Here is a 144,179-nt window from a genome sequence, read left to right as displayed (position 1 = left end):
GGAACAGAGAGTATCTTACAATAAAATCAAAATTCAGTTCAAAATGGATGCAGTTTGCACACTACTGGTAGGTTTCCTTGCCAGAGGTATAAATTCTAGGCGATTATTATACTATTTTATCAGAGGTTGCATAAATGCTACCGCTCACTCCACCATCTTGTATTCCCCACGATATAACAAGGCTGTACCGAATTGTTCACTGACAGAAGTGCTAAATTTAAAAAAAAAAATATATATATATAAAAATTTTTTACACACACCGCAGTGGTAAAACACTGCCACTGTCATAGCCCTGATAAATATTAATAAAACAAAAGGTTAGGAAAAAAATATCTGTGGTTAATTAGCTTAAACTCACACCCAAAATATGATCCATCCTTTAATTGAAGTAAATTTAATCTCAGAAGACGGAAGAATTTTGAAGTCAGCAAAATCCCCACATTTATAAATAGACGTCACCTCCATGCCAAGAAACTATTTGCCACGGGATGTCGACCTATGCCAAGAAGCTACAACTGGGTTGTGGTTAGACTTGCAGTACAATAATGATCCAAAACATACATGTAAAACCAAACAAAAATGGTTCAATGACCACAGAATCAAGATTTTGACATGGCTGTCTCAAACCCTTGACCCAACCCTCACTGAGCAAGGCGAAGAGGAGAATTCACAGAGGAAAAAGAAGAGGACCTAGAACCCTGAAGGATCTGGTGTGATTGTGTACTGAGGAGTGGTCACTGATTGCTTACTCAGCATTCTCTAATCTCATCATGTGCTATAGGACAAAACTCTCTTGTTCTGTTGGCAAATTGCACATACTCAATACAGGGGTGCCAACTGTCACACATGGTTTTGTTTAAAAATAATATAGAATCAATAAACTTCTACTACACTTAGATTCCTCTCATACTTTCAGTGCTAATTACCCACAAAGACATCTTCATCTTTTTTAAAATCGTACATAATATTTATAGTTATTTATCCCTCAATCCCAGAATGACCCCAAGAATTGAAACTTTGTATGGAATCAGACAGGGTTGTCATTTTTCCAAAAATTGTTTATACTACGCACTCATGCTAGCTTATTTAATTTGTCAACCATCCTCAATTAAAAGGAATAACCATTTTTGTTTGAGTATTGAATTAGTCAATTTGCTGATGACAGTAATATTTTTAAAAGACAAATCTGTAATTAAGCAAGCCTTGAACATTATTTCAGTTTTTTCAAAAGTATCGGGCCTGTGCCTAAATTTAAAAAAAAAGTGAACTGTTACCTCTGTATTTGTGCCATGAGGAAAGTATAGAAGATGTAGCTTAATCACAGAAAGCTTATAACATAAAATTAAAAGATAATGCCCAATCCAGAAATGAACATCGAAGGCAGGTACAAAGATCACTGTGACATGAAACTGGGTGCCATTTTTATTACTCACAACTAAATAATTGTCTTTTTACCTGGCTAGCATTCAAGCCCTTAACACGATTGTTGTTATGGTTACGTTACCTGAAGCCTTTTAATAATTGTTTTCTATAATATTCCATTTTGTTCTGCAAGGCTTTTGTTAGCTTTCGTAACATTAATTAAACCTGTATTAATTTTTTTTGACAGGACTCAAGTTGGAGATTTCCAGAAATAAGAAAAGAATGGACACCAGCCAACCACAAACAAGTAATTTCCGTTACCATGATAGAAGCTGATATGCATCACACTGAATTAGTCATTTATACTGAAGAGCACAGCACCTCAGCCAGTCGGGAGAACTTCCTCTCGGGAATGATGGGCCTCCTCCATAGGTTGGTGATGTTGATGTCAGTGGGTGGAGACATGGGCCGCTCCAGGTTGTCATCGTAGTTCAGGGCTCGACGAGTCATCCCCATGGGGATAGACATGCCCCCCAACAGACCCTCGCTCCCCCCGGACCCTGCCTCCAGGGCTGCAACAACAACAGTAACACCACAAGCACCACATATTACAGGTAACTGTATAAACATACACAAAAACCTTCACTAGACAAACAGTATCTTTGGACTACTCTTGGGTAATGCCATCTAGCTACCTCGGGGTAGCTCGGTACATTCTCATATAGCTATCCTGACTCGGTCGTGCAAGTTTCTCCTTCACAACATCTGATCATTTCTATGCACTATGAGTCGCTCGGGGGCTTGTTTAGTCCCTTGTTATCTTGAGATTGGACTACTGCAACTTGCTCCCTGGGTTCCATCTGATCATGTTCTCCCATATCACCCCATTGCTTTGTTCCTGCCTCTAGCATGGCTCGACTTGTCCCAACATCTCTCAAAGTACCAGGAAGACATGCATCATGACTGGCACCCAGGTGACACTGGCTGTCTTCACACGAAGACTGAATACCTTCCTTGTCACCAAGCACTTATTTAAATAAATAAATAAATAATCCTTATATGTGCTTTCTTGCTGTACTAACATCTCTATAACAGGGCTTTCGCTTGATCGTATTCTTAGACCCTTAACTACTTGTATAAGCATGAGGTAATGTTTTTGATCGAGAGTACAGTCATTCTGGATAAAAATTCCTGGATAAAAATGCTTTAAATGTACAATATTTGAGTCGAATTGTGTTTTTAATCAACTAATGTGTCTGAAGCCCATCCTTATGCAGGCTCCAATGTTTCTACATTTATACAGTTGAAGGAAGTTGCTGGTATGAACGCAGGAACAAAACAAAGGTAAAATTAGTCCAATCTTACCTGGAATGTCTCCTGGTCTGGACACCATGACCACTCAGGACGGAGTCTGTGTTCAGCAGAAAAAGGTAGGAACTGGCAGATTGGCTCCCACCTGTCTCTGTACAGCAGACAAAATGCACAGCAACTCATACTCTGAAGCATGTTTTAACATCTACTGACTTAGTGTTGAGTGCAATCAGCAAACCTCCTTCAAGTAATGACTAATCAGGTGAATGACCACTACAAACACTTGTGTACAATTCACATTTTCCTTCACTGCTCATAGACGAAATCAGCACAAAATAATGAATCAAAACAAAATGAAGCCTAATGGAGGTAAGCCTACTCTGTCAGTACAGATTTATTTATAACATTAACATCATTTTAATGTGTACAGTAATATTTTGTCTATTTATGAGACCCAGAGAGCTTTTTATTCTTGAACTTTCCTCCAACAGTGTACATTTATAGGTTTGTTTATGAGTTGTTGAGATTTGGATTAAACTCAGTCAATTAGTTATTATAATAAATAACAATCAGAGATCATTAATAAATATAATTGCTTTGATAATGGTTGGCTGTGATTTCCACCACTGTAAGTAAATTTACAAAATGGCAGACCCCCTGGCTATGCTTCACAGACGTGTGTTCCTGGATCCCATATTGACCAAAAAAAAAAAAAAAAAAACCCAGACGTGAATGCTGTGTACATCAATATAAATTCCTTTCTAATGCGACCACCAGCACCAACAGCTGCACCTGCTTGATTTGCAGTTCAGTACTGATACTGGAATTCCACTGATGCTTTCTTGTAGCAATAGTGATTAGCGGTAATGTTACAACTGCTGGGAATACACCTGACAAAACAGTAAATGACAGTCACTGGAGCTATATGTTATCCCACGTAGTTACATTATCGTCCTGTAAAAACCATAGTCAGGATACAGATACACATGCAGTATAGACCTGAATGGGAGGAAAGCCAACTGGGACTAGCAAAAAGCTCAAACTCCATTGTTCCATACGATAAGTCACTGCTGAACATTCACCCTCTTTCTGTGAAAGGTGATACTGCGCTAGGGCAGGCCTCCAGGAACGTGTGGCTATCACAGACTGTGCTCAGACACAAAACAAGGTTATTAGTGTGTATTTACCAGTGCAGGGGGTTGAGGCCTGAGGAACTGCTGCTATAGGGCAGGAGCCTGCTGAGTCACACAAGTTGAAGGTTGCACGGAGAACATTCTGGGATACTTAAAGGAGCGCAGGGAGAGAAAAGTCATTAAAACTGCACTGAATTGTATTATGTGATGTTTAATAGAATTTATTACCATACAAATATACTAATACTAGTAATACTACTACTTCTAATATTAATATTCAAAAGCACAAATGTTTTTTTCAGAACTGGGAGCAGTGCAACCTGACTGACTTTACCATTACATGAGAACTCAACATGAATGCTGCCCTACCCTCCCTTCACCTTCAACTTGCTTTAACTGCACACTGCCTGCTTTCATGCCCTTCTGTGATTACAACCACACCCTTTATTACACATTAAAGCTCAGAATTAACTGATTGTATTTCAGTGTGGCACTACTACAACACGTTGATGAAAGTGAAATGCGATGCGATGGCAGTTAATCAAACCCAGATTTTAGTTCTGTTTCAGGATGGGCAAAGTGCATGCGTGAGTGGGTGAGATTGGTCAAACATCAAGCGGTAGTGGGTGGGACTGGTCAAACTATGCAGAATGGGCAGGATTGGGCAAACTTTGTGCGGAAGGGGGTGGGATTGGTCAAACATCAATCGGGTGTGGGTGGGATTGGTCAAACTTCCTATGAGAGCTGGTGGGATTGGGGTTTAAAGTACATTCCCACTGATTCAATCCCGTTGAGATGTTGAACAGATGTAGTGGCATCAAAAGCATAAATCATTCAAAACATATATACATACAAGTGAAAATAGGCAACTAGACAAATAGCAATATAAAGTCAAAGAGAAATACCAATACTACTAAAAGTAAATTAACCACATGCATAACTTTAACAATAATTTGTAAAACACTTGGCCAAGTTACCACAAACCCACTCTACGTGTTGGCAAAAAGGAACAGACTATCATGAGTAAACCGGGTGACTCAAAACACAACAAAACATAAACATGCCCTTTAAATAACCTTCATATTCTCGGTGTCGAATGATTATGCATTCAATTTCATCCATCCATTTTCTATAGCGCTATCTTATTGGATCACAAGGAAGCTGGAGCCTATCCCAGGGGGCATGGGGCACAAGGCGGGTTACACCCTGGACGGGGTGCCAATCCATCACAGGGCACAATCACACACATTCATGCACTACAGACACTTTGGACATGCCAATCAGGCTACCATGCATGTCTGGACTGGGGGAGGAAACCGGAGTACCCGGAGGAAACCCCCGAAAACTCTGCGCGCGCGCGCGCACACACACACACACACACACACAGGGCCGCGGCGGGACTCGAACCCCCAGCCCGCATGAATCAGTTCATTAAATCAGTTCATTTGATGAGAACAGTTTCAGAAACATTCTTTACACAGCCTGTGTTAAGGATGTGGAGAACCGAGTGCAATGCGCTAAAGTAACTGTTAGCTAACGCTAGCAGTACACACTGGCAATATGATGTAATGCTATTAGCAGACGTAGCTCACATTGTCACTGTGCAGAAATGATATTAGAACAAAAACAAAGATGGTGATAATTAACACAGCGGACTTGTTAAACCCATAATCCCATGAATCGTGTGAGATTAAGTGCAGGATACACGTTTTATTTTGTTTTGCTCAGAAACACAACAACCAGAACAGTAAAATACTCCGCTAATTTACCTGCCCCGATGTTTCAGAAGCTTCGGTAACTAATAATTCAAAATATGTAGCAATAACAAATTAAATCGAGCAATTATAACACTCAAAAAAGATATCTGTGCAGCAGCGCTTGCTATCTCTGCCATAACTTCCCGTTAGCTGTGTATGATTGAAAACACAGGGCGGTATAGGGTGGTTCTTTCAGTCTCGTTAAATATCGCGATAATTCAGGTTGCTGCAGAGCCAACTGTAGTACTGCAACCTGCCACAGGAGGCAGTAAGTGACTATTGCATACATCCTGTCGTATGAAGTACAGCTAACTCAACTCAAGATATTAGCACAGTAGCGACAGTAAACAATAAATAATTACAGCAAGCTGTCTGAGGCAGTTACGATAGTTACAGTCATGTTTAACATAGTTAAGAAATCATCCTTAGACCATCTTTGCCAGCTGGTAAGTGCTGGTAAATGAAAAAAGTGCTACCAACACTTTTAAGGGAAAAGTCAGTAGAAATCACTAGATGATGTCATAAACTAATTTGCATATTAATAGAATCCATCCATCCATATAATATATCACTTGTCCCACACAGGGTTGTGGGGGAGTCTGGAGCCTATCCCAGGGAACTCGGGGCACAAGCCAGGACAGGCTGCCCATCACATAATCGCACACACATTCACACACACGCCCGTTCACAATTTGGACAGACAATTTTAAAATGCCTATCAGCCTACAGTGCATGTCTTTGGACTGGGGGAGGAAACCAGAGTACCTGGAGGAAACTCTCAAAGCTCACACTCCATTTTCTATTTTCTTACATGATATGAATTCTATAATTTCTGTCAGTGTGTGGGTGGTATAAGCAACATTGATCAGTAATTGGTCATTTGGACCAGTGGTGATCAGTGATTTGTCATTGGGACCAATGGTGATCAGTGATTGGTCATTGAGACCAATGGCGATTATTGATTTTGTCATTGGAAACATTAGTGATGAGTGATTGGTCATTGGGAACAATGGTGATCAGTGTTTGGTCATTGGGAACAGTGGTGATCAGTGATTGGTTCTTAAGAACATTGGCACATAGAAGTGCAACAGGCTTTTCACTAAGTTGACCAAGCCTGCTCTTTTAACTCATCTAATAAGCAGCTGTGATGTAAGTATCAAGTGCAGGACAGTTGCTAACATCTGCTCAGAAAGTTGCTAGATTTGTCATCAGGCTCTTTTAAGTCACAATAGATGGAAACAATTTCTGAATTACTGCTGCTAATGCTTCATCCCAGACAAGTTATTTTAAAGAAGTTAACAGAACTGTAAGGCAATTAGAAAATACCCAAATATTATTGATAAATTTAGTCAAGTAATAAGAGACTGGCAAAGATTGTCTTCCAGATTTACCAGTTCAGCATGTGTTTAGGCAGCTGGTACATTGTCGGACCAAGCTGGATATTTCAGCAGGGTTAAACTGCTATAACATCCTGATAGCAATCACTAATCTTTGGTTGTCCCAGTGGTTGTAATCATTCAATCCTTTTCAGTAACCACTTTATCTTGATCAGGAGCCAGGAATACTGGGTGTGAGACAGGAATACAACCTGATGGGATCCAAGTCCACTTGGGGGCACCATGCACACATGCATTCACATACTCATTTATACATAGGGGAAATTTAGTGTAGCCAGTTCACTTACCAGCATGTTTTTGAGAGGTAAGAGGAAACCAGAGAACCCAGAGGAAACCCACACAGACATGGGAACAACATGCAAAACTCACAGAACTGACAGTAACCTGAAATCAGGATTGACACATGATTTCTGATTATCAGTAATAAACAACAGCTTTGATTTTCACTTATGATTTTCATTGATCTTTCTTTATCAGTCTACACAAATATAACATAAACAAACATAATTACTGTAAAAAAAAAAAAATTATAAACAGACCATAAAACACAGAGACCTTTTTATTTAAAAAGTGGAAAAATGAACACAATTTCAAAGACATACAAATAATATAATCTACTCTCCCATTAGATAATTTTATTCAAAGGAGTGGCATTCATAATAATAATTTACAGCATTCTGAATGCATAAATAGAAAATCGTTTACAAAATCCATGCAACAATTTCTTCTATGGTTCACAATTTATCATAAATTACCTGCAAACACTGGAATGCCAAATCAGAAACCTTTTTTTTTCAAGGGTCTTTGAGTAAGAACAGTCATATAAAGATAACAGTACAGTGCTTAATTTACAGGCTTTTCTTGACATAAATGCTTCTCATTTGAAAGGATATTTGAAGGGCAGGGGTACAACATAAAGTATGGTATATTTTCTGATTAATTCTACTTTAACTCATTTGTCTCCCATATATCTCAATTAGCACAAAGACATTGAAAAGACATTTAAAAAAAGGACCTCTAATGCTGATATGTTTATGGGACATATAGATTTTGGGCAGAAAGAAATAATTAATTATGTCCGTTCAAGGACATAGAAAATATGACTCTTGTGATCATGACTTCAAAACGAATTTGGACTGACTTCAAATTGACAACTATCAACATGGGCCAATTACGGATGTTCACAAACATCTGCGTAGGCAGCAGATGGCAGTGAGTTATTGCTTGTGTGATACCACAAGCTCTGGGTCAGTGTTAAATTTAATTATTACCCCTTTCATTTGGTTGTTTTTACTCTTTCAGCAGTTGGATTTTTGCCAAGCAAACTAGGCAAAACAGGATCTCTTTGGGAATACCATAATTCATAAATATATTCACCCAGAGATTATCTTTCTGATATGTATGCTTCTTCCAGATACACAAGGGCAAATATGAGGAACAGCATTTTATATTAGTTCGCTGTAACCATAGTTCAGAATAAATTAGCTGTCTTGAATCTCTTGGAAATATTTTGGGATGTATTTTGTCAAGCGATCTGCTTTGCCTTAGCTGCCATAGATGACTTGCACAAACAGGATTTTACGAAAAAAAAAAGCAAATAAATCTTATAACAAACACACAGTGATATCTGTTTGTGCATTCTCCTGACATTGGATAATATTCTACCATCTTAAATGTAACTACAGAGCATTGTATTTTAGTACTGCAGTTTTAATGTCTTTTTTTTCTTCAAATCACCAAGTAATGTTAAAGTCTTCCAACAACCAATTCAGTTATTGATCACAACTGGATATGACTGGACTGACACTGACCAGTTTTATCACTGACATTTAGCATAACTCTACACACTGGTGTGGCATTAACACGTCACCATCTATAGGATCACTTTTGCTTAGTTTACACCCAAAAAATGGTTAGGTATATAAACTTGAAAACGTGAAGTCACATCATTCCTCTAGTGATATTGCTAAATGTTTTTAGACAGCGCAGGGAGATACAGCTTGCGAAAAATGGAGAAGCATTATTTCTCAGCAATGGCGGGCAGCATGCAGGCATGGATACGGGCTTCCCTCCATGCACTCCGGCACTCAGAGATCCAGTGCGACACAATTGTTTGTTTGTCCAAGCTGCGGCTGCTTTTTGCCCTCCAACCACACTCGACATTGGCGCCATCTAGCTTCTTTCTGCTAAGCGGTGAGCGCTGTGGCACAACAGGAGAGAGGACAGACTCTGGTAGACGCAGATCAGGACAACTGCTTTTGTTCTGGACATCAAGACCAGGGCACGGTACACTGCGTGCCCTGCGAAGGGGAATGCTGACCCTTCTGGTAGAGGAAGAGGAAGCTTCTGCTTCTCTGTAGCCGTAGAGGTACTCCAGCGGGTCAGTCGAAGTTGGGCAGTCCTGCTCTGAACCTTGGGCTTGCTCTTGCTCTGATGAAGAAGGCCCCGGTGCCTCCACCTTGGGTGACTGGGTTGTGGAGGTGTCAGTGGGGCAGGTTAGGGGCTGCGCAAGCTGGCGCAAACGGTGTGGGCGCAAGCATGGTTTTGGAGAGTCCAGCCTGCCGATGGACAGGATGTCACGGTCTGGCTCATGCAAGGGAAATGTAGGCTGGGCCAGCTGGCAGATGGAGTGGAAGTAGTCCTGTGCACTGCTGTGCTGGCTGTTGGTCTGGTTCAGGTCATGCACAAGCTCCTCCGAACCCTCGCGGATGGTTGGGAGGCCTCTCTTAGCCAGCAGTCTAGACCTGGGCCGCATCACTACATAGACAAACATGGCTTCATTATTGTCTGCTCATTCATACTCTTGAGTACGTGCTCATATACTGTATAGAATTATGTCCCCATATTTACATATGTTCTCCATAAAGTATGAATGCACATAAAGCTGCTTGGTGCAAGTAATAATATAATTTCTGTGTTATTGAATAATTAATTTTATTTTTAATCTTGCCCTCTCCCCACTGTAACTGCAAATAATCAATGCACATAATGTGAGACATCGGTTACGGGAAAATGTGCAAACCCAGTCTCCATGGTAACTCCTCTTCCCGTTACATCTCAAATTTCATTTCAACTAGAGAGCACAGACATGCATGCAGCACACACACACACACACACACACACACACACACACACACACACACACACACACACACACTCAATATATACTCTCAATATTTATATTGAGATGTATACACTCAAAGGCTACCAGCTCTCTCTCCTCAACATCAGTACAACCCTACCATTTGGGTGCACAAAGAAATAACAAAGAAAGTAAATAACCCAACGCCCCCTCCATCTCTCCCTCCCTATCCCTTTCTCTGCTAATGTTTACCACCTAATCATGGCAATTGCTTTCTCAGAACCAGAGGGCTAAAAAAACAAAACAAAACAAATCCCTCCTCACAATGCACACCTGGTAGAGCCAACCTGGTGTCCAAACAGCGGTGGCTGAATCAAGAGAATATCTTCAACTTGCAGTCTTCTCCTGTGCATTTACTCAGTTTACATGAGCTTAGAATCTAAATTGCTGTCTGGTTCATTTTGACTATCATCTCCTAATCCCTCAATCCTGCTTCCTTTCTCTCAATATTCAAGAACTCGAGCTAAACATCAAGCCCGAGGTGGTGAGAAGGTGAGGTCAATATTGAGTAATATCAAGAATATCGAGATGCTCCTACCTCCTGTACGTCTCTGGTACCTGGGGGTCTCTAAGTGTTTCCTCTGCCTCCTCTTCTCTCCTTGTTCTTCACAGCTGCCACTGCTCCCTGCCACAGCTCAGCACTCAACTGCTGCTCCACGAGGAAAAACAATGCTTTCCCCCCTCACTCTCCTTCTCTTTCTTCCCTACGTGTGCAATCTCCTACACTCACTAGCTCACTCACTCACTCACTCGCTCTCACTCACTCTCTCACTTACTCTCTCACTTGCTCACTCACTCACTCATTTGCTCGCCCGCTTGCTTCCTCCACCCTCCTTTGGCTTGGGCTAAAAATAGTGCCACCGGTTCATTCCCGTCCCCGTAGCTGCGCACAATCATTTGCAAAATGGATTCGGCTGATGCGAGGAGAGGAGCGTGTTGATAGAGGGAGGGTGGGAGCGAGGGACGAGGCAAAGGGGCGAGTCAGTAGGAGGATTAAGAGGAGGATGAGGCGTAGGAGAATGAAGGAGAAGAATGAAAAAAAATAAGCTTTGTCATTGTATTAGAAGATGAGGACTGATATACTACATTGCTTGTACTATATGGTTAATAGTACAGATCAGGGCAGGTTTTCCCAGAAGCATCGCAGCACGAAGATCATCACTAAATGGTAGAGCAAGCGTGATGTTGAACACTCTCTCTCTTTTCCGGTTAAATGATCTTAACTTTGCGATGCTCAGATCAGTCAGTGCTCAGCTGATGCTGTTTGTTTCACCAGCTTTCATGTAGCTAGAGACTCATTATACTGCACAAGCTTATTAGATCATTTGTTTCCAGAATGAGATATTTAACAAGACCTGTCATACCAAAATTCCTCCCAAGGAATGCTTATGTTCTCTCAAACTATCAACATTCAATAACGCTTAGAAGTACAGTCTTTATGAGAAGCCATCTTAAATCAGTTTTGGCCTTACTCAGATCTTTGTTTTCTTTGTCATTTTCAAAATATTAACCTGAGATTTATGAATGACAGGCTTTATCTCAGGTAAAGTGAGTATATAGGCGTGTCGCTTTGTGTCTATATGAATCCCTCACTCGGTTCATGTTCATAAGGCTTTTGATTGCGTGGCAAGCTTAGACAGTGCCTAGAGAAACAAAACTACAGCTGATTGCTCTCATGCTGCACCTCATAAATGTGTGTGTGTATGTGTGTGGGTGTGTGTGTGTGTGGGTGTGTGTATGTATTGCCAGAATAAACACATTCCCTCACCCGCTTTGTAACTGCACTCTAAGAAATGTTAACCTCGTCAGGTTTTTCTCCTAACACACACACACACACACACACACACACACACACACACACACACACACACACACACACACACACACACAAGGCAAGCAAATAGCTGACAAAGCACTGACTTTCCCAAATGCAGCTTAACTTTAAATTGCTGTAGTCAGGAGGACAAATAAGGAATAAAACATGACAGGGCGTGTTGTAGGAAAAGAATAAAAAACGAGGTGGTGTGATGAGGCCCGACTGAGTTTAAGTTGATTATTTTCCAAAAACGGATGTCCTGGAGTGATTTTTTGATTCCTCTTACAGTACAACAACTTGCCAACAGCTACGATTATTTTCAATTTTATTTATAAACAAGAAGTGACACTTTTAACTGTTTGTAGCTATATTTAATGCCACTGGTACTGGAGACTCCTTCCATAAATGTGAAATAAACATCTCTTTACAGAAAGCGGCACCATATCAACAAATACACGTCTTTGTTAAATAACCACACATTTTTAACCCTTTTATTATTAGTCTTATATTATTATGAAGTCCCTGTGAACTAGCTGTTACTATGGAAACAATAACATACTAGCATGAACATGTTAATATAAAGCTATGATTTGGATTTTAGCAGTCACTATGGACAGAGCTTTTGTTGCTGATATTAATCAACAACTTCTGACCAATGAGATTTGAGAATTCAATTGTACTGTGGCATAAAAATGTATACTACTGTATTTACAGAAAATCCCAGAAAAAATAGACAATTGTTATTCCTCCATTTAAGCTGTGAACGTTGGAACAAAATGTCACTTCTTCAGAACAAGATTGCAGCACAGGACTACATCAAGCACGATAAAAGCACTATACAAATAAAACTGAATTGAATTAAATAGAGTGTAAATATGTATATGCAATATACAGGACAATAAATAGACATGAATACATCGTGTGTAATGAGTAATATTTGAAAAAACAAAAACCATCCGAACCTCAAAATTAACAATAATAAACAAATTTTCAATGTTAAATCAAATCAAAATCCTGTACCTGTACAACTGCTGTGAGGTTGAGGCAGTAGTCAGTGTTTTTATGTCTCACACCTTTATGTTCCTGTTTATGGTCCTATCTGAGGAGCAGAGCATGGAAAAGGGGTGGGGATAAAATTGAGTAGTTTGAGGCAGAGAAGGTGGAGCAGTTTCCGTTTGGCACGTTTTACTGACCAGACCTACTTAATGCAACACGATCCCTCACCGTCAGTCTCGCTGCCATTTAAAGCCGTTCTCCAGGCCTTCAAATCGAATTCACAATTATGGGTGATCTATCTTGTTAAATAGAAGAGTGCTTCAAATAGAAGGATGGAGTTAGAAAGCAAGAGAAATAGAGAGAAAGAAATGGCAAGGGAGGAGAAGAGAGAAAGGGGGAGTGTGTCTCTTTGAGCTGTCTATGTAGGTCACATGCATGAGCCAGAAAGAAAAAGTGGATTCAGGGAGAAGTTTATAGCAATGCGGATTCTAACCTGGTCCCTGTGTAGACGCAGGTAGAGGGGACGGACAGAATTGATCAAAATGAGATATACAGTCAGGAATCTGGAACAGGTTCAACTGAATTGGCTCATTCAGCAATCCTGCGTCAGTCTTGGACTTCAGTGTAGAAGCAGAACTCTGCTGTGGAAAACCTCATGTGTGTTGGGTTTCAACCACAAAAATTCTATTAGATCCAAGTGCTCATGGGTTCCTTTAAGGAATTAGTGCTCAGGTTTAAATTATATGTACTGTGAAAAATTATACATCATCAACAGCTAACAATATTTGCGTAGCAGAACATTTTATTAACTTTACGTGACTAGGAGCTTTAGGTTCCAACATTCAATCATTTATTTTTCTGGATATTCTAAGGGCATTTTCGCTTATTTAGATTTAAGCATACACATAGGATTTAATACTTAAAGTGCACCTATTATGGTTTTTCACATTTTACCTTTCATGTAGTGTGTTATGTAGCTGTTTGTGAATGTAAAAAGTCTGCAAAGTTTCAAAAATCAAAGCGCATGACAAACAGAGTTATTGACTCCCAAAAGAAGGAAGCGATTCTGAACAGCTTAACTGAGTCATTAGTAATTCCAGACTTACTTCTTATACAAACCTACGCAGGTTTGTAACAAAAAGCTCCGCCTCTGGTCTTGATTGGCTGCTCGCTGACAGCGGTAGACCAATCACAACAGACTAGGACATCTGACCAATCAGAGCAGAGTATGCTCTCTGAAAGGAGGAGTTTAGAATGAATCTTTTAGAACGGATCATCTAATGAGTTATTTGTGACACTGGGAAAAAAGGTAATGCTGCAGTTTAAATTATGAGCACATTAAAGTGTTTTTTGACCTTGGATGCATGTAAATCTATTGTATGAGACTTCTAAAACAAAATTAGGCATGTTTCAAAACCATAATAGGTGCACTTTAAGCTCTAACTTAAGTGAGATTTAGTGACATTTACACACACACACACACACACACACACACACACACACACACACACACACACACACACACACACACACACACACATAAATGTAGTTTCCCCCCAAAAAAACAACAACAAGAGACCATGGACTTAAGTCCATTTTTCTTGCGTGATATCAGGTATAGTGTCCACCACCATCATCTGAGAGTCTGATATGTCACAATATGTCATCCTGAAATGTATGTTTTGGACTTTGTAAATAAACCTGAGCTTAAATACCTACAACTGGCACAATTAATTAATTAATAATCTCATCCCTTCAAAGTTAGGAATAAAATTATGAAAGTGCGCTGTACGTGTAGCAGATGAATGCTTGGTCAGCTTGTCCTTTAAACAGAATGCACGTTTTCTTTAAGAACACATTGAATCAGCAATCAGCAAACTCACTACATTACTTCTGTTCCGAAAACACGCCTCGGAGAGTAAATACTAAAGTTGTGCCCCAAATGACGTACTATACACTTACCCTATGCATTATATATTCTGCCGTCTTGTGTGTGGATTTTAGAAAGGTAATATTGTCTCAAAAGGAACACTAGCGGTTTTTTACTAATCGGAAGTATAAGCTGCTTCCTACTTGATGGCGCATGACGTCATATATGCACGCTAGCATTAGCAGACACTCAGAGTCACCGACAATGACTTTCTTCAGTTTACTGTTTCTGTCAGCGTTACCTTTTATTGCCAACATGACCTCAGTCTCCATCAGACGGAGGCGAAATCGTCACGTGACTGAGGAAGAAAGCGTGTCCAAGTCCTCTAAGGCAGGAGTGCATTTTATATTAAACACTGCGGAGATCAAACAGTGATGCATGAGCACAAACTTGTTTATATCCAAAATGCTCCACTGTGTGCAAGGGGCAGGGGAAACTGGTGCAAGCTGCTTAAAAGGTTTAGTTTAATATCAGTTTATTGTCATTATATGGTGTGACTTCTGTCATTTATTATAACGGAAGTGATGTGTTAGTAACAAGGCTGCGTTGCTCCTCACGTGTGGTGTAGACACGGTGACACAGTGGGAGCGCGAGTAAGATCTGTAATGTCTAATTAAAACACTATAATCAAAAATAAACACAAGTAAAATAATGTCTAAAGGCAGCGAGTAACAGAAACCACAAGGTGCAGTGAAAGTGAGGTTTTTATGACTCATTTAGGACTGTAGTTTAATTTTGTGCTTTTTGCTTATCCTTAAAAAATAATGCATAAATACTTATATATAATATAAACTAATATATATATATATATATATATATATATATATATATATATATATATATATAAACACACACACACACACACACACACACACACACACACACACACACATATACAGTATCTCATAATATATATTTAATATATATATATATATATATATATATATATATATATATATATAATTTTTTAAATTATTATTATATATAATATTTTTTTTAAAATTTATTTTAGTTTATATTATGTATAGTATTTATGCATTATTTTTTATGGATGCACAAAAAGCAAAAACCACAGAATTAGACTACAGTCCTAAATGAATAATATATATATTCTGGTGCGTGTGTGTGTGTGCGTGTGTATGTATTGGGTTCTTTTCTGTTTTGGACAAACAGTTGTGTAAAGCTTTAGGCTGAAGTTTATATTTGTAACACTCAGTTTGTGGATTTTATTTTAAATAAACAAATAATAGGTACTGAACCCAAACCCTGATTAACTGAAAATAAATAAATATATAAAATAATTGGCCAACCAATTGATTATGAAAATAATAGTTAGTTGCAGCCCTAATCACAAATTATCACAATATACTAGACTCAGATTAATTCCAATGCTCGCCATCTTCTCGCTAATATATCATCATATTTTTATTTTTTTTATTTTTAAATGGTCTTTTAATGCTAAATCATAATCTCTGTCTTTATTCCGCATTTTCTATCACTGATTTTTTTCTCTCTCCAGGTTTAAAGGCCAGTGTTTGTGTTTAATTGATGGTCTAGACTCTAGACGCTACTGAAAACCTCAGCTCGGATACTTCACCTCAAGATAAATCAGTAGCTATGAACTACACTCAGGTAATTTGTGTTATCTGAATGCTGCACCCAGAAAATTGTCTTAAGTATGTGCATAACACGAGTCTGAATGAACAGAACTTTTCCCATGAAAATATGGACATAATATTTTTGGCCATTGTGATTAAATCTTCTACAGTGTCACTGCAACCGTTAAATTGCATGAACATTAACAACAAGCTTTTATAATGCAAGTGTTTGCTGTTAGTTGTCTGAGCAACCTTCTTAGAACATTATGAAGCAAACAAGGACATTATAAAAGCTTGTTGTTAATGTAACAAAAAAAGTGCTATCTCATACATTTTGTGTTATTTGTTACTATATGCTGTACTATTTGACAATAAATACTATATGACTATACTTTCCACCTATGCACATTGTTGCCATATGGCAACAATCTACCAACTACATCTCTAAAAAATGTTTTCAAATATTTAAAAAAATATATTTTTATTAATCCATAAAAATGTATTTTTGAGGTAAATGTAATAATTCATACAGTAAAGGGTTAACTTTCAGGACACATTGGAAATTACGTGGAAAATATTTGGACACCAAATAATTTTCATTTAGGGCGCATGGTGGCTTAGTGGTTAGCACGTTCGCCTCACACCACCAGGGTTGGGGGTTTGATTCCTGCGGCTCTGTGTGTGCGGAGTTTGCATGTTCTCCCGTGCTGTGGGGGTTTCCTCCAGGTACTCCGGTTTCCTCCCCCAGTCTGTTGAAGCATGTCTTCATAAGACATGCATGGTAGGCTGATTTGTGTGTATGAATGTGTGTGTGATTGTGTGCCCTGTGATGGACTGGCACCCTGTCCAGGGTGTACCCTGCCTTGTGCCCGATGCTCCTTGGGATAGGCTCCAGGTTCCCCCGCGACCCTGAAAAGGATGGATAATTTTCATTTAATAGCTTTACGTTACAGCAAATTAACCATCAACATCATTTGTTTTCATGTGTGATGTCATGCACCTCCAGCCTGACTGGCTTCACAACAAACTCATACCAGCATGAGGTCATCCTGAGTGCTCTGTGCGCCAGACGTCACCTGTGTTTATTTTGATCCTGCTGAGAGCAAAATATGTTTTGAGAACAGACATAAGTGCCCTTTTGCCTACAAAAGTCAACCTTGTTTTGGCCCCTTGGCCGGATTCCATACCACCAAGACAAGTGTAACTCACATATGAAGTTCAGGAAGTCTAAAATCCATAGAAGAGAATCTTTACAAATGTCAGTGCTGGTTTTATTATTTGTATTAGGTAATGTCAAGAAGCATTTATGTATAAATAGTGAAGAAAAGATTTCCAATATGCCATGATGAAACACTGAAGCTTTGGGACCTTCTCATGTGTATTATTGGTCTTGTATATATAGTAGGGCTGGGCGTTATGACTCTTCTGAAATATTGTGGATATCATGATATCTTTTTATTGTTTTCATTTTTTTTTTTTTAAAGAATAACTACAACCTCAGTGGAAGAAGTGGATGTCAAGTTTTCTCTTTAAAATTGTAAAATAATTTTTAAAAAATCTTTTTGAGTATTAAATTTTTTTGTGTGTGTTTTATGTAAAGAAATAAATGGTTGACTCTTAAAAAAAAGAAATGTATCATATATTTGCTTACTAATATGTCGCTTATTTATAGCGACATAAAGTGACATCTTAGGAAGTGGAAATATCTTGAATATAGCTGCTTATTTCCTATTAGTATACAGTATTTTATTTTATTATAAGAAGACAATAAACCAAAATATATGATTATTAAACCTATCTAGACAATAATTTTTTTATTTCAAGCTTGAAATAATCTTGTTCTATTGGTAGATATTTTTTCTCATTTTAAGCACTTATTAGTGGAAAAAAAGAAAATAATCTGCCAGTAGAATAAGAAAATTTGAAGACTTTAATGAGTAAAAGAATCTATAAACAGGATAAATAATCTTATATTTGATTTATAATAATTTCCTAGTAAGAAATATTAGAGAAATTTGCCCAGATTTAAGATATTTTCATTTTTTAAGAGATTTTTTTTTTTTTTTTTTGCAGTGTACTGTATTGCTGGCAGTTTGTGAATAAACTATATATGGTGATACTTGAGTTGAGTGTAAGTACTCTTTACTTGTACCTGGAAGATATGTAGAGGATATGATAAAAATATGTTTAATGCTTAGCCTTAGCAAAAGTGTAATAAGTCACTGAGAAAAACCCTTTGGAAAATGGACTTCTGGCCTGAATACTTGTTTGTGTTTGAAAAAAACAAAAACAACAACAAAAAAAAGACTAATCTTACCTACTGCACCTTTAAATGAATCTGTCAAAACAGACTGATCAGGGTGTTGGTGAAAACAAATGGCAGAGGTTACATCTGACCCAGTTATGTCTTTGTGTTGTTGTGTATCACAGGGAGCTGTTGCTCTGTTCGTTCAGGAAAGCAAGACACGTCGGTTGATACGGGTCAATACTGTAAACAGGGAAAGTCACGAGGCATGAAGCCTTGGCATGGACAACTATTACACTATAAACACCTGACCGAAGTTCTCATAGATTTACCAATCTGTGTCAAAAGTCCAGGAAGGTCAGAACCTTCGAACAATAAAAGTCACATTTTCTCAACTTAGATTAGAAATTGAATAACAAGCCAGTTTCTTGTTTATTAAAAATTATTATTATTTATGTATTTTTATTTAATTATTATTATTTAATTCATCCTGGCTATGACGTTAATCTAGCGCGATAGGAACTAGATGGGGTAGTCTACCAGAAGATCACTATGGCTATGTGGACCAACCTAGTCTAACTATTGTAAGTAAAACAGGGATTCAGTAGTTTTACTTAAAACATCTTGATGGTAAGTATAAGGTTCACCTGTTGAAAGGCGCCTGAGGAAAAAGTAAGGCAAGTACTTGGAACGGAGTCCTTGGAAAGACAAACTCACTGCTATAATGTGCATGAGGGCTTGTATCCCATTGCAGTCTTACCTGAGATAAGGGAGATCTACAAAGTAAACAATATGAAATCGCAATTTCCTCACACATCGCCCAGGATAATAAGGTCACCCAATCTGCCAACCACTGACATATACTAAGACTGGAAAACCAAAAAATAAGCAATTCTCCGTGGCCATCTATAATGTGAAAATGTTTAACAACACAATCTGCACCGAAACAGGCGAGTATATCACACACAAAATCGACCGTATAATAGCTGACTGCGAGAAGCACAACATTGATCTCGTTGCTAACCAAGAACACAGGCTCAAAACAACGGAAATTTTTGGATATAGCCAGCATAAACAACACAACAACTGGACTCTGGCACCTTCAGATTCATCAACCATCAGCCATGGAGTAGCCATTTTGTACAACAAAAATATATCTGAACTGATAACTTCAATAACAGTAAAATCAGAACATATAAAACAGTGAATATCAAAGGCAATCCACAAGTATGCATAGTATCAGCATACTCCCCAACAGAAACAGCCGATGACCAAGAGAAAGATGTTTTCTACAGTGATCGCAACAAGCTCATCGATTCAGTCTCGACACACACAGTCACGAATATAGCCAGAGACTGCAATGAGACTTCAAGAATTGGAAAAAATAACCATAAAGCCAATCCAAAAGTAGAAGGAAACCACTCCTATCACACAACCACCAACAACAATGGACCAAGAATGAGCCGCATGTGTGCGATGGCAAGCCTTTCACCAGCAAATTCATGGTTTCCTAATCGACCTACCAGAATACGAACATTCAGTCCTAAGTCCTAAAGGCGATTAGTACCAAATACACCACATCCTGTTTAGCACAACGTGATGGACTTCAGTAAAAGAGTGTCGAGGATATAACATCTGCAGCATCGGATCAGACCACAAAATAGTTTGTGCTAAATTTAAACTCAAATTAAGAATAGCACAGATCTAATGCTGGACCAACTTTCATGAATGAAAAGTTAGCACTAACAACAATCCGAAATTAATTCAACATGGAAGTATAAAAGTGATTTGAACTCCTCTTTTCAATGCCAATGCATTGAATGATGCACTTATAAAAGCAAGCCAAAAGGTCCTAGGAAAGAAACCAAGAACTAAACAACTGAGTTGGGTCAGCAATACAATGCTACAACTCATCAGCGAAGAAGGAGAACTTAAAGCAAAATTCAAGCGTATTCATAAACCGAAAGACAAAGAAGCATGGAAAGCAATACAAGCAGAAGTAACAAAATAATTTGAGAAGGACAACAATAATGTTCTCATCAACCAATTAGAAGCATTAGTGTTCTCATACAAGAAGCCAAGCATCAAAAAGTCTGGAAAATTGTCAAAAACATTACGGTTAAGAAGAAAAACCCTTCTACCTCCAAGGATCACATACTTAACAGTGCAACTCCAAGTTCAAAGTCACAGCTTTTAAGCGAATGGACTAAATATTTTTCAAATCTACTGAATAATAAGAGCTCCAGAGTTAGCACGAATAATTATCCAAAACCAACAAGAAACAACAAAGAAATACGAATAGGAAACATAACTCGAGGAGAAATTGATTTAGCAACCAAGCGCCTAAACAGAAATAAATCACCTGGCAATGATTATAAAATCACAGCCGAAGTTTTAAAGGATGGAGGAGAGTTTACACATCACCTGTCAACTAGTTTACAACCAGCTGAATGCACCAAAACAATGGACTACAAGCCTGATTGTGCCAATACCTAAAAAGGGTAACCAGCAGCAAATGACAAACTATCACGTTATCAGTCTTATGTCCATAGCATCAAAAGTATTTAACCGAGTGTTTTTCAACTGAATCAGTGATCCTATTGATAAACAGCTCAGAAAGAATCAAGCAGGATTTTGAACAGACATGGTTGCTCATAACAAATCCATATTCTTCACAGAATTATAGATGGCGCATATGCACAAGACATTTCATTGTACATTGTACGTTCATCGACTTTAAGGAAGCTTTCTACTCATATTGACAGAGGAATGATGTTATGGAATATCATCAGAAATTGTTAATGCAATCAAATTCATGCATGATCATTCAACAAGCCAAGTCTATGTAGGAGGAGAGTTTTCAGAGCCATTCTCTGAACAGGAGTACTACAAGGAGATGTCCTGGTACCGTTCTTTTTGTATTATTTTTATAATTGTTATTGATTATATCTCAAAGTTATCTGCAGATGATTTTGGGTACAAAACACACAAAACAACATCTCAGCCCAAAACCCAACGAACACTACAATCAAGAGCATCAAGAGAAGATAAGATAACGGATCAAAAGCTGAATGACCTTGCATTAGTGGATTACATCGCACTTCTAGAAAACGATAAAAATCAAGCACAACTACAACAACTATCTGCCCATCAACAAAATGCTGCCAGAATAGGACTTGATATTAATGTAGACAGTATAAATCCAACTTAATGCCAAATCTCAGACAAAGCCACACCTAGTTCTCGATTTTAAAGAAATTGCTATTGTCGATGATTTCAAGTATTTGTCAACTGAGAAGGATGTTGAAAATAGAATATCCCTTGCTTGGGTCACCTGTGCAAAACTAAAAAAAAAATCTTGAGATCAAAGAAAGCTAATGATAAATTTAAGATGAGGTTATTTAATGCAGCATTCATATCAGTGTTACTTTATGGATTCTTATAAATGCAATAGGACAGAAGCTAGTGGCAATTCCTGCCACATTTGGCAGGAATTGTTATCGTATCATGTTGTGAATAAATCAAGCTGAAGAATGAGACAGCTGCAACTGTGAACATTTATGCCCTCTACAAGTCAGAAATGAAATCGTCATATCGACCAGGAAGACCGTGCTTATCATATCTAGACACGGTGTACAAACATCTGGTGCACTTAGACCTTCAAAAAGAACCTCTTTCAAAACAAGTAACCAGATGATACAGGATAGAGAGTTGTGGAAAAGTACTGTCACGCCTAAAGAGCCCACATGATGATGATGATGATGATTATGATGATGATGATGATTATTTAATCAGTGCCTCTTAATACACTAATATGAAGGAAATGTTTGTAAGAGTCCACAGTTTATTACATACCAGCTGTGTGACTAGATTGGCACAAGAAAAGCAAACATACAGTGCACTACTTTAAACAAGGGAAATTCTGGTTGATGATTAATGACTTGGCACACACACACACACCCCAAAGCACTGGCAGCCTATTTACAGACTAGCGACCATTTCTCACCTTGTTTTCATCAGTATGTCATGTTGTCCTTCATATCGCCTCCCCTTTATGACGACACGGCAGTGATAACAGAGTACCACAGCCAACAGCTCGAGAAATATTGTGGATCATCCAATCTCGATCATCAGGTTACTTTCTCATCCAAAACCAGTTCACCTCAAATATCAATCTAATCAAATACGGTGTTCAGACCAAAGCCAAGCCCACAGATCGAAGATCTGAATGCTAATCCTAAAGGTCGAGCTTTCTGAATTATTAGGTAACATGACTGACAAGCAAGTATAGATACCTTTTTGTGTTGATTGTTTGGATTTTCGTGATCCACATACTAAACCGTGCTTTATGCACACTTACACTTACATTTACACTTTGTGTTTTTCTCAATGCTTTATAACACTGTTCAAAACGCATAGGTAACTATGCAGGGACTAAGCAGGAAGGAATCAGTAGTTTTTAAAAAAAATGTGAACCCTACCACTGTTCACCCTTAAATGCTGGAAAACACTGAAAGAAACAGGGCTGCTAGAAAAATAAGTCTTTTTTTTCCATTGTTCTTTTACATTACAATAACAACAGATAGCAATAACAGCAAATAACAAATTGCAATTTGCACAACTTTAGTCAACTCCTGAACTTCTACAGTTCCTCAACCTCAGCTACTTCACTCAAGTTCATAACTTGATTATATCTAATGTGACTGAATAAGCTAAGGAATCATCTTTCAAAACAGTAATGCCTTTATCAAATCAAATCAAAGAACCGTTGTTTATAGTTGACAACAATACTTATGTACTTAATTACTACAGTTTTGGGGTTTGTTACATTCAAGAAAGATCAGATATGTTTGCTCTATATGATATCAGAATCTACTATAATATATAATAATTGACAGTAATATAACATAGTATAATATAATATGAAACGGTGTAAGTACATATTTTAATGTCACATTTTCTGCATATACCAGAAAAGCAATTTGTGTGTAAATAGTGTGGGTAAATAGTTAAATAAATAGGTGTGTTCTGTCATAATTAAATGTCATGTCCTTGTTCACCATGTTTGGTGGCTTTGTGTGGGGGCGTGGGTGGGGCGCAGTAGCCGGTGAAGCCACCTCCCTGAAATGAGTTTTTGCAGGTTGGGATGTCTGTTTTAGTAAAACACTCACAATGTGGTGTACTTGACAGTTAATACCATGTTTTTTTGTTTTGTTTTGTTATGTTTTTTTTTTTTATAACTTTGGGGAAGCTGAAGTGTAGAATGATGTCATCAAAATCGGTGGTAGAGAGAGAGAGAGACTATACATTTCTAATGCATATATCTTCTAAATGTGAATTGTGTCATTGTTTTGGAGCACACTAGTTTATAGATAACCTTAAGGCTAACATATTCATACTTAAAGCCACATAAATTTCATGGGGGCTTTCATGAAAAGTGGTGACAGCAATGGAGAGCACAGACAAGGTCATGGTGAGGAAGAAATAGAAACAGTCAAAAAAAAAAAAAAAAAGTGATGTATGGCATTACGCACATGATACCCCCTAATTCTCAATTCCGCACAGCAAAAAAGGTAATTTGACTCAGAAATCTCACTCCAGCCAGGAGTTGGCAACCCTGCATTTGACCACTGCAATCCCAAGTATTGCAGAACATTTGACAGCTGTTTAGATCATTTAAAAATGAATCTGTTATGCTTATGTGCATTTTGCTCTAGCGTGTAACCAACAGCCTGATCAAAGCATAATGTTCAGTATGTAAGGAAATCACATTTAGCTATCAAGCTAGTAATTAAAACATCTTTAAGCAGACTGACCATTTTTATTGCCATGTTTATTTATCTAACGTCATCTCTGCAGGCAGATAGCATATACAAGGTTAGAAAGTAAATAAAATGTCTGCACTGTGGTGAAATATATTTATGCTTTCTTAAAGTAGATGTGTTTACGTATGTTTTTGTGCAAAAAAAAATTGGTCACTTCATTTTTAGCTGTTTGCAATTTAGCTGTTTTCGCAAACTGTCTCATGTTTAATGTGATTCTACGACCCTAGTCTTGCTCACCCACTTGCTTTTTGTGTTCTACTTGCATCTGTTTTTCACCTTTAGCTGCTTGTATGAACCCTAATAGCAGATACAGTATGTTTGCCTGTGATTTGTTCCCAGTCATGGGCTTCCACTACATTTCTTGGAAGAACCTTAACAAACATGCTTTGAGTACACACATGACCTGCTCGTCTCTCACACACATAAACAATTACCTTAATGGAAAAGCTCTACAGAATCAGTCACTAAATGAAATGGTAAACATGACCTGATGCAAAGAATCCTGGTAGTTCAGAAGCAATAAAAGAACTAAACAGAACAGGACTTACAGCGCTACAAGATGTTAGCATTGTGATGGAATTGGTAATAGTGTAAAGGTAGCAAGTTAAGTTCATTTTTAGGATGCTATTCTTTGTTCATGTTATCTTTGGAACAATTGATTCATTTAGTTCTGTAGAGTTATAATTGTATGCAGTGGTCAAAAATGAGAAGTGTAGCAATCGCTAGTAGAGACAGGAATCACTCTGGAGCAGCAGACAGGACAGTTAATGATATGACCTTTTTTGTTTTTGTCTCACACACTATGACAATGGCGAACACAATTAAATTTCTTTTAAAAATTGAACACATTACTTTGCCTAATTAGAAAGGATGGGATTAGCTAATCTAAGCTACACTGTTATCTAGCTAGCTATGTAACTAGCCAGGTTCTGAATGTGTCTTTGAGGTGCAATTATAAGCAAGCTGAAACGATCATAACTGCACTAATGGCTTATTAAATTATTAACATCTTATTAAAAAAAAAAAAAACCTTTCACATTGGAAAGATTAACAAGCTAAATTTCTTTGCAATTTGAAACATTGATATGGCGATATGTTGTCAGAAAGGGGTGCTGGCTTTTAGACCAAAGTACATCTTTCTGTTCTCTCAACTTCCTATTTTAAATTCAGTAGATAGAATCCTATAGCATTAGTCAAGTGTGATAGCCTCCTGTTTTAATTTCATTTGAGGCTATGTCATTAATTAATGTTGTCACGATCTGCTCCTGGTGACGTTTATATCATTATCAAGTGACTTAGGAAAACCAGCAGTACACTGAGCTAGAAAGCTAGTTATTATGGCTTTTCAGTATACAAAAGTATAAAAAAAAAAAAAGTCATTTCACAATTTTATTGTAAATAAAATAAAAATAAATCTACAGTATGTTGCTTGACTCAGGTGTTTTGCCAAATTGGTATAAAAATGGAAAGCATGAAGGTTTATATACAGTAGGTGCCATCTAGTATCATACAACAACAATAAGCACAATAATAATTATAATGATGATGATGATGATGATCGCCTCACACCTCCAGGGTCGGGGGTTCGACCCCCATGTGTGTGTGCGGAGTTTGCATATTCTCCCCGTGCTGCGGGGTTTCCTCTGGGTACTCCGGTTTCCTCCCCCAGTCCAAAGACATGCATGGTAGTCTGATTGGCATGTCTAAAGTGTCTGTAGTGTATGAATGGGGGTGTGAATGTGATTGTGCCCTGCAAAGGATTGGCACACTGTCCAAGGTGTACCCCGCCTTGTGCCCCATGCACTCTGGGATAAACTCCAGGTTCCCCGTGACCCTGAAAGGATAAGTGGTATAGAAGATCTTCAAACAACTTTAAACAGCTTTTAAATCTACCAAACCCATATTAAGCAATGCCACAGTATTAATTATATTCTGCTCAAAATATATCAACCATTGATCTTGTACTATTCTACATTTCTACATATATGTATTCTATAAATAGAAATGTATTCTACATATTCTACTCTACTATACTACATTTTCTCCTCACTGTAATCTACAAAATGAGATTTCCTTGCAAAATGTGCACTTTTAGTGTAGTTAGAGGTCAGTCAATAAAACTCCAGATGGCAGATGGTACCATTGTTGTTTGTTAGCCACCTGTTTAATCTGTCATCTTTCCTGGGAGGTGCTACATGATGAAGTGGGTGCCAAAATTTGTGTGTCCTTCACCACCTGCATGTCAACTTGTCTCTTGTCTGCTCTGATATGGCTTGAATTGGGTCAGTCTCTGGTAACTATTTACATCCTATTGTCATCCTCTTCCCTTCCTGATTTATGTCATATTCTACATATGCCCTAACAAAAGTCTAGCTGGTGAAGGGATGGACCAATCAGTCGAATTTTCGTACAAATTGTTGTGTGTGCCACACATACTGTAGAGCTGCAGAACACTGTGATACTGCATACTGTGAGTCTGCTTTTAATGCCAGCTTTAAAGTAAAGTGTCCTGAGATAAGGGTCCTTGCATACCTTACTCCTTTTGTCCTTCTCAGTAGCACAAAAACAGTGAATAGACGCGTAGCCACACCGCTAGAATATGCTACAGCTAAGTGGCACTACACCACATCTTAAAGGACATAATTACAGGCTACTTAGCATTGCGCCCCTCTACACAACATCACATCAATTACATGGTAACAAATGAGAAGCTAAACTGCGTTGTTATTAGTACTCAATGCTGTCATTCAGAACAGCTGAGGTGATTACAGACTCTTCTGGTGCAAGAACACAGGTGCTGATTAGGATGGAAAGTCAAGTAATTTACTGTCATGTGCTCATGATACGGTGAGATTAAGAATATTGTGAAAGTCTTATCTCAGGGTGGCACTCTTAAACGTGTCATATGGGAAGTTTGGGACGAAAAAGAGGTGATGTTAGAAAAGAAGGGACTATTGTAGTATGTTATATACACTAATTTCACTAGTTTCAAATAGAATACTTGGTTAATAGACAGGAATAAATCAATACAGTCTGATATACACTATTCAGTATGTTAGAATTAAAGCAGGACAAGGCAAGCTGCTATAGGAAAATAATCAATGATTGGAAATAGAGATACAGTTCCACCCTGAGGTTGGTTATTTTCACTGTCCGAAAGTGTTTTATCCTTCTTTATATATATATATCCTCTACCAAATGTCACAGCAGGTGTGAGACGCTGTGGCTTGTAGGCCTCTCCAGGTCTCTGTCTAACCATTAGATGACCAGGAAGTGAGCAAAGCTGAAATTTGGACTCATCAGAGATGAGCTTACTCCAGTCCTCTTCGGTCCAATCCTTATGGTCTTTGCAAACCTCAGCCTTTGCTTCTCATGGATGAAAAGTTTTTATTCTAGCTTTGCATGACTTCAGCCCTGCCCCTAGGAGCCTGTTTTGAACTGTCCGCGCTGTGCACTTTACCCCAGCTGCTCTTTGCCATTCTTTTTGTAGGTCACCTCTGCTGGTCTGTGGCTTTGTTGTCCCCAATATCTCCTCCTTGACCTTGTTCTTATGAACTGCCGTCCTTGAAATTCTACGGATGGAAGCAACCTCACGCTCACTGTATCCCTCTGCCAGTAAAGCCAGAATTGAACTCTTCTTTTCCTCACTTAAAACCTTATTTTTCATCTCTTTTGGCATGATCAATAGTTATTTTTTGATTCCAGTTACTTTTGAGCTACTACTAGCCCTGTCTTTACCATCTAGCTGGTCCTATTGTAAGAGAATAGTGATGACCACAGCAGTGGTTTTTACACTTTTTCTCGATAAATAAGATTTGGTTCAGGTGATCACCTAAGCAGTACCTCATTCAGTAGACACACACACACACACACACACACATACACACACACACCCCATTTCGTTCCAATGTATACAAGCTATATAGAGGAATGACAATAAAAATCCAATTGACTTGACTTTATTTATTATTGGAAAACACTTCATACTTTTAACCATTTACAGTTACATTTCATGTTATAGATATCTACTCGACAAGTTAGTGCCTGTTACAAAGAGCTGAAATTTCTTAAGAATGCTTCCATAAATGTTAAATAAAAAGCTCCTTGGAAAAAGCTTCAGCAATCAGCAGTTATACTGTATGTTTTTCTTTGTTAAAAAATGCTTTTCAAATCTATTTATTATTAGCGGAAGTTTATGCAGAGTGATTATGCCACCACTGATAATACGTATATTTAAATGAACGCATTAATATAAAAATGTGATTTTAATTAGGGCTGGTCCTACTGTCAGAATTTTTAGAATTTAGTAGCACTGTGGTAAATTAAAGCAATAAGACATACTACTGTATAAGTGGGATACTGTATGGGAAACAGTACATTATAAGGGCTGCATGAAAGAAAGCATACTTAGTTGAGTTTGTGATTTACAGAAATATGATCAGGCCTTCGTTTGAAATCAGCTGGAGTTAGTTATGCAGTTTTATTCTTAGGAATATGATGACCTCATTCTTCACCCAGTGATGCATCTTGTGAAAATGCTCTCAGTGGTGCAATAATAAGATTTTTCATTTCTTCCGTTTCTTGAGAAATAACAATCTTATCTGTGCTTATCTGAGGACCAGGAGAGGCAGTCAGACAACTACGTATTTACATTAAAAGCATTTGGCAGACATTTTTATTCATAGCGACTGCTTTGTTGTTTCCATCAAAAACATATCCTCATGCTAGTGCAAACAGCATCTGAGAATATTATCAACCCTGTTACACTTTTTTTTGGTACCTGGTACTCATTTAAGTGCTTAGTGAAAAGGAAATGTTCGTGTGAAGACAGCTAGTGACTCAGAGCCATGGGAAGAGCCATGGGAAGTTCATTCCGCCACCTCAGAGCCAGTACACAATATATGTCTTCCTCGTCTTTTGAAGGATGGTGAGGATGGTGGGTCAAGTTGAACCACGCTTAAGGCTCAAAGGGAACTTGGTGTAGAACAGGTTGAATAAGACAACCAGGAACCTGAAGCTGTGACTGCTTTCCACGAATGTGATTAATAGAAGCATGATTGTTTCTGAAATCAACAACAATCAGGATGAAGTTGTTTTGAGACACCATACAGCCTGGGTATGTACCTTTCTCCGGCAGACAAGCACATAATTGCTGCTTAAGAGGGTGATCACTGTGGTGTTGTTTGCTCATATGATAATGCTGTGATAGTCCGTAGAGTCATAGTCTATTAGTCATCAACCTAACAGATGAAGTACAGACTTTAGAGCTGTAACGAAGGTGTAGAAGGACCAATATTAACATCAATAATACCAATACAACGCTAAACTGTAATCATGCACTATATGGTTAAAAGTTTGTGCACACCTGGCCATCACACCCCTATATGGTTCTTTTGCAAACTGTTGCCAGAAAGTTGGAAGCACACAATTGTACCGAATGTCTTTGTATACTGTAGATTCAAGATTTCCATTCACTGCAATTAAGAGTCCCAAACCTGTTCCAGTATGACAATGCCCCTGTGTACAAAGCGAGCTCCATGAAGACATTTGCCAAGGTTGGAGTGAAAGAACTTGAATGACCTGCACAGAGCCCTGACCTCAACGCCCTGAAAACCTCTGGGATGAATTGGAGTGCCAACTCCTCACCGGTGTCAGGCCTCCTCGCCCGACATCAGTGTCTGACCTCACTAATGTTCTTGTGGCTGAATGAACACATATCCCCAAAGCCATGCTCCAAAATCTAGTGCAAAGCCTTCCCAGAAGAGTGGAGGCTGTTGCAGCAGGAAATTGGGGACCAACTTTGGAATGGAATGTTCAACATGCACATATGGCTGTGGTCTTTAAACATATGATAGAATACTGTCAGGCCTAACCTTTGCACCATAAGTGGGAAACATCATTTTGTTAATTTTATTTCTAAAAACCCCACAAAAAACAAAAATCATAACATAACAGTTTTCAGGGCTGAGTCAAAAAACAGTGGTAGCTAAGTCTCTTGTTTATAAAAGGCAAAGTTATAGTATTAACTTGAGGCAAGGCATAAACATCAGCTCACAAGACTGTGTTTTGACTTGACAGTGAGTAGCTACAGGATAGGCAATGCAGACAATTGCTTGGAATTTTGAGAGGGTTTCCTGAAGGCCAGCAACAAGTCTATAAAAATGTCAAATATTAAAGGGGCCGTTCTTGCTAGTGGGACCTGCAAAAGCTTATTTTGAATTGTCATACTTTTCTAAGCAGGAAGCAGGAATGTGGTAAGTGGTGGAGATAATCTAATAAAGAAATAATTATGGATGAAAACTGTAGGCTTAGCCATGTAGTAGTCTAACACTAGCTTAACATCATTATTGCAAGGAAGCAGCTAGGTAGGAGTTGGTGTTGGAGCATGTAATGTTTATTATTTAGCTAGATTTTTTAGTAGAATTTGTCCTATTGTCTTTGTAGGTCATGTTGTAAGAATTCTATTGTATCCAATGTGATGTAATGATGATTTATGTAATTGGGAAGTTTGATCTTGCACTACATCTAGCATGCAGAATATAATGCTAATGCCATAAAGCTATGAAATTAAAAAAAAGTTTACATGTTATCGTGTTTTCAAGTTTGCATGTGTTTTTCACCCTACACAATCCTTTAGTAAATCAGGGCCTATACAACTGGAACATGTTTTTATTATTTATTTATTTATTTTATAATCCACTAATCAAGTACCAAAAGTTGTACATTTTTAGCATTTGCCCCCAATGACATTTGTTGTTTAGCCAGCAGTACTGTTCTTTTGGCTTCCAGTTCTTGATTTTTAAATTTCAGTGGAAAAAAGTGGAAAATCATATCTCCATGACCCCTTGAGAAAGCCACCAGAAAAACTACAGGATGCATAACTGTACAGTCATAGGAAAAAGAAAGTACACTCTACTTCAATTGGGAGCATACAGGAGTTTTTATTTATCTGCATCTGTTGTGTTTTATAGTTATTGTTGTTGTTGTCACCTGAGGTTATTTGTTTGTTTATAGAAGTTAGTGAGGACCACACAATTGTTATTTAGACCCTGGTTAATAAAAACTGTACTTCCTGTTTCCCATAACTGTATGCTGCATTTCTCATTGTCATTGTCAGTCCCCACATGGATTTTTCCACCATATCACTGATGATATCAAGTTTTTGCTTCAAAATTTTAACCACAAGAACATTTAATATGTTTATCTAATCTGGACATGCAGCGAGAAAGCATATGATCCAGGAAGTGGGACTGCATGGCACATTGGAAAGCCCGGTCCAGAAAAAAAGTCTAAGCTGTCCCAACTACACTAATGCGCGGTGGCTCCAAATGAATGTGATAAACAGCAACATTACAAAGCAGCTTGTTATTCATGTATAAACTTGTACACAGTGATGTCCAGACTGAACATGCTTCATCCATTTCCTCCATTTATTATTTATAAACCTGGAATGCAAAATCAGAAATGTAAGGGGGGGGGGGGGGGGGGGGGGTTTAAAAGGAGTGCAGAGAGCTGACCATTAAAATTACAGTACTGTTCTCTATGGCCCATGGAAATACAAACATGAAATATTGATAAGATGAATAGATATGTTTGTTGAAAATGCAGTAGGCGAAGGCACAACAAAAAAAGATACTGCGTTGTTAGATAAGATTTCCTGCCATTATGAAAGTATGGATATGCATGTTGCTAAACACAAGTACTGCTTTTAAGGTTATTGAATTTAACCATAAACAACTGGCTTTCAAAAATGAAAACTTCTTTGTGTTGGATCAGTAACAAGTCAGAGATGAACCAGAGATGAAATTCTAAATTAGTCTGACAGTTCAGCTCTGATGTAGAGGTCAAAATCTGTCTAGAGTACTCATCTCGGGCTCAAAATACACCACACCAGGCCTGATGTGGAGCAAATGGGTTAATCTGTGCATTAATATAGTGCGTTAATCTGAAACAGTTCCATATTGTGTTTACAAATGTTTGATTAGTTTATGCAAAGATGGATTAGGGTGTGAGCAGAGGTTCAAATTCTGTCTCTATAAGCCCATGAATAATCGATATCCTCATAATATTTGCACAGTATAAGATCAATATGCTAATGAAGTGGTAGTAAGCAAGCTAGTGCAGTGAAGTAGCAAAGAAAAAGTCCCCAAAGATTGTCCCCGAACTTAACAGAGACAATTAGTTTGTTCACTGCTTGTGATTTACTATTAATATAAATAGATATTATTCATTAAAGATTTTTTCATCTATAACATATAGTCTAAAAAACAAGGAAAAGGAGCATTTTGATTATTTCAGTATAACAGTATTATTAACTGTTAGGTCGGGAACTGCTTACTGGCAGTGGCAACCGCAAAATCTCAGCTGGTGGATTTTTAGGTAATTCTGCAATAATGCACAGTAAACTAATAATTATATAACATTTCCTTTTTCAATATAATCCTTTTACAAATCAGTTGTAAAAGCATAATGTCCACATTGCCAAGATTTTCAATATTGATCAGCTGCTCAAAGCCACATCTGTGGTGACTGGGAAAATCCCCCGCCTATTTAATCTCTAATTTTTATTACCCTTAAAATTATTTGTAAAGTCTTAGATTTTACACTTTCTTGTAGGACAATTTAATCTTTTTCAGGTCACTATTTTCATGATTTCAGCCAAACCCAAAAGTGCCGTTTTTGACCATTATCAGCTGAAATATTTCGGAGAAGTTTTGCATGTTCTTCCAATGTCCAAGAGGGTTTTCTCTGGGTTGTTGGGATTCTTTCCACCTCCCAAACACATGCCATTGAGTGGATTGGCAGCTCTAAATTGCACCGTAGCTGTGAATGTGTGTGTGTGTGTGTGTGTGTGTGTGTGCAAGCATGGTTCCCTGCAACGGACTGGCATCCTATTCAGGTTATACATTCCCTCCTCGACCCTGCAAGCCAGGATTAAAAAGAAATCCACCTGAGCTGAAAAAAAAAATCATGTTTAATTAGTTAAACTGCAAGAGTATTACATCAAGTTTCCCAGAAAAAAGTGCTGCAATTTACACTGAGATCTGGTGGATTTACATTAATGCTCCATAACTCCAGTCCTCATTGCAACACCACTAAAAATTTCCCACTCTCATCTGATTCAGCCCAAGCTTATAACACTTACCTGATGAGTCTGTGCTGGCTTGTCCGTTTAATTTTATGGATTTATAGTTCCCCAAGTACAAAAGATTGCTTGTGCAGTTGCAAGTTGATCAACATATGACATCATGTAATTACTGCCACGTCCTGGCGACAGCTTTAAGGTTCTAAAATATGTTTGGTTGCTACACAACCTATTAACGGTGAGTGAAGCCATAAAAGGTAGAGCGATATAATTAGAATGTAAAGCTGGACACATTTTTACACCAATTTAGCAGTTGCTATGAGACTGAAGTCTGCAACCAGGTAGGGCAGATAAAGATTATACTTAGTCATATATAGAAGAAACAAGGAAATGTAAAAATAATCACTAAACATTGCAGAAAAAATACTCATACGATAATAGAAATCATTATGATGAGCAATTGGAGTACGGATGATTCACAGATATACGATCTTAAAAAAGACCTTTGTGCTAAATACAGAACCCACAAATAATGTTGTCAGCTCAACAACATATTTTTTATTTCTAAAATGCACTGAAATGGCAATTGTCAGCTAGAAAAATACTTTCCTTGCACTACTAAGAGATGACTGCTGTTTGTTTTTCATACCATTTAATGGCCAAGAATGATGTTTGGATTAGCGAGGAAATAGCAGAGGAATGGAAACAAACGTTGGATTTATGAACAAGACAAAGGAGAAATTGGGAAGGCCTTATAGAGTTGCATTGAGTGGATAAAATACATTTGTATCTATGAAACAACAACAACAACAACATGTTCTTATACAGTATTCCACTGCAGACCAGCACTGCCACCTTATGGATAGAAGACTGAACAAAACCAAATATATTCACACTATATCACGGCAACACACCCATCACCATAACTCTTCTTGTGGACTGCTGAAGAAGCCACTTCATTTTTCCAATCACTCCTGGAATTCCATTCTTTCAAAAACACAACCAGATGACTTGAGTTCGCTTGCAATTTTATTGAAATAATGTATGAAAGAATGCACGTGCAATCCTGTATCTTGAAGTGACTGGCTTCAGACAGCATGGACAGTGTCAGGTCCGAGAATCAGACGTATTTGACGCTCATGCTGCATGCAATGGCTTCCATGTAAGCTCGAATTGCACTGATAAAACACTCCCAATGAGTCAAAGGCACTTCAATAAATATATTTAAAAAAAATAATGAATTAATATATACAACACTCATGAGGAGGTTCATATTTGTGTAGGTAATGACATGTTGCTCATAAAAACAATATCATTAAAATAGGAGGATTTTGGTCCGTCATGCTCACGTTGAAAGAACAACGCATGAGTGGTTTAAAATACATGCACTATTCCTGAACAACATGAAACATGAATAATAACATGATTTAAAAAAAAACTAGCATTAAATTCTTATCAACCAGAAACATTTTTACTACTAACAATGGATGTCTGAATGTCATTTAAAAATCTTCAATCCTCCTTTAAATCTGAAAGCAGCTCCTGCTGGGAAAGTAGTGGTTTTAGAAATAAAATATGGATTAAGTATCTGTCATAAAATCAACAATGGAATGTATGTTGGATTTTTTTAAACAATATTAATTATTCTGCTGGTTAAACATATAATTATCGAGAAATCATCACATTCCTGTTTTCTATTTCTTGGATAATTGCTGACTGATACACACGTGAAAGACGAATACGTACATATAACAGGGTTCTTGCTCTGTCCAAACTTTTTCAATCCAAACTTTTCAACAACCTTTTCCAGATTTGCAAATTTTCCAGAATGTTCTTACTAATCTGTAACCATCATTAGTTGTATCCGAGAAAGGGAAATGGGAAATGTGATGTTTATCAGGGAAGCTGAAATTAGAATTTGAGTCTATGTTCACTGGCCACATTAATAGGAACATGAATGTTTATGCAGTTATCCAATCGTGTGGGAAAACTCATGTAAATACAGGTCAGTAGATTAACCCTTTACTGCATGGTGTTGCCATATGGTAATAATTTATTCATCTCCAATTTTTTGATAGGCGATAATACAAATCCACTATTTTCCTATGTAACTGGAAATGGAGGGCTTTAACTTTGACATAACTATCAAAAGTGCCATCTCATACATTTTGTGTTATTTTGTGACTATATTCTACACTATTTGACTATATACACTGTGCCTGTGAACATGCAATCACAATTTACCAACTACCACCCATCAAAATGTTTTTCAAAAATTTTTCAATATATTTTGATTACTTGAACTAATGTAAATGTAATAATTCATGCAGTAAAGGGTTAATGTTTTTGATGTTAATGTTTACATCAAACACAATGGTGCGAAAACCCCCCCAAACATCCAATGAGCGGCAGATCTGTTTGCCTTGTTGAAGAGAGAGATCAGAGGAGAATGGACAGATTCCATTCTCCTCTAGTTACTCTAATTACCACTCTTTACAACTGCGGTGAGCAGAAAAGCATCTCAGAATGCACAACATGTTGAACCTTTAGGCGCCTGCACAACTGCGAATAAGAGATCACTGGATGTTTTTTTCCCCGCACCACTCTGTGTAAACTTTAGAGACTTTTGTGCATGAAAATGAGAGTTTCTGAAATACTCACACTAGCACCAACAACCATGTCACAATCAAAGTCACTGAGATCACATTTTTTCCCCATTGTGATGTTTGCTGTAAACATTAACTGAAGCTCTTGACCTGTATCTTCATCATTTTATGCACTGAGCTGCTGCCACATGATTGGCAGATTGGATAACTGCACGAATGAGTACCTATTAAAGTGGCTGCTGAGTGTTTATTTCATATAAATGTTTAGTCTTAATTTTACTTGGCAAAATTCTCAAACTGAACAACCGTGTTTCCAGATTAAACGAATCACCGTGACTACATTTGTTACAGGATTGTGTGTATTGTGAGGGTTAACAAGTGCAAAGCGTTCATACGAAAACAGAAACAAATGCAATCAGAAAAAGGTTCTGGCACTTAACAGCATTCTGAAGGTGAATTGACCACAGATGTTATAATACATCTCAGAGACTGAAGTGTTTCCATGACACTGAAAGAAAGGAAATTAAAAACAAAAAACAAAAGAAAGATAAAAAAGCCCTGTCAAATCAGTCTCCAGGTTTCAGTTTGAGTCTTTTAAGAAAGTCTTGTCTCCTTTTTTCCTCAAGGAGCTGTTGAATTCTTTTATTCTGCGTTCTCTCTCGGAAGGGTACTCGCTTTTTAGGTATAAAGTAGTTATGGGTGACTTCATTACCGTTAACAACTCTGTACGACACGTCGACTGAATTGTTCTCCTTTCTGTCTTCTGATATGTGAAGACTTACTACAGTCGGAAGACTTGTACTAGTAAACCCGGATTGTGTTGACGCCGTAATTGATGTTCCGGTCACTACGTATTCAGCGGTGCCTGTAAGTTCCTCAAACCCATATGTGGAATCTGAGACCTCACCGATGATCTCGACTCTCCAAGGTTCCGTGATTTCCTCCTCGTCCGATGAAGTGCTCGGACCATCCGTTTCCTCCAGGATGGAGCTGGTGGTTCTGGGAAACGCAGTTCCTCTGCTCAGGATGAATGGGTTCAGAGTTGTGGTGTATCTCCAAGGTGTATAGGTGCTGCTAGGTCTGAAGGTGGAGATATGGCTAGTGGGCGGTGTGGTGTGGAGACGGTGAGAGCGTGGAGACCTGGTAGTGGTGTAGGTCAGGTTGAGAGTTGATGTGAAGTTGCTTTCGCTGCAAGATTTGCAGCACATCTGCTTGTAGCCAGGGTTCGAGCAGTACTTACTCAGCACCTCCATACGACAGAAGACTGATTTGTCGCCTTTACAGCGCACCCCTAGAACAAAAACACATACCACAGATACAGATTAGCACAAACATTATGGAATAATGGGCAATTATATATGTGCAAGAGAAAGCATGATTTACTAGCAGGAAAAGAGGGAGGAAAAAAAGAAGAATTTTCACATTCACTCTGCACTAAACAAATCAGTACTGGAGTCTACATATTCAACGTTACTTGACCCTTTATTCCTTAATCCTTGTAGATGTGGCTGACAAGAAGCCATATAAATAACACTCGGTCCTTGTCAAATATACACCACGTACAATACAACACATTTTTGTTCGCAGTACAATGTAAACTGTTTGAAAATGTTACATCATTCACAGTTTGGTAAACACTTTGGTTAAACACTTCTTCAGACCATCCGAATTTTCAGAAATGTAAATAATAAGACTTCGTCGTGACAAAAAAAAGAAAAAGAATCAAAAAAGGAATGGCACATCCTAAGATACACGTGGACAATTGTGTCACGGAAACGGCAGAGACAAGTATCTCAAAACAAGAGTGTTCGTCTGGAATCAAGGTTCACCTTCAGTAGGTTAGGAATGGGTTCGAATATGCTCCTACGTCAGCCATATTTGCCTGACAAGTTTCACACATGCATTATTTTTTTAATCCAAAGCCATCAACAATACATTACAGAGTAAGACAAGGAGAAAACATATAAATGTAAGGGGTTTTTAAAACGATGAACCGTGCCTATGTAGGACTGCCATTAGCTACCATGTTAGCTGTGAGGTGAGGTGATATGAAAATACTGAGTTGATAATGTGTTGCAAAACAACCCACGGTCTGTAGGTGATGCTCTTGTATTGCCAGGTGTGTGTTTCTAAGCGGTGTGTGTGAGCAATGCATACACAACATGAGCCTCTTGACATTCTTGACCTTTCTTACTCTGGGATTTTGAATAGCAGACCAAAACAAAAAACAAAAAACAAAAACGAATACCTCTAGAGAATACCCTGAATATCTCAGTCTATAGAACGCTAATACTTCACAGGCTGTAAATCTTGCCCAGTCATGGCACAAAATATATAGACATCAAGTACAATATAACATATTTTTTGTTAATCGCATAAGACGGAAATAATAACAGTCATTAAGGTCATTGAATATATTTATCATCGTATAACTGATTTATATATATATATATATATATATATATATATATATATATATATATATATATATATATATATATATATATATATACACACACATACATACATATATAAATTCTGACCGTGTAGTCTATAAAACATAGCTGTACCACACGTTAGAGAACAGTGCATTGTGTTACAGACCAACACTCATGATAGAGCGCTTAAAGCATGAGGACGTGATTCCTTTAGCTGTAAACATCCGTTGTGGCTCTTGAAAAAAAATCGCTTTTCCTCTAGCTGCCCCTTTTCAAATTTCTTTCACGGAGACACGGAGCAAAGATGTGTCTTGTAAATCCTGGATAAGGTGTAGGTTCTTCATACAAATGCAAAGAATTCTTTCAAAAAACTATGTGATGAACCGTGAGGTATTTGATCGTCCTGTAGATCCGATATGGAGACGAGACATGAAGAAAAGCAGCAGAAAGCAACAATGAATTCGTCGTAATGTTTCATCGTAACACCCTGCTTTCCTTGTGGTCTGTAACATGGACTTATCAATTTAAACACTGTAGGTTTATATTTTAAAAGACTATTCAAGTTAATATGTACAAAAATACAAGATACAATGTAACAGTCAAGATGACAAGGCCTCTTGACCCATACCTTATTTTCTGTTTATATATATATATATATATATATATATATATATATATATATATATATATACAGTATATATACTGATTTAAATTATATACTATATGCTTATAATATAATACAAACCACCCCTAAGGGATCACAATCTCCTAAACTCCAAACTGTTGTCTCGTATAACACCTGTAGAAGAAACCTTCCACCAAAAAGGCGTTCATCACTTTACAGCAACCTTCCTCACTGCCCGTGACACCGTTACCCCCCTGATCCTTAACGACCTGATTGATTCTGAGCCCAAAGTGGGCTGTAAGTGGAGGAGAGCCAGGGAAAAACAGCCCCCTACACTCCTTAAAGAGGAGCAAGAGGAGAGGGAGAGATAAGCGCAGGCTCCAGAGAGCAAGAGCAAGAACATTCAAGGCAGAGTGTAGCACAGCCAGAGGGCCAAAGAGAACGCCAGGTGGCAGGCAGGAGCGGGCGCAGTGCACACGGCCTCCTGGCCGCTGGAGAGAGGACGTTTACTTGAGGAGATCTTGGGTGCTGGGAACTCGGGGTCTGCTCTGGAAAGCCACTGGATCAGGAAGTTCCCCTTATCATCTATAGACAGAAAAGAAAGAGAAAGAGAAAGCTAAGTAAAACGAGTAATTATCATACATGGCCTAGACCGATCATTGAGACGTGTGGTATTAGGAAGAGAAAAGTGGTGTGAGGTCGGAGATTTATGAGTTAATGAGATCATGTCGTTTTTATGTTTATTAACAAAGAAGGTGGAGAGGTTTGCGGGAAAACCCTGTCAGATCTTACTGCATCTGAATTCGGGCCAAAAATGACAACAACAACAACAAAAAAATCGGGTTGTAGCCAAAATAATGTGTGGAGTTTATGTTCTGTTTATAACTAATTTTGAGAAGTCAAATAGAAGAAAACATAAATATATAATTCTGAAAACAAGTAGTAATTTGTTTCTAAATTCATTTTAAATGTTCAACTTTTTAAACTTGTAATTATGCTAGGAAGATAAGGAGCCAGTTAACAAGCGTGAATACACAACTGGCTGTAGACTATGACTAAAAGCATGGTTTTTCACAGATATACAGTGGATCTAAAAAGTCTACACACCCCTGTTTAAATGGCAGGTTTTTGGGATGTACAAAAAAAAAAGAAACCAAAATAAATCATTTCAGAACCTTTTCTAGTGAAAAACAATAAGAATCGTTTAAGGGAAAAATTAAATTTCACTTAAAATAAAAAAATTTCACTTAAAATAATAATTTAAGTGAAAAAAAAAGTACAATAACCTGGCTGCATAAGTGTGCAAATCCCTAAAATAATACTTTGTTAAAGCATCTTTAGATTTTATCACAGCATTCAATCTTTTTAGGTAAAACTCAATCGGTTTGGTACGTCTTGACTTAGCAATATTTTGACATTCTTCCTTGCAAAAGCATTCTAACAGATCTTTGATTGGATTTAGGTCTGGACTCTGGACATTCTAAAACCTTGATCTTTTTATGGTGAAGCCATTCCTTTGTTGATCTGGAGGTTTGCTTTGGGTTGTTGTCATGCGGAAAGGTGAGACTCCTCTTCATCTTAAGTGTTTTAGCAGAAGCCTTAAGGTTTTGTGCCAAACTTGACTGGTATTTGGAGCTATTCATTATTCCCTCCACCCTGATTAAAGCCCCAGTTCCAGCTGAAGAAAACAGCCCCAATGTATGATGCTTGCACCACCATGCTTCCCTGTAGGGTTGGTGTTCTTTGGTGATGTGCTGTATTTTTTTGTGCCAATTATATATTTTGGTTTTATGGCCAAAAAGTTCAATTTTGGTCTCGTCAGAAAATTAGTTATTATTCCAAATGGTTTTAAGAGATTTGAGAGATTATTTTAATTTTTTTTTTTATTAAAAAAAGGCTTCCATCTTGTCACCCTGCCCCATACCCAGAGATCTGAAGAATTGGGAAGAATTCGGAGAATTCAGAATTCGGGAATATTATCACATGTAGGGAGCAACCAGAACTTGCCAGAAATTGCTGAACTTCTATGTTGCTGTCAGCCTCTTGGCAGCCTCCCTGACCAGTTTTCTCCTGCTCTTCTCATCAATTTTAGAGGGACATCCTGTTCTTAGTAGTGTCACTGTTGTGTCATATTTTCTCCATTTGATAAACATAATATTTACAGTGTTCCATGGTATATCTCCTGATTGATTTATTTCAACAATGAGGTCCTGCATCTGCTTTGTAAGCTCTTTATAGCCCATGGCTTTTCTAGTTGGAGCTTACCAAGATGATGTCAGGAAAATCCTATGGGAACAGCTGTACTTTATTTGGGGTTGATCTTTAATTTAAGGTAGGTGTATAATAATTAGTATATAACATGAGATTGAATGTAATTGGATTATTCCGAACACTGCCACATTCCCAATTATAAAAGGGTGTGCACACTTATGCAACCAGGCTATTGTATATATATATATTTATTTTTTTTTCCTTTCTAAAATGATTCTTATTGTTTTACACATTAATTAATAGGTAAAAAAAGGTTTTGACATGCATTACGTTGGTTTAATTTTTTTTTTTTACATCACATTTATTGCTTATATTTCTAATTTGCTCTATAAATCTAAATGTATTATCTAAATAAAATATACTTATTTGTTATTGGTATGGTAAATAGTGTTCTGTGCAAAAGTCTTAAGCACCCTATATATATATATATTATATATATATATATATATATATATATATATATATATATATATAATAATCTTGTTATAGATTTTTATTTTATGACTTCTACATTATTGAGTCAGTACAAAATTAATTTAGTTCCCAAACATTAGTTTACCAGCACAAAATGAAAAAGTACAGAAAAATGTTTGCATGTCAACATTAAAGCAAATATTGACTTTGTTTCATTTATTACTGTTTACTGCTCATTATAGCATTTTTTTATAATGTAGAAACATTTAATTTAATTATTTCTAAAGGCATCTCTGCTCTGCAGCATTTCTTTGCATGTGCCTAAGACATTTGCGCAGCACTGTAAATCACTGTTATGATATCATGATTATATAAGTGAAACGTGAGAGATGTTTCTAGGCACTCACTTGGACAGGGCACCAGTTGACATCTCCGAATGTTTTCCGGCTTTGTGTCCTTACAGATGCCGATGGTGTTATCGGCAGTGCTACACATAACCTGCCTCTCCTGGGTTCCATTTCCACACGTGACGGAGCACTGCGAGCACACAAAAACAGGCACATGAAAAAATGACCACAGTGTCTAAGATTCATATCATCCCCCATCTGTCTAAGATGTACAGACTCACCAGGGACCATGGTCCGGTTCTCCACTGAGCGGGACAGAGGTGGCGATTACAGGAGCGCCGACTCTCGGGCCGATCATCGCCACAGTATTTGGAGTTGACAGTTTTGTGTGTGCTGTCTTCCTGAGGCCTCACACAGCGCACAGGCCGAGTCTGAGTCCCCGTCTTACCACATGACTTACTGCACTCCTCCCAGTCTCCAGTTACCCAACTAAGACACACACACACATACAGACTTTACCATTCCATCTGTTATGATACCAAACTACTATCCAAGATAGTATAAGGCTTACATGGGCTCGGAGCATTGTTTCACATTACAGGCTCGACTGATGGCTCGGGGTTTGGGGATGTTGGCGCAGAACGTGCGGTGCACCATTTTACCATCTGACTTCTTGCGGCAGCCGAATCGCGTATATTGCTTACCTGCAATGGAGGAAAACACACGGCCATGCAAACGCGTATTGAGAGCAACTTACAATTATCTCACTTATACAATTGAGCAGTTGAGGTTAAAGGCCTTGCTCAAGGGCCCAGAAGTGGCAGCTTGGTGGTGCTGAGAATTGATCTCACAACCTACCAATCAGTAAGCCAAAGTCTTAACCACTTAGCTACCACTTCCCTTTTTACCGTAGCATACCTCCACCACACGGCTTGGAGCAGTGAGACCATTTCTTAAGAGCCCACTCGAAGTACATTATGTCATCCTGAGGTAAGTTGTTCTCCATAGATGATGATGGATCCTCTGGTAGAATGTACTTGTAGGACAGCGTGACTTTAGATGTACCATGAGACTGGACCTAGGGAAGAAATCTATTAAGAATCTGTTCAGAGCGATGAGTCAAGCATACAATTTAATTCTTGACTTAAAATTTTAATGTTTATTATTTTACAATTTTAAAATATAGATCTAAATATTTTTTTTTATATATCTTATTCTATATTTGAATATTTATATCCAAATGTCATTTATATAAAGAAGAGAAAAATAGAAAAGACCAGGTGAGGTGTGTTCATATTAAAGTGGTCAGTGACTTTATATTAACTGTGTAATAATGAAAAATTATGGTTAAAATTTTTTGGTCTTATATAAGACCAAAATCCTAGAGATATTCCAGTAATAATTACAATGCCCCACCTCCACATGTCAAACTAATCCAATCCAAAAAGGGTTTAAACCCTTAATGTTATAATGAGTTGTACTGTAAGAGCCTAGACCTGATTTTTTTTTTTATCTTTAAATTGCAACAAGTTATGTTATTTAAGTTACATCTACAGTTCTGCCATTCTTTTCTGTCATTATTACAGAGCACAAGAAAAATTCATCACAGTCAAATTGTTTAAACTCCCCACCATTAATTATTTCCAGTTAAGAAAACACAAACATGACCATCTGGACTGTTACACGCAATCCCTCTCATTACCATGATGAGGACTCCGTATCTCAGCGGGCCTGTGGTCTGGACTGTTTCCATGTCATCATCGTTGGTATACTCCCAAAGCACACCTTTCTCAATCACTGATCTGGTCTCAGGAAACTCGCCCTCATCGTTCAGGAATAACTCGTCCGTGGCTTGGTTCTTCACCGCTAATGGGGGAGAAAAAAAAAACACCAACCTTACAGCTGCAACTCTCAACGCAGCATGATTCATTATTTAAAAAAAAAAAAAAGTCAAGAGAAACATTGATCAGTCTTGGTTAAGTTGTGATTTAGGTGGTTGGAGAAATGGAGAGAAATCAACACAACGAGAGGCATGACTTTCCAGACGTCCGGAAGTTTCTCAGCCGACCTGGAATGAATAAAGTTTTCAATGCCAAGAAGAGCCTATCAATAACAAGCAGTGGGAGGCCAAACACTCAGACTCTTGAGTTATGAGTAGGAGAGTTTTCAGGATGAATCATTTAGGTGAAGCTTCTTACCCAGAATATGAGGAGATCCTTTAAACTCCTGGATCAGGACATGCCTCGCTCCTCTGGGAATTTCCAGGATCTTCAGGAAACCTGAGTGTTTATTTTAGAAAGTCATCAGGAAGCTACTTAGGAAGGAACAGGTCTACAAAACATTCAAGATTGTTTATGTTGTACCAGAAATGGGCATTCTTTAGGAAGCCTAGGACTTGTTTTCCAGACACAGATTCAGCTAGGAACTGGAATTGCAGTACAGTGTTAATGGTACTGCACCATTAAAAGTTTGGCTTGGGTTAGTTTTGCATGCTTCTGGAAAACCGGCTTTAGAGGCAATGTTTACCTTTATACCAATTAATACAAAAGGAGCTTTAAAAGATTAAACCCTCCAAACAGTGCAGTGGTTTCTTAGCGGTTAAGGCTCCGGGTTACTGATCGAAAGGGCGGGGGTTCAAGCCCCAGCAATGCCAAGCTGCCACTGTTGGGCCCTTGAGCAAGGTCCTTAACCCTCTCTGCTCCAGGGGCAATGTATCATGGCTGACCCTGTGCTCTGACCCCAACTTTCTAACATGCTGGGGTATGTGAAGAAAAGAATTTCACTGTGCAGTAATGTATATATGACCGATAAAGACTCATTATCATTATTATCAAACCTAGCATATATACCTAGCTGGTTGAGGTATTCATTATGACCTACATACTAATTGTAAAACTTACATATGCAAACAACTGCATTACATTAAATAACAGAATTGTCATAGCATATACAATTGACATTTTCCCCCTAGATTTTCTCCACTAATTTGCACCACAATTTCACACATTCACACCTATAATAGATATACCTGTAATAGACACCTGTAATATAGAGTAGCCAATACACCTACAGGCATGTTTTTAGGAGATCAGAGGAAATCGGAGAACCCGGAGGAAACCCCCAGAGAGACAAGACACAGAGAGAACATGCAAAGCTTAAATTCGAATTAAGGAGCTGTGAGGCTGCAACACTAGCCGCATGCACCACCATGCAAAGTGCTTCAATTAAATTCAAATGTGTTCAAATGGTTCATTCATGTGGTCACGTAAAAGATTCAGAAGTAACATCCCATCAAAGTGGAATGCTCACCCGGTTTCCTAGTGCTCCTAGTGAAGTTGCCTTTGACGATCTTGCAGGTGGAGTTGTTCCCTCCACATACACCACACTTATCTTCCTCCAGCTCAGAGGCGATCACATTATCACAGCCCACTCTCTGCACAAACATCAGTGTGGCCATACATAAAGCATGTCTAAAGGCTGACGACAATTTCCTCAGTGCTTTATATATCAGGGGTGTCCAATCTTATCCGCAATTGGCTGGTATGGGTGGAGGTTTTCATTCCAACCAAGCAGGAGCCACACATGATTCCACCTGTTTAATCAGCTGATCTTGAGCTTTCAGTAAACGCAGACGTGGCTTCTGCTTGGTTGGAATGAAAACCTGCACCCACACCAGCCCTTTGTGGACGAGATTGGACACCCCTGATATATAATAACTATTAATAAATATTAAAGTAAATAAAAGATATACATCCAAACTGAACCAAAAAGTAACACTCCAAATAACAAATAAAAAAATAGAGTCTTCAAAAAAGCACTTCAAATAATACAACAAAATTTGTCAGTGATAGTTTGTATTTTGCCTCTAGAGGCCGCTCTCGTACTGCATAATGGCACCGGACCGCAATGGATGCAAAAAAAAATGGCTATGGGTGTGGATTTTTGATGATAATGGATTGTTCCAGCGATCGGTTATTGGTGCCGATTAATCAGCAAAACCGATCAATCGGTCGACCTCTACTCTACAGATTAGGCCAGAGGCTCTTTAAACTAAATTATTTGTTAAGACTACTAAGCCAACTTTCATTTTGCTGGTTGCTGTTGCCTTCTACAGGCGCCCAATCAAAATTTCCTGGATATTTCATCATTGTTCAAGAAGCAGAGGACTTACAAGCTAGCAGTATATCAGAGTCATTAATTTGATGTGTTCCACTGTATTATTTGTTTAACTAGACTAATGAACTATCTGCATTAATCAGCAGTAACACACTTTGAACAGCAATGGTATCACACTAATCAGGAAAAGTTGGATAACTGTGACAGAATCAAAGTTTCTATCGACATGTATGGAATGAAAAGATAAGCGGGAAAGCACTATGGAAGTACACACACACACACACACACACACACACACACACACACACACACACACACAAAGCGGACCTTGCATTTATAGGAAAATAATCCACACCAGGATAACGTGAAATGCAAGTGGTTTACTGTCCATTCCTTTTATACCACAGCAGGTTGCCAGTGATTGCACATCTTAATCAATTAATGAACAACACATTGTCCTTTTTTTTTAACCGTTTATAGTTATATATAATGTTGTGTAACATCCACGAAACTGCTATCACTTACTTTATAGCAGCAATAATCGCTCCCTCACCAACCTCTCTTTTTATGTCTCTTGAAGTTAATAAGACAAAAAAATGCAGCTTGTAAAACTGTAAATCCCAAACTCCTCTGAATGAAGATTTTCCCATATCAAAAAAAAAAAAAATTCCTGAAAGGCTAACACTGGAGACTCCTTCCATAAACGTTATATAAACATCTCCGTACCGAAAGCTTCACCATATCAGTGATTACACGATCGCTAAATAATAACACATTTGTTTAAAATTAATTTATTATTAGCTTTATATTATGTGGAGTGTCTGCCGTACGAGTCTCTGTGAACCAGCTGTTACTGTAGAAACAATAACGTATTAGAATGAACATATTAATGTAAACCTGTATGGTTTATGATTTATGGTACAGTTGGAACTAATGACAGCGCTGCTGTGAAAATTAATCCACACCTTCTGACCAGTCAGATTCAAGAATTCAACCATGCTGTGGTATAAGAGTTCATTAAAAAAAATTCCCAGTAGGCAAAGAGCTGAAAGCCATTTGTAACACTGGTGTAAGTGCATTTTCCAATGTTAAAAAAAAGACATATAAATAAGTAGTCTCCTCCATGTGTTTTACGATTTTATGGGTTTGGTTTATGAAGTGCTGTTTTTTTGGGTTGGTTTTTCTTTGCAAAGTAGTTCGTCTGTATTTGCAATCAATGCCAACTGTTGTTGCAAAAAAAAAAAAAATCATTAAATGCAGCTCAAAATCACTGGAGCATAAAATCACTCAAAATCAGTTAAGTGCATACTCTTGACCCAACTAGCATTAAAGCTTTCCAGCTTAAAGTCTGGCATTCTTCATTTGATAGCACTGGAGCAATGCATTCCAGTGATGGAATGAGTGTCTGTGGTCTGTGTGTGTGGTTACCTCGCACTCTCCTCTCACACACACACTGTAGGGATCCTTATAGGAGCAGCGTGTGCCATCGTGCACCATCCTCTTCATGGGGACTACATCTCCAGTTTCTTTAGATTGGCAGTAGAGGTTGCATCGCTCCTCGGCTACCAGAAGACACACAAACGCATACATGGAGAGGAAAGTGTTTTTAGACATAATGTGCAATATAGAAATACAAGTATAGAAACCACTTTTTAGCTAGAAACTGGCTAAGGAGATTTACGCTAAAAACCTCCATCATAGAGGACCCTTAAAATTAGACTCAGGCAAACAAGCAAAAATCTGCTTCACCAAACACCTTGTTTACAGCAGCACAGTAAAACAACACTATTCTATGGATAGGAAGGGGTGCAGCTAACCTCTGACTACCTAAATTCCATCTAATGCAAGAGTCTCGTCCTGGTGGAAAATCAAACATGTCATGGTTCCCTAATAGCATTTCCATTTAGTCTCAAAACGCTGTAGCCTTCCGTTCAACTTTCACTCCTTCCGTTACCAAAGTTGGAACCTAAGATTTGTCTTGCATTCCCATCACCTTGCACAGAAATTCAAATCCAATCCAGTAACCATCCCTGAAACTGGAATAATAATAATGACTAAGCCAAATCAAACACTTATCTTAACCCAGTTGTTCCCAATTCTAGGCAGTAGTACTGTTACAGCATCAATAGAGGGCCTTTGTTAAGACAGACAGACAGACAGACAGACAGACAGTTTCCTTCTTCCTTTTTGCCTCTGTACATCTGTTGCCTTGGTATTGCCTATTATGTAACAAAGTATTGATGTCAGCTCAGTATAAAATTCTCCAGACTTCCCAAAGGACTGGAACCCAAGCTTTAAAGAGCCAATAGAGCTTGTAGTCTTTGCTCATCACAAAGGACTCTTATCTCTATCTAGAACTAAGCCTGACAAACTAAACACTCTAAACTGCATTCTGACTTAATGTTACATGGAGCACGTATTGTGCATTTCGCAGTCAATAAAGCAAAGATTAGTCTGTACAGGCTCATCAAAACTGGACAGCTGAAGACTGGGAAAAGACTAGCCAACATTTTTTCCAGTCTTCAACTGTCTGATTTCAGTCAGCCTGTACCCAGTGTAACCTCAGATTCCTGTTCTTGGTTGATAAGAGTGGAACCTGATGTGGCCTACTGCAGTTGTAGCCCATCTGCTTAAAGGTTTGCCATACTGTGCATTCTGAGATGCTTTTCTGCTCACCACATGTGTAAAGAGCGGCTGTTTGAATTACCGTAGATTTTCTTTCAGCTTCAACCAGTCTGGCCATTTCTCAACAATGAGGCATTTCTAGTCACAGAACTGCCTCTCAGTGAATGATATTTGTTTTTCGCACCATTCTGTGTAAGCTTTGTTTTGTGTGAAAATAACAAGAGGTCAACAGTTTCTAAAAGAAAATTAAAATACAAAGCACCAACAACCATGCTATGGTCAAAATTTTTCTGATAATTCATGTGAACATGAACATGTTACGGAAGTTCTTGACCTGTAGCTGTATGATTTTATGCACTGCGTTACTGCCATGTGATTGGTTGAATAATTGCATCAGTGAGCAGAAGTACATATGTTCCTATTAAAGTGGCCAATGAGTGTAGTTCAAGTATATATCTGCAATACAACAAGCACCCCCCCAATAATATATCATAACTAACGTTTGATATAATATGATGTCATAACTCACGGTCAGGATGTTCATATGGCAGCCACTGGTGCTTGGTCCCCTGGTGCTCTAGGTGCGGATCCCACAACTTGCACTGCTCCTCTCGGAAATCAGCAAGATCCTTGGCACACTCCTCAGTGTTACACAGCTGGAACTCATAGTTGTTTCCATAGCATGTGCGTCCGCCATTGGCCGGGCTGAGAAAGAGCAGACAGAGTCATGTGACATACCCATTGAAACAACATGATTGAAACAACATGAAGCCTTTTTAAGGTTTAGATCAGTAACATTTGATATACGAATAAGAATTTCCTAGCAGTTTCACACCCAAAATAAAACATCGCAAATGGCCCTCTACTGTAATTACCAGTAGTGAGCCGTGCATTATAAACTTAGGTCTCTATTTAGTCAAAGGTAATTTTTTAAATATAGATAGATCACAGCATGGACATTGTACAGTACAGAGCTTCAATATGCAACTGGCATAAAATGAAATGAAATTCAACTTTATTTATGTAGCACTTATAACGATAGACTGTATGTAGATTTAGTGATGAGCAAGTGAGGTTAATGAGTAAGACAGAGGCGAGGGTGGTAAGGAAAAACTCCCCGAGATGACATGAGGAAGAAACATTGAGAGGAACTAAGCTCAAAACAGAATTCATCCTCTTCTGGATGACATGGGATAGTGTGATTATTAGAAATTACACTTCCACAATTGTATAATATATAGTCAAGCAAGTTGAAGACATTCGTTTAAGTCAAGCAAGTTGGAGTCTACAATAACCAAGTAAAGTTATCTACTGATGAATTACAAGATAAACACATTAACAAAAAAAATTTACACATTTTAACATGTTGGCAATCCTGATGGCTAAATTGTATTGTTACATCAGGCTAAACAAAACAATAATAAGCCACTTCTTATATTATGTAGAAATGTGAAAAAAAGCAGTATAACTCTGCTGTATGCCAATTCAGATGATCTTTTTTATACACAGATGGTCAATCCAAATTTGACTAAACTCCATCTGAAGGGGTGCACACTAAAATGCCTAGCATGGCTATTTGAGTCTCAAAGCTTGGACATCGCAGCAGGCTGTGTGTTAAGACTGGCTACATTAAAATGAGGAAAGTAAATGGTTAGACTACTGCTTGTGCTCGTATTCAGTGACATTTCTTGGCCATCGTGAAGACTAGATGTGAAGACATGAGTGGTTGATTGCAGTGTTGCTTCCAAGGTTCTGGAAACCCTAAAATTCTGAAACTCTAACCTAGACAGCAAAGAAAGAAATTCTAATTGGAAAGTTTTCCAAGATTTTACCTATTAGTCCCTAGCTACTACTTAATGAAATGTGACTACAACATTTGTATATCTAATTTTTACTTCTCAGAAATCCTTATGCCTTGTCTGATTGCCTACAATAAGGAGGTCCAAACTATAAACCACCGGACATTTGTAGCCATTTTTGAAACAGCCCATTTTTGAATGTTGGCCCACTATTAAGAAGGATGGGTTTCGCTATAACATAAAAATGACTGTAACATGCTCCCGATCTTGTCCTTTCCCCCACTGAAAAATGTAAATTTTACATTAATTATACATTAATATTACCAACATTTAGATTTGACTCATAGCACGAACTAAAGAAAAAACAGAAAGCGAATGCAGAAGACTTCAGTCACGTTCGCAAAATGAATATTTCCGAGGGAATCAGTTACTGTAATTAAGGAATATAATATTAATACACAATATAAGCCCAAATGTCATGTACTGGTGCTGAAAGAGAACAGAACGTGAAATAGCTAGAAGCTCGCCTCTTAGCTCAACAAATCCATTTATTTAGTGCTAACCGAGTGCAAAAAAAAAACTCTACAAGGACTAGCTGAACTTGTAGCCCAGAATGGTAAACATTTTTGCAGAAGACTTTATAAAGAAGTGCATCATGATATGAAATCCATCACCATAACACGCCTGGAAAATATGTGAGAATTTAACAAGATTAGTCTTGCAAGAAACACAATTGTTGGGTGAATCTAAGATTGGTCAACCAAGTATGAGGCAAGCTACATGCATTTGATCCAATTTTTTATCCAATTTTGTGTGATGAGAGCACAGACACAGCTCAGCATGCCACCAGCTGCTCCCACTTCCAGAGTTCTACAGGAGCTCGGAAACATCCCGATTTCCACTAATGAGGTGCCATGCCGAAAGAATGTTCAGTTTGTTTGGCTCCACAACATACAGCATGTACATGAACAAACATTTGGTCTAATTACGTCGAACAGGAGTCGAGTGAGATCCAAGATAACTGACAGCCACCTCTACGATGTGCTTGGAATCTCCACAACAAGACTTTCGCCTATCTGGCTTGACAGCAATTCTTCAGTTCCAGTTCCCAATATTACAATTCCCATTAGAATGAGTAAAATCTACTAAATCTTTACTTACATAAAGTCATGCATTCAGCAGAAATAATTTAAAACCCACCTATTCCATATTTAATTCTCAATGTGTTCGCCAACAACAAAAAACATCTGGACACCTCTGTCCTATTAGACCCTTCAGGTTCCCCTTTGTACTAGATAATGAATGGTGTAAACATTTCCAAACATTTCTGTGCGTGGTGTGAAAGTGTATACTAACATGGGGTTGTCACACTGGCGGGTGCGAAAACGGACGCCTCCTTCACAGGTACGTGAGCAGGAGCCAAACTTAGTCCACTGCCCCCAGTGTCCATCCTGCCTGAGGATGTCCGACGTCAGCTTGATACAGTGACCTTTAAAGCAGTTCTGCAGAGAAAGAGTTCTATGGTTATGCTTAGGCTCCGAAGTGCTTTCCGTAGAATTAGACCTATATTAGACGCTAATACCTGTACCTTTCCTGCAGCGCACTTGGTGCCGTCAATGGGAGGGCCTTTCTTGGTCTTGCAGAAGAAAGGATTCTCAGGGTGGCTGCACCACAGCTGCTTGCACGGGTCGTAGGTGCTGTACTAAAAGAAACAGTCACGCTCGCATTCACACATGCAGCTTGCAAGGCTAGAATACATCCAGGACAGAACAATACACAACCAGACCTAACTCTGGAATCATGAGGAATCATGTCTAGTCCCACTGTAACCTTATAGAAACCATGAAATGGTTCCACACAGCCAACATTTTCCACTATTGATCTGCGCAAATTGTTTCAACACACCTTCCTTTAATCTAGCCACATTTTTGACCTTCTTCAATATTTCTTCTGTGAAAATTATTTATTTATTTTTTTAAACCAAAAGTGCCATTTCGGTTGGAAATATTCAGTGACATCCATTATAAATATATATCTGATGATAACTCCATACTTGTCTAATGTTAGCTATGCCACAAATGCATCGATAGATCTTATACCACTTCAGAAAAATAAATCAAGTTGAGACAAGCACAGTGATCGAAATAGTACTAATGTGAGACTGGGGGAAGGGGATGTGGTTTCAGTGGTGTCAGTTAATATTTAGCGAGCTTAAAACACCGTTGCAACTGTCAACTAGATAGGTAAAGTTCGTCACGACAAGCTTTGATGTTGGCTTGATTAAGCCTGGCTGAAAGTTTGAAACTGTTTCATAAGCTTGAAGATAGTTTGAAGCTGAAAGACAGAAAGAAAGAAAGGGTGATGGACAGACGGCTGCCGGTAGAAAGTCAGATGACAAATAGAGTGATACAAGTAGAAAGTCAGATGGATTGAGAGAGTGATACAGGTGGATTGATAGAAAGAAATATGGAGAGAGAGAGAATATGTGCTACTGGTAGATTGATAGAGACACTGACATTGAGTAAGAGGTAGAGAAGAGGGCCTTGGGGCCATGTGCATGTAGGTGTGTGTGCGTTTTGACAGTTGGAATTTGAAATCTTGAACATTTGGAGCCAGGCTCTAAACATTCCATCAATGTAAGTCTATGGGAGTTTTGGGGATTTTTGATCATCCACTATGGGAAAACCGTAAGTCCGATCAATTTAAAAAAAAAAATACAGCCTGAATAGCTGAGTTTACTGAGTTTGGTGAATATACAGTAGTTTGAAAGATTTAGGAGTTATAACAGACCAACATTTTCAATACAAGTCAATGGGAATTTTGGCCATTTTGAGCTTCCTTAATGGGAAAACCGTAATTCTGATCAGTTAGAAAGCTCCTAGCACTCAAGTCAGAACAGGCGGAAAGTTTGTTGGTGGATGGAGCTTGAAAGCTCTAGGAGGAGTAATGCTTAGAGGAATAATGCTAATTTTGAAGAGGAAACTTAAACAGCAGAACAGAATGTTGCCAACATAATTAATATGTGCATAATAGTTCTATGCCTAGGATGAGACCTCATGCTATAAATGCTCATCATTTCATATTTCATAATTGTACAATAATTGTTTAACGCTCCCATTCAATATTCACTTAGTAATACTGTTCTCAAGTACAGCAAAAGAGCAATAGGTGGGGAAAATGAAGATCAGTCTGGTCGTAGGTTTGATTGTGGGTGTCAGCGTGATGTGTCTCACTCACCGCTGTGCACATCATGTAACCCATGCCAAAGTCAAAGCGGCATTGCTCATTCATGGAGTAATGCAGACCGGGTAGCTGAGGAAGGGACGGCCACTCGTGATCGAAGGGGTCATCGCGCAGACAGTCGTAGGTGCTGCAGGAAACACATCACCATTTTGAGCTTTCTAATTCATAAATAAATGCCCAGTGAATCTCTTATACTCCTCGCTTTGTATTCAGTTATTCACCTAAACGCATATTCAGTTAAAAAATACTATGTGAAAGCAATAAGAAAGGTATGAAAGTCAATCACTAATTAAGTTTTTCAAGTTGTTTGAAATGTATGATAGCATTAAGAGATGCATCAATACCAGTTTTTTTGGTACTGCTACCGTCAGAGCAAGTACGAGTAAATGAGCAAAGTATCAGACCAATACCTGATACCAAGTATCAGTACTGGTGCATCTCTAGTGTTAAGTCATGCTGAGAATCCAAGAAGTACTGTACGATCTTCTTGGATTCCTGCTACTAAACCTTTCCTTACTTCCATTTCTCCAAATCTTTCTGTCTGTTAATTCCCATAACTCTCGTTTACTGCCATTTTCTGTTCCTGCATCCATCTACACAGACCCACAATCTGCTTTTCAGCTTCCTAAAACTTAATGGCCACCTTGAAACCAAACTTAACGGCTTAATGTTGAGTTCTGTGAGCAGTGAACTGAAGGCTGTAATCTAATGGCTGTACAGTGCGAGTGGAGTCTCACTTGATGTATTTGCTGAGCTCTTGCTGGCTGCAGCGGGACCAGTGGAAGCGGTGGAAGGCCGCCTGCACCAGTGGAGCCATGATGCTTCCCATCGGCACCTCGTCTCCACACTCATTACCCTGTCCATCATGTTCCATCCCTAATCTGACGTTCCATAACACACACACACACACACACACACACACAAACACACGCTTAGTCTATACACATTCAAACACTTAATTCATCCTAACATGCATTCTCTCGACTATCAGAATTATTGGTACCCTTCAAGAGAATTGGAAAGCATGATTATAATATACATTACACATATTGATTAAAAGGTTCCATTCCATTCAAGTGGAGAAACTGCTTACTTTTTCCTTCAAACAAAAACCTTTCCCATAAAAATGTCTCTTTAATAATACATTCTGGCAGAATTATGGACATGTCAAAGATTAGAAAATTGCTCTTAAGCTCAAAGTTGCCTTTGACCATTTCTTGTGTCCCTGAGGTATAGTGCTAAAGGTCACAACTTGCAAATTCTGACCTGACTAGGAAAGGCAAAGAACAAATTAGTAATCCCCCCGATACATATCCCCCCCATTTGGAATTGGGAACTTGGGAAGGTCTCCCAATTCAGCAAGTGACGTCAAATCAACATGGCTGCTCACAGCATTAACAGTAAACAAAGTAGTAATTCTTACCTTTTGCTGTATATACCAGTATTTGCTTTCGATCAATCAACATACAGACACATTTGCTTGTTAACTCTATAACGGCTTGAATGTACAGATGTAATTCATTACTCTGAATTCCCACTTCTGAGATAAGTCGAACGCAGCATAAATATAAAGATGGTAAGAGGGGCAAAAAGAATGCAAAGATCAGTTTCTAGAAACTGCACAGTTTTGTTTGAAGGATGTCCATTTTCAGAAATCATCTTCAATAAAAATCTAATTGTTCTTAAACATAAAAATAGACTTTAAAGTCTTAAAATTAGGACTGCTTGTCCCATTAAGTTGAGCTACTTTGAGCCTAAAGATTTCTTGTGAATATGATCCCTGATGTCCAGAGCATATGAAAAAAAAAAAAAGAATAAAAATCATTCTCACACGTGTCCTGTCTCATGAGCCACCACAAAAGCAGACGAGAAACCATCCTCATGATTCAGAGTGCAGCTCCTCACTGGGTGACACATGCCTGTCACTGGAGCGTAACCTATACACACACACACACACATGCGGACACACATAAACAAACAGACAAAGAAAGAGAAAAAAACAAGTAAGACACTGTAGGGACTGTATGCATTATGCACTGTGTATATGTATGTGTGTGTGTGTGTGTGTGTGTGTGTGTGTGTGTGTGTTTGTGTATAAGTGAATATATGTTTGATGCATATTGGCTATACTGTGTCTGTTTTGGTGTGTGCTGTATCACCCTGCATGCCCGTTGGTCCAAACTCTTGTCTGGTAAGGAAGATGGCATGATCATGATACTCCGCATCGTTCTCGTCCTCCTTCTGTTGCAGAAAAGCCCAGCGACACACATTCTCCAGACTCTGAGATGGGTTCCCTAGCTCAATCAGTCCCATGGACTAAAAATATTGAACACAGAACCAGGATTAGCACCGCAGCGTTACATTCACTATGCTTTTAAACAGCAAATCATCTATAATATGATAATATGATAATTATCTGATAATTATATGATAATTAAGACCTAGTCAGTTGGTATTGTAATATAGAACAGCTATTGCACTGGGCTCAGAGTGCTTTCACATATGTAGCGTTTAGTCAGTTTCAATCAAAACCTGGCCTGTTTTCCTCCTTGATGCAGTTTGTTTAGACAAACTCTGCACTTGCACTCTTGCACAACCAGTCCGAGATCGTTTGAGTGATGTGGTCCTATTTCAATTCTGTTCAAACTCCAGCGAGGTTCGATTGCATTGAGAAAGTAATTCACGGATGGCTCGACCCTGTAGTGAATCAAACATGCCGTGTATTTTGGGCTGAGTGCAGCATTTTTCTGTAGCTGCGAACCAAGAGGCAAAACTGAGCCATGGACAGAAATATGATGTGTTCTGGATATTTAGACTGACCAAAAAAAGATAAATTAAACAAAACATGATTTATATGAGTTATTAATATCATTATTTAGTCATATACAGAGCGTGACTGGGTGGTTTTTGTAATTTCTACACAAAAAGGTTTGTTCACCTCTTTCCCATCGCCGTTCGTCTGAGCAATAAATTAAAGGGTTTTACAAATATGTTTTCAGCCCTACACACTGCTCAGCCAATGCTGTTTTCCAGTTTCAGGTTTGTTTAATTATGTGCAATGTGAGCCAAATAGCAAATGAACTGAAAGTATCAGTTTTGTTCTGACTCTGACTTGGCAAATGGATTAATAGGTGTGGAAGCATCCTAACATTGCTAAACTGGCACAAGTCTTATCCTGAACTTAACTTCTTTAAATATTTCATCTCACACTGAATAACATAGTTAACTACATCGTACATCAGTTTCACACTAAAAGAAAAAAAAAAGGAATTTCATGAAAGTAAAAAAAGCCTTATTTTGGGCGAAATTTGTCTTGTTTTTTTTGTGTAAAAAGAAAAATAATCTTGTCATGTTTTGCATTAGAAAAGTAATCTCATTTTTAGAAAATAATCTAAATCTAACTTTGTATTAATAAAATACTCCAGCTAATACTGAGCAAGATTTAACCAGTAACAAGCTATAACAATTTTAAGACTAAGATCATTTGCACACTTCAATTTTTCAATGAAGCAGCTTTGTCATGGTTATGATGAAATCCACACTGAACTACATTACTCATCAGCCCCAGCACGTCACATGATAATGTCACATGTCCCACTGATCACTCACACCTGTTCTGTGTTACCCCTAATAAGAACCCCTACAGAAGTTCTAGTTGTTCAGCACCTACTCGTCAAGCTTTTGTTGTTGTCGTGTTTGTGTCCTACACCCGCTCTCATAGTCTGTATGGACTTGCCTTGTGTCCGTTGTTACATTTATGGTTCTTGTTTTTACAGTTTTGGTTGTTTGTTTTGCACTTTATTAAAAAAAATAATAAATCTGCGCTTGTATCCACCTCCCTGACATTATGTTGCAGTGTTGTTGTTTTTCCCTGTTTCAATAAAAATGTTAAAAATAATTATTATTCTCATGCCTTATTATGACACAAAGTCACTTATTTTTATTATGCTGTTTGAAGAAATTGTATTATTGTAAGGTTTTTTTTTTTTTTGCTAATTATTACTCTTCGATTAAGAGAGAAATTCTGTGATAAAGTCACAACTTGCTTAAACTTTGGCATTTTTGTCTAGTTTTAAGACCCAGTAGCATTTTAGGGACTAGATATTTATGCTATTTTCAAGAATTCTTACCAAGTCAGTTTTGCTTACCCCACTGGCAGATTTTTTGGCTTTTAAAATTTTAGTACATGTTAACTAGATTTAAGTGTGTCTTACTTGTTTCAATAAAGACATTATTTGCAGTGCACTTGTATATTTAAACAACATATTCTTCACAAATACAGTATATTTCAGAAATGTGATGTTATTAGCTTCAGCTAAGTGCCCCTGATCTGTTTCAGCCATCTCTGAAATACACAGTGAACCAGGACAGAACCATATCTCGCTGTAGTTCTTGCCTGGTTTCCCACTGAAACTAAGCAGAGTTGAGTCTGGGCAGTACCTGGATGGGAGATCTCCTAGGGAAAACAGAGGTTGCTGTTGGAAATAAGTGGTATTAGTGAGGACAGCAGGGGGAACTCACCCTGTGATCTGTGTGGGTCCTAATGCCCAGTACAGTGATGAGGACACTATGCTGTAAAAACAGCACCATCTTTTGGATGAGACATTAAACCGAGGTCCTGACTCTCTGTGGAAATTAAAAATCCCAGGACACTTCTAGTAAAAGAGTAGGGGTGTGTCCTGGTGAAATTCCCCCATTGGCCCTTCTCTATCATGGCCCCCTAATAATCCCCACCTCTGAACTAGCTACATCACTCTCTCCTGTCCACTAATAGCTGGTGTGTGGTGGAAGTTCTGGTGCACTATGGCTACCGTTGCATCATCCAGGTGGATGATACATGCTAGTGGTGGTTGAGGAGATCCCCCCATACAATGTAAAGCACTTTGAGTGCCTATAAAAATGCTATATAAATGTAACTGTAAAAAAAAAAAAGCCTTATTAGAATCATTTTGGTTTTGTGGCAAAGCAATACTATAAATAGTACAAAGTTTGAAAAAATGTTTGACTTTTGTAATAATCTTGGGTAAGGCTTACATAATTCTCCCCGATTAGGTAAATGTACTTACATAATATAGGAATCTGGGAAATATGGATGTCAATCCTGTGTATCTATTAGAATATTATATGACATCTGGGGAGTTCTCAAATCTGTCTAATTAGCCAATTCATCTGGTAATTGTGCACTGTCATTAAGGGGCCAAGCACTGAAGGCAGCATGTTGTTATTCTAACTTTTCTTCTTCTTCTCTTCTTCTTCAGGCTAGGGTGTCTATAGCAGCCCATACAACCATCTGGTAAAAGTTGTGAAATTTGGCACACTGACTGGGGAGGGTCTAAAGAACATTCTGAACAAATTTGGGCCAAGTGCTGCCAATGCTATAGCGCCACCATTGGGTCAAATTTGGGCCTAATCTGGAAGTACGTTTATGGTCATAATCTTTGAACCGGATTAACTGACTTCCCTCAGTTGAGATGAGTTTCTTCAATACTCCTACAAATTTTGTCCAGTCATCACCTAATTTAGCACATGTCATCTTCAGAGTAAGCCTTACAAATAATATCAAACAAAGTTTGGTACTCCAAATGGTTTGCCCATAATGGGCTAATAATCTGACAGCGAAGCCATCAAACAGGAAGTGAGGCTGTATCTCAGCATCGACTTTGCGCACTGACACAAAGCTATAAATTCCCAAATTTTGATCTGGCTGGTTATTTCTCTTAAACAATTTTGAAAGATGTTACAGCAAAAAATAAAATAAAAGCAGGCAAAAGTAAAAGGGGTGTGATAGGGAGCTAAACATATTTTTAATGTAGGCTTACCTTGGCTGAGCAGAGCATCACGATTCGCACCAGCACTACATTGATATGAGCACCAAGTGAGGCATCCTGGTAGATCTCATTCACCTGAGAGCAAAGCCAGAGAAAAATGCTTTGAAACTTGATGCTTTAAGGCAGTTTGTGAATGCTAGTGATGGATCAATGGTGTGACTTTAACAGACTTTTAACCTCACACTGACCTCAGGGCAGACACCAAGTGACTTAGAAGTTACTGTACACACTAATTACAGGGTTTGATGTCATAGAAAAAAGTTAACTGTTTTAAAAAATGTACATATAATTAGAATTCCCTAAGACAGGCCAAGCAAGCAGCAACCCACTTGGGGTCTCGAGACAGCCATCTGTGAGCACATGTATGTGTGTGTGCCTGTAGAATAAATATAATTTCCCTCCTCCTTACATCTGACCCTGCCTTATTCCCCATTTACATAGCTCATCATGGGAAGAAACCTACGAAAGGGTGCCGGACCATTGCCAAAACGCACAGCATGTGGGTGTGTGAGTGTGAGAAAACTAATGAAGCCCTACGACACACACAGAGACTGACAGATGGATGGCAACCCAACCAGAGGCTGTTTAAGAATCTGAGTGCAACTGGGGAAAACAAACAGAGTGGGGAAAAAAAGACAGATTGACAGTAGAAGAAGAAAAAAAAGAAAACGGATCACAGAGTAGAATAATACAGCAAGATTCTGGGAATCAAACCGAGGTGATGCTCACTGGGCTGTTAATGTTGGCTAGACAAGGGTGGCAAATACTCCAAATTTTGCTGCAATTTCAATGAAATGAGACAGTCAATAATTAGTGTCAGGTCTCATTAGCTCAAATAGAGTGGTATTATGTGGTAACTGAGGTGATTAGGGCTGAGTCTAATAAGGAGGAGAAAGACTTCCTCATGTTTATCACATTAATCAGTCGCCAAAGTTGCCTGGCAACCTTGACAATGAGTCGAGATGGTCTGAACTCCTCATGGATTGTATGTCCATGCATTACTGGCCTCTCCAGCCCTACATCTGTCTATCACACACACACACACACACACACACACACACACACACACACACACACTGACAGCAGCCTTTTACCTTTTACCCTCACACATAAGCAACAATCAGCAATGTTCAATGCTGTCTCTCATTACCACTGATTTTTTGTCTGTTCATTTTCTCACGTTGTCTGTCTCCAACATAGATGAGCACATACACAGAAGCACACACATACACACAATGCTAGCAACCAAAGCAGAGGTCCCTCATTAGTGTGTCGCTGTCTCTGGCCCTCAGTAGGACCCTGGCCGTGTTCTATTAGTCCGGCTCCCAGCATGCTGCCGAGCAGGTAGGCAATTGACGAGCAGGAGGCCAAAGTGCCAGAAAATCATTAGGATTCGATTAATAATGCAGCAAGGGCTTCCACCGGAGCTTGTCTTCTGCTAAGCAACTGAACGGCAGCACAAACAAAAGTGAGCCAGGATGGACTGCGAACAGAGATACGATGGAAAAAGACAGAGAGCCTGAAAAATAAGGACTAAAGCGTAATATACTGATGACAATTTTACTTGAGTGGAACTGGAGGCAAAACAAGTACATGGCCAAAAAAGTCAAACTGAATGCAAAGCTAGTTGCTAGCTGCGAGTCCAATCTCGCCCACAGATATGCACATTTATCCTTCAGGTCAAAAATGCTGTCAGGGGCAGGACAGAATTTCCAGTCACTCAGGAGCCGTCAGGAAAATTAAATATTTTTTTTTTGCAGCTTTCCATCTGCGAGCTGCAAAACCACTGTGTCACAGTTCTACAGAACCCACCGGTCCACCAGCTATCTGAGGTTACGTTGAGACCGAGTTCAATCCTAGCAAGTTTTCATTTGACACCCTGTTCATTTCATGTGATAGAATAAATATCAAAGAACGATTGAGGCCTTCAGTGACTTGCACCAGCAGAATTACTTGTAGGGAAAAGAAATTCTTTTGGACTTACGATGTTCATAAGGGTGAGCAGATATTTCTGGATATGCTCTCGGCCGTGAAACTGCACCACGGAGCAATCCACTCCCAGCAGCACCTCGATGTTGAAGATCTCGTCTTGGTCCGACTGTCTGCGTGCACGACTGCTGCTGTGCATTTTTTGCTTAAACCCTTTGGATATGGCTTCCACTCCAGCCAGACTACCCAGTACTGAACCTGCAGAAACACACACACGTACACACACACGCTCTGTCAAATGCAGACAAGAATGCATGACATACAATTGATATCACATTCAAAAGCAGTCAAGGGAATGCATTTAAGTTTCAGGTCAGCTTGAGTGCAAACTGATGTAATTAAAGCATGAGCAAATCTACGGCATTTCAAACATACGCTTTCCATATCCTACTATCTGAACCCCAGAAGTCTTATAAAACAATATTGGATTGTCTTAAGACCTCTGCTGTTCATCTCCTGTGCCTATCTGTTACAATATAAAGTATATAGAGTACATATAAAAATGTATAAAATAAGGCTGCCCGATTATGGCCAAAATTATAAGCACGTTTATTTTGATCAATATTGAGATCATGAAAATTTTTCACGATTTTTCATTGATTTTAGGGATAAAATATTTTTATTGCACTTTCACATTTAAATAAACAGGCCGCTGCTTTCACCTCCATGTTGTGCTACATTCCTGCTAATGTACAAATCTTTGCATCAAATTAGACTGATCATTAAAGTGCATCATCTCGTAGAAGGAAAACATAAATAAAATTGGACCCAAAATATAGGATAAGTAAAAATAAAAATGCCATCAACCAAATGAAAATATGCAATCCAATATAACAATATGTAACCAAATGAAATGCATTCAGGCGAATGCAGAAAAGGCAATAACAGTGTTTACAGGAGGAGAGACGCAGACAAATCACCCACTAGAGTGGTACATGTCATTTTGTACCGGAACCCGGAAGTTAGCTTCACACTGGTTCCCTCAACAAAAATCCAATAGGATTTTCCCATAGGCTTTTGGATAGGGTTGTCAAAAGTACTGGTACTTCGGTATCAAGTCGGTACTAAAAAGAAAAAAAGTTGTCGGTACCAGATGTTCATAAGTATCGGTAGTACCGGGTCAACCCGATACTGACGCGCTGCCTGACAGGTGGTCAGTCTGGAACTTTTCATGGGTGCACCGTGCAACAAGAAGAGCCAAAGCAGCAGCAGCTTCCCCGGTTACCACGGCTGCGTCCAAAACCGCATCCTTACCTTGTTTATGCCCGTTTCCTGATCACCTGACCTTTACTTGTTGTTAACAAGTAACAAGTTAACAAGTTTACTTGTTGTTATTGTTTTACGTTTTGGATTTGTCTGCCTCTCTTCAATAAAGCTCTTATCTGCACATGCATTCGTCCTAAACCCTCATTACGTGACGGTTAGCAACTGCCTTTTTCAATACATGTAAAAGCTTTTGAAAAAAATCACGAGTGGAGTTTTACTGGTGCATTTTATGTCATAGAATAAAACATGAAAAATATTTTGAGCTTGTGTAAACCACAGACCTTATTTCAGGCTTTTAACCAAAATCCCATTCAAAAAACTCATTGACTTTGGGATGATGGAACTGAAGGGAGAAAATGCTAACTCGTTTCCAGGTTTTGGCATTACAAAATGACGTCATCCCTGCGCCACTATATGGTGACTGGCTGTAAGTTTACAAAGCGCTTGATTTGATATGCAACAGAGTTTTCTATGAGCAGAGGACGAACTTTAAACGTCAATATTGTAGTCGATCATGTTCATGTAATCGTGGGCAGTCAAAATCTTAATCAAGATCAATATCCGATTAATTGTGCAGCCCTAATATAAAAAAAGCTTTCCCATTCAGACACATAAGTGTTAATAAAGGCCACTCGAAACTACATCTACAACAATGGGGAAACTCAGAAAAAAAAGAGACTGCAAAAACAGATGGCAGACTGGGACAAGAAATCCATTCCAATTCATATGAGTGGCTGTTAACCAGCAACACACAATGAACCAAAGTCATTGATGAATGTGGGAGTTTATTGGAGAACCAGGTGTCATGTAGTTATCTGGAAGAACGTACATGCTCTTATGTGTCCAGACAAGCCTGCGTTATCTGTGTTTACCTAACCTTGATATCAATGTAGGCCTAACATGGGAACTGAAAGAGAGAGAGAGAGAGAGAGAGAGAGAGAGAGAGAGAGAGAGAGACAGAGAAAGAGAGAGAGAGAGAGAGAAAGCAAGCAATGCCAGTAAAAGACGTTGACCATATAGTGTAATGTTGTGCATTTCAAGACAGTTGAATCACAACTAAAAACAAACAAAAGTGAAAAATGGGCAAAAGTCAGAATCTGTCTAGGTACAAAAGACATGATCGATTACCCCAGAGTATCGTTTTACCAACAGCGAGTCATAACCATAGATTTTGGTGTGGCAGGACGACATTAATAATGACATAGCCTCAAACAAAATTATGTCAAGAGACTACCCCACTTGCTTTATGCTACAGGCTAGTGAAGTTTTAGAGTAACCTCATGAAATGCAGTTAAGAGTTGGCAACACGCAGTCATACAGCATACAGACTAGAAGCTCATTTTGAATGTTTTTAGACGTTCGACTATGTGTTTGATGCAGCAGGTGTGTTCTCCAGGTTCAAAAACCACACAAAAGATCTGAAACTATCCCAAACATTTTTTGCATTGGAAAAAGGAGACATATTTTCCATGGACTGCACTTACACTTTCCCCTTATTTGCAGAAATTTACTCAATGTTTAATTCTTATTATTTGTTAAAAGACAGCTTGGCGGCTGCAGTGTATTCTTAAACTAGCCCAATCTGGCAACCCTGTCATTAATGGTGCTGTCTGCTGCTCCTCCTTCCTTGAAAATGTTCATAGAGCGAGCATGGGGCAGTGTGATTCCTGCCCCAATGGTATATTAGGGTTTGTTGCGGTTTCCAAATTTTTACCACTAGGTGCAATAATAACTAAAAGGAGGTAAATGCGGCAGTGAGTGCGCCACCCTACAGAACACTTCCAGAAGCTATGCATCTCATTTGCAGCAGGTCATAACAGCAAAATGGTGCTCTACTAAGTACTAAAGATGCTTGCCATGAAGGGGTTGAATAATTCAGAAACTGAATAAATCATTATAAGTTGCATTTTCAGTTGAATTTGGGGAAACCACATGAAGCATTCGTTATGGTGAACTATTTCATTTGCTTTTGTTTGATTTGTTCATTGCAAACAGCTGAAAGTCTGTAAATTTTGACTTACTGACGGGTTGAATCATTTTGATTGCAACTGTATATCCAATATGGCCCATTGTTGACCACAGGAAAGGCTGCTGTAAAAGCATTAATCATCCTCAGGTTCTGTAACAAAAAGCATCCAGTGCATGGAGACTGTGCTAGCACCATAGTAAACAATATGATAATAAGGGTATAAGCTCATGAATAAACCATGTGTTCAATAGAAAAAAAAAAAACATAATTGGAATCTTTCTAGGATGAATCAGCACTTCAGATTTTCACACTCGCATTCTCACACGGTGGCTGTATTAGCATACATGCTTGAAGCAACCAGTTTAGCCTAATTTAGACTAATGTTCAACTGTTTAATTCTATTGGTTAAATGCCACTGGGTCAATTTGACACATACCATCGATGACTAATCTATAGTACCTCACAAGTATAGGCCGTTTGGGATCATTTATGTAAATGGTGACCATAAATGTGATTAAGAGTGAGATGCTCTTGGCTAATAATGCTCATTCGGGCAAAGGCAAAACAGCGCATGCACCATGATAAATGGCAACGAGAAGCCTTCATTGCATTGATAATGACTTCACTCCAGTTTCAGTTTTGTGAATTCCTCCGGAACTGTTCGACTTCTACCAAGCTCTGATCAGCATAATGTCTGCAGCAGTGTGGTTTAAATGAGTTCATCTCATTCAGGCATCATCAATCCATCATCAAAGAAGTTGTCTGAACATTAACCACTGCTTACATTATAAATACTCCCTATGGATTTGTTGCTTTTGTGGAATTACTACCAATACGCTGAGGAACTGTGATTAAGTGTTAAAAGGAGACAGTGTAAGCAAAGAGAAGACTGCAGATAAAATAGGGTTTTACCTGATCAAGTTTCCACAACAGATATAAAGTCCTCGTTTTGAACTCAGGTTCATACACTCCTCTAATAAAACAACACTAACCGATCTAATGAAAGAAACATTCTGCAATAACTCATAATGCTTATCACAGCCCCAATCTATAAAATGGTCATCCTCTCAATTTACAAAACCAGAGCAAAGACCATGAATCAAAGTATTAACAAGGACCTGAAAGCTTAAAGCCAAGACTTTAAACAGCTGATAAGTCAGCAGTTTATCGGCTCAAGCCTGCAAACTATAGGGAATACACACAACAACAACAAATGCTCTACCTGCAAATGCCAGCATGCTCCTGAAAACCCAGCAAAGATGTCATCAATTCTTAGTCTCTTCAGATCATAATCTATGAATTCAGTACAAATCATAGCATCAAATCAAATCAAAATGCTCTATTATGCAAAATTAGGCTTGCAATATAATGATTTATTTGCCTCTACATGATTTTATACTGCCATGATATCCAGTGATGTTTACTCTGATCATATTATATAATATTTTTTGCCTTGCACCTCAAGGGTTGAGGTTTGATTCCCACCTCTGCCCTGTGCACGCGGAGCTTGCATATTCTCCCCAAGCCTTGGGGGCTTCTAGCGGGTACTCTGGTTTCCTCCCTCAGCCCAAAGACATGCACCGTAGACTTATTGGCATTTCGTAGTGTGTGAATGTGTGCGTGTGATTGTGCCCAGTGATTGGTTGGAACCCCTTCTAGGGTGTCCACCGCCTTGTTCCCCAGGATAGGCTCCAGGCTCCCCCATGACCCTGCGTAGTATATGTGGTATGGAAAATGGATAGATAAATGCATGCATATTACCTGGGAACTCTTATGCATTTTGCCATTTTGCATAGGCGCGCCATAATTTACACTAGTATAAGTTATCAAACAGCATATGAATCTGGGACGATTTGCACAGGTTTTTTTAAACTCTCCAACATTAACTGACAATACCTGGAATCCTGCATCACATGTAAGCAATCTCTCGTCCAGATTTTCCCTCAAAGATGCACTGACACCTTTGTTTTCTGTCAAGGTAAATGAAGAATTTCAATAATATGAAATAAAATCTGTCGATGCATGTTTGACTTAGCTAACATCAGACAAGTATACTCTGAACATCAGTTATGGATGTGACCAAAAAATTTCGAAGGCCACATTTATCATCTATAGTCTTCAACATCTATGTGATGCAACCCAGGAAAGCAGATAATCCAGGAATCGTGAGCCAGATCCCAACACGTCAACTTCCTTCAAACTTACAACTAGCAACAATGCTCCTAGCATCAACCCTCCAACTCGGCACAGTCATACACCGCTTCCATCACTTCCACAGTCAAACAGGTATCACAATGTCACCACAGTCATCATATTTCAAGGGTAAAAGGTTTCACTGCACCACTCTGTGCTTGGCCAAATCCTAAAAATAGAAAGCTAGAGAAGGACTGGCCATGTGTTTGTAGGTGCTATGCTGAAGAAAAAACTGTGTCTGGCTTTACTGTGACAGCGTTATTGATAGACCCGGTTTATAGAGTCATGGTTTCCAACTGACCTGCTGAAAGACTGTTAGTGATGCAAAAGCTGTCGATTAAACTGATGTCAATTGTTCTTCAAATCAGCAGTATTTTGTGTTTGAGCAACAAACAATCTGTCTCAGAAAACCTGCAGGATATCACTATGGCTGCATTTTGGCAAATGAAAAAACGTTTTTTCAGCTTAGAGCATCCTTTAACACCTTAACATTAGGAAAACAAAAATACATTTCACAAAAACAACATAGAAATGTTTTTATTTAATCTTGCCTTGGCTTGCCTATTTCTAGTTTTGCTGAGTCTGTGCCCAATGTAGCCTCAGATTCTTGTTTTTGGCTGACAGGAATAGATCCTGATGTGTCTTTTGCCATTGTAGCCCATCCACCTCAAGGTTTGGAGCTGTCTGAGATGCTTTTCTCCTCACGGTTGTAAAGAGTGCTAATTTGAGTAACTGTACCCTTCCTGTCAGCTTGAACACAAGTCCAGCCATTCTCATCTGACCTATCTTATCAAGATGTTGTTATTTTCCTCCCTGCAGAACTGCCACTCACTGGATGTTTTTTTGTTTTGTTTTGTTTTCTGCACCATTCTGTGTAAACTCTCGAGACTGTGTGAAAATCTCAGGAGGGTTTTTCCCCCCAGGCCACCACACATAACATCATAACATCCAAAACATGTTAGCACGATAACGTAAAAAGCACTATAAATGATCTCTTCTATCTATTCTCTGCCAAGATATCGACTAAAGTATTCGCAAAACAAAACGCAGAGAGAAAGCACACATAACCAGAGGACGATACTGCACACACACACACACACACACACTCACATTCCAGAGGTCTCCAAGTAACACACATGGCTTTCAGAGAAGTCCAGGAAGATTACTTGCCAGATGGATGCGCAGACACTGGCATCAAGAGTCAAAACAAAATGCATAAGTTGGATTTTCAAACAGGGCTGGCAGATGTGACCATTCAAGCAACAGACTTTGAAAAATAAACAAAGAATAAATCTGAGCAAATTGCCTGATGTTTGGCATATATAAACAACAGGAAAGGCATGCAAAGGGTGTAAAATTTAATCAGAAGTTATAAATAAAATAAAAAAAAAAAAAACAGCCAAATGCAGACGAATCCTTAAATTCCTTTCAGCAATACAACTCCCATTGCCAAGGCTTAGCACGTCTAGCTTCGTGTCCAATAGGGTTTATTTCAATAAGAAGCAGAACTTCAATCATAGTCAATATACAGAGAAACGCAACAAATGACAAAATTGCTAATTGCATTTTCAATTTAAAAAAAAATACTTTAGGCAGAAATGCACATGATTTACAAAGATCAGAAATAACAAGTACTACTTTGCATGTGCAAGGGGAAAACTGTGGTTGCAGTTAATGGGTGTGTTGTAGGTTGTTTACAAACAAAATGTATAACTTTTTGTTTGTTACATGCAAAGTTAGGGGTGAAAACAATATGTAAGTGTTATACATGTGCTATTTGTTCTCAGTAGCTGCGGCAGGATTTGAGTTCAAAGACACTTCTATCATTTATATCAAATATTTTTTTAAATACTTAGTAAAAGTAAAACAATTGTAACATGCATTCTGCTTCATTTTGTTAGTGTGCATAAATGAATTACTATAGTAATTATTATTAACACACAAGCAATGTATTTGAAAACAGGTTTCTAATGTGTATTACAATATTAAACTGACTTTTAATGATGTAGTGTTTTTTTTTTTTAAAAGTACACCATTATGCAATTTAATCATATTGTTTATTTTATGTACAAAAGTCTACACAACCCTGTTAAAATGGCAAGTTTTTGTGATGGAAAAAAAACAAAAACAAAAACGAAACCAAGATAAATCATGTAAGAACTTTTTCACTCTCATTGTGAAATTACAATATATACAAAATTAAGTGAAAACAATCAGAAACATTTTAGGGAAAGATAGGAAAAATAAAAAAAAGTTACTGTAACCCTGTTGCATAAATGTGCACACGCTTTTATAACTGGTCATGTGGTTTTGTTCAGAATAAACCAATCACACTCACTCTCATGTTCAAAAGTAATTATTATACAGCTGTCATCAATGAAATTATTCTGATTAACCCCAAATAAACACCAGCTGTTTCTGTAGGATTTTCTTGACCTCTTGAAGCCACGGACCGCAAAGAGCTTACAAAGCATGTATGGTATCTTACTGTTGAAAAGAATCGATCAGTAGAGGTGTACAAAACATTTTCAAAACATTAGATGGATGTTAACATGGATCACCGTAAAGGCCATCATCAACAAATAGAGAAAATGGAGCACCACATTGACATAGACAAAAACAGGATGTCCCTCCTAAAATTACAGAAGGACAAGACAAAATCTTACCAGGGAGGCTGCCAAGAGATAACTATAGCAACATTAAAGGAGCTGCAGGAATAGCTGACAATTAGTACTGATTAGTCTCTGCATGTGACAACAATATAACATCGTATTCTTCAGACATGTTTTTCTCACAAAAAAACATCCAGGCCCAACTAAATCACCCCAAACCATGTGGAAAATTGCGTTATGGTCTGATGAGACCAATTCCAAAAAGTGTAATAATTCCATAATTCTAAAAGGTATGTTTTGCACAAAAAAGCACCAAAAGAACACCATACCTGCGGTGAAGCATGGTGGTGGCAGCATCATGGTTTAGGGCTGCTTTTCCTTTTTTCCACTATGCATTGGTCAAAGGAATTTATTTAAATCTGGCTGATAGAGTTTGTGTAGCATTACCAAAACATACATACTGTCATGATTTCCCCTTGAGCTAGCTTTGCAATATTGCAGTGTGCTCAGAAAACTGAAGCGCATGCTCGCGCACGAGCCCAGTGCGCGAGCCCTTAGCGAACGCACACGTTTGGGTCTTCATGACATTGACTTTTGTTTATGTTATGGTTATGTTGTGTCTCCGCCCCTGTTTTGTCATTGGTTGTTTCCTGAATGTCTGTCTTATGACTAGGGATGTCATGATACCAAAAATCTAGTAGTCGGTACCGATACCACCAAAAGTATAAGATACTCGATACCACGGTGTGGTATAAATTTTTTTTTTAAATGAAATAAAAATTCTAAATAAAATTTTAAACTCCTGGAGGACATCCTCCTCTGGCTAATACTGGCAAAAAGAGAGAGAGTGAGAGGGGGATATTTTAGTTATCAAACACTCAGTATGTTTACATGGACAACAATAATCCAATATTAACCCGATTAAGACGATACTTTGATTAAGAAACTAGCATTTAAGAGCTATTTTTTATTACCTTAATCCGATTAAAGTCATGCTCAAAGTAAACACAAATGGAATTAAGACATGTGGAGTATTCCTATTTTAGTCTCATTATCGACGTGCATTACAGACATGTACACACCTTAATCACGCTATTAACGTTGTGTGGGAGTTTTCACCGCATTTTGCGACATGATACGATCACACACGGTAGTGCCCAAGCGTTTGACGGCAAACAGGAGAGCACGGCTGCGTCTGAAACCACATACTTACCTGGTATATTGTAGGGGAAACACATGTATATAGTAGGCGAAATACATGTGTTTCGGCTACTATATAGTAGGAGTCGTCAATTTGCACATATAGCATAACAAATAATTAACTGCACTTGAAGCTTTCATAAAATTAAAAATGAAACACCCAAAACTGTATACGGTACCATAATGAAGACCAACTGTATGTCAATACGTGAAATTCTGGAGAGAATGTCGGATGGCGTGGCGTGGGGACGTAATGACGTGTGCCGTTAATCACTCCATGTTCCATAACATGTAAAACGGGAACATGAAAGGAGTATTCTACTATATATATTTCGCCTACTATATACATGTATTTCGCCTACTATATACCAGGTAAGTAAGTGGTTTGGGACGGAGCCATGCTCTCTTGTTTGCTGTCAAACGGTTGAGCACCGCGTACACTGTGTGTACATGTCCTGTCGCAAAATGTGGTGAAAACTCTCACAGGACGTTAATAGTGTGATTAAGGTGTGTACATGTCTGTAATGCATGTCGATAATGCAACTAAAACAGGAATACTCCACATGTCTTACTTTGATTTCTGGTTACTTCGAGTATGACTTTATTCGGATTAAGGTCATCAATGATTGCTGTTTATATATATGGTAGTTTCTTAATCAGAGTATTGTCTTCATCGGGTTAATATCTGATATGGTTGTCCATGTAAACGTACTGACTGACTAATAAAACAGTGCTAAGTGCTAATAACAAGTGCTAAGGTGCACTCCTAAACACACACACACACACACACACACCTTATACTCTGAATGCAAGCAGTAGTTTAAATTCACTATTATGGTGGCAGGCCAAAAAGATTTATTAAAAGCATTAACATTTGAATAATTATTAGTGACATGACACTGCATTTTGCTGACAGGACACGGTTTGAATGGCGATGCATGGTGGCCCATTCGGAGGTAGTTTATAACACTGCAATGTGTTATCAAATAACTGTCTATCGCAAACATTACATGGAGGATAACGTTAGCTGGTTTCACGGCTACAATGCCAGCTGCCTCAAACAAACATAATATAGGGTCCATCTTTCAGGTACTTCGTCAAATTCCAGGTGTTTCCTCGCTTTGTTTAAAATGAACGATAGCATCGGTTTCCCACCTGCAACCGATCCTACCTTTCCTCTTCGGGGCGTAGCTAAAATTGTCGCTGTCTTCTGTAGTTTTTCGCGTGTGCTTGAAGGCCTTCTTCTTCTTCTTGACCACTTGTGGACCGACTAAAACACTTGCGCGTATTTGCGGCCCCCAGTTCCGGAAGAATTGCAACCTCGATACCTTCATTACCAACGATACCCACGCTACTACAGAAAAACAGTACAGTCACGCTTTAAGAATGTAAATGTATGTAAGTATCGGTTCTTGTGACATACCTACTTATCACAGTATACCAGTGACTACGTTTCCCATACTGCACGGCGGCCTACAAACATGGCCACCATGGACTGCAAGTCCCAGAACACTCACAGACACACACAGAACACTCATTCTAATCACACACACACAGCCACAGTATAAAAGAGACTTTGTGAATATTTAGACTTTGCGAAGTATTAAGTGAGGTTTCCGTATACAAAGCGTTTGTTCTTGCTTCATAGTTACTGACTTTGTGTTTCATTTTGGTGCTTTGTCTTGCCCTGTTTATGCCCGTCTGCCGATCGCCTGACCTTTTGCATGTTTTTGGACCGCGCCTTGGATTACCATTTTGGATTTGTCTGCCTCTCTTTAAATAAAAGCTCTTATCTGCACTTGCGTACATCCTAACGTCTATTACGTGACACACATGTGTACGTTCACATACAGTACTACAGGCCACAGCGGTGGGCAAAACCATGAAGTTATAAACATTTCGCATCAACATCAGCTAACAAACCTTCCGACTTCATTTTATTTCCTAACACACACATGGCCACTATTCAACCAGAGTAAACAAACCTCACACAGACACTCCCCTCATCAACAGCACTCTCAGCCACAACACAGGCCCAAGAAAATACTCCTAATTACTGTGTTTTCCATAAGAGTGCCACCGGTGCAGAGTAATTACTGTTTTGGACTGCATCGTAGATCAAGCTGTGACTCTCAGCTGAAAAATCAGGCCAACCGAAATGGAAACAGCAGTGCTGAGATGGCCACTCCAGGAGCAAAGGCCATGGTGCCATCTGCAGAAGACATTGTGTGTGTGTGTGTGTGTGTGTGTGTGTGTGTGTGTGTGTGTGTGTGTGCATGTGGGTGTGTGTTAGAGGATGTTTCAAAGGGAAGGTGAGGACACGCAGGAGCTGCAGAAGCAGCGGCGCTGAAGGAAATGAACTCTCCTATGAAACACTGGGCCAGTGGAACAAATGATGTTATTTCAGGATGAGAAGATATTTAAATCTCTCTCTGTCGCTCTCTCTCAACAATGATGCATTAATTTCAAACACATTTCCGAATGTTTAAGCCTTTTTAGTATTTTATGACACGTGTGGCAATGTTTTTGTTTGCGGTGGACTTTCAGCATCCTGTTAATCACTCATATTAATCTAACTTATTTATAAATATTTCAATATATTACAAGGCGAAGGCAGGGTGGTTTAATGGTTAGCACATTTGCCTTGTTCTCCCCGTGCTTTGGGTTTCCTAAAGGTACGTTGGTTTCCTCCCCCAGTCCAAACACTGTTTAAACTGTGATATCAAATATATAAAAAAAGTATTTGCCCCTTCCTGATTTCTTGACTTTTTGCATGTCACACTTTCATGTTTCAAGGGGTGCACGGTGGCTTAGTGGTTAGCACGTTTGCCTCACACCTCCAGGGTCGGGGGTTTGAGTCCCACTGTGGCCCTGTGTGTGCGGAGTTTGCACGTTCTCCCCGTGCTGCGGGGGTTTCCTCCCCTAGTTAGGCTGATTGGCATGTATAAGGTGTCCGTACCATATGAATGGGTGTGTGAGTATGTATGTGACTGTGCCCTGCGATGGATTGGCACCCTGTCCAGGGTGTACCCCGCCTTGTGCCCGATGCGCCCTGGATAGGGATAGGCTCCAGGTTCCCCATGACCCTGAAAAGGATAAGCGGTATACAAGATGGATGGATGGATGGACTTTCTTGTTTCTGATCAAACAAAAGTCAATATAAGACAAAGACATCCTGAGTCAACACTAAATACAATTGAATATACAACACCCATATATCACCCATGTGGAAAAAGTACTTTCCCCCTTAAATAAATTACCTGGTTGTGTCCCATTTAACAGCAACAAGTGCTTCTGTTAACTGGAGAGCAGTCTTTTATACCACTGTGGATGAATTTTGGCCCACTCTCCTAAATTAATTAAAGCTGAATTGCCTTAATTCAGCCACTTTGGAGGGCTTTTGCACATGAACTGCCAGTTTAAGGTCCTGCCACTGTATCTTCAAGTCAGGGGTTCAAGTCAAGATTTTAAGTAACTAATCATTTTGTTTGAAGATCTGTGTGACAAATATACAAAAATAGAAGAAATCAGAAAGGGGGCAATACAGTTTTAAAAATGTTTTATGATACTACAACATCCAGATTTAAAAAATAACAACAACTATTTTTTAACAAGTGCAAAAGTTCAGCTGAACTACAGTACATTTCTTAGATAATACATCATCACACTTTTTCAGAATTCAGACATTTCTTTCAAATAATTCAGTTGTGACTGCAAGCCACATGTGGTAAAATGAGACTCAGGGCTATAAACAGTGCTTGGAAGAAAAAAACAAACTGAACCTCTCCGACCAGAAGGATGCAAACAAAGACAATTGCTTTGCTTAGCCTTTAGTTTAGCTCTTAATATTTATAGTGGGAAAACAAAGGCATTTTTAAAGCCTGACCTGTCCCTGTTCCCCCTGCCTCATTTTTCCCCTCCACAAGTTATAAACTAACTCTTCTCATGAGTTTTTGCCCTTCTCATGTCTGCCAAGTAGAGCTTAAAATCCCATCAAATCTGCCACGTAGACACTCTCTGACTGAGTCCAGGCTTGGCTGCAACATGTCTCTGCTGGATTTCAGTATGAGCTTCAGCCCTCATTCACACTCTCACAGTTGACACAGATCTACTCATCCAAATCTGGGTGTTTTTTTTTTAAACCCTCCTTCAGACAGAAAACTATTTTATTGTTGTAGTCTGATGTATAGTGCTGAGCATTATTAAGTCTGGGATGCAAATGCTGAGGTGCATCATAATGCCACGTCATGTTGTCCGCTTACTACGGCATGGATCCAAATTCAGTTTAACCACATAATCAATTGTATATTAGGATGCAAAACAGTGTTTAATGATCTACAGCAGTGACCCCTGTACCTATCCATGATGGTACTGCAGGGGAGCAAATTATGATCATTTAAATGTTGCAGTTTCTTCTCCTTCCAATCAGCCGAATCATGTGGCAGCAGCCCAACCCATAAAATCATGCAGATACAAGTCAAGGGCTGAAAACATCAGAATTAATGTGATCTTGGTGACTTTGACCATAGCATGGTTATTGGTCCCAGACTGGCTGGTGTGAGTATTTGAAAAAACAGCTGATCTAGTGGGATTTTCTACACAGATTGGTACAAAAAAATCAAACAAACAAACAAAGAAAAAACAGCAACAACAACAACAACAAACATCGTATAATCAGCAGCTCTGTGGGTAGGAAAATCCTTGTTGATGAAAGAGGTCAAAGCAGAATGGCCGAGACTGGTTCAAGCTGACAGAAAGGTTACGGTAACTCAAATAACCACACTTTACAAGACAAGGTGAGCAGAAAATCATCTCAGAAAGCACAATCTTGGGATGGATGGGCTACAACAGCATACTATATTTAATGTTAATGACCAAAATGTTTAAATCTGAATATTAACTATTTATGTTTATAAGCCATCTTTTTTTCTTCTTTTTTTCCTCATAACATGCAATTTTAAGTATTTTAAGTAAAAATCCAAAAAGCTGAACGTTTCTGAATAATTTATATATGAAAGGGTTAAGAGCTGAGTGTGTACAGTGCAGTGCAGTGACATCTTCATAATGATACATGATTAGATTTCTCTTCCAGATTTTTATATTGATCACCAGCTGGCCAGTGTCACAAACGTGGAGACTTATTACATCGCTTATATTGGTGTGCATGTGGAAAAACCCATTGGGTGACTCTTCCCTCCAATACCTATTCTTTCTTTCCTGTCTCAAGACAAATGACCCAGAAATACTCAAAGCAAAGACAAACCGAGCTTCGACATCTCCCCAGCTGAACCCTTCAGACGAGACTCTGAGTGACACGTGAATCTCTCTGTGAGAAACTGATGACTCTGGTCTCCTCCTCACACCTCTCCCACACAGTGCACTAAAGGAAGTGCACTCAGGGCAAGAAAGAGGAGCGAGAGAGAGAGAGAGAGAGAGAGAGAGAGAGAGAGAGAGAGAGAGAGAGAGAGAGAGAGAATCCAGGAATGGGGAATGCATGTAGAGAAGTGAATTAGCCCCAGAGATCTGAGCTAAGTTGAACCAGGTTTCTTAGAAAAAAATAAATCATAAAGGTCAAGATTAGTCACCAGGTTTTTATCAAGGACATCAAACACAACTCTTTTTCTAGGGATACACAACATTAGAAATGACTTCAATATCAGTAATTTCACATTCTCTTCATATGTCACTCTAAACCCCCTTGTCACGTTGGCCTTTTTTATTCTTCTAAGACCACTAAAATGTCAGACTTCTTGAGGGCACTGTTTTTTATTCATCTGTGATAAACTCATAATGCTGTAGCTTTACTCTGTAGACCAGTGTTGGGGTCAAATCGTCTCAAAATGATGCCACGGGTCACACATAATGATTATATTTGAGCATCACTGATTTTGATTCAAACAACTAATAGGACTTTTGGTTAACAATAGATTTCATCATCATTTTGTCATTTCCCAGAGATATCACTAACCAATATATTTTCCTACACCAACATCCAAATATGATATCATGATATCTGGTTCCCACTACCCTATCCTGAGAGTTTATCTGCATTTCTAAACATTCATGACAATATTGTAAGTTTCAAAACTGGTATTAAACATGAAACCTGTTCATATCACGTTCATTAAAAAACTATCTTTAATTAATTAATTAATTAATTAATTAATTAATTAATTAAAGTTACTATAAAGGGTATGACTTAACATCACTTTCCTGCCGGAACACGCTTCCTCGGCCGGACTGAGTGGCAAAACATCCAGCAAAATAGCTTGTTTCAGTAGGGAAGCTGCGAAAACGCTAGTATAACTAACGAGTATCAGCTTAAAGGCAGTTGGACTCGACAGTGACCTTCACAACTTGCTCAAGAACCTGTGGTCCATGGACATCGGCATGTAGTCAGAAATCGGTTTTCCTGACATTTATATGTACCTGATTTCGATGCCTGGGAAATATACTAAGCAAAGCCTGAAGGCATACAAAAGCCTTGACGCTTGGGCCTACTTCAAGGCGGGATTTATTGGAGAAATTAAATTGACAAGAACACCAATAAACATTCTGGTTGTATGTGGACAGGTATTTACAAATATTTTTTATTTTATTAAATCATTTTACCTGGTAAACCGTAAGCTAGCTAGTCCTAGTTTGTTTGTAGCTAACACTGCTTCCACTTACTATATATTATATATTTGTGAAGGTAAAACAGTCAGAGAATGAATAAAGTCCCCGTTATTCATCAATGGAAATATGCAGTGTTTAAAAAGAAGTAACGTTGCAAACTATACAAAATTGTACAAGATGAACACCACATTCCAAAAGATCTTACACTTACATTGCTCGACTTAGTGAAAAAGGACTGAATGATTTTTTGGCACCCTGTAAAAAGATAGGTCCGAATTTTTATTGAATCCGTAAGCACAGTCGATTGCACAACAGTTTTTTTTTTTACCATTTTAGATGTGTTTTTTTCTGTGTTTTTGAGGAATTCACGGTGTACACTAATGCTGCCGCTCAGTCTTTTTGCCACTCAGCGGGTGTGACCGCGGCGAGTTCCGGCTACCATGACGTCACGTGCTTTCCCACTATTCTTTGATCACACAAGAGGTATATCTGCATACTATTTGCATATTGGACCGTGATTGGCCCATGGTTGCAGTCAACAAGTGCAACTAGCATGAAGTTGGACACAGCTCTGTAGTGACCTGGAACTTGATATTAAACTCAAAACTCAATAAAATTATAAACCAAAGGAGCCTTTGTTTTCCAAATAACTCTTAAAAAAAAGTCTTTGTCCCCCACCGAATTCATTTCTGAGCCTCCAACTGCTTGCACTCTAGTGTTCACGGCTGCTAACCTAACCTAACGATATTCTCCTATACATGCAACATGCTTCTCTCATCATGAAGCATGCCATTAACTAGTTACTTAACCAAAGTAAACTAACGTTACATTATTACAGTCCAACAATCTGACTTAGTTATAAACTGTTGATTATAGTATAAACCACTCCAAAACTTACTGTAGCCCTGGCAGTTAAATATTTTGCTATGAAAAAATACAGTTGAGGTGCAGCAGCAGCCATATTTCAGAACTTTTAACAAGTCAGCTAATGAATATTAATGAAGTGTCTACTTCTTAATATTAATGACGAGTGGGTGGTGTCAGCAAAACTATTTGGAGATTCTGAGTGAGTCATTCTACTACAAGTTATTAAAATACCTACAGTAGATACAGTATGCTTTTCAGAGTAAAGCTCATGTAAGACATGTTTTATAGACACTCATGAACAACGTGTTTAAACCTGTGCCTGAATATTGTGCAACTGGCTAAGTAACATCTGGCTTGTATTACCATTTTGACGTCAAGAACAGACATCTAACATTACATATTCCCCTATAAAGCTAAAAAAAATGTAATTGAACATGTAATAGACACTATTAGGCACTAGTATTTCAGAAAATGAAATCCAGCTGTTGCTGCGACGTGATCATTTAATCCAGTGAAATGGCTCTGATCGAGATCTATTTCTCATCGAGGAATTTCAATATTTGAAATTCCTTGAATATAGTCTTTAATATTCATGAATTTAAACTTTTCCCAAAGACTGTATCATCTTTCTTCTAAGGCTTATATTCAGTTAGAAAACCAAGCACCAAGAGGTAACTCTTTTGGCACAAGGCATCAGCATGAGCTCTGAGTCCTGACCTCTGGGGTGAAAGTAGTCAGCATGACTGATGGCTGGTTTCTTGATGTCAGACAAGCGGTAGAGGATGTGATGTCGTCCGGATCCACCCTCCTCCTCTCCTGTCATGTCGCCTCCTCTCTCCAGTGGCTCGATGAAGAACTCCTCCTGACCTGCGCGGATCATGCCCGCCTGACAGAAAGACAGAGAAGGAGCCAGTGAGAAAAAGCGGACAGAGATATAAAGACGTAGCAAAGTAATTCTAATAAAGAAAGAAAGAAACATTTCATTCAGAGACAGGTACAAAGCTTACATATAAAGTCCATTAAGTGAAGCAGCTAGAGGGGCTATTTCCGTAGGATCACTATATCATATTTTCAGCCGCTTTGGAAGAAACTCGATCTTCGAATCGATCCGTTCTCTGTATTCACCTAAATCATGCGTGCAGGCAGCAGCCATCATTAAAATCTTCAATGCTACCTGCTACGGACCAAAAAGAACCGTACTAATAGATTCCCGAGAAGCTGTCATTGTGTTCCCCGAGTCGAATTTAAGCTCCCTGTGGTTACACAATTAAAGCAAGAAGAAAGAAATCCAAGGCATGACATGAGATCAATACAAATACCTTCTACTGAACAACTGACAAGCTGATATACCTGCCTGTTCCTGTCTGCCTCTGGTTCTATCTAGTTGATGGTGGCTATCTGAAATACTCGGCTGCCTGAGACGCCAGGGACATAACGACCAGGAAAAAAAAGACGAAGAGCGCGAGCGAGTAAACGAGACACTGACTCTCATATCCCGTGGGACTTATTGATTAGCGCGCAGAGATGGGACCTACTCTGGTACACACTTCCTACTGGCTTTTCCCTGAAATCAAGGACTTTTCCTCACACCCAACAAGTCAGGATTAGCATTGAAGTTTCTGAAGCTGTTCAAACAAGAACTCGTAAATGTCACGTCGGCTCTCCCGGCATTCCCAGGTCATCGTCATAAAGCAGAGAGAGCCTCGAGCAGGCCGCTGAGCTGGGTATTTACCTCAACCTCACAGAAAAAATTCCACCGAAAGCTGTCCCTTCCTCCTCCCTCACTGTCTTCCACGTCCCCTGAGGGTTCATTATAAAAGAAATGGCCGCATGCCGCATAAACCAATACTGCCGTTCTCAGGTTCAGCCATCACACTCACCCACTGTACTGACAGAAAAAGTATCTGTCCTGCATCAGAAAGAAACACAGCTGATAGACAACTATGCTGTCTTCATTACTAGGGAAGGTTAGCAATAAAGTGTCAACGTACGACCTTTTAGCATCAGTGTCTCCATACTAGTTACCTATAGTGGAAAGTAACAAACTACGTGCTGGAACAATACTTTTTGGAGTAAAATTAAATCACTTTTACTTGGCTACATTTATTTTTGTCCACTTTTACAGGTTAAAAAATAATAATGCTTTCAACCCCAGAAGACTATAAGCCAATTATAACACACCATGTTCAAACTGTAATTCACTTTCGAGAAACTCTACTCTTCAGACACCAAATGCTTCCTCAGCAGCAACAACGTCTGAGACACATGAGCATCCCTGGCCCAATGTATCAGCTATGTTCAGTTTAAATTGCTTCAGCTTGATAAATGATATGTGAATGATGCAAGCCAAAACCTGTGGAGATATCGGCATCCAACCTGCAGAAACATGTACAAGTAAGTCATTAGCTAGATGAGTAAGCTAGACTACCTAGCCAGACCATTTGATCTTTTACAGAATTAAAGTTCTGAAACATTAAACCTAAGACGTCACTGCAATGTTCAGTAGCTATCACCTGCTGTGTTATATATTTTAATTTGCTGTTACAGCTTATAGGTGAAGCTCAGGTTTATATGTTTGCTATATAGCTATGTTCACTTCAGTATAGCTCACTTAGTTTGATCATAATTGTAGACATGTAAAAAAAAAAAAAGAAAAAAAAAAGAAAAGAAAAAAAGAAGTAATTTTTGGCACTAAATTTATTTATTTATTTTCTTGATCACTACTTTCACTCTTACGTAAGTGAATTATTACTACATTAACAGTATTTGTACTCAGGTCGGTGAGTTTTGTATTTTTTCCAGCACTGTTAATGATACAGACTAATTATATACTAAAGAATAGACATAAAAACTGACCATCAACTCTATTTACCCAAGATAGAGGAATTCCATTAGACGTTGAAGGGATAGTGAATAATTGTGGTGAAATTTAGCTCTAGCTAGCTGTTTTGAAACTCAACAAATTCAAGCTCTCCAAAAAAGCTACACCCCCAAAAATTTCTGTATTGACAGGAAACATAAAAACAGACGATAGGATAGTAACGGGCAAGAAGAAATGCGTCTTTGTCCAGGTTGGCTGAATATTAGTGGTCCATATTACTCGTCTCTTTTTATCCTTTTTATTTAAAGAGCCTGTACCAGAGGCAAGACTATTACAATGTGTTATGAAAAATCCCTGACCTTTAACTTAGTTTAAATAAAAGCTAGCAGATTCCAAAATTTCCAAAACATCCGAGTGTTCTCTGACTACTTGTGTTCATAGCTGGAAAGCCTACGAACTGACACGAGGAGTTATCACACCACGCTTATATAAGTTTAAGGGATTTAGAGGACAAATTCTTTCCATCAGGAAGGCTTGGGAACTGATCCAAAATGCTGTAAACTGAAATTATAGTCTATCATCAAAAATGAAAAAGGAAAAAAACAAAAACAAGAAAAAAACCATAAATGAAAAACCACAGTGTAGTGTATATCTTTTGGCTTCCAGGCATGTAAAAACAATTAAACACACAGTTGTTAATAAAATGTTTCGCTTGCTGCGATTTACTAGGATGACAAACAACAGCACAGGCTTTCCAACAGAACAAGCGGGGCCGGCTGCACCATCCAACACCAGTGCACTGGGTCCAAGTGCTCTTAATCAGGTCTACTGCTGTTTCCACTGAGTGCAGGAGTCATTTCCTGCCAGCACTGACGTGGGGAGTGAGCACGAGAGAAGTCAGATAGATCAACCATGTTGGGAGTGGTCAGAGAATGGTTATTTATCTAGAGACAACCCACTTTCAAGATCTCTTACAAGAAAGCCACAACTGACACTGCTTATGCATGTGTATTTGCCAGCTTGTAGTGTTAATGGACCTACAAATCCGCTCTCTTACAAATGTCATGTCAGCACTGTGCAAGCCACATGTTGCCTCGAGGTGTCTCACTGCAAAAGCTTTTAAGAACCTCCAGTATTTCTCCATATTTATATTCAAATAGTTCATCAGCTGTGTTTCCATCAACTCTATTTAGATAAATGTCACGTCTCGTAACACCCGAGAGGCTGTCAGAGGTAATCTGAGTCTTGGATGTAACTGCTGAGACTTCGTTTGGTTCAGAGGCAGGCAGGGTTAACCAGGAAAATCCAGAATCATAATCCAAAACCGACAGACTGAGGTCTGAACCAGAAAACTTTAAACCTCTAATTAGAATATAGGGAAGGAATCAAAACTGGGTTAAAATATTTTTCAGCTCGTAAAGGGTTTCTACTTGTAAAACGATATGCAAAAAAAAAAAAAACCCTTATATAATTACATTCACAAATGTGTTTGTTCATTTCAACTGATGAAATTGTAACGTCTCATCCTGATGGAGCCAGAGCCAATCCTGGGAACACTGGGTGTGAAGCGGACATACATGCTGGAATGGATGCCGGTTAATCACAGGGCACCATGCACACACACACACACACACACACACACACACACACACACACACACACACACACACACACACACACAGTCACACACTCAGTTACACATGGGGACGATCTGGTGTAGCCAATACATTTACTAGGGAGATGAGAAAACCAGAGAAGCCAGATGAAACCCACATGGATACAAGGAGAACATGTAAAACTCCACAGAGACCACACACTACCCAAGCTCTTATATATTTACTAGTTTTATCTGTTCTGACTAGAATCTATGGTCATGTTTTGACTGGTGAATAAAAGCACCATGACCAGATTGACTATCCAATCAGGAAATGATTCTGAATATCCAATAAAAAGTCATCCAAAAAACAAAACAAAACAAAAAAAACATTTATTGTGTGGACAATCTGGTCAAGGTGTTCTTATCTGTCTGTCAAAACAAATTCGCACAGTAAATCACAATGAGACATTTAAACAAAGAGCATGGTCACAACATTTAAAATGACATTTGTGAATAAAATTTGTAGTAATATGACACTCCTGTTTCTGTAGGAATTTAGAAATAAAAAAATGGTTTAGATAAAAGTAAGACTAACAAAGGAATATTAGCACTATATTACTCTTGATGAATTTGAATGTCAGATTTCATGGTACTTTTCATATACTGCAATGTCACGATTCCCCCTTGAAGCAGTGTGCTCTAAGCGCGAATGCGCGAGCACCTGCTTTTCCGCTGTTGACCGTAGTGACATTGGGACACGTGTGTTTTGTTTATGTCTGTCATGTCTCCTCCCTGTTCCGTCATTGGCTGGGAATTCACGTGGGTCTGAATTGCTCTCAGCTGATAGTAGTTGAGACGCTGATCATGTCCGCATATATACCGCGCGCTTCCCAGCACACAGCGCGGAAGATTAATAAGTCGTAAGTAGTAAGTAAATGGTTAGCATAGTCATAGTCGTAGTCATAGTCGTAGTCATAGTCATAGTCATAGTCGTAGTCATAGTCATAGTCGTAGTCATAGTCATAGTCATAGTCAGTTCGCGCTGGATTCTCCGCTTCCAGTCCCTCGTTCTAGTTCGTGTCTTGTTTTGGTTATCGACCTAGATTCCTGCCTAGCCCTGTGTATGCCTGTTTGCCAATCGCCTGACCTATTGCATGTTTATGGATTACGTTTTGGATCACGTTTTGGATTTGTCTGCCTGCCTGTCTCTACAAATAAACAACTGTTGTCCTGCACTTGCATCCGCTTTATCTCTGCTCCGTCACGATTTGTGACAGAATCTTCCGCCATAACATGGATGCAGCAGGAGGACTAGAGAGAAGGCACGCCACAGCAACCAGGAAAATCGTAGGACGATACCGCATCGGGGAACGCTCGGATTACTGGCCGCATTTTTTATCCGCGCAATTTCCACAAAGGTACGCCCTTGAATTGCCGCCAGAGACAGTGGGATTGGGGAGCTACCCGCTGGAGTTTCTCTTCAGCTGCCAGGAGTATTTCTGCAGCTTGGCGGTTCCCAAGCCTACTAAGAGAGTGGATCGGGTTCCTGGTGTCCAGGTTTTGCGGCCCGGCCCGTGACTGGGTGGAGCAGCTGGTGAGTGCTGGGTCGCCAGCCCTCCATGATGTCACTCAGTTTACAGAGCTGTTTATGGAGGAGTTTTCACAGCCTGGACAACTTCGTGGTCTTGATTTACTGGGGTGGAGAGTCAATGGACAGCCCCAGGTGGACCCACCATTCAACCTCTATTATGAGGAGATGGACAGGGCAGTAACCAGCGATCCACTTCAGTTTCCGGCCAACACGGGGGCGAAATCCCCGAGATGTATGACTGAGGGCTGCGGGAGAGAGACTCAGCTTCAATGTCCCACTTGCAGGAAGCTGGGCCTCCAGGAAGCTTTCTTCTGCTCTCAGGAATGCTTCAAGAGCAGCTGGCGGGAGCATAAGAAACTCCACCGGAGAGCCCGTGCAGAGACCCAGCCCGGGACCGACAGGGTGACCTCAGAGCTCGAACCTGAGCCCCACGAGGTGGGCTCACCTGCCGAGCTCCAACAAAAGGTCCAAGTCCAAGTCAAGTCTCACGTCCCTGAGATCCAAGTCAAGTCTCACGTCCCTGAGATCCAAGTCAAGTCTCACGTCCCTGAGCTCCAGGTCCAGCCTCCAGTCCCTGAGCTCCAGGTCCAGCCTCCAGTCCCTGAGCTCCAGGTCCAGCCTCCAGTCCCTGAGCTCCAGGTCCAGCTTCCAATCCTTGAGCTCCAGGTCCAGCCTCCAGTCAGGAAGGTCCAGGTCAAGTCTCATGTCCCTGAGGTCCAAGCCAAGCCTCCAGGCTCTGACGCCCAAGCCAAGCCTCCAGGCTCTGACGCCCAAGCCAAGCCTCCAGGCTCTGACGCCCAAGCCAAGCCTCCAGGCTCTGAGGCCCAAGCTCTGCTAATATCTCAGCCTAAGGACCAAATGCTGCTCACGCCCAAGTCTACCGACCCGGTTGCCCCAGTTCAACCCACTGACACGCACAGCCAAGTTCTGCTCACGCCCCAGTCTGCCGACACACCCAGCCAAGCTCCGCTCACGCCCCAGTTTGCCGACACGCCCAGCCAAGCTCCGTTCACGCCCCAATCTGCCGACACGCCCAGCCAAGCTCAGCTCACGCCACAGTCTGTCGACACGCACCGCCAATGCCTGTTTGCCAATCGCCTGACCTCTTTCATGTTTATGGATTACGTTTTGGATCACGTTTTGGATTTGTCTGCCTGCCTGTCTCTACAAATAAACAACTGTTGTCCTACACTTGCATCCGCCTTATCTCTGCTCCGTCACGATTTGTGACACTGCAATAGCTGAAATCCTGAGCAGAAATAACCGCTATTTAGTATAAGACTTAGCCACTTGTGGGTAACAATCGGTCTTGATAAACATAACTAATGCATCTCTGAGTTCAGAGCCTGCAGCCATGACTTACTCACCCCATTCATTCACTGTATGCATTTTACTCATTGAGAATTGAATATACAGTACCCAATATTAAACATTTGTCTAGGGCAAATCTGTTCCTTCTCACTCGGTGTTTGGGTCATTAAATTCATAAAATTCACTCGTAGTTTTCAGACATTGTTTTTCTTCTTTAGACTTGCGTTTCAAATGCATGCTTCAAGTCATGTGGTACAATATTTATGGTTATTGCTCACTGCAACTGCTGATTTGGTACGTTTGCCCACTGACAAAGAAATGATCAGTCTATCATTTTAATGGTAGATTTATTTGAACAGTGCGAGACAGAATAACAACAAGAAAATCCAGAAAAACGCATGTCAAAAATGTTAGAAATTGATTTGCATTTTAATGAGGGAAATAAGTATTTGACCCCCTCTCAATCAGAAAGATTTCTGGTTCCCAGGTGTCTTTTATACAGGTAAGGACTGAGATTAGGAGCACACTCTTAAAGGGAGTGCTCCTAATCTCAGCTTGTTACTTGTATAAAAGACACCTGTCCAAAGAAGCAATCAATCAATCAGATTCCAAACGCTCCACCATGGCCAAGACCAAAGAGCTCTCCAAGGATGTCAGGGACAAGATTGTAGACCTACACAAGTCTGGAATGGGCTACAAGACCATAGCCAAGCAGCTTGGTGAGAAGGTGACAACAGTTGGTGCAATTATTCGCAAATGGAAGAAACACAAAAGAACTGTCAATCTCCCTCGGCCTGTGGCTCCATGCAAGATCTCACCTCGTGGAGTTGCAATGATCATGAGAACAGTGAGGAATCAGCCCAGAACTACACGGGAGGATTTTGTCAATGATCTCAAGGCAGCTGGGACCATAGTCACCAAGAAAACAATTGGTAACACACTACGCCGTGAAGGACTGAAATCCTGCAGCGCCCGCAAGGTCCCCCTGCTCAAGAAAGCACATATACATGCCCGTCTGAAGTTTGCCAATGAACATCTGAATGATTCAGAGGACAACCGGGTGAAAGTGTTGTGGTCAGATGAGACCAAAATGGAGCTCTTTGGCATCAACTCAACTTGCTGTGTTTGGAGGAGGAGAAATGCTGCCTATGACCCCAAGAACACCATCCCCACAGTCAAACATGGAGGTGGGAACATTATGCTTTGGGGGTGTTTTTCTGCTAAGGGGACAGGACAACTTCACCGCATCAAAGGGACGATGGACAGGGCCATGTACCGTTAAATCTTGGGTGAGAACCTCCTTCCCTCAGCCAGGGCATTGAAAACGGGTCGTGGATGGGTATTCCAGCATGACAATGACCCAAAACACACGGCCAAGGGAACAAAGGAGTGGCTCAAGAAGAAGCACATTAAGGTCCTGGAGTGGCCTAGCCAGTCTCCAGACCTTAATCCCATAGAAAATCTGTGGAGGGAGCTGAAGGTTCGAGTTGCCAAACGTCAGCCTCGAAACCTTAATGACTTGGAGAAGATCTGCAAAGAGGAGTGGGACAAAATCCCTCCTGAGATGTGTGCAAACCTGGTGGCCAACTACAAGAAACGTCTGACCTCTGTGATTGCCAACAAGGGTTTTGCCACCAAGTACTAAGTCATGTTTTGCAGAGGGGTCAAATACATATTTCCCTCATTAAAATGCAAATCAATTTATAACATTTTTGACATGCATTTTTCTGGATTTTTCTTGTTGTTATTCTGTCTCTCACTGTTAAAATAAATCTACCATTAACATTATAGAATGATCATTTCTTTGTCAGTGGGAAAATGTACAAAATCAGCAGGGGATCAAATACTTTTTTCCCCTCAATGTAAAGGGGTATAGTGGTGCTCCATTTTATGCAGTGGTTGCCCAAGTGCAAACACTTGCAGAATCAGCACTGTTCTTGCACTGAGAAATTGTGATTTTAAGGAGTATACAGTATACACACTAAGTGGGATTACAACAGCACTGGTCACAGCTGAAACACTGTGCACATAAGCAGGGATTGTGGTCAAGACAAAGCCAAAGCAGGAGTGCACAAACACAGAAGTGTTTTATGATATTTCCATAAAAATATGGAAATTATTAGGAATAATTGGGAATATTGAAAGGTTTTTTTTTTGTAACAGTATTTTTCACAGAAATGTCTCAGCTGGAAACAAAATAAAGATACATAGATGGCAGAACACACAGGTGAAGAAAAACTAGATGGGAGGTAATGAATCAGCTCAGAGATCATGGCCATTACAGCAATGGGTTATGATCATCTGACTTTGACTGAAGTCCAAAAGAACCATTTAGTAATGGCCTGAAATCACAACATTATTTATGGAAAAACCATAGCTTATGAATATAAATAAACACTTTAATTCATTTATTCATTCAATCATCCATTCATAAATAAATAAATAAATAGTATGTTATAATAATGTTAGCTGGATACAGAATCATTCAAATCCATTAGCGATACTAGCTATCAGGCGAGTACCATCTCTAGTACCATTGCATATTAAAATAGCTTTTATTAACCTTTTAATGGGCAAGAAAACATTTTAAAAGATTCATTGGCATTTTTAACACTTTAGGGTTCAGTGAATGCAATGTCAGGATTTGTTTTGCAATACAGGAACCATTTAATTGTTAAAATAGATTTTGAAAAAATATATGTTAGAGTTGCAAGATAAAAGATTCTTAAAAATAGCTAAATCATTAAGAGACAACTTTTGTAGAAATGCAAGGAAATGCTATCAATATTACAATCAATTCTAAATTAATGTAGAAGTACTAAATCTTGCCTAATAAAACATTTTTTGGGGTGCATTAACACACCTGGTGTAATGTATGATGTGACAGCTGTGGTGAAAGATACGAGGAAAACTGAGAACAGACATCCAGTCATGTTCAGTAACTGCTTTAATCATGGTCAGGATCTCAGTGGAACCAAAACCTATCCCAAGACCACAAGCGAAGTGGGAACACACCCTGGATGGGACACCGGTTAACTGCACAGACATTCACACCATTTTGAGTAGCCAACCCTCCAACCGGCATGTTTGTGGGAGGCGGGAGGAAACCATTGAACCCAGAGGAAATCCACATGGATATAAAACATACAAACAGTAAGCCAAGCCCAGAATCAAACCTGGGACCCTGGAGCTTTGAGTAAGCAACACTACCCATTAAATATCAAACTTAGAATTTGTTTGAACAGATGTCACCAATGAAAATAACAAAGACTGGTTTCAAATGTTGAAAAACGAGAAACAAAGCCAATCTGTACATGTACATGCTGCTGTACATGTGCGTGGGTGCTCACCACATAAATAAGACTTCTCTTACCTTTTAACACAGCAGGCCAGCTGTTTAAAGAGTGAAGCCGTGATCTATAACGCTGATAAAACAGCAGCATTCCATGTTTATGTAATGATACACAGACTGTTTTGGCAGCTATTATTGAACGGCACAATTAATTATTGTTATTCTTAACATACCATGTCAACACAGTTTTGTGAAAGAGATTATTTGATAAGAAAAATGCTGGAAAAAACAGTCCCTTAATGGAGCTTTTTGCAAGAGTTTTCTTGCATTCTTTCTTCTTTCACATTGTACATTACAAACTTATACTATAAATCTGTGAAAAAATGTGAAAGAAGTATTCTTCCCAATACACCACAATAAACCACAGTAAGCAAAGCTAATGATTTAATTCAATAATTATTTAAATCAATATCTAATTAGCTAACTATAGTTAAGCACACTGATAGCACAGTTGATTGTGTTTCCTTAATTGTGATTAATTGTGCAGGACAAGTGTGACATAATGCCATTATCTGTATCTGTTTAGTGCTCAAAATATTCATATCTCTTCTCGTATTTTGATTTAAACTGGAAGTCAGCATGATCTGTACCGGAGGTTGAAAGAAACAAACATACTCTGCTTATTGTTCGTATCTGTATTCGTATTCGTCTGACACAGACACATCATCTGCTCAATCCGTATTTGCTTACATCACTATTGTGCAGCTATAGGCACCCATTTCTACTTCAGTCTCATTACTAATACATTTTAGCATATCATATTCAACAACTATAACGTACACAAAACTCACTTAAAGTTGGCCAAAACATTTAATAGACTTAAACTGGGGCTTTTCTATAACATTTATTCTAATAAATTAATAAATGATATGATCTGCAAGTGTAACACTTTATTAGTCACTAATTAGTGTTTTTCCATTTAGTCTTGCTACACAGTATGACCCACCAATTTATACCACAGCATTGCTGAATTCTCAAATCTGATTGGTCGGAAGGTGTTGATTCATTTTCTATAATTGCAACAGCTCTGATACAGTCCCCTCCGAAAATATTGGAACGGCAAGGCTGTAGACTGAAGACATTTGGGTTTGAGATCAAAAGATGAGAAGAGAGTTTAGAATTTCAGCTTTTATTTCCTGGTATTTATATGTACATGTGTTAAACGACATAGAACATAGCACATTTTGTATCAGACCACCCAATTTGTAGGCGAGCACAAATATTGGATCATGTGACTGACAGGTGTTTCTTGTTATCCAGGTGTGTCCTGTTAGATTGACTGTTTGAACAATAAATAACTCTGAACATCGACTCTTGGTATTAGCCTTCTGTTTCACCTGTGAAGACTGCATTTGTTGTTTAAAAGGAGGAGCCAACATGAAGACTAGTGAACTGTCTATGGAAGAAAAGCAAGCCATTTAAAAGAAAAGAAAAGCGAGAAAAGAAGGAACGTCAATCAGAGGCATTGCATGAACACTGGGCGTAGCCAATGTCCTGAAAAAGAAAGAAACCTACCTATTATTTATACCCAAATGTATTTGGTGTATAGCATAAACAAATGAATTGGCGTTGCCATCCCAATAGTTTCAGAGGGGACTGTACATTATCGTTTCTATTGTGACAGCTCATCCAGAGGGAGTTGCATGGTTGATTCGTCACAATAATCTAAGCTAATAATAAACTTTTTTTAAAATGTTGTTATTGAAAAAAAAAGAGGTCTCAATGTTGAGATGGTGAAACTCTTCAGGAGCTAACCTGTCTCGCAGACGTACAACAACACTCATGTACCTATAAATGGATCGAAGTTTGATGTGCGGTCCATTCATAAATTTAAATTTGTCATTGTTGGCCTGTGGTATCAGAGGAATACAATACTTTAGGACATGCTGTTATTAGAAAATGATTAATTTCGGGGGTTTTCGAAGATTTTTTTCGTGTAACAGCGCAACGGTTGTGTATTATTCCTTACAAACACTTGGGTAAATGAAGTAGTGGTGGAATCACAGCACACTGGCAGCTTTTCTTCATGTCACCCCTTAACAACCACGACACTTGGCAACTACCAGCATAGCAACAATGTGCCTCAAGTACAAAAGATCTTGGCTGACTTTGTCTACATTCTCTATGTCTTTTCTTCCATGAACAGAAATAGATTTTTAGGTTTAATCAAGGTTTCAGTTTAGCCGTGAGTATTTTTATAATACGCTCAACAACTTCAGTATACAGTAGCTTCACTACACTGCGGCCTAATACAGATCAGTGTATGCAGTCTTTCTGAGGTAATCCAGCTCTGCAAAGCGTCCTCTCTTGGAATATATCAAGCTCCAGCTTCATAAAAAAAAATAATAAAAAAAAATTATCACTTCTGGATTCCAGATGAGAAAATTTTTCCATGACTGCCGGCCTAGACCAAAAAAAACCACTACGTTAAAACAAACTTTTTAGGGTCATGTAGGGATGAAGTTGATAGTGATGATGTTTTATTGTGCTCACTGTTACCCAGTGAATTCCTTTCGAATGATTTGTCTCTTTTATTATACCAACAAAGTATTCCTCAAAGCAGCTGTAGCCAGATGGTCATCATGCATATGGAAATAATTTGTCAGTGTTTTCAATATCCATATTATGAATCAATTATATGTTAATTTTCTCATATGCTTGCCTGTTAATTATGTAGCAGTATTATTATAGCTACAATAAAACTAATTAAATTTCATAAAGATAAACAAGCTCAAAACCTCTGCCTATTATTTCTGTCTGTATGAGTCATGCTAGTTTTGGTTCTAGTGACCTGATTTATTGTCAAATCCCTTATGCATTTGAAGCACTATTTGAGCATGAAAGGCCAGGTTCAACATGTTATTTCAGCTTGCATTTCTACAACCCAGGGTACGACGAACAGCGAGCCTTCAGCCAAATCTGTTGCTTCTCTCCATCCTCCTATCCAAAATACAGCCAAAACCCATTTACCTTCTCTCAGACTGAAGAACAGAGAGAATGGGTGGCCTGCAGAGAGCACAATAAGATGCTGGGAAAGCGAATGCTGTCTGGATCTAGAGTGCAAAGGCCAGGTCACCCTAATCTAGTTGAAATGAAACATAATACAAAAATTCAACTTGCATTTGATGAGATGAAATAAAGAAAAAAAACATGAAGCTTCAAAGGGGGAAGCTTTGGGAGAAAACAGACAGATAACAAAGACTGAATTTCATTTAATGCACACTAGAGTTATGCAATATAACGATTCAGTCGTATCTACATGATTTTACACAGCCACGATATCCAGTGACATTTATTCTGATTATACTATAAACTTTAAGCATTTTGCATAGAAGCTTCGCAATTAAATGTTGGCTTATGATACTACATGTTAGGACTCAAAAATACAGAGAAAGAACAGTCTTTTTCTCCTCATTTATTAAATGACAGATGAGACAATCAATATATGAATCCAGAATGATTTGAGCAGGCGTCGAACTCGCCATATTGGAAGCCCCACCCCTGTCCCCACAGCTCACATACTCTTGGAGCTCTCAGGGCTCATGAGGCACTCTCGCGTTCTGAAAAAGGTAAATGGAGTATGTTTTATGTCCATTCATTTGAAATAAAATCTAGGAATATTTAAACTTAGTATGACTAATATTAGACAAGTATAAAGTTAACATCGGTGAACTATCTTTATTAGGGAAGCCACCGAAAGACCGCTCAAAACGTCTCTTTCGGTTTTCAGAAACTACAAAGAGAAATAAGAATAAAAATTCAAAATAGATTAAACACAATGTTGTGTCAAATCTAACACTACAATTAATCAGTCCCTCCACGATCTCAGAAATAACCGCAACTCCGCAATATTTAAAAATGATCGCAGATTTTCTGCAGATTTTGGGCCGAGACGTTTCATTTGGCATCAACACAACGCGCATTCAGCCAAAGCCCTCTTTGATTCACGTGCGTTGAACATGAGTACAGCTGAACGGTCTCATTTACCAACAAACATTACTGTAAATGAGCATGAGAAACAATTTCGTACGATTAAAATTTCGCAGATTCGCCGATTTCCGCAAAAAAAAGCACAAAAATTCCGCAAAATCTCAAATTTTGAAAAAAAACTCTGCAAAATCCACAGAAGATCAACAGTCACAATGTCAGCCATGTTGACCTTAGACAAGTGATGTGTAAAAGGATTATATATAACATGTATGTTGCACTTTACTGCGAAATCAACTAAAACAACCCCTCTCATCCTCTCTATGCTGAGCTGAGGCAGCTCAGGAGCTCCTTCAGCCACAGACTCATCCAGCCCTGAGCCTCAAAACGCTTTGGAGGCTCATTTGTGCCATCAGCCATCAGGCTTCACAACACCACAGCACCAAACTGACAGATTTAAGCCTGATTATATCTGAGACATTATCTGGTTGTAAGTAATTATTACTGGTTGTATAGTGTAAATAGTGTTTGAATACTTCTACAATACGGCATCTGTTCTGTTCTTTTATATTCCTTCGTGCTGCTATGTTGACCTAAATTTCCCCTACGGGGGATTAATAAAGTTATATCTTATCTTATCTTATCTTATCTTAAAAATCCGCCAACCATCTGAGTTTTCATTGCTGCTGCCACCAAGCAGTTCCCGACTGCACAGCTGATATTATTTACATCCTCCCCTATTTATCCCTTAAACCTGAAATGGTGAAAATTGCTTATTTCCCTGTCTTTTTTTTTAAGGCTATTGTTTCTGGATAATTTGATCTTTTATTTTATTTAAAACTGCGAGTGGATCATCAGAACAAAGACCCAGCATGCTCTGAGATCAGAGATCTGGAAAAACAGCACAGGGAGATTTAGTGGAAAAACCCACATGTACTTATAGACGAAGCTTGGAATCCTTGCCATCATCACTTCCAGCTTTCCATCTCATTTTCATTCTGTCCTCAATACCATTAATACCTCTACGATTAAAATCTGTTCTGTGGCACTTACAATCTGTATCCATGAGGTTTGGGAGTTCATATTGGCATGCAAAACCTTTCCAGAAGATGGGTCTGAAACATCTAATGTTACAGTTCTTTCTTCTCCGTAACATCTGACCAAGTTTTATCTTTCCATAAAAAGGGGGGAAAAAGACACTAAAAAAAAAGGATGTGGTGAGAATTTGGGCTTCTTATTTGATTGAGGTTCCAGTTATAGAAGAAAAGATTCAAACTAAAAGAAAGCTAAGAATAAGTGCAGTGTAAGGTATTAAGTGACAATCTCTCAAAGAATGTAGCAGTGGTGTAGCAGTACACAGCTTTGTGTCCTGTTGTGAGAATAAATTGCCTATGTTTTTGAGTCGAAAGGCACTCTTAACTCCCAAGCACAGCTAATTTGCTGGACCAGAAATCCAGACAAGAACGTCAATATGTCACTTGCAAATGGTAATGTAACACACATTCTGCTAGACTGGGCCTCGGGCCAACGACAGAGTGAAAGACAGAGATACATAGCTTGTAAGAAAGCAGTGTCTTTAGACGCTGTAAAAGAATGATAGAACATTAAACTACTCCTAAACTCAAAAACATGACTTTTATGGTTAAGTCCACTGTAATGCCTGCCTCCCTAGATTAGTATTCAGGACACATTTGCTAACATAGTCAATCAATTCACATTTCTGTAATGTTTATTGTACTTTAAGTTGTTCTACGTTGAATTTATTCCCTACTGTTTAGGTAGTGAGTTTTGTGTACTATCTACTTGACGCAGTTGGATCTAGATACTTTACACTGGAATTGGTGTATTGTATAATATTGTTGATTCTGTAGTATTGCTTGGAAGTGTTTGTTAGTCTATGCTAAATAGTTCTCTCAGGTGGATAATCAATAGTAATTTCAGTCTCCCTTAAGATGTGAATTGTGGGAAGGACTTACTAAGATATATTGAAGGTGTACCTAGCTCAAAATTCAGTGTGCTTTAAGTTGCTCTATCTTGAATTTATTCTTGACATTTTATTCTTGGTAATTTCTCTGGTAGGTTCAACTGGTAGGCTGATTGGCATGTCCAAAGTGTCCGTAGTGTATGAATGGGTGTGTGAGTGTGTATGTGATTTTGCCCTGCGAAGGATTGGCACCCTGTCCAGGGTGTACCCTGCCTTGTGCCCGATGCTCCCTGGGATAGGCTCCAGGTTTCCCGTAACCCTGAAAAGGATAAAGTGGTATAGAAGATGGATGGATAGATGGATGGATGGTAATTTCTCAGTTTAAAATAGAATCTCACGTTGTTCAGTATTGATAACCGAGTGCCAAATATAAGCTGTGTGATGCCGTGAACTAATATGATAAATATGACTGCTAATATCTAGCTAGACAACTTATGTAAACTTAGAGATTGTCGTTGTTATGGTACACTGTAACAGGTTTGGCAAGTGTAACAAGTATATTCTGTCCACTTCCATATTCTATGCACTTCTGTATCCTGAACACTTCAGCACTGCATACATATTCCATACAATACTGTATCCTATACACTTTAGCATTCCATACACTTTAGTACGCTCTACACTTCAGTATTCTGTACACTTTGTTATTCTTACACTTCTGTATCCTGTACACCTCAGTATTCCATACATGTCAGTAGAGCTGCAACTAGCGGTTATAATCGATTAGTTGGCCAATTATTTTTTCAATTAACCCGGGGGTTAAGTACCATTTTTTCGTTTATTTTAAATAAAATCCACAAACTGAGTGTTACAAATATAAACTAAAAATTTACACAACTGTTTGTCCAATTATATAAGACTGAAACAAACCCAATACACACACACACACCAGTATATATATTACTCATTTAGGACTGTAGTTTAATTCTGTGCTTTCTGTGCATCTATAAAATGTAATGCATAAATACTTTATATGTACATATAAACAATATAAACCAATATATATATATATATATATATATATATATATATATATATATATATATATATATATACACACTTCAGTATTCTGTGCACGTCAGTATTCTGTACGTATTTCATACACTTCAGACTTCTCTACACTTCAGTATTCTACACAATTCTGTATTTTGTACCCCCCTGTATTCCTTACACCTCATCTGTCGATACGCGGCAATAAACTGTTAAATTCCATATTATTTTTCCATTAAACCTGGGCTTTCCTCTCAAATCCTAGTAACAGACCACCTTATCACATTAAAATTGTGGTTATGGAAACATTAGCAATGCTAATGCCATGGAATGGATAAACCTTTTGCCTTGACTGATTTAGCATTAACATCAGCATATTCAAGTTCACTTCTCCCATAACTTTAAGTGTATGTATGGCTTTTACATAGAGAACACAACATAATACTATTAGGCATCAAAACAATCAGTACATTTACATGGACAACAATAATCTGAGATTACCCCGATGAAGATAATACTCTGATTAAGAAACTACCATGCAAACAACGATTACTGATTAATTCTTAATTTGGCTAAAGTCATTCTCGAAGTAAACACAAATCGAATTAAGACATGTGGAGTATTCCTATTTTAGTCACATTATCGAAGTGCATTATAGACTATGCTTACATGGACAGCAGTAATGTAATTATTGACTTTATTCTGAATAAGACAATATTCTGATTAAGGTGTTTACATGAGTTGCTTTTAGAATACTCCTTTCATGTTCCTGTCTTACGTATTATAGAACATAGAGTGATTAACGGCACACGTCACTACGTCCCCACGCCACGCCGTCCGACGTCCCTCCAGAATTTCACATATCAACATACAGTTGGTCCTCGTTATGGTACTGTATACAGTTTTGGGTTTCATTTTTCATTTTACGAAAGTTTTAAGTGCAGTTTATTATTTGTCATGCAAATAGATGACTGCTTGAACCCATGGGCTGTGTCCGAACCCGTATACTTACCATGTACATATATATTTCGCCTACTATTTAGCAGCCATGCTCTCTTGTTTGCTGTCAAACAGTTGAGCACTGCTGTGTGTGTATGTATCCTGTTGAAAAATGCGGTGAAAACTCCTACACGACATTAATAGCGTGATTAAGGTGTGTACGTGTCTGTAATGCATCTCGATAATGCGACTAAAACAGGAATGCTCCACATGTCTTAATTCCATTTGTGTTTACTTCGAGCATGAATTTAGCCGGATTAAGGTCATCAAAAATTGCTGTTTACATGCTAGTTTCTTAATCGGAGTATCGTCTTAATCGGGTTAATCTCAGATTATTGTTGTCCATGTAAACGTACTGATAGACATGTACACGAATAAAGTCATATTCAAAGTAACCACAAATTGAAGCAAGACATGGAGTATTCCTGTTTTAGTCGCATTATCGACATGCATTACAGACATGTACACACCTTAATCACACTATTAACGTCGTGTGGGAGTTTTCACCGCATTCTGCGACAGGACACACACACACGGCAGTGCTCAACCGTTTGACAGCAAACAAGAGAGCATGGCTGCATCCCAAACCACATACTAACCTGCTATATAGTAGGGGAAACACATGTAAGTAAGTGTTTTTCGGACACAGCCCACGGCTTCAAGCAGTCGTCTATTAGCATGTACAGCATGACAAATAATTAACTGCACTTGAAGCTTTCGTAAAAAAAAAAAAAATACAACGTAATGGACATTTTGTCTTTTGTATGATTTCATACAAGAAAGATTTGAGGAGTTGTGGTATAAGCACCCCACCCAGTTCACACAGGCGGAGGAGGAATACTCCCGCTCTTTCGCTGACACAAACTGCATGTACGCAATCTTGCTCATCCCTCCTCCGAGTGTATTAAAGGTATCAGAGGCTATGCTGATGCAGCACAGGCCCCTCTCCCACTCAACACTTCCAACTGCCACGTCACATGACTCTTAGGCTGAGGTTTCACAGCACACACTTAGACTCTGAGCCAGAGGCAGAGCAAGAGCAAGTTCGATTTTCCTTTAAATCTGAGCTTCCCCAGCATGCCCTTGCACAGATTGGTACGTTTCTGAATGATCAAGCTCTGTTCTGTGGCTGGAACGACGGAGAACCACGAGATGCCATGCTACATTGCGCTAAGGGGTTTGTTTCTCTTGTCAGAGGTGGAATGTTAATGACATCATCAAAGTACTCAAGGAACACCCCCATCTGACTAGCATTCTTCTTTCATCGTCTGCCACTAAAAAGCCAAGTACACACATACAAACACCACAGATCCCTCACTAAGGGCCTGCTGATTAGTTTCTGTAGTTGGCCCAAATGGATACTTTTTAGTCAGGGGCTTATAAAGCATTCCTGAGGTGATCTGAGACATGGCACACGAGCAGAGACACTTTCATAAATCACACAACTGATTGTATTCGATTTCAAAAAGCCAGAAGATTAAAACTCTTCCCATCTCCTATCACAGAAACATGTTGGCCACTGGGTTTCAACAGGAGGTACTATAAAAACACACCATGATCATCTTGATGCAAACGCTGCTCACTAGAGACAAAATCGCACAAAGCTAAAAATTACAGGTTACACCACCTACTGTGTGGCATGAGACATCTTCAGCTGTCTGGGTTCACTAAACACGATGTGGTCTTCTCCTATTATAGCCCATCCAGCACAGTGATTGACGTGCTGTGCATTCTGAGTTCTTTTCTGCTTGCCACAGTTGTAAAGAGTAGTTATTTGAGTTCGTGCCAGCTCAAACCAGTATGAACATCCTCCTCTGATCTCTCTAAATGCAATAAAGCATCTACGCCGGCAGAACCTGGATGTTTTTTGTTTTGTGCACCATTCTGTGTGAACTCTAGAGACTGTTTCACGTGAAAATCCCAGGAGATCGGCGGTTTCTGAAATACACCACATGGTTTCACCAGCGCATCTGGCACCAACGACCATGTCATGTGTCTCAATCAGCTCCTTAGTTCAGTAGTCAGGGTACTGATCAGGGAGTCAGCCATTTTAAAGACGGACTCAATCACAAAATCACTCCCTAAAAATGCACCACGGCGCACTGCTCAATATGTTCCCTTACTGGAAATAACATCATATTTTCTAAAGCCTCTCCGCTCGGAAAAAACAGCAGATGACTTTCAGCCTAAAAATGTTTGTTATAAGCCTGTTATCGCTGTTGTAGCTCTCAAATGATTACATACGTTAACAATTTTTTAAAAACTTTATTTGACGTTCTATATATGATTTGTATGAGTCTCCGGACTACAGTCTACAGAGTTTAATGATTTTAAAAAAACACTAGCTAGCCTATGATCGTACTCGAAGTATCATAACAGAAACGTGTATTATTAAGCTAACAAATTTATATGACATATAAGCACAGAAAGATGTCGGTCCTGCGTATTGTTGATAAATGCCAGCGTTGAAGTTTTAGAACGTGGGTACATAGTCATGTCATCAGTGTCCCAATGTGTAGTGAGCCAGGGTCTTTACCAGTGTGCGAACTCATGTATATCATATACTGATTCACCACCTAGGGAACTGATTGATACACACCCATGATCAAAGTCACTGATATCACATTTTCATCTGATCTTTTTCTGTGTTTTTTATTGCCATATTTTGCATTAAATAAGTTCTAATATGCCATTACGTTACATACTACAGTATGTAGCGAATATGACGCAGCAATCCGATTTTCCATTTTTGATGCAACATTAACATCAGTGCTTAGAGTTTTTGCCGACACCTGATACTGATCCAATAATGCCATCCTGTTAGTAACTCGACAAGCTTTATGTGAAACATCAGAGGCACAGTGGAACCATTGTCCGATACGCAGACATATCGAATCGTGAGCCTCATATCGAACAATAAGTTCAACAGGCTGCATAATAAAGCCGTATTGTTACATCCCTAGTGAAAAAAACTGAACGTTCTGATACAGTACGACATCCGCTGCTAAAAGGTGCTCTTTATTTTCTTCTGGTACTTTCCAGATGTTTGCACATTTCTATCTACTGACCCATTCTAATAACTCAAAAAAAACAAAAAAAAAGATGAAAAGACGTCTTCAAAACCTCAGCAGGGGAAATTAATTTGTTGAAACAAGACACTACAGATGACGAGTGCTGGGAGGAATGCACTCTAAGTTTTCTCTCCCATATCAAACTTGGCACACACAAGGCTAAAGCCAGAGGAAGTGCGCGACAAGGATGCGCTCCTCACGAAGACCAGCTTCCTAATCAACCAGGAAGAAGTCGGAATACACGCACCACCACACGTGTCTTCTATGTAGGAGGCACATCCGCTTTAGTACAAGTTCCCCTACAGAAAAGTAGCAGTAGTGGCAGCAACAGCTTGTGCCCCTGCTGGAGAATGGAGGCACACAGTCGCTGCGCCGCCTCCTACTCACTTCTCACTTAGCAGGGCTTTGGGCCTCCCAGCATGCACCTTGGTGCTCGAGCCCCACTGCCACTGACAGAGCCATAGCCGAGTGGTGGGTGTATTCTGCAGAGGTTTGCAGGCTTGCAGAGAAGAAGTGCAGACTGCCAAGGAAGTTAGCTCAGATATGATGCTGTGGAGAAGCAGCATAAGGAAGAGCTTGTTAAGAATTGGCAAAAGGAAAATCGGTGCTGACAGACGGGCGATCACACGAAACTAAAATAACACTGTAGCCTCAGATTCCCGTTCTTGGCTGACAGGAATGGAACCTGATGTGGTCTTCTTCTGTTGTAGCTCATACTCCTTAAGTTTCGACGTGTTCTGAGATGCTTTACTGCTCATCACGTTTGTAAAGATTGGTTATTTCCGTTACCGTAGCTGCCTTCCGGTCAGCTCCAACCAGGCTGGCCATACTCCTTGGATCTCTTTCATCAGAAGGGAGTTCCCGCCCCAGAACCTGGTTCTTTTTTGTTTTCCGTACCATTCTGTGGAAACTCTACAGACCGCTGTGCAAGAAAAACACTGGTGCTTCTGAAATACTCACACCAGCCAGCCTAACATCAACAACCTTCCGTGGAGAAGCAGCATAAGGAAGAGCTTGTTAAGAACAGGTGAAAGGAAAACCAGTGCTGAAAGATAGGAAAAGGTTATGAACAGAAATGCTAATAGACAGCAAGACTTTGTTAGAACATCCCAGTAGCTACTATTTAACTTGCTTTATTCTTTTATAGCCGTTCTTCTATTCTCAAATCGGGGTCCATGAAGTATAGCCAGTGGGGGATATCTATTTATTCATATTATTAGCCTGTTTGACTAATCACTTGTATCCGATGGATTTAATCCATCGGATACAAGTCAACAACAACAACAACAACAGTAATAATAATAATAATAAAGACAAGTTTAATAATGGGTTTACAAATAGGTTCTGTGAATGGAAATTTCAAGAATAAAAGCTCTACAATAAATAGTACACGTATGATAAGAAAAAAAGGACAATATTTCAGCTGAATTATGTTCATATATATATATATATATATATATATATATATATATATATATATATATATATATATATATTTTTATGCAAGAGTGTGTGTGTGTGTGTGTGTGTGTGTGTGGACATATTTTTATAACTTGGTGGGGACTAGATTTTGTCTATCTAGATGGTTCCCATGAGGAAAACTGCTTCTTTTTTTTTTTTTCAAACAACAGCTGCAGCATTTATTTATTTTTTTTAATGCTAAATGCTTTAAAAATGCTTTTGGTAATGAGGTTGAGGTTAGGGTTTGATTTAAGTATAGCACAGCATGAATTAGCTGCATTAATCATTAGGAAGGTCACAAGCGTTTGTGTGTGTGTGTGTGTGTGTGTGTGTGTGTGTGTGTGTGTGCGTGCGTGCTTGTTTCTGTATGTGGCCGTGGTCATTAAACATGCATGAGAAGGAGCATGCAATAAGCTTGTTAAGCTACAATGCTGTGTAAGCTTTGCAATGCGTAGACGATCCACTTGATCTTAAAATAAACAAGTGAGGCATTTCTAATCACTCTAACTGAGGAAAAGCTTGGGGGGGGGACGCAGTCGTACATACATTTATTCAAAATGTCCAGCACAATCTAGTGCAGTAAAGTTACTGCTAGTACCATATTTTCTGGAGTATAAGAGTATAACGGACTAAAATAAAAAGAAAATCGTGTTTGCATTACACATTCTGAAACTGTCTGCATCTTTAGGTAGCACACGTTGCAACGTTCATACTGACAGCTACGGCACATGCATTAAAGCCATTTATTTTCCAGACAATAGCTTGGTCCAGACAATAAGACTCTCTGTAAATTCTGTTTGCTTAGAGACAAAAATCAATAAAGATGAAACTGAGGCTCTGATTCACAAAGTTTTAAAATGAAGAAGACTTGCTTGTACTGTTGTAGTGTGTAAGTTGTAGTGTGTAAGTTGCGGATAATGTACAACTTACAATCAAAATGACGTAGTGTGCAAAGCTGGAGCAGCAAACATCATTTAAAGTAGGGCTGATAAAAATACCACAAAATGATACGCGAGGACATTCCTACGATACGCAATTTTATCACGATATATAATGTAGCTAGCAAACTGTCTGCAAAACAGTAATAAAATAAACAATCAAACAAACAAAAATGTTAAACTGAGTTTAATGATACTTTTCTTTAATGCCTAAAAAGACAAAGGTTAAGGTTTTTTTTTAAATACATCAAATCAACAGCATCCATTCAGTACCATTTAATTTGTAATGATTGAAAATATTTTTAAAATACATCATCATACCAACGATATCTCAGAAAAGTGTATCACGTAATCATTTATCAATATTGATAGTATTTCGATATATCGCCTAGCCATATAAGCTACATTATAGCAGCTTTAAATAGTCGGGCTTTTACACACAACTTTTTTCTCTCTCTATCACTTTTGAAGTTAATATACAGAATTATATTTACGTTAAAGATATAGTATTATGTGAATAAAGAAATTAATACAAGAATGAAAATCTTTTCACTGGTTCTCTCTAAATGCTATTGGCGTCAGAGGTGCAAGCATGCGGCAAAATCGAGGTTATGAAAACCATTACCACCTTCGTAATTCGGAGAAATATTGCGATCATTTCCTGACACTATCACGTTAAAAGTTTACGGAATGTTTCCACAAAAATCAAGTCGCAAGGAACCACTTACGTTCACAGGAAATAACAAAACTGATATGACTGACATGCAGCTGACCGAACACAAACCTTTCCTCTCAGCCTGCTGGCAAACACGCAAAAAAAACTCGTTCACTCACCACTCAACTGCTTCGCATGAAACTCTTGAATAACTTTTGAGTGCAGGATTCTGTAAATTATTTAATCCATTAACTTGCCCCAAAACGCTCCTCGCTCCTCTGTGTTCAAAACTTCTAGCATTTCAGACTAGAAACAGGTGCGCGGAAGTACAAAGCTTTAATCTGATCGCAACCTTTACGATTCTGAAGGTTGCGGCCAGAAAAGTGGGCAAAAAGTTCTCAGATCCTGTGCATCCTGTAGATGGAGCATTTGAAGCGGAGTCTACGGTATATGTTCTGTGACTGCAGTGTGGCATACGTCACGAAGACCAATGTTTCTAGCATCAATGAATGTTCGTTTGGCTATTACATGCTTCAATTCCACATCTGGATCAGTGAAGCTCCTTTAACCTGCTGAAATAATCATATTGTCATTGCCAGAATTGTGGACAAAGATTTAAACAGTTCATTTGATGTGCTTTGATGAATGAACCGCCGAGAGAAAACACTTCAGAAAGACTTTCGGGGCAAACTGACTTCGTTTACAATAATAGATTGTGCAAGGCTTCAAAACAAAGTTATGTCCATGCTGACTTGTATGAATTACTCCTCTGCTTTGTTTTTGCATTTACTCATACGCTTTTATCCAAAGTGACTTACGACTGAGCTGAGCAGCTGGAACTGTGGGACTTGCTCAGAAACCCAGCAGTGACAGATCGGCAGTACTGGGATTTGAACTCACAACCTTCCCATCAGCCATGCAGAGCCCAAACTGATGAGTCACTAATGTCCACTACTTTTGGCTCTAGTGTGGCGTCGGAATTCACCTGCTATCCGTCCTAAATAATATCCGAGATTAGAATTAGTGTGTCCCAAATTGTACTATGCTGAAATGACTATCCCAAAGTTACCCGTGTGGTCTACTATTTACGGTAGATTTTGTGTGGATCTGTGGACACTTTTACAGCCAATATTGCCTACAACTGCTTGCGCAAGAGAGGAGGAGTTTTGTCACGATTTTAAAAAAATTAAATAAATTATAGGACGCAGTTTAGAGAAGTGTAAATGAAGCGTGGAAAAATAAATCAAGGGAATGGTAAATTAAATTATATATAGTATAAATCATATAAGGAATAATGAATGAAGAAGAGATTTTTATGGTGACAGTGTGCATAACTAGGGAACAACGTTCTCTTCCGTTACATGACGTGATAGTGTGTCCCTGTACTTGCATACTCTTACACACTCAGAATGATGTAATTTTTCTTCGCCAAAAAAAAAAAAAAAAAGAGTACATAATTATAGTGCATAGTATAAGTAGGCGAATTGGGACGCAGCATACGTCTACTCTTTTTCGCGGTTCAATTCCTCTAAATTCTGGATTGGTACATGCAACACTGCCCCCTAGTGTACACATGTACATGTAGTTACGAAAGAAGGTAGACACCTATACGATGATGGCCTGGTGTGTTCGCGGATACACAGTCACAGAAGTAAAAAACAGGCCTTATGGTGATGGATTAGATCAGATGTCTGAAGATGCTTGCTGGAACACTGTGCAAGGTGCAGCACAATCACTGGGCAGTGGTGGCTTACCGGTTAAGGCTCTGAGTGATTAATCAGGGGTTCAAGCCCTAGCATTGCCAGGCTACCACTGTTGGGCCCTTGAGCAAGGTCCTTAACCCTCTATGCTCCAGGGGCACTGTAACATGGCTGACCCTGCGCTCTAACCCCAACTTCCTGGGATGCTGGGGTATGTGAAGAAAAGAATTTCACTGTGCTGTAATGTATATGTGACCAATAAAGTCTGTATCATTATTTTCACAACAATCCTGCACAAGGAACAGGCTTCTGCATCATCGACATGTTACTTGATTAACTAGTACCTCAGCATCCTTGCACATAAGTCTCGGCTTCAGAAGCTCTTCGCACCTATTGTACAGCCTGCTGGTCACACGTTTCGAAATTGTCAACACTGCAATCTGGTAATAAAGGAATGCAGGTGATCGATCACATTAAGAAGTAGCCTCATGGCAAAAGAGAGCACATTTCTAGATAGACATAAATCAGAGGGAGAGAGCTGAGGGTGTTTCTGCAACAAAGTGCTCTCAGAGGAGCTGAGTCTTCAAGCATGGGTACTGCTAATGCTAGAGTTATCACAAAGTCCGACAAACGTGCTGTATTAGGAAATTGTATGTGCTCAGGCAAACAACAGTACAATAAGACAATAGACTATAGCCTACAGCATATTCCCAAATAAATGTATGCTTGCAATGCCTATATTATCCAGTACTTAGAAACCGTATCATTAAAAAATAAAAACTAGAAATTACAAATGTGAACTAAAAAGCGTATCCTAGACTTACAGGGTCAACTCTAACTGGATTGTAACTAAATTATAAAGCCTCTCACATCCGAATGCTGAAAGCCTGTTTTCCCACTAGATTCCCCTCGCTGAGTAAAAGCACTGCAGGTCAGATGGAGTAATCCTGCCATCCAGCTTGGCCAGACTCCAAGCCGGGTCCGTCATCTCCCGGGATGCCCCGTGTGTATCTGTGTGTACATGTGAGTAAGTATGTGTGTGTGTGTGTGTGTGCATGTTCACTGCAAGGCTGGCACACTCACTGCCTCTGTTCCTGCAGTGAAGCAGCATGATGGAATGTGAAGACAGGAGACTTCATGTGTGAGGTCACACACAGATGCATAACCTGGTCCAGGCATTCGTGGCTGTAGCCCCGAAGATTTATTCTTTAGCCCCAAATAATTCTTCACTTGGAGCGGTTTGTCAGTACATAACTGAACGTCAGAGAAAGAAGACAGCGGTGATCTAATTTTATATCTTCTGTGAACGGAGGCGAGACCAATCAGACAGGGTTTACAGAAAAATATGTAGAAATACTCGTGTCTTATTGGCTGACAGTCTCTCAATTCTGCCAAATGCTACCTCATAGTCAGTCAGTGTGAGGAAAAATGGATATAGGTAAATGGGTTGAAAATAAAACACTAACATCCTCTGATGCTGAGCAGGAAAACAAGGTGTGTAAATGTCTATAGTTCCAGTTTACGTGAACATGATAGGAGCAGAGCATAAGGAAAGATAATGTACTTTGCATGGCACTGTAGCAGCTAAACCCATACAATGATAGCTAAGTTGTGCCTCCCCTTGGCTTGTGACGCCAAACTAGGCTAGTTAGAAAAGTTTTATATTTTATCAGTCTGGTAGTCCTACAAACAGTGACAACACCCGAGGCAAGTTTTTTGATAAATCCAGCTGCTTCTGATCATGTCATACATTGACAGCTAATTTACCTCGGCTTCCATAAAACACTAGCTGAGTTGGAAAAATGCATGGAGAAGAATCTGGGCTTAGCCTCGGATGATTAACAGTCCAGCTAACACCCCTGGTCATAACAGTGTATCAGGGAGACGTCCAGACACGCTCACGCTCACAGCTCGGTGTGTTCGTGATGAAAAGGTAACTCTCCACGTAAGTCACGTGTCGATGCTACAGAGGCAAGTCTCATGCACGTTTCTCAAATAAAATTGTCCTTTTTTTATTGTACTCATGTAATCAGTGAAATGTGTATGAATGTGTATAAATATAAAAAGCCTCCATGGAATGGAGCCTCCATGGAATCCACAGAGCTGGAAAGCAGGATCCTCAGTGACGAAGTCTTCCACGTGGATGGAATTCAAAGTAAACATGCAAATAATATTTACATCCATTTCTCATTCATGGACTTTTATTTATTGAGAGCACATTTGCTGGGGCAACATGAGACGTGTGATATTTGATAAACAACATAAATGTTCGATGCCAGCAGCGCTCTCTGCTCTGTTTTGCCAATAACCAGTCGCTCAGTTCTGATCTGACAGCTGCTAGAATAAACAGGAGATCCAATGAATAGGAATAAATCCTGAATCAAAATATAACCATGGTTTAATAGATCAATCTTTTTAAAGATGTGCTCAAGAAAAAAAAAAAAAGAAATACATGGTGCTGTTGCTTAACTACCTCACAGGGTGTACTGTGGAGCACAAAACACACAGTAGGTTGTTGTCCTTCAGTAAGGACCTCAGTGGGTCCAAGGGTGCCAATACTTTAATTGTAGTAAAAATGGACAGAATGGTGAGACTTTGCACATTCATGCACATTCTGCAGAAAGCTTTGACATTACCCAGAGATCTACCATAAACACGATAGCAATGATTTCAACTATTCTGTTCTAATTAAATAATCAGTGCCCGTTATGAAATAAACAAATTCCAAAGAGAATGCTTATTATAACACTGGAGCCAAGTCAAGAATCGTGTTACATTTCAAAGAGAATTCACTCACCAGGCCGTCACAGTTGCTAATGGCCACTGAAGTATCTGGTACATTAGTAACATGGCCCACGTACAGGCATTTGCTTGGCAGTAGTGGTTCTGTCCAGGTTCGGTTATCCTCCTCGTGCCACTCCAGAGTCGCTCCCGGGGCCACCAAGCGCGAGTTGCGCCTCAAGAGCATGTGAAACTCCTGTCCAAAAACGGTGACATTGTAAAAGAGTGTCTCGTGGTGCTCTGGGTCTCTGTGCTCGTGAGCGTCTCTCTTCCTGCGCCGGTGCTGCAGCCCACTCATGCGGTCAGCCGAGACGGCGTGGGACAGGAAGCGTCCGTCTGTGTCCACGCTCGCCGGCTTCACCAGGGCGTACTCCTTCAGGACATGCTGCAGGGAATCTGCCATAGGCACAAACACACACACACACACACACACACACACACACACACACACATGCGCTGTCAATACACATCCTTCACATACAGCAACTCGGTCAGTGCATAAATTAATAATGATCAGTAGGGACAGTTGACGTTCTTCATATCTACCAAGGCTTTAGGAAAATACAAAGAAGGTGCAAAGTGATTCAACACAAGAGTGTTCTCGTCCCAGAACTTCCACAGAGTCGTGCATTCCTGATCCACAGAAGAAGGCCAAGTTTCCATCAGTGTGCAGGGTAGTGTCAGGAGTGCGTGCGCACTCAATCCTATGCATATGCAAGTGAACTTCACCTCAGAGGAAAGGTGCAAGCACCGACAGCCTGCTGAAGGACTGCACGCTTGTTTTTCCAGCATTCTGAAGCAGTGACACTAATGCCGGAGTTTTATGCAGAATATTAAAAGGCAAAAACACTGCCTACATCAGCTATTTCACCTCCACCAGCAGCACCTCATGGAGATCTCAGTAGAGTCCGAAGTGTCAGGGAGATTAACGCAGACACACAAAGTTACCAAGCAAGAATTACATGCAGAGATGGCATGCGTTTGGTTTTTGTTTGTATTCAAAAGTTACTCATGAAGACGTTTCATATTCGAAGTCAGGGTTTAGAGGCAGGAATGAAGGGAAGGACAGGGGAAAAAGTTGGAGACACGGAAAGGAAAAGGTTGCTGACATTCAGGGCATTGCTCCTTGCAGATTTTTTTTCTCTTTCTCTCCTCTGAATCTGTCGCACTGTAATGTTGTTATTTATTTAAGACTCCTCTTTTGTTTCCAAATAACGCTTTCTATTAAAGAGCGTTTTATCCTGCATGATCTGAGCCTTTATTTGAACGCTCCCTGATCTCTCTCCGCACTCCAGACAGAAAGTAGCCATCAGTAGTGAATAAACAAGAAGAAAAACCTTTGGACATACCTATGCTGTCGGTGATATAGAGAGCCTTTGTGTGCTGAAAGTGAAGCAAAATAACGATGAACGCATATTTAGCCGGCGTAACATCCATGGCAGGTCGGGGGAAGAGGGAAGAGAGCGCGCGCGGGCGACCGACTGCAAACTAGTGATGGGCGATTCGCGATGAATCGTTTCTTTTTGAACGACTCTTTTAAGCGAGTCCGTCGAATCGATTCGCGCGCGAGCGAATCGAAAGTTGCCTGTTCCTTTCCTAGCACAGGAAAAGGGAGAAGAAAAAAAGTTTAAAGTAACCTTGTATTATGTAGCCTACGTTTACTTGTTGTTCTTATTTATTGTTGACTAATTGTTTTTTAGTCTACATTTACACTGGTTATATCTTTAGACTCTTTTTTTCTGACATTGTTTGTATTCAAGACAGATTATGCACTGGGTCAGTATCACAAATAAATATTATATTTTTTTATATATTTTTTAATTATTATTAATTATGAATAATGATAAATTATTAATATAATACATGCTATATAGTATGGGAACATGGTGGATTAGTGCTTAGCACGTTTCCCTTGCACCGCCGGGGTTGGGGGTTCGAATCCCTCCTCCACCCTGTGTGCACTGAGCTTGCCCTCCCTGTGCTTTGGGGGTTTCCACGGGGTACTCCAGTTTCTTCCCCTTGTCCAAAGACATGCGCTGTGGACTAACGGGCATTTCAAAATTTTCCGTAGTGTGTGTGTGTGATTGTGCCCTGTGCTTGTTTGATACCCCATCCAGGGTGTCCCCTGCCTTTTGTCTCAAGTCCCTTGGGATAGGTTCCAGGCTCCCCAGAGACCTTGTGTAGGATAAGCGGTACAAAAAATGGATGGATGGTTGTTATATAGTTAGTTATATGTTAAATGCCGATTATATAGTTATATGTTTTCTGCCGATTCTGAATGGGATTTCCTCAATGGAAAGTATCCTGTAAATCAAATGAATCAAAACTCGATTCCGCTTGGCAAGAATCGAATCAGTAAAGTGATTCCGAATACCCATCCTAACTGCAAAGTGAACAGGAGCAGTTCCTCTCTACCTCTTTCCTCTTTCTACCATTTTCTTTCCTCTTGATCACTATACAGATTAACAGGCTATATACAGTGCATGGTTCATTAGTTACTTCCAGAAATAGCCCACATCTCCTTTTGTTCAGACAGCAATAAATCCGGTCATCATTAATGCAAAATCCTGCCTAGCAACCTCTGATAGTCCTCAGCCAGATTCTGTGGGTTATGTGAACTCATCAAGGTCCTATAGGAATAAAAATACAATAAAAAAATTAAAATAAATAATGAGGCAACACAACATCATTCATTCAAGTGTGGTGTTCTTGATTGAATTACATAACATACAAGCTACCTACGGGTGCATATAAATACATATACATACATATATATATATATATATATATATATGTGTGTGTGTGTGTGTGTGTGTGTGTGTGTGTGTGTGTGTGTGTGTGTGTGTGTGTGTGTGTGTGTGTGTGTGTTCCCATGTACAAAGATATTGGTTTTCCGGATTCTCTATCAATCATCCTACCTGGTCAAACCCCAGGAGATGTCGACTGTCTGCAACTTCTCTCTCCTGTCAACTGCCTTTCAGGGACATGAAAGTCTCAAAGCCTGATGCAATATGAGGGTCTGAATCACCAGTTGCTTGAGCTAACAATGCAGTTTTCTGGGCTTGAGTCACATCGTGTATTTAAAAAAAATGACCTTGCTTTTTATTGTCATGTTAGCTGCCTGACATGTTAAATATATATAATATATATATATATATATATTTCATTTTTCCAAAGGTATATTTCAGATTTGCTTTCCGATGGTGTAATAACAGTACCTGGATTTATTACCTATTGGGCTTTCTCTGAGTGGTGTAAATCTATATGTTTTGGTAAATATAAGAAAAGTACCTATATTGTAGGCTCACTTGTAGATAGGCTTTTCATTAAAAAAAAAAAAAAAAAAAACGAATTAGATTGCTAGTTGCTTGTTCTGCAAAGTTTTTAATATGCCATATTTCTATCATCATGGCCAAAGAAAATATGCTTGGAAAATACATCTTCTTATCATGTATAACCTCATTGTGTATTCTGTGGTAGAATGGGAGGGACTGCACAGCCTTGAGTTGACATAAGTGGATTATTGAAATAGATCACCTGGTAGGATTGGATGGTAGATTCCTGAAAGACAGAAAAGACAGAATCAGATGAGTGTCTAATGAATGCGGCTCAGGAGGAAGAGGGACGCCGGCCATCTATCTGTCAGCACATCCATCTCTCTCTGTCTCTCTCTCACACTCGCTCTCCAGTTAACTCCTCTGGGCCATGCATCTGAAAGTACAATTACAGGTCCTCGCTGCCGAGATCCAGCAGAGGTTATGCAGGGATAAGAGCAAAATGACATGGAAAGGGTCACTGAAATCTAATGGCATAACTAAACACACAGTGCTTATTAGCGTTAGCTGTGTGGATTCGAGTTGCCATGCAATCTTTTTTTTTTTGGAACATGTCACGAAACACGTCAGTGACTCATCCAAGGTCAAAACAGTGAAAGATCATATGGCATTCATCTCAGCCACCTCCACATGACCTTGTCGACTAACTGCACGGCCTCTGCGTACAAAGCTGCTGGCTGCACTGTGCATAGCTAAAGAGAACTAGCAGCTTGATGGCATAATGAAGAAGAGAGCTCCGACTGAGGAAAGCATAAGTGCAAAGTAGACAGAGATCAGGTTTTCTGACTAGATGGCACAGCTGGGAGTGCATACATTTGTCATGCTTTTATTACAGCGCTAGAAAAGCAAACATGCCACTTGGCTACAAAGGAAGAATGGGGTTTAATCTAAATACTGCGTGTCTGCTCCTGCTCTGTCAGCTAGCCAGACGAAGCATGGCTAACTCTTATATAAAAGACGATAGTTTTACCATGCAGCCCGAGACTCAGTGGTCACCCCACAGCTGGCGTTGTGATTGGGGTATATAAATCAGAAACATGATTGCATGTAGCTTCACATTTGGATTTTATTGAGCCCAGTTCTTAGCAACTACATCTGGGTATCAGACCACCTTTGATGCAATCTGAAATGTTTGAAATTTCTATCACATCCTGTGAAGACTGAAGAGGTTTGTGGTTGCCATCGAGTAATGGGGCTCAAGACGGACTTGGAATCTGTGAACTAAGAAAACTCGTGCAAAGAGTGGGTTTTAAAACAGATGGTCATGTATATTAAACATGTATATTAAACAGCCTTAACAAGCCAAGGCGCATCTGTCTTTTTAATGAAGCCCACAGCAGTCCTTTACTAAGCACAAATTGTAAGCAGTATAGCTATATATACTCAACAGCTATACTCACTGAAACTGTGGAGTCAAAAATTGAAAAGAAAAAAAAGAAAGAAAGTTGCCTGGTCATTTTTCCAATCTTCACCTGTCCAGTTTGGGTGAATCTGTACCCGGTGTAGTATCAGATTGCTTGTAACCTCAATCCCAAAACGTCTGTGGCTTATTTATATGATTCTGAGCCGACTTTTCTTGTGCTTTTGGGTCAGTAGTGGTGTATGTCTTGGAGTTCTGGCATGGAAACATTCTGCGTTTAGTACGTGCCTTACTGTGCTCACTGAAACCTCAGTGCTTGTTGCCACCAAGTCTTGCTGCAGGTCTTCTGCAGTCACTCGAGGGTTTTTCACAACCTGCCTTCTCAGAAATCTGGTTGCAGCCGTTGATTGCTTCCTTTTTCTGCCCCGTCCAGGTATTCCATGTATCTTTTGCCCCTAGCTAGTGCAGGTGTTTCATGTGTTCCAGCTCAAGCACACCTGGTGCAATTCAATTCAATTAAATTTTATTTGTATAGCACTTTTTTACAACGGTCATTGTCTTAAAGCATGTTTACAGAAATATATAAACGGGGATACAGATTTTAAATGTGTGAATTTATCCCTATTGAGCGAGCCGTTGGTGACGGTGGCAAGGAAAAACTCCCTAAGATGATATGAGGAAGAAACCTTGAGAGGAACTCCGAAGGGAACCCATCCTCATCTGGGTAACAGCGGATAGTGTGAAAGTAAAAGGAAGTTCATTATGGTTTTTATATGAAGTCTGTTTGCAACTAATGAAGCCCTTGATTAGTTACATCAGGTGTGCTTGAGACAACACCTGTTTTGCATATTTGTGCTGTTGTGAGGGATTCTATTCAGAGGGTTGAATAATTTTGAAACTGGAGAAATCATTATAAATTGCATTTTTAGTTGAATTTGGGGAAACTACTTGAAGGAATCGTTGTGTTGAACTATCTCAATTGCTTCTGTTTGACTTGTTCATTGCAAACAGCTGAAAGTCTGTAGATTTTGTCAATAAACCTGATTTGAAATGGGGGTTGAATAATTTTGATTGCAACTGTAAATATCCAAATATACTCCACTCCACCAATATGGTCAACTGGAACCACTATTCCACCAACCATCACACTCATCACAGTGGATCCAGAGCCTACCCCAGAACATTGTGATGGGAAACCAGTTGATCACATGGCATCAAACATACACTAATTCACAGCTAAGGGCAATTTATGGTTGCCATGTTTTTGGGAGCTGTGAAGCAGCAACACTATCCACTCCATCATTGTGCAACCCTGCAATATTTCATCATATGATCAAAATCAACTATGTACTTTGCAACTTTTCCAGTAACCACATGGCCTGATTTTGATCATGCTACATGCATTAATCCTGTATACAATACCAAAAATTATGTTTCCAGCACTTTTCTTCTGTCACCAGTCCAGCTCACCATATGTGTGTGTGATTCATTAAGTTATATGGGATCAACTCAAAAGACCTCAGACTCCCCAGAACAACACACATCCACAGCTGACATACTGTATACTTTGTTAAGGTAATGTGCAGTATCACTGACGTTGAAAGATGGATGGATTGTGCCTGGAGGACAAGTGCTGAGCTCTGCAGGGGTGTTTAACCATTTTGGCTGCACAAGTTAGAAATAATGAAACTTGACTGGCGTCACCGCTGGCTCTCGATCAGAGCATGGCCGAGCCAGAGCGTCCCGCCAGAGCGTGTGTTTCCGATTTACTCGCTGTGCCCCCAGCCACACTTTTCTTTGCCTCTCCTTCTCCTACCCCTCCTTTCCAACACAAATATTCACATTACACTATCCGCTGCACTCCACTTGCAACACACACACACACACACACACACACACACACACACACACACACACACACACACACACACATAGACACACAAATATATACTGTACATACTTTTATAAAGAAAGGTGCAAATTGCTAGATATGATCTCTTCCAGGATCATCATACCCCAATCCATAGGGCAATACAACTGCTCATGAGACTGAAAATGATGCAAATCATATACTATTGCCTTCACATTGTCCAGATCTCAAACCACTTGGAGATTTTGACTGTTATGTTAGACAGCTCTCTCTCGCTCTCTTTCTCTCTCTTTCTCTCTCTCTTGCTGTCGCTCTCAAAACACAAAACTGAGGACATTTATTTTAGAAGAATAGTGTTCATCCCTCCACTAAATGTTCTGGCAGCTCATTGTGGCCTGACAACTTACTAAAACACTCTATGTTGGCTATTCCATTCAATTGTCACCCACCTGTATATACATAAAGGTCTAATTTGCTTGGATGGTCTTGTTGGATGGTACTTGAGCAACTAAGACCAGGTGTACTTCTAGAAAATAAAACAGACCCATAATTAATATAAAGATTATTCATATTTTCAGCATTTTGTCAAACCAGCATCTTTGCCTTCTCCTAGCTGTTTGTATTGTGGGTAGCTGTGGGCTTGAATCATGCCTCCAGAGAGTTTGCATGTTCTCCCTGTGCTCCAGGGGTCTCTTCCAGGTAATCCAGTTTCTTCCTCCAGTCCAAAGACATGTGTTGTAGGCTGTCTGCCATATCCAAATTGTCCGTAGCATGTGAATGTGTGTGCGAATGTGCCCTGCGATGGATTGGCACCCGTCCAGGATGTCATCCGCCTTGTGCCCCGGGTCCCCTGGGATAGGCTCCAGGCTCCCCCAACCCTTTGTAGGATAAGCGGTATGGAAAATGGATGGATAGATTTTCTTTTTACTATACCTGGTGGGTTCATAGAAACAACAAGCTGAGAAGGTCAGTCCAGACTTCTTTATCCTCAGCCAGTTTGATATAATCTCTCCACTAGTTTTGGGATTGCCATGGGGTTTCTATTCATTGGGACATGGCTGTTTGTAAGCTGGCCAAACCACCACAACTTCCTCCTGTGGAGTCGTAGGAGCAGCAGCGCCCCAGAATTGTCACCATAGCATGGAGAGCAAGCACAGCAAGTCTCCAGTGGAACCTTATTACCTCTTGCTGTTTTTTGTTTGTTTGTTTCTTTCTTTAGTTGTTTTGAGATTTAATCTTAATTATAGTTTTCTGTGTGAGCTGTGTGCTCTATTCTGCCAACCGAGATAAGATATTGAGGCACAAATACTAAGATATAACCAAGATCATAGTGTCCATATCACTCTAAACAAATTACATACATATATTTGCAGGAAAGAGGGAAATGAAGGGAATGCAAAAAAATGTGATTGCACTGACTTTAAACTGTGGTAAGGGTGGCTTGAATATCTGAGGAACTGCTGATCTGCTGGGATTTTCACACACAGCAGTCTCTAGAGTGGGAAAAGCAAAAAACCATACAGGTTCTGCAGTTGGAAAAACCTGAGAGAGAATAGAGGAGAGTGGCCAGACTGGTCCGAGTTGACAGAAAGGCTACGGTAACCACTCTTTACAAATGCAGTGAGCAGAAAAGCATCTCATATTCATATGCAGTTACACCCGCTTACTGAAGATAAATTAATGGGGGTTTTTTTTGTATGTTTTTTTTTTTGGGGGGGGGGGGGGGGTGGTTTTATGGCTTAACTATATCATAAATCTTTGCCAGAAAACAAGCATGAGATATTTTAAACCCAACAAACACTGATAGGTTTAGGTCTAGATACCCAGATGTAGTTTAGTTTAAACAGATATAGTGAAAACGTATAACATTTTCTGTGATATTAAGGCTCAGAATTCCAAATAACAACACAAAAATTAGGGAACTAGTCCGTATTTGTTAGCACTCATGTCAGAATCGGAGCCCCCACCTTCAAGAACCTAACATAATCCCTAATTTAAAGGCCAAAAACAATGAATCCAATTGTATGTAAATTTGAATTTGTAGCAGGACATGTCTGTTCCAAAACCAATATTTTTCCAACAGTGTATTGTAATTGATAAAACTTGTTTTTCTTGTGGGTTTTTTTGGGTGGTGTTACTTGAAAATAGTTTAATAGAGTGGAAGAACTGGCATTTTACAGGATATTTTGGTCAGTTGTGGTTTTCCAGAAAGCACAAATGCACCTCCTCTGTGTTGCCTGCCTCTGTAATGGGACCAGAAATGCCACCAAGCTAAAAGTAAAATGGTACTGTTATTGGAGTTCACTGGGCTTTTGCACACAAACTCCCTCAGGCCAAGTGTGTACTCCTATGAACATGCAGAAACATAAAATTGCTTCTTTCACCCCAGTAGGCTAACATGCATATGCTATTCGCCTGCAATTAATCTTTATATATTGTCTATTTAGGATGTTCAATTGATAGTGCATGTTTTTGCTGCCAATGCTGCACTATTTTATTTTATTATTTCCAGTAAAAAAAAAGAGCTAGGTGAGTTTGGATGTGAGCCTGACCAGGGTCAAATGAAGGTTATCATCCTCTGCTGTTCATGAAGGAAGATCAGAACAGCTCCCTGCTGTAGCACAGAGTAAATCCCACTGGGCAGCCATATGCTAAAACTGCAGAGCTCCTCCATGGTCCGGGAGGACCACAAGGTCTTCTGCATCTTCTGCAGCAATGAGTCAAACCTATTAGCAAATACTGAAGAAAGCAGATGTAAAAAGGCACAATTTGAGGGGACGGTTTTGAATGGTGTGACATTAACTAGAAGAATCTGGACAGTCTCTGCATGTGGATGACAACATCAGAATACCTCATTAGAGCATGTCTCACAGACAAGGTGTCACCTTTAAAACCTCCTTTGATGCTTTTTCGGCTTGATTTTAATAACTTGGAATAAGTAGAAAAGGGTAATAGGCATTCCTCAAGAGCTTGATTGAAAACAAAATGAGCACTTGAATCGCAGTCTAAACAACAAGCATGAAACGTGCCAGGCTGTGTAACACAGTAAAAGCCTCATGGGCTCGCTGACTTTATTCTAGAAATGCAGAAGTCAAGAACAGAGGAAGTGTAGGAATGATTTACTATTCATTCCTGGCATTCCTGTTCACCCAATCATACCAGATCCGAAGCAGTAAATCTAACAAACTAAAAAGCATTTCCTTTCCTCAGTAACTTCTCTGCCTCTCTGTATACATGCATACATATATATATATATATATATATATATATATATATATATATATATATATATATATATATATATATATATATATATATATATATACATGCATACGTATATATATATATATATATATATATATATATATATATATATATATATATATATATATATATATATATACTATTTAATGGGCTGTGCACCAGAAATACTCTGTAGAGTTTGAGCCTGATGCTTAAACAGAATCAGTCTCACTTTTCCGGCAGTTGGTGCCACATCCAGTGCTTCCAGCTCTATGATCAAAAGCTGTGTGACTTTGGAAAGGAATGAAATACAAGGAAACAACACTGGAATTTTCCAGTAAAATGCTCAAGACGATCAAATGAGCCCCTGGTGTTTAAAAAAATGCTTTGTTTATGACTGGACGTTCTGACACCATAAATCAGATCTGTGAATCCAACAAGCACATGACATAAGCAATGCATAAATTATCTGGCTTTTAATTTACCCTCTCTGGAAACAAAAAACATTATGCATCGAATAAAGAGTTATGAAGTTACATGAAGAGTTATCAGGTGTCTGTTATCTAATTTGTTAACATGGAAAAAAACCCCCAAAAAAACCTGTGCCATTGTTGTTCATGACAATGTACCACCTCACGTTTGCTTGACCCCTAGTGTCACGATGCAGCTCTGTTTCTCCACACCTCTTTGCCAATGCTGGCGGATGGACTGTGTGCGTGTCCCGTAGCAAGACTGTGACTGGCTAAATCTGGCTGTGCGTGATGATGAATGAAACAAATGTGAATTTCTACATTATGAAAGCTGATTTAGTGCTGTTAAATCTCATTCTCTCTAATGCTACAGTTTGGGAGCTGCCTGTGCTGGAAGCTTTCCTCCTTTTTGAGTCGGCAGTGTTAGCTACCTGGGCCTGTTGTCACCCAGCATCCTCCCATGCCATCTGCATCTCCAGCAGAGCCCGGCTCCCCCGCTAACAAACATCACTGTCCTCGATGTCTCTCCGGTTCCGTGGCAGCAACAAATACGTCTATCCTCGATGCAGGCACACAGCCGAGCTCCCCCCCATCTTTCAACTCAGCCTGGAACCTCATCAACAACTCTATTTAGGAGCACACCAAAACAGCGCTCTGGCGCTGTGCGCCTTCCTCACAGGATGAGATGGATGGCAAGAGGGATCCGCTGTGACAGAGGCAACAAAGCAGCCCAGAGGTGGGGACAGGCAATCAATCAGGTTCTTTTAGGTTGGGAGTGAAGGCCTTCTTGTAAAGATGTGTTGCTTCTTTCCTTAATTTAGATGACACAACAATAGGGTATTACTGAGTAAAGAATGGAGGCTATATGGGGACATCGGTGTGCAAGAGAAAGAGAGAGGTGGGGGGGTCAATTTATCATAATCATGATATTGATATGGTCAGAATCCTATTTCTCATTTTTATCAAATCAAGATGGCTAAACTGGAACATTTGGGAAAGTTGGGTTCTGTGTTTAAGGTTCAGGGCACAGGTGATAGCCTCTCCCAGTCTGAGAGGCTATCACATTTGACTTATGCGATATGCTAATATCTAGTAAATTTTTGGAGTAACCCTGTAATAGGCAGTTAAGTTTTGACCCCATAGAGTCATCCAGCATACTGTCTAGTGGTTCATTTTGAGTGGTTTTGTACCTTTTTCAACTGTGTTTGATATAGCAGGTGTGCTTTCCGTGTGTGGGTCCTGCAAACAGTGATAACACCCGAGGCAAGTTTTATGATAAATACAACTTTTTGTCCACATTTTTAAAGCAATTAGCCCTCACATGCAAGAAAAAAAATGCATGCAAACAGTCTATTTAGAAGCATGTTAAATGTTTTTTCATGGTCAAGAATCTGGGCTCAGACCCTGATGATTAACAGTCCAGCTAATTCCCCTGCTTGAAACTAGTCCCCAAAACCTTTTTACCCCACAGTCTTTGCTTGGGAAACTTAAATGCATGTTATTGTTATTTTGCACCAAGATGTACAGACATTATCCACTCCATAATCCCCCTTTCCCACTCCCAATCTTTGCAATACACCTTGCAATATAAATAGCTCATATATAACTATAAACATCACAGATATTCTGTTTGTTTTAGATTTACTTCTAATATGTGGTATTAATTAAGATCTTGGTGGCCCAAGAAGATCTGGCAACCCCATTAACTGTTCTGTCTGCTTCTCCGCCATTGAAAATATCCGTAGAGAGAGTATGGGGCATGAGATACTGGGAGTATGAGAGCATGATTCCTGTCCCATCGGGCCTCTATTAGCACTTGTTACAGTTCATATTTTGACCACAATAAGTCTATGGAAGCTAATAGGAGCAGTGAACACTCTGGAACATTGGCTTTCATCTGTGAAATAGCATTTTTTTTTTTTTAAATCACTGGTCACTCAAAATATGTCATTAATATTTCAACAAAATTTACTATGTATGGTGCTGTAAATGCAGACTTTCTGAAGATTAACATTAGTTGAACAGATGATATACTGTATATACCCCTATGGAAGAGCCACCATTGGAACCCATACATAGAAAATCCAGAAATACAAGAGACACAGTCAGTAATACCTAACACATTTTTCCAAGTGCCTGACTGAAACACTGGCTCAGTAATAAGAAGCGTGTTTTCATACTTAGCACCACGTGCTTCTCATTAGGGTACATCATGTCTAGTGAGACGTTTGCAGACTTAACTCCATCTCATTTGGGCCAAGCTTACTAGGGGCCAGATGGTGCCGTATCTCAAGCTCTCACCAGCTCCTTAGCCAGTCGGTTCATATTTAGAATATTGGGTCATAGACCTTCCTCATTCTGAAGAACCAAAGCAAGTTTGTGAAACAAGGCAAGGCAGATGTAACAGTGAAGGATAATAGGGGACAACTTAGTATGCTGTTCCTGAAGACACCTGCTGGGCTTCAAGGTGTCTGTTGGTCTAGGAAGACTGTCCTGCCTTTGCAATTATACTGGTATTGCCTTCATCCACAAGCCAGACACACAGCTGTTGACTCAAAGGGAATAAGGTAGCATTAAATTAAATTACAAACAAGCCTTGATCCTTTAGCAGAACAAAACAATAAAATGCATTAGAGTACACCTCACCAATCCCACAGCATGTAGCCTATTGCACTGCAGCACACAACACCAAAACATAGTGTGAGAAAAACACCTGATAGTAATACTAGTAGAACATGATGTTTGGTGTAACATATGCTGTTAGTATAAAGACCCAGTGGTTGTGAAACATTAGGTTGTGAAATTAAACCAAATTCTTTGATCAGTCTCAAGAGTAAGGATTATCAGGGTTAATGAAAATAAAAAACTGTACACATGAAAACGCAAAAACAGTTTGAAAACACTCACAAGCACACCAGCTCAGTAAATGTATGATATAAAGTGTTATATCAAATTCAAATAATATTAAGAGCGTGCATATTGAGTGGTAGCAAAGGCGAGATGCAGACACACCCTAGCAATGGCCAAAAAATGACAAACTCAAGGATTCATATGTGTGGACTGAAGATGAGGTGGAACTACTGATTGAGGTTACACTTGAATGCAATGTCAACAAGATCAAAGTCTTCAGTCAAGATCCAAAACCTCTGGAGGCACTGTGGTTCTTAATGCAGGAGCACTGTATTTATCTTTATGCACTTGTATATCACACACTGTATTTATCTTTATGCACTTGTATATCACACATCATTTTCTGTGATTCTTTGGATGATTAAAGGGTCTAATTTCCTAAAGTGATACTACATCCATCCATTTTCTGTACCGCTTATCCTACAGGGTTTCGGGGAACCTGGAGCCTATCCCAGGGGGCATGGGGCACAAGGTGGTGGACACCCTGGATGGGGTGCCAATCCATCGCAGAGCATGATACTACACTGAAACCTTTCTATAAGGGAAACTTTGCAGTAGGGTTCTAACATAGAACTTTAAAGGGTTTCCCCAGAGGGACAAAAAAAAAAAGATAGATGGAACTACAGTAATATGTACTGTAGGTATGCGTTTTTGGGGGCCGTAGCGCTCACTCACTCACTTTCAGAACCCATTTTATCCTTGTCAGGGTTACTATAAAATGGTGAACAGTATGAATTAGGGCAGGAATATACCCTGGATGGAACGTTGTCCATCCCATGGCACCATATATGCACACATATTTACATACTCATACACACCTAGGGGCAATTTATCTAAGACAATCCACCTACTGGAATGTTTATGGGAGGTAGGAGGAAACCCAAGAACCTGGAGGAAACCCATTCGGACATAGGGAGAACATACATAGGCTCTGCATATACAAAGGTCAGGCCTGAACCGAGGACCTCGAGCTATGAGGTGGCGATACTACCTGCTGCGATCTATATACCAAAATCTCTGACTATAACTATAATTGCATTTGCTTGTTCAGTGCATTGCCTCATGTTACTATCTTAGCCAGGAGTTGCCAAGACATTAAAAACAAAACAAACAAACAAAAAATCTTCTTTTGCAACTTATTCAAATTAATTCAGAATAAATAAATGGCTGTGTGACTTAATTTATTAAGGAGCCTGGCATTATTGGAACATACTATTGAATGGAAGACACTGAGGAACAGAGCAGGACAGGCCAGTACAGGCATAAAGACTCTTAGGATGGAGTCACTCCTCTGGCAGAAGGCCAGCTTGTGTGTTTAATGGGCAGCCGATACACCAGTGCCAAAACTCTCTGAATTTTACAGCTGGCTCTGCAACTGCTTGTTTCTCTTAGACACCATATTTTCTCCTTAAACCTTTAATAGTCCTCAGGGCTTCTGCTGGAGCTAGCAAGCGGAATTGTCAAACCATTGACTAACTCTCTGTGGCATATTTCAATGAGACTTTCTTCTGTTGCCCAGCAACTCTAGTACCTGTGTGACCTCGGAGGAAGTTTAATAAGATGTGAGTTTGCAGCAAGGAAAAGTGAAGGGTTCCCCCACAGTCTATTTCTGGAAAGTATCTAAGCAGGTGAACACAGTAGGGCCAGTGGTGCACTGTCCAAGATTATAGAGAATTCTCACTGACTCATGACATTTTAATCCAAGATGATGCATGAGTGTGTTTAGAAAACTTGCCTGTAAACCATTAGAATTTCTGTGATGGTTTCTATTGTTTTTTGGGGTTTTTTTGACAGTGACATTTAAAAAAATAGGTTATGTTGATTAAATATAGGCAGAAAGTTGTGTGAAGGGAACATAAACTGAATGTGATTATCGCATTGTAAGAGTAACGATTTACAATAAAACACAAAGTAAATTTAAAAAATGGTGCTTATGGTGCTGAAGGGAGCTTATGATAAAACAATTTTTTTGACACTGTGCTCAAGTCTACCCATAGCAAACATGCTAACTGCAGCATCCTCCTGATGGCTGCTTGCTATTTGGGTTAAGGCAGTTTTAAATTAAAATTTTGGAGTGAGTGTGTAACAAATTCATTATTTATTTGTTGCAGTGTTATGGGGAATCTTTCCATTAAAACGTCGACTTGTTTTTACTGAATGAAGTAGGTAAGTAGCTAGCTTCTTGGGTATATCACTCAAGCTGTTCGTTAGTCGTCGAGAACTGTATTTGACTCTGAATCTGTTCAATGAAGCACAAATGCAGTGGGTACAATAACATTAATGAAAAGTAAAATATTGTTAAACGGAAGGTAGAGTAGGTTTTTATGAAACAGTATAAGTCAGTGAATGAATAGCAATAGCAAAAGTTTGTCCGGTTTAGACAGAAGAGGGAAAATTGACAATGAGCCGTTTGGGAGCCGAAATAGTCGGCTCTTATGAGTCAAATGATCTGATTCACCGAAGAGAGCAAAAATTTCCATCACTTTAGCACTGGAAATATTTATAATAATGTTTACATTGACAGCATTTGGCAGACACCCTTATCCAGAGTGACTTACTTTTCTCTCATTTATACAGCTGAGCAGTCGAGGGTTAAGGGTCTTTCTCAGGGGCCCAGCAGTGACAGCTTGGCGGTGCTGAGATCATAACTCATGGCCACTTAATCACTGAGCTAAAACCACCATAAAAGATTTATTTTGGTAATATTTGGAAATACTTTACACACTATGTACTACATTCAGCTTTTAGGTGGATAAGAATATAATAGAGAAATAGTGTTAATCTTATGTAAGAATATTATAATATATAAGTGCAAATATAATAGATCAACATTTATTCTTTCAGAAGCTGTTCAGAAACTCCTGGGGCATCATTTTCTGGTGCATCCAAAGTAACTCATAACCACATCAGCAGGGGAAGACAGGCACAGGATCATAAAAAGAGATTTCCTTTGGTTAATTGCGTTACGCCACATGTTCGGACAGACAGTGGAGCAGGAACGCCACCTACTGGACAGGACCAGCATCAGCAAGCAAAAATACTCCCTCGTGTTAACATTTCCTTGAACACTAGAGGGCACTAATGTCTTAAAATATTTTCACTGAATTTTCCTAGTAGAGAAATGAAAGAAGAAAAACACTACCAGGTTTGAAACAGATGAATTTATTTGACCATGGGTAGGAAAAAATACAGAGGTGTAGGGAACACAAGCTGACCCTGTTATAAACACCACTACTCAGAAGGAAAAAAAAACAACAACAAAAAACCAAGAGAACGGGAAGAGGGGGAAAAATTAAAACCCAAAACACCTTGTTTACCATTCGTGTTTTTTTTTTTTTTGTTTGTTTTTTTTTAAAACACTTCCTAAATATTAGAATAAAAACAGCTGCCATTATTTTTCATATCTATATTTCTTCATATATATTTATATATTTAACATTCTTTTTAAAACATTGTGCAAGTGTTTTGCTGGTAGTCCATAAATGGTAAACAAGAGTTGGTCCAGTGCATCATATAGTGACATTTCCTAAATATTTATTGACTTTCCATCTCAATCACAATCGATACCATTGCATGACTAACCCTACTGATGAGAGCAAGAAAAAGACAAAAGTATGGTAAAGCCAGACATTTCTGAGAAGGCGGGCAATTTTGTACGGTGACCTGATGGCATGAGGCAGAGTCAGATTGTTGTTCACAAACAGAATAAATGACTCCCCAAACAGCTATGATGGTAGCCAATGCAACTATCAGAAGTGACTGGCTTTTAATGAGCTGAAGAAAAAAAGTACAGAACAGAGCACAAGGAGGACAAGCAGGTGAGAGAGAAAAAGTGTGTCAGAGAGAGAATTCAGTAGGCCAGACATGTCTGCACTGCCTCCTACATTCGAACCCTTAACTTCTTCCCTCCAGTGAGAGCTTGTGAAACTATCAAAGACCAAACAAACAGGAAAACAGGAAAGAGGACAGGAAACAAGGGCAGTGCTGCATCTACGCTTCCCCGAAACTAATCGAATTTATGCTTTCCAAACTGGGTGAAATGTCAAAGCTTTAAGAAATCACATTTGGTGACAAATGACAGCTCTTTATTTCTCTGCGACTTTTCTCTAGATTTCACTGGAGTTTTTTTTTTCTTAAAAGTATTTTGAAGTGAAAGTTAGCAACCATATAAATCTATAATTCAGTGTGCCAACATCTTTACAAAAAATTTGGTTTCAAGTATTACAAAAAAGCAAACATGAGCATGGGGGGGGGGGGGGGATGACAAAAACAACTAATAGATATCATGATACAAGACAATTCATGTCAAAGAAAGGAAACATGATACATAATTTATTCACACTTTACAAAAAGAATCTCTTTTTAGCTACAACACCATCAGCAATCCAAGATAATAACCAGACAAGTTGCTTTTGATTTATATAAAAAACAAACAAAAAAAAAAAACAAAAAAAAAAAACAAAACAAAACAAAAAAAACCCACCACACAAAAAATAAACCGAAAAGAGGTACAGGTGAAAGATGGAGAAATAAGAAATTAAAACAAACAGACACCGGCAGTGAGACAAGCAGTCCGTCTTGTAATGCCTTAACCACTGCTCAGTAAAAGTCATTAAAACTGACTTCTGCCTCAGGGGCAAAAGTATCCTTTTGTGTGTATATATATATATATATATATATATATATATATATATATATATATATATATATATATAAAATATATATATATATATATATATATATATATATATATATATATATACACATATTTTTTAAAAAAAGGGGGGGGGGGAATGGGTAGCTGCACTAGTGATACATAATAAGTGCTTGTCAATCCATTCAGTTTTTAAAACATGACAAACTTAAGGAAGAAAACATTTACCCCCCCCCACCAAAAAAAAAAAGAAAAAAAATTACGAAATAAAGATTGGCCTTGTGAGCACATTGGTGACATTAAATCATGGGTTGATGGTTAATAGAAACTGGACCACACTTCGTACACCCAGCTCTGGCCGAGAGCAGACGCAGCACGAACGACGTCGCTACCCTATTCATTTTACGGTAGTAGCTGAAGAAGAGCTTTACACTTGGCTTTGCAGCAAAATGCATCAGATGGCACAACACAAGAGAGCAGACAGATGTGGTCTAGTAGTAACGAGGGAAGGTCAAGATTGAAATGGACACGAGCTGGGAGGGGAAAAAACCCCGGAAAATAAGAAAAATCGCCTGAGTTGAGCAGGAGGAAGTGGCAGTAAATTGCGAATGGGGGATTAATCTACAGACATTGCACAATAAGTTGAAGGAAAAATGGGCGAGAGGGGACAGCATACAAAAAAATAGCCAATCAGTGAAAGACAACAGCTATATTTACGAAAAACAAAACCTGTAGCACAGGAAATGCTCGAGACTATCCAGGTGTCCAGGAGAGTAGTGGCAGTGCGTTTGCAAGAAAGGAGCAGTGAGGCACAATGTTGCATGGAAGAAAGAAACTGGAAAATAAAAAAAAAATTAAAAAAAGGAACATGGAAGGACAGGGGAAATAACAACAAAATAAAAACCTGAACAAGTGCAAATTTATACAGAAAAAGATGGAAATTGGTTTCTTGCTCTTGTATAGCCCACATGCTGGTCATTTTGCATGTTCAATACATCAAAAACAGAAATTTTGCTTTCATTTACAATACAATCATCTGTGTGTTCAAATCTGAATCAGTTGTATATACACCAAAAGGTTAGGGATTTGTGGTTTCAATACAATCATGCGGAATTGAAAGAAACGGTCATGTGTCAGATAAAGCAATGCACTGGTCAGAGAGAGAGTGAAGCTAGCCTAAGCTGCTTCGATAATGAGTGCGTTCCAAATCCAACCCGTACACGCCAAAACACGGCGTGTTTCCCTTCTCCTGCTAATATCCAATACCACTGCACACATCAAGGCCTCGGGCTGTGAAATTCCGCATCACTTTAAATAGGGTTAAAACACTGGGCATGGCTGACTTCGTGCAGCTCTTCGTTAAACTAATTGCACCGAGATGGACGCATTCCGGTGGCGTGTGGAGTCTCTGAGGCTGGCAAAATTAAATACAGCGCTCGGCTCCTGCACCGGAAGATGCCTCAGCACCATGGTGAATGCACAAGCGAGAGAGTGACCTGCGCTCATTCTCTGCACACATTTAAAAAGCCCTTTAGCTAACAAGGGCGTTTATGGTAGAATGGACTAAATGATCGTTGCTCTAAAGCTGGTGTGATCAACGATTCCTATTAAATTTAGCTGCTCACTCGGAACTGGCCTCAGAAAAAAATTAGCGTGGACCAAAATAGAAAAGTCTGATGAACTCGCTTGGTCTGGACTCCCTGCTTGTGTCTGAAAAGGTATTGCCATATTTTATATATAAAAGCGTCGATCATTGTCTTCAGGTAAAATATACAAGGTATACTCGGAACCATCTGGGTTTGGGATACAGTGTGGAAAAAGTAGTTAACATTGTACTTGTGCCCAGAAAAAGAGAACCAAATAAACAACAAAAAGAAACAGGGGTGGTACAGATAAGACTGACAAACGTCTGCGTCAGTTAAAATCCATCGGTAATAAAAGTTTAGCCATACCCCAACTCCTCCTACGGGACTGAGATTTGTACACAACAAGCTCTGCCTCTTGGCATCCCTCGCTCTCTCGCTCCCTGCAGTAGGTCGGGCGCAAGGCGGGGCCGGGGGCTGCCTCGTGAGCTTGGAGAACTACCTGCAACCAGGCACGTGGAGACCGTTGACCAAAGACGAGAAGGGCAGGAGCAGCTCCAGTTGTGCAAACAGTGAGAAGTGATCAGAGGGGATGTGGGGATGCGGGCAACCAGTGATATTGTTATCATGGAGCCAATGGGGGTCCAGCGGGCCGAGCACACCCAGCACGTTCAGCAGAGGCTGAGAGTAGAAGATGTAATCGATCACGCCCTGCAGAGAACAGAACAGCAAGGTTAGATTTGGGGGAGGATGGGTGAGAAACTACTTCAGGATGAAAAAAAAAAAAATAAAAAATCTAAGTAGCATCTTTATTTATCCAATAGCCAATTTAACAAACGCAGTAGTAAAAACACTATCCTACCTAAAAATGTGTAAAACGCTGCTAGCCAAGAATACTTTTCTCACGATTCGATCAAGATTTCAGATAGTTACACGTCATAGCAAAACATGAAACTGACAAACTTCACCTATTCACATTGTGAGCAGATACTGACAAATTGTCTGTGGTAATTCTTTAAACTTTGGCAGTAATATTTTTTCAGTAAATAGATCAGGTTATAAACGTAGACATGTAGGCTTTGGCGTCTTTCAGTGGAGTCAAAATAAATAGTCTTTTAATATATGAATTCCTAGGAGAAGAATTATTTGGATTCATTCTTCCTTGTTCAAATACATAGCCTGTAAAAATATTTAAAAATACATACATTATTCCTATGACACTGGACACCCTGTATAAAGTTACAATATACAGATTAGAAGTGTACATTTGACCTTGAAGTCAAAGGTGTAGTTGGTATAAGGCATCAGGCCGTTCTCGTAGGCACTCTTTAGCTTGAAGCCGTGCGTGATCCTGCTGCTGGATGTGCCGTTCTTGCCGTTACAGTTAAAGTTGGTCAGGCAGTCAATATAGCGCAGATCTTTGAAGTCCTTATGCGTGCTGTCCACACCACCTGTGCTCAGGTATTCCACCACACCTACGTACACAGAATAAACATGCACACATTTTAATGTGAAATGATGAAAGAACACAAACACACACACACACACACACACACACACACACACAGCTTACCCGAGTCAGGCAGCGAGTTGAGGTCAGCGCACAGGACAAGAGGGATGGCATTGGTCTCCCCAGACACAGAGGAGAGCTTGAGGCTGCGCGTGGCCTTGTCCACAATGTTTTTCACTTCTGATAGGAACATCATGGTCTGGACGAGCTTTACATCCGAGTACTCCGGGTCCCAGTGCATGTGAGCATTAGCCATCAACAGCAGCTGCTTCTCCATACTTGCCAAATGCTTCCCTGATACACAGCACCAAACCAGGATCAGTACCGTCTATTATGAAACTAGACACGTAATGCCTTATCTGTTAAGTTCGCCAATAGTAGGCAGGCAAAATGACATGGATGAAAGGGAGAGCAAGATATCAGATACAAACCAGATTGCTCAATCATCTCCTTGCGCAGCTCCAGGAGCACTGCGACCCCGATGTTGTCCTTGGTCATCACCCTGTTCAACATGACCTCGGAGCCCTCCGAGTTAGCCATGGCCAGCTGGTTAAATTCCACTGTGTGTTTCTGCACAAGGCTGAACCTGTTTCCAAGATACACACACACACACGAAGGGTCAGGTGTAAAGTCAGCACAGTGGATACTTGTTATTTTAACAACCTTATGCACTAGCTGCTATTTTTAAACGAGACGTCTGACCACTCACTTCTCTGTCTTATAGAAGATGGCACAGCCATCTACGTGTTTGCGGTCAGACTCTGACATGGTCCTGGCACGAGACTTGGGGCTGAAGAAACCCTCGTATCCATGCTCTTTGAGCTCCAAAAGGAAAAAGTTGTAGTACTGCTCTGTCTCCACTTCCTGCCACAAAATCATAATCTAAGCATCTCCATTCCCAGTCATATTTCTGAAGCATGTCAATACAGATTTTTTTTTTTTTAAACTAAGAACCATAACAGAATTCCCAGAATAGGTACATTCTTCTTCAGTGAACAATTTCCATCACCCTCACAATCTAATGAGCACTTAAAATAAATAAATGTCATGCGTGTAAATGTGTTCGCCTGTGTGTCAGACCTGTAGGCTGATGATATCTGCACTGCAGCTGAGGATCTCCTGCATGATGGACTTTTTCCTGTACTCCCAGTTGAGAGCCCAGGAAGGGCAGTAACCGTAGAGCTGGCGTGTGGCGTACTTATCGCACAGTACGTTGTAGCACATCACAGAGAACAATGCTGCGACAGGGACAAAATCACAGCATCACTGCCCGTTCACACAGTGACTTTGTTCGCAGCGTGTAAAATGTTCACACATTGAATATATTCTCTTTAAATAAGTAATGATTCTAATTAATTCAAAGTCACAGCAATAGCATTCACACACTTGTAGGAAGTATGGGAACCAGATTATTATTTTTTTTTAATCTAATTTGTTTTGGGAGAGGGTGGGTATAAGGCAACTACTGTTGTGCCCAAAAATGTTACTGTCCCTGCAAATTGGTGAAGTGTTGAATATGAAGAGTCTTTTGTGGTCAGTATGATAATACATGATAAAACAATAATAGGGCACTCATATATATATATATATATATATATATAAAATTAAATATATAAATGTAGAAATATTACGCACACACATATACAGTTATTGCCAAGACCTAATGTCGTGGAGCTCAGTTTGTAGAGGTCTACGGGGTGACCTTATGGCAGGACACAGGCAATTGGTGGGGAAACTGAGAAAAAGAGGATTGACCAAACTCACTGTGCAATAGTTGTTGCACAATAGTTATTTGTAGTTTGACCAAAGACAGCTGGGGTGGGACCAAGCCATGGAGGGGGGAAAAGTAAAGGTCGTCTTTGTTTAGCTCTCTTTTGCTCTCTTCACTCCTCTTTCTCTCTATATCCTTGTAGTTGCTGGACCGTTGATCATAAAGCTCTCGGCATTCAGACACCAAAGACACCAGCAGCTCAACATTCAACTTGCATCTTCGTTTTTGTGGAATTCTTCTTTGTTGGCAAGACCGTTCTGTACTTGAGCACTACCAACTCGTAGCTTTATGTTACTTCGGCAGTTCCGGGCACATGAAAAAAACACAAATCTCATTGGTCGGCCAGTTTTTAATGTGCCGCGTCTATTTATAAAAAATATTTTTTTTTTAAAAAACCACAACAACCTATCGGCGTTCAAAAAAAAATTGCCTTCGACACTACATGTTTTAAGTGTGGGTGTGAACACTCCCTTTGACAGCCATTGGGGCATTAAACGGACACGCTGCGAAAAACATCCCAGTGTGAACGGGCCTTAAGCCTAGCCACTTTCTCCAAAATGACTAAGCTCTGCTACACCTACATGACTACCAGTTCTGAGAAAAGGCGCATTCACACTTAAGTCCCAAAGTGTCACATACTGAAAAAGTGTAGAACTGAACCATTTCTGACATTTAGATCTTATCTGAACACTTGTTTCAGAAAAAGTTCAACTTGCACACCTTCTGACTATGCACTGAAATCAGTTTCAGGAGAACATCTTACTGCAGTATGAAGAAACACTTTTGGAAACAGCATGAAGTCTCATAAAACACTACAAAAACACTGTTCTTTTTGGGACAGCTCCATTGAATTTATGTGAAACAGCTGGAAATCATAAGCTAATAAAAACAGATTTTTAACAGCTTGTTTTTGGGTGAAAGAATTATCGTTTGACTTATTTGTAATTGCAGTGCCTGTTTTGACCAGAGAACTAGTTCATGAGTGATGACCCAAGAAACAATATACAAAAACATTATTGCTCTGTTTACTGTAATGGATGATGTATGGAAAAATATTATATTTAGCAGCATCATTCCAACATACAGTCAGTCTAAGAATAAGTATGATGTTAATTTGCAATGAATCCTATTTTTATTTTTACAGAAGACAGAACTATACTGTTAAAGCATTGATTTACACTGCCAGCCATGTTCTACTGTAGTCTACAGTCTACTGAACGTGACTGGCAGTGCAAGAGGTTTTAATTCATTTACTTCAGGTCAAGAACCTCCCGACGAACACTGTAGCTTATACACAAGATATCAATAGTTTGTCCTGTTATTGTTAGTTGATGTGCAATTGCATTTAAAAGCCTGGTTACAAACCAGTTCAGAGCAACCGATTCATTTAAGTGTTTTTTTTTTTTTTTTTTTTTTTTTAAATCGGGGCTAGAATCAACAGTAGTGAGGAACTGTCCTATATGAGAGCTTCGCAGTTTCTGGTTTGCATTTCCACCACACTGCAATGAATATTAGCCAGCATATCAAGCTTGCGTCAGACTAATCAGCAATGTGCTGTACAACTAAAATTAAATCCAGCTCTAGTTCCTCTAGTGGAAACGCGTTTCAAAGTCCCGAGTTCCTGCAAAATAGTTCTTCTGGTGGAAATGTGCCTACAGAAAGAACAGATACTAATTTATGGTCACCGCTATTGCCATAACCAGAAGAATGTTCAAGACTGAAAGGTTCTCACCTGCTGGTCGTGTCCTGTCAGGCTCCTTAAGATGTACCCATGAGCGAGGAGGGGGCTGTTCTGTGGAGACTACAGCAGAAGACGACCAATGTGACAAATGCATACGCACAAACAATGAATACAAACAAGACTGATTGTTCCCTTCCCTTCCTATAGAATTTACCTCTCATCTTCATGGAACTCATATGAAAAATAATTTATTATAGAGCCAGGCTTTTCCCACAGGAAAAAAAGGCTCTGTTTGAGGCATTTAAAGGGTGTGGAGACGTGTGAGACCTACCGCGCTTGGTGCCTGCAAGATTGTCCAGCAGGTAGTTCAGGAGCCGGCGCGTCCCATCGGGTTCCTGGTAGAGGTTCATGATGTCTTGTGCAAGTGGGTTTCCTGGCAAGACAAAACAGAAATTTGTATTTTACTCAAACCATCATTCTGAATGAAGTTCAAAATCTGATACATAAATTGATTAATTATACTGGTTTAATTGCAAAAGGTCCTATCTGTTGGCACATAGACTCACCTTTTAAACCCAAGGTTTGTAACTGAAACAATTTTCCAAGCTCAAAAGGCAGGACTCGCAACTGGTTGTTATTTAAAAGCAGTTCCCTAAGAAAAACAATAGAGTGGATTACAAAATATCCTCAAATGCACAGCTCATGATTTACAAGGTGGACAAGAAGAGTGATTAGCATATCCTCATGACAACAACAACATTTGTATAATAGCTATACCACATGCAAATGCTTTAACAGTAGACCTCAACCATTCAACTGATCAAACTGAATTTTCAGTTCTTCACAGAAAATCTATCTATAGGCACACAGTGCAGCAATAATGACAGCAGAATATAGACGGGTATATATTACAACCAGTGACATTAACGGAATTGATCCATTCAAGTAAAGCCCTGCAGCAGCCACACATGAGATCGTGGATATTAGTGAACATTGAGGCTAGTCATTACCATCCCCAAACAAAAGAGAAACATTGGCATAGTTCTGGGATGCTAGGGATGCACAGAAATTTCATTCACCGAATAGGTTTCTGTTTTTGGCCGAAAATATATGGAGCCATGCCCCACCCGGCCCCTCAGTGTTCAGCGCTCAGATTTCACTTTCGATCTAGCTGACTTACCACGGCACTACCCGGCAAAGGGCGATCATGCCAGCTGTTTGGAAATACTTCAGAGTTTCTGATAAGGACATCAAATTTGCCATCTGCAGTGTCTGTTCCGCAGAAATTTCAAGACGGGTTACGGTGCCGAAGCACTTTTCCATGACAAGTTTGATACACCACCGAAAACGACATCCCGTTCAATATGCAGAGTACAGCAAAACAACAACGGAATAGAACCCCTCTGCCATTGTGTTTTCCTGTTTTCATTTAAATGGTTGTGTAGCATATTTAAACATTGTATTTGTAAGATGCTAGCCTAGAGCGGCTAAGTTCATTACTTGACAGCTGTTTTGCATATCATAATAGTTAATGTTACATTACTTGGATAATTGGACTAAAAAAAATCTGTTAAATGTGATTGATTGGGTCTGTAGGTTTTCCAATTCAGATTCCTTAAATTCATGAAATCAAATACAAAGTCCAATAGTAACAATTATACAAAATAAAATTTTAGAACGTTTGTTGTTTTATTATTTATTTTCAGTTTCTGGCCAAGTGCATGCTGAATTTTCGGTTTCAGCCCAGATTTTTCCTTTCGATGCGTCACTAACCCAAAGTTAATCACCTTTACTGGAAAGAAAGCATTCTGCGCAAAAAAAAACAAACAAAACAAAACGCACACAAAAAAAATCATCCCACAAGATTGACCGAGAGAGACCCCTGTAGTCACTGACCTGAGAGATACCATGTTGCCAAGCTCGGCAGGCAAGCTCCTGATCTTATTGGACGAGAGGTCCAAGTACACCAGGTTGTGTAGTTTGGCAATGTCCGGAGGGATGCGTGAGAGGGAGTTGTCACTGATGTGCAAAGCAGTCAGATGGGTAAGAGACCACAACGCTGTGCTCAGGCTCCTCACTTTGCCTAAAGACAAAACAGACAGCGAGGCTAAACTTCGATTTCTTAATGGGGAGTTATTTTCAGGTTAATGTAATAGGTTTAGGAGAATTCCTCCATACAAAAAATACATTCACATCTCATTAGCCAGTCAAATAAATACTACTACTAATAACAATAATAACAAAGCATTAGTGAAGAAAGCTAGAAATCAAACACGTCTAAACAATATTAGCCAAAAGTATGTGGACACCTGATCACCATACGTGCTTGTTTAACACCCCATTCCACATGTAGTCTCCTTTTGCTCTTACAACAACCTTGCCTATTCTCAATAGGCTTTCCACTAGATTTTGGAGTGTGGCTATGGGAATTTTGTTCATTCAGCCAGAAGAGCGTTGGTCAGAGCTCAGGCAAGAGTGGTCTGGGGTGCAGTCAGATCCAGTTCAACCCAAAGGTGTTCAAGTGGGGTTGAGGTCAGGGCTCTGTGCAGGACACGCAAGTTCTTCCACTACAACCGTCACACACTATGTCTTCATGGGGCTCACTTTGTGCACAGGGGTATTGTCAAGCTGGAACAGGTTTGTGCCCCTTATGCACCGTTCAAGTCATGTCAGAAAGATTGTCCATATCAGCTGAATGCACATGAACGCCACCACAAAGTTGTATTTATGACTGGAGAAACTCTGGATTTTCTTTGAGCCCCGAGTCCGCAAGTTGGGGTATGTCAGAAAGAAAACATGGTGGAATCAGCGGATGCAAGGTCTATAACTGACAGTGAATTTGTGGAAAGTGAACTCGCACAGCCACCTCACGCTGACCAAAGTGACATGAACGCACCTGACGCGGTAATTATGACTTCCCAGCTCGTAAATACAAACTTGCCGGGAGGCCTTGAGCGCACCGTTGGAGCCAATGAAGGGAAGCAACATACAAAGACATACAACTGTGTGCTTCCAAATTCATGGCAAGAGTCTGGGGAAAGCCTGCATTTGGGAGTGATGGTTAGGTGTCCACATACATTTGGCCTAGTAATGCATATTAATTTGTGTTAAGAGAGCCAAGTGAAAATATAAATGAGAAGACAAAGAAAGGATAAAAGCATGTCGAAATTACCACTGATCTCCAGTTCGGCCCAGTATGACTTCTTCCCACTAGCTGCCTCTTCGCTTGACATTATAGTGTACATCCGCCTTGGGTCCGGCGGATCATATTTTTCCTTGGGCATCCCTGTAATACTGAAAGAGGTGAAAGTTATTTCCATTGCTCGATTACAGGGCATCGGAGAACACAGCCCAAGTGTAATAACAGGATGTAATCTATCACGCAATCCTTACAACCAAGCTTGGCGATGGTGTATACGTGACACACATAAGGCTCTTACGTAAGAGTCCTAGAAACAAATTGGATACGCGCGATCTAAGCCTTGGTAGGGCATTAAAGCAAGCATTCACCCTCCTAGAAAAAGGTGCCGAGGTCTAAGAGTAGCTTGCAGAGGACGAGAGGAGGCACATGGGAGCCTGAACACATATCAGAATACAGAGAACACACACAGTAGCACTTTAGAAGATCAATAGCCGGGGCTCATTTTCCATTATTCATAAATGTTCATAGAGCCTCTGCTCCTCTTCATCGGATCCACATTTCCTAAAAGGAACCTGGAGAAAACTAAGTTAACAATAAATTCACTGGGAATGCCCAGCTCGTGTTGTGATGCTTTTAAAAGAGGTTCACTGCACAAATCTGCAAGTGACCAAAAGATTATAAGAGAAAGTATTAATCAGTCAGCAAACTTGCTGGGAATCAGTACGTTTAGTGGTTTCTGATTACTTTGTCGACTGTAGCGATCTAGACAGCTACCAAGAATAGCTAGAAATACACCAACACCTCGTGTTCAGAAACTACGTAGCACCAACCTGTTAGCTAACTGGATAACCGATTGCTCATACAAGATCCTGGACCTCCAGAACAAAGGGATTCTAACAGTTTCGTGGACACGGAGCGAAATTGTAAATATTATGGCATGGCTAGTTAGTTTTCCTGTAACAAGCTCAGCCATGCCGTGCATGCAGCAGCTCGCTAGCTGATCAGTTAACTGCTTAAAATTGACCAATTGATCTCAAGCGCTTGATTAGTTACGTTTCGTCACTAAAATAATTCCCCGCTTACTATCTTGCCTGACTTTTTATTCGTTTTTAACATTTGAAAGAAAAGTAGTAGTTAAACCACTAAACACACAAAATCACACATGGGCTGTTCATTTCGTTAAGCAGGTAGGTTACTAGTTGGTACCTTAAATATGCTTAGATACGCTTGTAAATATATTAAGTTAAATTATAACAAGCGCTTTCTACATTTATAAGCAATTTCTGGATTATATGAATAATATCAAACGATATCAAATAACGTTTTTTAATAACAGCGACGACTGTAATTAAATACATATAATATAAAGATATAAAATGACAAGATATAAAATCAAATGACATAAAATCAAATATAAGGACTAGAGCGCTTTAACTGTAATTAGCTGTGGTAATGTTAAGATTTGGTTAGTTCGCCAGAGAGCTCGCGGCTTAGCCTGCTAGCTAACGCGCGACTTTATATGTGCAAACTAAAACAACAACAAATGTGACTAAACGCTGTTTACAGGAAAGAAAACACGCACAAAATGATTTACTCCTCCTAAAATGAAGTTCGTGGTGCTCTCAGGGGTGATTCGGTTTACCTGTAAGACCATACCAATTGACGAAGCCGACTGCGCGTTTCCTTTGTTTCTGCTCCACTTTGTATCCGCTGTTTCTCACTGAAAGCAAACAAGAATCATGGCGGCCGTGAGAGTCTGGGGCTGAGATAACAACACGCGCCCTCATTGGCTGATTCTGAGAGGCGCGCTGTGATTGGCTGCGTACTTCAAACCACGCCTCCACGATGTTTACGCCACGAGACGAAGCAGGAAAATTTGGGTCAATTTGCGGATGTCGACAAATAAGTTGATACGCAGTGCTACAAGAATATTTTGTATTACCGTTGAATTATTGTAATAAATAAATAAATAAATAAAAATAAAGAGAAAGAATGTTATATTTACTTACAGCAAAACACTACATGTCATGTCAAAAGGGTAGCACAATACCGCATGTAAATACATGTATTCAGCAAATTACCTCATGTAAATATCACAAAGAGCGAACCTTACTGTGTATATACACAGTATATATCCAAAAGATTGTAGACACCTGACCATCACACCCATATGTGCATTTCAAACATCCCACTCCAGAGTTAGACCCCTATTTGAATTCAATTGAATTTGATTTGTATAGCGCTTTTTACAATGGACAGAAGCTTTACAGAAATATATAAACACAGGATACAGATTTTAAGTGTGTGGATTAATCCCAATTGAGCAAGCTGGTGGCAAGGAGAAACTCCCTAAGATGATATGAGGAAGAAACCTTGAGAGGAACCAGACTCAGGGAACCCGTCCTTATCTGGGTAACAGCGGATAGTGTGAAATTAAAAGAAACTTCATTATGGTTTGTACATGAAGTCTTTGTTGAACTAGTCCACTGTTCACCAAAGGAGACCTGAGTGCAAAACTGCATGTGGTAATTGCAGTCTGAAGGCCATAACAGCAACCGTAGTCCCAGCAACCACAGCGAGAATGTCCATGTGGAATTGAGGTCCAAAACCATTTCCATGGTGCTTCAAGCAGCACCATCTTAATCAATCTCCAGGCCGCAGCCTCCAGTAGATGAGAGCTCCATCCAGAGGTAGGGCTTCCGAAAGGATCAGGCAGGTCCGGAGAGCAGAAAGGGTCACGCTCACTGGCATCTCCATAAAATCATGTGTGGCTCGACAGAAGGAGAGAGGGAGAGGGAGGTAAAGAGAGGGAGAGATTGTTAGGTAAGACTGTTGTTTTCGTAAAATAAAGTCTACTCATGGTAAGCTTGAGTAAACAAATACATTTTCAGCCTAGACTTAAATACTGAAACTGTGTCTGAGTCCCGAACACTAATTGGATGGCTGTTCCATAACTATGGGGCTTTGTAAGAGAAAGATCTTCCCCCTGCTGTAGCCTTCGCTATTCAAGGTACCGACAAATAGCCAGCACCTTTTGATCTAAGTAGGTGTGGCAGATCATAGAAGACCAAAAGTTCACATAGGAACTGTGGCGAGAGACCGTTTAGTGCTTTATAGCTCAATAGTAATATTTTATAATCAATGCGAGATTTCACTGGGAGCCAATGCAGTATGGATAAGATAGGGGTGATGTGGTCATATCTTCTGGTTCTAGTAATAACTCTTGCAGCTGCATTCTGGACTAACTGGAGCTTGTTTATGCTCCTACTGGAACATCCAGACCGTAGGGCATTACAGTAATCTAGTCTAGAGGTGACGAAAGCATGAACTAATATTTCTGCATCATGTAGTGACATTATATTTCTTATCTTAGAAATATTTCTGAGATGAAAGAAGGCTATCCTAGTAATATTATCTACATGAGTGTCAAATGAAAGACTGGAGTCAATAATCACTCCAAGGTCTTTTACTGCTGCACATAACGAAATGGAAAGAACGTCCAGAGTAACTATGTAATCAGAAAGCTTACTTCTAGCTACATGTGGTCATAGTACAAGTACTTCTGTCTTGTCAGAATTAAGTAAGATGAAGTTAATAAGCATCCAATGTCTAAAGTCCTTTACACATTCCTCAGCTTTATTAAGCTGCTGTGTATTGTCTGGCTTTGCTGAAACATACAGCTGTGTCTCATCAGCATAACCATGGAAGCTAATTCCATGTGTACGAATAATTTGACCCAGAGGTAGCATATACAAAGTAAAAAGCAGTGAGTCTAAAATAGAACCTTGTATAACTACAAATTTAACCTCTGTATGTGTGGAGAAATCGCCATTTACATCTATAACTGATAACGATCGGTCAAATAAGACCTGAGCCAGGAGAGGACTGTTCCCTTAATGCCAACAAGGATTTCTAATCTATCAAAGAGAATAGTATGATATATAGTATCAAAAGCTGCACTAAGGTCAAGTAACACAAGCAAGAAGACACAACCCTGATCAGAGGCCAGTATTTGCTGTTATAATAACTCCACTCAACGATTTTGGGCACACGTGTGTGTGTGTGTGTATGTGTGTGTGTGTGTGCGTGTGTGTGTGTGCGTGTGTGTGTGTGCGTGTGTGTGTGTTAGGCTAATTAAATAGCCATACATTTTCATCCAATAAAGCAAAAAAATCTAGTATTTTAATGTTGTTAAAATTTAAATCTTTGTTTTAATGTGAATACAGCTTCATGAGAAATGCTTACTGAGTCACTTAATCGTGGTTCAGGGTGGAGGAAGATCCAGAGCACTGGGCGTGAGGCGGGAATACACCCTGGATGGGACGCCAGTCCATCAGAGGGGAACGAACACACACACACACACACACACACACACACACACACACACACACACACACACACACACACACACACACCCCTAAGTGTAATTTATCTTAGTCAATCCACTTGCTGCCATGTTTTGGGGAAGTCAGAGAAAACCAGAGAACCCAGAGGAAACCCACATGGACGAAACATTTGGTTGGAATATAATTTCTTTATTACTTAATCAAGAAAACACAATGTACTGTTATTTAAAAAAAGCATTTTATGCCTTTTTTCCACGAATAAAACGTAATTGTAACAATAATGAACATTTTTGGGAAGTTCCTCTGTAATAGCCTACTGAATATGGATAGGATTGAGTATGTTAAATGTCATGATTGCAGGTCATCTAGTACTAAGTGAACGGAGCTTAAAGCTTTCATTACAGGTGCTAACTTTCTCATAATGTCATGAGTTGAAAAAAAGCAGTGAAATACACAATTAAGTGTTGAGTTTTGTATTTGTATTAGTACAGTTTAAGAAAACTATCCATCAATTTTCTGTACCCAGGGTCGCAGGGGCGCTTGGAGCCTATCCCAGCAAATTGAGGGCACAAGGTGGGGGCCAATCAGCTTACAATGCATGTCTTTGGACTCGTGGAGGAAACCGGAGTACCCAGAGGAAACCCCCGAAGAACGGGGAGAACATGCAAATTCCATGCACACAGGGCAGAAGTGGGAGTCTGGCCACCAACCCCATAGGTGCGAGTTACCATTAAGCCACAGTGACACCCTATTCCTATTTTTATTATTATTAAAAATTAAGCGACTCTATTAAATCTTTGACAATATTTATTTGGGATGGTCGAAGCACTCTCGAGCAAATGAAGTAACTACAACTCTGTTTTCCTTCAAAAATCCTACATCTTCCTTTCTTAGATAATAAAACTTAATTTATGAAGGTTTTTGATCAAATTCTTTAATTCATCATATTAAATGCTTTACATAATGAACTCCCCAAGTTCTATCCATGTATACAACTCAACATAGGATGTAAAATATATAAAATATAGTACATTTATTTGAATAAAATGACCTGTTATTAAACGTGAGAAACAAGAATTTTACACTATATTCCTAAAATACATAAATACTCATTGATTTCCTGTGTAAATGTTGCAATGCGCTAAATTCACACTAGAGGGCACTCCAAATCTTTTTGAAATTAGTTTTTTTTTTTCTTGGCCCTAAACAGCCTGCAAGAGTGACCGAGTGATACACACGAATTAAACGTAGCACGAATTAATATAACACAAGCCAAGAATAGTTTTAAGCATGTAGCTAACTTGATATTAACTTATTCATTTCAGTATTTCAGCTAAACTCAGCCACTACCAAGTCAACAAACAACCAAGCTCACATACTAAGAGGGTGCTAAGCTAAAATGTGGCTTTTAAGTGATTTCTCCTCATTACAAAATGTATTTTGAAAATACAAAAATGTATATTTATTACGATACACTATCTGTCCAAAAGTATGTGGGCACCCAACCTAACCATCACAATCAGATGTACTTGTTGAATATCCCATTCCAGAGTTTGTTCCCCCTTTGCATCCACTCTTCTGGGAAGGCTTTATGCTTCATATTTTGGAAGGTGGCTGTGACGATTTGCCCATTTATCCACAAGAGCATTAGTGAAGTCAGGAATTGATGCCAGTCAAGAAGGCAGTCGGTGTTCCAGTTCATCCCAGAGGCGTTCAGTGGGGTTGAGGTCAGGGTTTTTTTCCAGGCCACTTGAGTTCTTCCACTCTAACCATGGCAAACCATGTCTTCATGGAGCTCTCTTTGTGCACAGAGGCATCGTCATGCTGGGACATCTTTGGGCTTCTTAATTCTAGTGAAGCTACAGCATACAATGACATCATGTACAACTGTGTGCTTCAAACATTGTGGCAACAGTTTCAGTTGCAGTATTTTGTAGTTTATTTTGATTCATTTAGGATTTTTGATGTAACTGTTTGATGTAGTTTTGCTTATCACTTGCCTTATAATGTCTGTGGGTCATTTTGTATGTGTTAAAGTATGTAGTAAGTCTAGGTGACTGAGTAAAACTGTCAGATATGTATGTAATGACTAGTGTGGGATGTGACATACTGACAAAAAGTGAAGACTCTTTTGACAGTGGGCTCTAGCAGCTACAATTTGACCTTTAATTAGCATAAATTAAGAGAAAAAAAAAACCAAACAGAAATACATCTTCAGTGGTGCAAAATGTCACTGGAGAACTGAAGTTTTAATTATGTGCCACCCTGTTTATTACATTGATTACACTAAAAAAGACACCCCTCAGCTAGAAACTGGAAAATTAGTCTAGCCTCATGAATATACAATATAGATGGATTTGATTAAACCCATCTATGTGCTGTTATGCACTCATGTCTGTGGTTTGGCATGATTTATTTATGAACTTCAGGGCATACAACATGCAAAGTTAACCCTGTACTGCATGAATTATTACATTTATATTTTTGATTTTTTTTTAAATTGATTATTATTACTTGAATTATTATTGAATAATGGTTAATGTGCAATGGTGGAAAGTATCATATAGTCAAAAACAACACAAAATGTATGAGATGGCATTTTTTTTTGTTATGTCAAAATTAAAGCCCCCCTTTTCCAGTTACATCAGTAAGTACTGGTTTTGTATTATTGCCTATCAAAAAATTGGAGATAAATTAATTGTTGCCATATGGAATATTTAATCTGTCATGAAAAGGACAAAATCTTCATCTAGTCCAACTGTCAGATTTGCTTGTGAGCGGCTATGATGTGCCACCATGTGTTATAAAATATTAATTATAGAATCAATGTAGAATGTATAGTACATTGCCTTTCAAAATAAACACTGATTAAAACAATATACTAGGTCAAAAATTCTTTCTTGGAAAAATGTTTGGCATTTCATGCAGTTACATGACCTTAGAAATATCTTTCATGTACACTACATATAATACTCCTTTTGCCGTGTCACTCAAAGCTTAAAAAATTCCAAGAGGTGTATTTAACATTGTAACTAAATAATATCACAGATTTCACATGACATTTAAAGAGTCATTTTGCTTTTTCAGTGAACTGCACTGGTGATGTGGAGTATTAAGAAAAAAAAATGTCGAAGGATAATCCTCTAGTCATGAGCTTAGCACGGTTTAATTTCAGACACTACCTACGTCAGCTAAAAGGGCAGAAATTCAACCAGGGAAAACTCTTTTTTTTTTTGTTTAGAAATCTTCACCCTTTTCACTTTTCACATTAAACCATCTATAATAATTCCACAGAAGTGCATCTGCTTCATTTCTGCTTAGTCTGAGCATCATATGGCTGTGAAACTCAAGAACCCATCATCTTTGTCATTGGCGAGCACGGTGCTTCCGCTCATGCTACAGATGCATGCTATTGAGCCCTCAAAGGAAGTTCTTTGAGTTGTACTTAAATAGTTCAGCAAGTAGGACACTTATCAGAGTCGGGCCTAGTGAATGGTGTTAAAGATCTTTCAATCCTCACTATATGCTGAAAATCTTGGGATATTTTGTAACTCCTTAACTATGTAATTATCTCTGTAGGGTGGGGAAAAAAATTGGCAAGAACATTCTGTCACTCAATTCCTCAAAGTTGATGACTGACAGCCAAAAGGAAAGTGGAGCAGAAAATGAAGTAAGCTTTCACTGCGTGCATGCATGCCCATCCTAATGAGTGACTGAGTAATTAATAATAAAGTTTGATTTACCAATGCCCAATTAATCATAATACCACTCAGCTGTGACATTTCTTCTATCATTTATGATTCATATTTGTGTGAGCTTTGCATTTACCATTGCTGATGGATGGTGGGGAGTGAGTAGTGATGAATACAATATGAACATTAAACAGAGGATGGCTTTGATTTTATTGGTTTTATTTTAATACCATTTTGAAAAAAAAACAAGTGAATTTTAGGACACAATTTCTGTGAGATTGTGAAAATAATATAAATCTTGCTGATATGTCTAATTTAATCAATCTCCATTTCTTCAAGCCTTTTTAATGTTCAAGTTGATCCGGTTAGACATTTGTACATTTCACTGGGTTTATACAGAGCTTCTCAGAAGACACATTGTCTGCATGGTTTTACTGCACTGACAAAATAATATGTCTGACCTTTTTTGGTCTAAATGTCACCACAATCAATATGCACCTTGTGCAACTATAGCGGGAGTTAGAATGGTTCCAGTGTGATATTGGTGGTGAGTTAGTATTTATATATATACACACACACACACACACATATATATATATATATATATATATATATATATATATATATATATATATATATATATATATATATATATATATATATATATATGTAGTATCTCACAAAAGTGAGTACACCCCTCACATTTTCATAAATATTTGATTATATCTTTTCATGTGACAACACTGAAGAAATGACACTTTGCTACAATGTAAAGTAGTGAGTGTATAGCTTGTATAACAGTGTAAATTTG

The 144,179-nt window shown here is 39.2% G+C and overlaps 4 protein-coding genes across 8 annotated transcripts in view; all 4 read right to left on the bottom strand.

The window, feature by feature from the left end:
* kiaa1191 (KIAA1191 ortholog) overlaps positions 1 to 5,734 on the bottom strand; it is a 14,644-nt gene extending 8,910 nt beyond the window's left edge. For both annotated transcript variants that reach the window (XM_017492088.2, XM_017492089.2), the window contains exons 1-4: positions 5,576 to 5,734; positions 3,861 to 3,956; positions 2,728 to 2,824; positions 1,744 to 1,934 (exon numbers count right to left, since the gene is read on the bottom strand). In XM_017492088.2, the coding sequence (XP_017347577.1) occupies positions 1,744 to 1,934; positions 2,728 to 2,755 (219 nt within the window). In that variant the 5' untranslated portion in view covers positions 2,756 to 2,824; positions 3,861 to 3,956; positions 5,576 to 5,734. The remainder of the gene's footprint in view (positions 1 to 1,743; positions 1,935 to 2,727; positions 2,825 to 3,860; positions 3,957 to 5,575) is intronic.
* A 1,767-nt stretch (positions 5,735 to 7,501) lies between these two features.
* On the bottom strand, positions 7,502 to 13,046 carry si:dkeyp-72g9.4 (uncharacterized). Of its 4 annotated transcripts, none has more exons than XM_047161766.2 (2): positions 12,939 to 13,046; positions 7,502 to 9,717 (listed from the first exon to the last, which is right to left on the bottom strand). In XM_047161766.2, the coding sequence occupies exon 2, from the start codon at positions 9,713 to 9,715 to the stop codon at positions 8,981 to 8,983; it is 735 nt and encodes a 244-aa protein (XP_047017722.1). In that variant the 5' UTR covers positions 9,716 to 9,717; positions 12,939 to 13,046; the 3' UTR covers positions 7,502 to 8,980. The 4 variants fall into 4 exon arrangements, with proteins under 4 accessions (XP_047017722.1, XP_047017721.1, XP_053543883.1 ...); XM_047161765.2 differs by lacking the exon at positions 12,939 to 13,046 and adding an exon at positions 10,641 to 12,931; XM_053687908.1 differs by lacking the exon at positions 12,939 to 13,046 and adding an exon at positions 10,661 to 12,931.
* Positions 13,047 to 34,608: 21,562 nt separating this feature from the next.
* On the bottom strand, positions 34,609 to 109,309 carry adamts2a (ADAM metallopeptidase with thrombospondin type 1 motif, 2a). Its single transcript, XM_017492061.3, has 22 exons — positions 109,151 to 109,309; positions 107,818 to 108,197; positions 79,341 to 79,509; positions 61,894 to 62,096; positions 59,901 to 59,984; positions 56,241 to 56,397; positions 55,913 to 56,018; positions 54,819 to 54,962; positions 54,076 to 54,208; positions 52,427 to 52,540; positions 52,195 to 52,340; positions 49,569 to 49,744; positions 47,843 to 47,976; positions 45,608 to 45,731; positions 44,497 to 44,577; positions 44,001 to 44,164; positions 43,217 to 43,376; positions 42,870 to 43,002; positions 42,580 to 42,787; positions 42,359 to 42,488; positions 39,777 to 39,851; positions 34,609 to 37,494 (listed from the first exon to the last, which is right to left on the bottom strand). Exons 1-22 carry the CDS (start codon positions 109,236 to 109,238, stop codon positions 36,770 to 36,772), a joined length of 3,834 nt encoding a protein of 1,277 aa, XP_017347550.1. The 5' UTR covers positions 109,239 to 109,309; the 3' UTR covers positions 34,609 to 36,769.
* Positions 109,310 to 125,752: 16,443 nt separating this feature from the next.
* cnot6a (CCR4-NOT transcription complex, subunit 6a) lies at positions 125,753 to 137,079 on the bottom strand. The gene is made up of 12 exons (XM_017492072.3): positions 136,973 to 137,079; positions 135,361 to 135,482; positions 134,085 to 134,271; positions 132,755 to 132,840; positions 132,520 to 132,621; positions 132,240 to 132,308; positions 129,817 to 129,974; positions 129,446 to 129,600; positions 129,168 to 129,322; positions 128,800 to 129,030; positions 128,499 to 128,701; positions 125,753 to 127,937 (listed from the first exon to the last, which is right to left on the bottom strand). Exons 2-12 carry the CDS (start codon positions 135,470 to 135,472, stop codon positions 127,725 to 127,727), a joined length of 1,671 nt encoding a protein of 556 aa, XP_017347561.1. The 5' UTR covers positions 135,473 to 135,482; positions 136,973 to 137,079; the 3' UTR covers positions 125,753 to 127,724.
* Between the last annotated feature and the right edge of the window lie 7,100 nt (positions 137,080 to 144,179).

The sequence above is a fragment of the Ictalurus punctatus genome, chromosome 18 (genome assembly GCF_001660625.3).
Source record: "Ictalurus punctatus breed USDA103 chromosome 18, Coco_2.0, whole genome shotgun sequence".
NCBI lineage: Eukaryota > Metazoa > Chordata > Actinopteri > Siluriformes > Ictaluridae > Ictalurus > Ictalurus punctatus.
This window is presented reverse-complemented; position numbering and strand designations above follow the sequence as displayed.

Coding starts and splice junctions, on each gene's coding strand:
- cnot6a (XM_017492072.3), bottom strand. CDS start 135,472: ATGCCCAAGGAAAAATATGATCCGCCGGACCCAAGGCGGATGTACACT. Junction 132,622..132,754: donor ACAAACCTTGGGTTTAAAAG/GTGAGTCTATGT, acceptor TTGTCTTGCCAG/GAAACCCACTTGCACAAGAC. Junction 127,938..128,498: donor ACTACACCTTTGACTTCAAG/GTCAAATGTACA, acceptor TGTTCTCTGCAG/GGCGTGATCGATTACATCTT.
- si:dkeyp-72g9.4 (XM_017492090.3), bottom strand. CDS start 10,999: ATGATTGTGCGCAGCTACGGGGACGGGAATGAACCGGTGGCACTATTT. Junction 9,718..10,902: donor GCAAGCGGGCGAGCAAATGA/GTGAGTGAGTGA, acceptor TTGTCTATGTAG/TGATGCGGCCCAGGTCTAGA.
- adamts2a (XM_017492061.3), bottom strand. CDS start 109,238: ATGGATGTTACGCCGGCTAAATATGCGTTCATCGTTATTTTGCTTCAC. Junction 62,097..79,340: donor TGACTACTTTCACCCCAGAG/GTCAGGACTCAG, acceptor GTGTTTCTGCAG/GTTCAGTACTGGGTAGTCTG. Junction 56,019..56,240: donor TGGACCAACGGGCATGCAGG/GTGATACAGCAC, acceptor GTGTGTGTATAG/GTTACGCTCCAGTGACAGGC.